Source organism: Amblyomma maculatum, chromosome 4 (genome assembly GCF_055883805.1).
Source record: "Amblyomma maculatum isolate TAMU_Amacu chromosome 4, ASM5588380v1, whole genome shotgun sequence".
In the NCBI taxonomy this organism is placed as follows: domain Eukaryota; kingdom Metazoa; phylum Arthropoda; class Arachnida; order Ixodida; family Ixodidae; genus Amblyomma; species Amblyomma maculatum.
The window spans coordinates 69,552,291-69,680,646 of NC_139347.1; the positions used below are offsets into that span (position 1 = coordinate 69,552,291).

The 128,356-nt window shown below is 45.0% G+C and overlaps 8 protein-coding genes across 12 annotated transcripts in view; 5 read left to right on the forward strand and 3 right to left on the reverse strand.

Annotated features, from left to right (window-relative positions):
• LOC146191341 (serine protease 33-like) overlaps window positions 1-28,324 on the forward strand; it is a 31,531-nt gene extending 3,207 nt beyond the window's left edge. Inside the window, exons 2-8 of the mRNA XM_084599915.1 lie at window positions 8,436-8,603; window positions 11,479-11,754; window positions 13,148-13,236; window positions 14,712-14,812; window positions 17,135-17,391; window positions 23,522-23,688; window positions 24,980-28,324. Coding sequence (XP_084456041.1) covers window positions 8,486-8,603; window positions 11,479-11,754; window positions 13,148-13,236; window positions 14,712-14,812; window positions 17,135-17,391; window positions 23,522-23,688; window positions 24,980-25,135 — 1,164 coding nt within the window. The 5' untranslated portion in view covers window positions 8,436-8,485 and the 3' untranslated portion in view covers window positions 25,136-28,324. The remainder of the gene's footprint in view (window positions 1-8,435; window positions 8,604-11,478; window positions 11,755-13,147; window positions 13,237-14,711; window positions 14,813-17,134; window positions 17,392-23,521; window positions 23,689-24,979) is intronic.
• Window positions 28,325-30,436: 2,112 nt separating this feature from the next.
• On the forward strand, window positions 30,437-33,689 carry LOC146191342 (uncharacterized). The gene is made up of 3 exons (XM_084599916.1): window positions 30,437-30,570; window positions 31,535-31,764; window positions 33,216-33,689. The coding sequence occupies exons 1-3, from the start codon at window positions 30,516-30,518 to the stop codon at window positions 33,324-33,326; spliced, it is 396 nt and encodes a 131-aa protein (XP_084456042.1). The 5' UTR covers window positions 30,437-30,515; the 3' UTR covers window positions 33,327-33,689.
• Window positions 33,690-34,556: 867 nt separating this feature from the next.
• On the reverse strand, window positions 34,557-36,759 carry LOC146191343 (uncharacterized). Its single transcript, XM_084601890.1, has 3 exons — window positions 36,260-36,759; window positions 35,495-35,708; window positions 34,557-34,932 (listed from the first exon to the last, which is right to left on the reverse strand). Exons 1-3 carry the CDS (start codon window positions 36,342-36,344, stop codon window positions 34,776-34,778), a joined length of 456 nt encoding a protein of 151 aa, XP_084458016.1. The 5' UTR covers window positions 36,345-36,759; the 3' UTR covers window positions 34,557-34,775.
• Window positions 36,760-53,578: 16,819 nt separating this feature from the next.
• Window positions 53,579-61,607, forward strand: LOC146191344 (uncharacterized). Of its 4 annotated transcripts, none has more exons than XM_084601892.1 (3): window positions 53,579-53,973; window positions 54,608-54,713; window positions 56,935-61,607. In XM_084601892.1, exons 2-3 carry the CDS (start codon window positions 54,610-54,612, stop codon window positions 57,284-57,286), a joined length of 456 nt encoding a protein of 151 aa, XP_084458018.1. In that variant the 5' UTR covers window positions 53,579-53,973; window positions 54,608-54,609; the 3' UTR covers window positions 57,287-61,607. The 4 variants fall into 4 exon arrangements, with proteins under 4 accessions (XP_084458018.1, XP_084458019.1, XP_084458017.1 ...); XM_084601893.1 differs by having other exon boundaries at window positions 53,579-53,816; XM_084601891.1 differs by having other exon boundaries at window positions 53,583-53,670.
• Window positions 61,608-62,145: 538 nt separating this feature from the next.
• MED18 (mediator complex subunit 18) lies at window positions 62,146-67,756 on the forward strand. The gene is made up of 7 exons (XM_084601896.1): window positions 62,146-62,474; window positions 62,888-62,954; window positions 63,180-63,302; window positions 64,994-65,072; window positions 66,454-66,540; window positions 66,826-66,872; window positions 67,609-67,756. The coding sequence occupies exons 1-7, from the start codon at window positions 62,297-62,299 to the stop codon at window positions 67,655-67,657; spliced, it is 630 nt and encodes a 209-aa protein (XP_084458022.1). The 5' UTR covers window positions 62,146-62,296; the 3' UTR covers window positions 67,658-67,756.
• Window positions 67,757-72,694: 4,938 nt separating this feature from the next.
• On the reverse strand, window positions 72,695-94,677 carry Rpn11 (regulatory particle non-ATPase 11). 2 transcript variants are annotated; one of them, XM_084601897.1, is made up of 11 exons: window positions 94,534-94,677; window positions 94,272-94,333; window positions 94,057-94,131; window positions 93,715-93,834; window positions 91,802-91,872; window positions 91,506-91,656; window positions 88,403-88,510; window positions 84,585-84,659; window positions 82,748-82,873; window positions 79,384-79,446; window positions 72,695-72,967 (listed from the first exon to the last, which is right to left on the reverse strand). In XM_084601897.1, exons 2-11 carry the CDS (start codon window positions 94,317-94,319, stop codon window positions 72,869-72,871), a joined length of 936 nt encoding a protein of 311 aa, XP_084458023.1. In that variant the 5' UTR covers window positions 94,320-94,333; window positions 94,534-94,677; the 3' UTR covers window positions 72,695-72,868. The 2 variants fall into 2 exon arrangements, with proteins under 2 accessions (XP_084458023.1, XP_084458024.1); XM_084601898.1 differs by lacking the exon at window positions 94,534-94,677 and adding an exon at window positions 94,420-94,507.
• Window positions 94,678-94,837: 160 nt separating this feature from the next.
• On the forward strand, window positions 94,838-100,522 carry LOC146191347 (COX assembly mitochondrial protein homolog). The gene is made up of 4 exons (XM_084601899.1): window positions 94,838-95,086; window positions 95,157-95,261; window positions 97,622-97,712; window positions 100,210-100,522. Exons 1-4 carry the CDS (start codon window positions 95,020-95,022, stop codon window positions 100,343-100,345), a joined length of 399 nt encoding a protein of 132 aa, XP_084458025.1. The 5' UTR covers window positions 94,838-95,019; the 3' UTR covers window positions 100,346-100,522.
• A 3,316-nt stretch (window positions 100,523-103,838) lies between these two features.
• On the reverse strand, window positions 103,839-121,135 carry LOC146191348 (uncharacterized). The gene is made up of 6 exons (XM_084599917.1): window positions 120,924-121,135; window positions 120,573-120,664; window positions 106,041-106,148; window positions 105,462-105,606; window positions 105,059-105,096; window positions 103,839-103,972 (listed from the first exon to the last, which is right to left on the reverse strand). Exons 3-5 carry the CDS (start codon window positions 106,144-106,146, stop codon window positions 105,060-105,062), a joined length of 288 nt encoding a protein of 95 aa, XP_084456043.1. The 5' UTR covers window positions 106,147-106,148; window positions 120,573-120,664; window positions 120,924-121,135; the 3' UTR covers window positions 103,839-103,972; window position 105,059.
• Between the last annotated feature and the right edge of the window lie 7,221 nt (window positions 121,136-128,356).

The following is a 128,356-nucleotide window of genomic DNA, read 5'->3' on the forward strand; positions in this document are numbered from 1 at the left end:
AAATGGAGAGAAACAGAAAACGAACGGTAAGGCAACCCTGCAGAGTTTATTCCGCATTGCGTGCCAGCACAGTGGTACATCGTTTAACGAATTTCCTTCATGTTCTAGCGGTAGGCGCCAGAGAATCGATGTAATTCTGCCAATATCCGCGGAAGGCGTTGAAAGCGACGTCGGCAATCTAGATCTTAATTCTCTCCAGTTTTGTTATATGATTTCTTTGGTATCAAATACATGTTCCCAACATTCCTTTGGCATGGAACACTTACGAAGCTCGTGCTCGCTCCTCGTTTGCCATATCAACGTAGGCACGCATAAACAATTAACTCCTAGCTCGTTAAGCACCCCAGGTGGTCGAAATTTCCGGAGTCTTCCACTACGGCGCCTCTCATAGCCTCAGTCGCTTTGGGACGTTAAAACCAATTAACCAACCAAACCAAATCAAAACCAAACAAGACAAAACCAAACAAAACAAAACAAAACCTAGCTATGACAGGATGATCGCGGCGCATTTTAAGTTCGTGTTTCTAAGAAGGTCATCATCAAATGCGTTAAGGGAGCAGTCTAAGCCGATCATTCAATGTTGGAACGCGTGCGTTACAGAGAGGGGCCTGATGCGGGATCGCGCTCGCCTATGCAGCTGCTCACGCACTCCTCAGTACAGCTTATCTCGCTTGAAGCCTGATCCTCGTATAGGTAGTTTTGTCGGCGACAGAGATGTGACGACTAGCGGTGAACTGAGCCGCCACCAGAAGCTTTTTATTGCGAAAGCAATACTACGCCAGGTCTAACTCGTAGCTGCGTGCCATGCCCGTGTCCTTATTTAAAGGAAGAAGAAGAAGAAGAAGAAGAAGAAGAAGAAGAAGAAGAAGAAGAAGAAGAAGAAGAAGAAGAAGAAGAAGAAGAAGAAGAAGAAGAAGAAGAAGAAGAAGAAGAAGAAGAAGAAGAAGAAGAAGAAGAAGAAGAAGAGCATACTCAAATCGTCAGTTTATCTACGCCAGTGTTTACAATGAAACTTAAATGAAGAGCCCATTCGAACTTAAGATTTTGAATGCGCTTCCTGTGGCTTTCATCCGTCTTGACCAAAATTTAGTTCTAGGTTATTTAATGCACTTGATATACACTGAACTGAAATTGAAGTAAACATAGTGCAGTAAGGAAATGATATCAATAAAATACATAAATGATTTTACAAACGTATTGACACACCACCTTGTCAGCTGCGGCATACAGACGATTTAGAACGATAGTGCATGTACCGTCTTTGCCAAAAGTAACCAGGCAGCATGCTTCGCTTCTCGCTTGTTTTCTAAGGCAACATAGATTCCCAGGAGATCACAACTTGTTAAGAAGTGAGGACACGAGTTCGCCTTTACTTTGCACAGATTTACAGCTTCAGAAGTGGAGTGAATTCTCTGCTACCTGACTCGGAAACAGAACACGCCGCCTGCTTACTTTTGGCAACGACGTACATTGGCCATACAAAACTGATGCCCACAGCCTTCCTTCCGTATACCTACGAAATTAGTAGTGCATGATTTCTCGTGGATACCTGGAATAAAGTGCAAATAATGATTAACAGCTGCTAACCGCCGTGAACCACAAACATGCTGTAAAGTGGAGTTCTATAGGAGGAGGCCCATCAGCTATAAAAAAAAAAATATTCAAAACATGCATCAATTTCTCGTGTTTCACGGCATAGCACACTTAAATAAAAACGACAGCAAAGCACAGCAGCTGTTCTTTGATCAAGTCCACACCTTCTTGAAAGTTTTTTGCGTCTCCCAGAACTGCGGCGCAACGAAGAAAAACACGTAGAAAGAAACACAACACAGGAGCACACATACCAACTGCAATACAAAACGGAGCCCGAACTTCCTCTTTCACATCCAGCCGTTATTCTTGGCTTCTGAGATATTTTTGCGTCTCAAGTGTGTGAAATTGTTGCAAATGTGCGCTGACCAGATAATCAGCGTTATCATTTGTAATTATTTTAAATACAAGGTTTAAAAGCACATCAGCATGGCGCGAGCACTATTTGCCGTGTGCCTCTGCCCGGCAGATGATATCCGATTTATTTTCCTGTTCGCTGCAAAACGTTTTCCGCATTTATACCTAGTCGCACATTCTGGCTGCTGCATCCTGCTGTGTGCTTAATAATAAACCACACATGCTCAGCAACAACAAATACAAGGAAGCAGTCAAACTCCCTTCAGCAGACTTGTAGACTGTGGTAACAAAACACTAATGCTTCACTGTGGACATAATAGAGGCATACTGTCCATGATGAGCATACTTCTATTCAAGAATATTGATTTCCGCCCCATTCTCACTTTTATAGCTTAGACCTTTTGAGGCTAAGTAGGCAGCATCAAGAAGTGTAGCATTGTTCGAGTTGTGGAAAATCATAAAACAGTACCGAGAAAAGAGAACATACGGTATGCCAGCCGTGCAGCATAATGCATAATTATGCATTATTATTCGCTACAGTGGAGTTAACGGCAAAGCACACACATAAAGTAATTAACACAGCTTTTGGCTCGTACGTAGTTTTTTTTTTTTTTTTTTTTTTTTTCACGGTTACTGGAGCCACACTTACTACTTCAAGCATTCGCTTGCGACATACACGTGTATATTATCTTTGTTTAATATTTACAGTAGGGTTCTCCCACTGCAGCTTGAGCATTATTGTGACTGGCTTGCAGTGAGCAGGAATTGCGCTTCATGCCCATGGGTGCACTCACTCACAAACACTGTGCATCCATGGGTTATTTTTATTGCAAACTAGAAAATGATACACTATCTCTCCGACAGCTTTGCAACGTTCTTCTGTGTCCTAAACTTTGAGGAGCCATGCAAAACACATCAAGTGTCTCTTTTCATGATGTCAGAAAAGAGCACAACACCATTCAGTACCATATATTATTCTCATATAACTGAGAATACATTAATAAGTGAAACAGGGTTCACAGTGAAGTGAAAATCGGAATTTATTGCTGACAAATGACATTGCAAATGGCACTTACCTACCGTAATCATTCGAAACCTTACTCACGTCAGTCGCATACAGATTCAATGGCAAAACATTGTTGCACCCATCAAAGCTCATTGTCGAAAATTAACGCCGATCTTCATCAGTAGCACTCAACACTAGCGAATATCAAACTGCAGGAAAACCTGAAGTGAATGAAATACATAGTAAGAACTTCAATGAATTTGGAACGGTTAATGCCGTCCGTCTGCCGGCTCCTCTTGCGGATCCTTCTTCGCGTCTATTCATTTCGCTAGTTACTACATTGACTTGTTTAAAGCCCGGCTTTAACCAAGCCGTTTGAACGTGCTTATGTGGCTGCGTGGCAGCATGTCTAACTCGCCATCCAAGAAATCCCGGAAGGATGGATTCCGGTCTCACTCTCCCATCTTCAAATGGGAAGGCGAATAGGCAGCTCCCGCCGATTCGGCTATGGCATGAGGTCTCGTGACGTCACAGTACTCGATGACCAGCCACTGCATGAATATGTCAGCTGCCAAGTAGCATTTGCTACAACTATTCCCGCATTGTTTCTCTCACAACGCCTACAGCGCCGACGCCGAATTTAATTAAGAACTAGACGTTTAACACAGTCGCATTAAAGGTTTTGAGGAATGCAGAGGACGCAGTAAGTGTATAACTTCTCGCCACTAGAAAAATGCTTGAAACGCCGACACCTAATCGCGCCGGCCTGATCGATGCCACGAGTGCAGCTTGTTTGTGACGAAATCCTAGTGTCGGGGTGTGCCCTTCTAGTTCGCACTTGACAGTTCAGTGCGCAGGACGCATAGAACGGCAGGGAGCGAAAGGACGTCTTGCGGCGCAGGTGAGCTGCCTAAAACCACTTTTCGTGGCCAGATCCTTTAGTGCCTCTTCAAAGCTGTTTTGATAAAATTTTTGTATCTAACGGTTGGGGGAAAACATTAAAATTTCAACTAATTTGCGGGGACAAAGTAAAGTGAGATAGAATAGTTCTTATAGTCGCGAGTATAATGAGTGTTCAAAGGTTCTATAGCGCGAAGGTGAAATAATGAAGTGCATGTGAATAAATGACTACACACACATATATATGTTATATATATATATATATATATATATATATATATATATATATATATATATATATATATATATATATATATATAACAGACGTGACACTTTGGCATGAGGCAATTTGCCGCCATGAAAAAGAATCAGTCAATTTAGTGACCTAATACATATTTCGCACATGAAGCGGTCAGTGTACCGCTCAATAATCGGCAATCACTTCGCCTGCATAACGTCCACAAACATTCCTGCGGCCAATACCGCAGCGAAAACCATATGCGTCCTTCAGCTGTCTACGATGTAATATTAGGACATATTCGAACCTTTTCACAACGATAAGCAAAGTAAGAATTTACGCACAAAAACGCTTAGAAGCTTCGTATGGAAACTTTATTTCACATCACAGTTTTAACGCCACCGTAGACGCACCAAGAATATATCAGCTTCCTTTTGCATAAGGTATGGCGTGCAACATTTTGCACTGAACTTAATGCATGTATGACCTCAATGAATGCTTGATTTCAGATTAATGGTACTGGCGCAACTTTGTTTCGAAATAACCGAGGAATATGTCGCCTGAGATTCTGATCACTGCCAGCCTCTCTGCCAAAATGTGTGACAATAATTGGAGCGCGCCTTGGGAAGGTTTCTGCACGAAAATATTTTTCCCCGTTCAGGACTGCGAGCATCTGTTTTCCCACTGGCGTTATAAAACGTTCAGAACTCAGTGAGGGACCGCACGATCAGCAAAAAGTTTGACACTGCGACCAACAAGTGCGGTACAAGCGCGAACAACACGGAATTAATCAGCTAGTGAAAACGTTGCAGCATTCTAATGCAATATCAATTTGCTTTCAACCTATTCGTCACACGTAGAATTGTAAACTACATTTGGGTAACAGTGCAAATCAAATAACGACCACCAGGAAGTGGCATTCGATAACTTCCGGTTTAAGTTTGAAGGAAGTTGTTGTGGAGGAAGGAAGAGGGCAGGGTTCCGGTGAAGTGTCAGTGCCCTATGGCTCTTATTCACAGAAACACGGATGCGGAACTTCAACCCAAGGCTCGTCTGCTTTGAACCTGCTGTGCCTCGCTTTCTATCTTTACCTGTTCAGTGGTGTCAGACACAAGAAATCACCTTACGCCCTTGATATTTATGTCTTATTGTGCAAGTTTTCGTTACTTGATTGTGAAGAGGATAACGATGGTAACTAACCTTTCTGTGACACTCAGTGCAGCCCGCCCTGTTCAAAAGCTCGGCCTTGCAGAACCCATACACTTACGATGTACGATTTTGCTTGGTTTGACAAGAAACAAACATGTACTGATAGTAATACTTGACAGCTGTTATAAAGCAAATGCCACAAGAATGTTAAATGTCTTCGCGAAGTAGGCGATACCACTCTGCTTTTAGCCCTCCTTAGCACAGTACGCATTATTATTTTTTATTTGAGCATACTTTGTAGTAAGCCTTAATGGGATCTTACAGGAGTGCACGTATACTAGATGGAACAATTTATACAGCGAATAGTATATTGAGTTGAAGATACGAGAATGGGGAACAAGCGCACCTCAGCGTGATTTACAAGGACAATCGGGAGAGAAAAAACAAATTTCGATAGAAAGTAAGAAGAAAACGCCTTTTATAAGGGAATTTCTCATTCTAGTACATATTTAACTTGTCAAATCGAAGACGCCGGGAAGGGGAACCACGAAGGGTAAAATAGATGGACGCATTACTCGAAAGGCGCTGAAAAAAAAAAAAAAAGCTAAACACTCCGGTCAGCAACTTGAAACAACTCGCGACAATAAGTTTCCAAAAGCCATTTTTCATGCCAGATAACCTGCATTCGAATAATGTACAATACAAATTTACAAATTCTAACCTGCGTCCAGGGCGAACGGTGCAATTGGAGTAAGAACAGTTCGCGAGACTCCGCGTAGGTTGTTGCAGATGGGCTTTGAAACCGGATAGTAAAAAATGACAGAACCTCCAGAAGAGGCAAAAAATTTGTAGCAGCACACAAAATCTGTTTTAGGTTCGCTTATCGCTGTTTACAATGATTCCTGCACAAATGTAGTCAATTAAGCGCATGTAAACTAGTAAGTGTATCAGCTGTTTGACCTCACTTTGGCATGTCTCACAACTTGCACATTAACACGCTTTTCTTTTCTGCGTCATTTGTGTGTATTGCATTCTAATTTGTAGTACCTTGTTTCCAATTACTTTTTTCTGTCTTGTCCTTGCGCATGGAACAGAAAGGAAAAGACACATGGCTAACCACATGAAACTAATCCGTGTCTGCGTGGTAGCACAGAGGGAAAAAGTAGTGCATTGAACGCGTTTCTTAAGCTCTGAGACTCTTCTCCTCATATGCGCCAGCTTTGCTATAGAAAGAGCGGCGTCACGAAACTGTTCTTATAGTCACACAGTCAACAAGATTTCTTTCTTTGATTGTTTACTAAGGTCATTGTCGCAAAACATGTTCCTTCGAAGACGCAATGAACTCGGAGACGAGGAAAACGGGATAGGAGCCGCACGGCTGTCCCGTCCTCCTGCAATCCCTTTCCCGTCATCCTCGTCGCCGTGTACACAGTAGTATTCCTTAACTGTTCTTGAGTCATGCATATAGAGCGCGGAACAAAACACCAACTTGTCGTCGGGGCACGATAGAGTGCAATTACCACACTTGGGACAAAAAAGAAAGTGATCAACAAGGCAACAAGGTCCCACCAGCGGGTTGCGCTTGGAAATGAAACTGTGGCGGTTTTCAAGGATGTTGCTAGTCTTTGGGCAAGCAGTGCCGACCCTCCGGCGCCGTTCTTTCGTCCAACTGCACCTAAACCCCGCAAAGTTAGCCGTCGCGGGTGAGCTCTTAAAGCTGAGCGCGCACGTTGGGTTTGAGCGCAAACACAGCTATATAGCGGTAGCCGGTATCCACAGCTCCCACATCGGCAGCGTACGCATACCAGGTAGGTGTCCGGACTTAAGGACCATCGGGCCCGTGTAGCCTCCGTTTTTGACGGTGTTGAAGATGCAGATCTGTGGAGCTGAGATTGTTTCACTGCTTATTTTGGGGACTTCGCCCTTAGACGCGTGGAGTGATTCAGACGCGTCATGTTTTATTTTTTAATCATTTTTCAAACCATTCTTATGCATCGTGCTACTAGCTGCTTTTGCAAACACTTGCGAAACAATTATTTATGTCGATCAACAAAGCAGACGTTGTAATTGTGATTTTTTGTTTTGTTTTGAAGCTTCACTTTAGAACTTTATAATCTATGATAGCTATTACAACATATTAAACTAATGAGTTAGCAGTAAAGATCTTAATTAGAGAATAACCTGTCGCAAGTTCAAACGCTTTAAAACAGAGTTAATTATTAGTATAAGGCAGCAAAAAGTTCTTCATGCACTTTACTAAAGGATGTGATTCGTTGCCGTGAGCTCTCGCGTTTAGATCTCCAGCTTTGACTGCCATGTGCGCACCTTCAGACTTCTGCAACAATTGTCCTTTTGCACGAGTCCAAGTTCATCTTTTTTTATTCCTTTAGCAAGCAGAGCATTTTACAAGCCAAACTAGGTCTCTCCGTCCCAGCGAAATGTAAAACAGCCTTTATAAGCGCCACGTTGCCAGAAATGCATTGTATCTTTTTTTTTCCCTCAAATAACTCCGGTTCCATTTTGTTTTTCCTTCAGTTTTAAGCTCGTCTTCCTGGACTTTAATAACATTTTTTACTATGTGCTGGCATTGCTTACGCGGCATGAAGAGGAGGAAGTAAGAGCGCGAGCAGCTGCACGTTAACCAGCCATCAAGCGTGGTCGACGACTCCGCTACGCGTAAAAGCTCGTGTGAATGACTCTTCGGAGCAGCACCCGCCACGCGCGCTCACCGATCGGGCAGGTAAACATTTCGGATTCCTCATGCCAGACGCGCAGCAGTCCTTATACGCCGCTCGATTAACACACGTGCGGAGCCGCATTGCGCAAGACGCGCGTCGCGATCGAGCGGGCACAACCAGTTACGCATTGCCGTGGTAACTTCCTCCAGTCTGAATCACAGCCGCCTTTAACGACATCCCCGAGCCAAACCGAGGAGGAGAAGTTGGAAGGCCAAATGGCGAGGATGGGACCGTGAGAGAATTCTCGTAGCTGTTTTGACGCACGCGTATCCTAGCTACCCGCACCCCTTCCCGTTTCTCTCTCGCTCTCTGCCCTTCTCCATGCGGTCTACCTCAACGCCAAGCGGTCATGCACGGTGGCACGGTTTAACCCCAAACCCGATGTGTAAAAGCAATAAGCCGCGCCGAATAAGCCGCGCCGTCGTTGCATGTGTATCACTTTCTGCTATCGTTCCAGAAAGGCGGTGGCTATCGTCTTAAGGACACTGCGGCAGTGACAGCGGAGCCATGGACTCCTCATCAGACCTCCGCCTGTTTTCCTGGTTCGTTCCGCATCCTTTCAACAGGCCTGCTATGGTCCTTGCTGTTGCTGTTGTAGCTGCTGCTGTCCTTCAACTTTCAATAGGTATGGTGACATCAGTCCGCCATTGTACATTTTGAGCATGGATTGGTGGGTAGAGTGACCTGAGTGCTAGCTGGTGGTGGAGGGAAGAGGTTGTTTGCATGGGAAAACTTTTACAGGAAATGGCAAAGCGCATGTAACTACGCCCAACTCATTTCAGGAATAGTGCCGCTTTGAAAAAACAAACAAAAAAAAATCTCAAGAAAGGTCCTGCTTGTTCCCGCTTATAAGCAAAATAAGCCACGCACTCTAAAAACTGTTTTACGAAAATCTAAATATTGAATAGAACTGCGCAGCTCATAAAACGCGCACACAAACGAGCCGCTGGAGAATAATAATTCGTAGACTATAAGCAAATGTCGGAAATGCATGCGACTTGATGTTTATTTGACTACTGACGTTGGTTTTGCCACACAAAAATCAAAACTCTTAAAATAATAAAACAGCTGCAATTGAGCTGTTTGTGGTAATACTGTGCAGCACAAAATGATTCACAACGATCTGCTTGCGACTAATATATTCAATGGGGCGAGTGCATCCGCGCGCCCAGGAAGTCGCTCGTTTTTCTATTCTTATACTCAAAACAGAGTCATGGGGTGGTTATTCACTGTGGCCGCACCTCTTCTTTTTTTTTTTTAGCTTATGCACCACAAAAGTGAAAAACTAAGAAATCTTTTAAGAGCATGTCATCGAGTACGGTGTTAAGCCATGGACTGCGGTCTATGCGAGACGAGATGTCGGAAAGTTAAACAAAGGTTGCGAGCAAGAAGTTGCAAACTTATTTATTATTATTATTATTATTATTATTATTATTATTATTATTATTATTATTATTATTATTATTATTATTATTATTATTATTATTATTATTATTATTATTATTATTATTATTATTATTATTATTACTACTACTACTACTACTACTACTGCTACTTACGTCGGCATCCCGAGGGGTAAGTGCGCTTGAACTGAGTCTGAAATCTTTTCTGTGGAAAAAATATGCTATCGATGAAGCGAGAAAAAGTATGAAAGCGGATAATAAAAGGAACATATTGAGAACTGCGATAAACTGGCGGCTTTCGTATTATACTAACTTGCACAGTGATTTGGCCATTTGCCTTGAAGACGTACTTGGTCTCTGCATGCTTAGCCAAGGCGCAGAGAACAAGGAAACATTTGCGAATCCTGACCGCGCGATGGGCAATCTCATTTGCACCGAGGACATGTCCAAGAGCAGCTTTTTAACTAAGCGTCTCGTCTGGTAAAGGAATTGCAGTTGGTAATAAAATTATCTTATTGTCCCCGACGGTGACGTCACCAGCGTTATCATAAGAGGCGCACATTATTATGCGGTGGAATATGCGAGGGCTAGTTTGCTCAGATAGAAACGCATTACCGGTAGTGGGGAGTTTGTCGAAATATCGTATGCTCCCGGAAAAGAGCACGCATTCTAAACTTTTATTCCAGTGAGACGGCTTTCAGCGACGTCACTTGATAAAATAAGGCATCACTAAATTTAACAATACGGATAATGCGGTAATTGTAGCCGAGGAGTTCTGAAATAAGGCAGGACAATGAGGCATTCCGCAGTTGACAGAGAACTATCGCAGTAAGGAAAGCCTTAGAAGCAACGAAAATAAAGAAGCCAGCTGGAGAGGACCAGGTAACTGCAGAACTGTTGACAGACGGCAGGGATATGGTGATGAAAAAAAAAAAAAATAGTCACCCTGTATACGCTATGCTTCATGACTTCGAGCATACCGTGGCATTTTTGAAGAATGCTATTGTTATCTTAATCCGCAACAAAGAGGACGTCAGTGACATTAAAGATTACAAATTCATCAGCTTACTGGTGATTACTGGCGAAAATAATGACAGCCTTAAACTTTCCTTAGCCAAAGGACTAGGCAAGCTTTGGTAAATGCCACACGATGGTAGACGATATCCGCACTATCAACCAGGTGAGAGAGGTAAAGCGCTCAACGTAACAAACTTCTATATGTCGCCTTTGTAGATTGCGGGAAAGCGTTTGACTCAGTCAAAATTTCAGTGATGATGTAGGTATTGTGAAACCCATGTTGTAGAGGAGCCATATGTGAACGTACAGAAAGTGCTCAGCAGTCACGGTTCTGCGAAAAAGAAATTAATAAAAGCATAAGGATGTGCGTTAGGCAAGAAGCCACGATCTCTTTAGAGCTGTTCATCCCTTGTTTAGAGGAAGTATCAGGGACCGGGATTAGAAACAGGTTCAGTGGTTGACGGAGAATACCTCATTAATCAGTGATATGATGCTGATAAAATTGTCTATTTAAGTAACTCAGGGGACGAATCGCTAATAATGATAAATGATCTAGTAAGGCAAAGCAATCATTTCAGTACGTCATGCTAAGAATATTCCGCAAAAAAGATTCCTTGTACGGAGTTGGTTTGAGCTTGCATTGGCTTTACGTTTTCTCGCATTTTTTCAAGAAATTTCTTACATTCTTGTACGGTGACCCCGAATGGCTTCATAGTGTATTGTGCAATTTTTATTGTGCGTGAAATGTGTATTACTTGAGGAGTTAAACGGCCTGCGCACGCCTGTGTATCTGTTGCTCCGTAACTATTTGTCTCGTTGACACCGAGTAACACCAAATTAATTACCAAAGCTGTTTTCGTCATGCTTTTGACACCTTATTTTTGTTCACCGCGGCTTGCCAGAACCTTAGACCTTTGAGCTAACCCTGAAAAAAAAAAAAGAAGAAAAAAAAACAGTCCTGATAACATGTTTTGTCCGTGTTTACCCATGTCTGCAGCCTTAACTGCATTGCTGAGAATTAGCAGAGCTCTGTATTTGACATTAGATGCAGCTCGGCTTTTGTCTCAACCTTACCTGCAGTGCGATGCGATACCGATTGGACGGACTTCCGACCCAAGGCGTGCCGGGCCGTGAGCGGAGGCAAGCGCATTGATGGCCGCTGCGTGCCCCTGACTTGGTGTCCTCCGCTGGTGGCCGCCGCGGGTCGCGGACGGAGGCCGCGCCCTTGCGGGTTCCACGACACCACGGTGCTCGTGTGCTGTCCGTCAGCCGACGTGGTGGACCAGTCTCCGACTGCGAACACAGGCACGCTCTCCCCCAGGCAACCCGCAGTCGATGATCCTCGCAACGAGCCAGGTGTAGTTGCCAGTCGTCTGTCCCGGCGCCTACTCTCTCGCGATGGCCACGCATCTCTGCACTGTAGCGAGCATGTGGCACGCGGGAAATGCGGTGTCGGGATATGACGGCTCGGTCGAATGGTAGCTTTCGCACTGGGGTTGATCTAAAATAAGCTGCTCTATTGTTCTTCGAAAGCCCGGTTCGCTTTTTCTATCGGCTGCCTGCATGAGTATTGTGCAGCATGCCGCTTCGTTCTCTTGGCTTCTTCACTTGTATGCTGCTTTTCTTTTTGTCTAAGTGACCTTGTTTACGCCAGCTTTGTTATGCGTAAATTTCTCGAGACTATTGGGGGTCGAGTACGGTGAAGATTTGATATGGAGTTGAATAATGATTACCTTTCTCTTATTGTGACGCAAGCAGTCCGACGTCTAGTGTTATTCAAGCGTGCTACCGGCGCATTTGCTTCCAAAAATTGGTAGAATTTGAGGACTACTGATTTCAATGCTATGTGCTTCATAAGGCAGATGTTAGAGGAAAAACACACAGAATCAATTCTTTCGAATATTACACAGATGCTGCCTTATTATTCAGAATCGTACGAATCAACCCTACATGTTCATAAACACGTGTTATCCCGTCCTTGAATGACATAAGCATTGTATATGTGACGGCAAAAAAGCAACTTACATATTCGTGCATCCTGTCCCACATGTATGCACATTGCTGCACTTAGTATTCATCACAGCCATATGGAGAGTACTGGCAGTGGTTAGTTGCTGTATTCATCTTCTTATTTCGTGCAGCCAGCGTGTACATTTACATATATCTCTTTCGCTTGCCTTATTGGGTTTAACATCCCAAAACGACCTAGGCTATAATGGACGTCGTAGTGAAAAGCTGCGGAAACTTCAACTACCATGGGGTTCTCTAACGTGCACCGTTGTTGCACGTGCGCACGGACGCTATGCGATTCGTCTCCATTGAAAAGCGGCCGCCGCAGCCGTGGTCGGACCCGTGTCCACGAGATCTGCAAACGGGACCCCAATCACTGAATATTAACGAGGCGGTGCTCGTGCATGTTTTTATACTTGAGTAGACTGTTTCGTGACACAGCGGCCGGTGGTGATTTGATCGTCAATGGGAATTCTTTAGGGCAAAATATCTACCGGACTAATAGAGGCTCTTTCTGCGGTCCGTGTTGTTCATATTATTATGTGTAGCAGTAATGGCTGTGACAGCCGTATTTGCTACTCTAATAACGCTCTTATATGTCCCGCGACCGGTAATTAAGTGCGACCTGTTCTTGTACCCGCTTCCTATGTCACAAACGCCCAAAATTATCTTATGTATATGTGTACGTGTTAACTGACCGGAAGTATCCGCGTTTCTTGGTTTGCTTACCTGAATCCAGGTTGCGGCGCTGTGGTGAACGATCCTGGGGCCGTTACGAATGGACCGGACGGAGCCGTCACACTATCTAGGTCTGCCTGGCCGTGGATGGTGAGTGCTCTGACCGGCCCAGTCCTAAACGCTATGGCTACATAAGACATTTATGAACTTCAACCACGTTTTACTGCATCAGCGCGCAGTGTAACTGTGTTTACAGCAAAATGCATCTTAAAAACAGTTGCTACCGTACGTGGGTAACGGTATGCGGTGCGTGTATTAATTACTCTATTGAACAAGTGATCAGAATCACTTTTAATATTTGACTATACGGGAATGCGTACAGACATAACAATTCTTCAGTTTATAATTCAGTCTGATAGGTTATTTCGGTAGCCAGAAAATCCTTAACAAAGAACTACTTTCGGTTACGAAAAACATGAGCGCGGCGGTTACTGCAGACTTGAGTTGTATTAGACGTTAGTAATACAAGCATTTTCCAGAACTACCGCTCAGAGCTGTATTACAGTCAAAAGGGGTCTTCTGAGTCATGTAATATTTCTTTTTTCTCCCACCGCCTTCTTCTTGTTGCTTTATCCGCTGCGGTTGGAAAGTGCACAAGTCTTATGATTCGTTCAAGCTCCACGATGCAGTATTTGTCACTGTGGCGCGACCAAACATGGCGTTATAGAAGGGCACTTAAAGATGGCAAACGTCTGGTATATACCATAAGCGGCAAGAGGAGCCACAGTTAAAAACCCTTAACATTGCCTTTGATAATCTTGGAAAACTTAAGACGGAAAGGGCGTGCACTCATGGGCCTTTGTAAATCTTCAAGAGGTCGCAGGACAGAAGCGAGTACAGAAGTACACCACTTCTTTATATTTTTCAATGTTGAAGGGACCGTGATATGATATATGCTGAGGCTGGGGAAAATAGCACCAACAATCACTATTGAAACGCTTGTCACCACATCATGAACATATGCTTAGGGTATAGCTTCACTAAGATCAAGCATATCAGCGATTTAAAATGATATGCGCATTGTCTCCTTCTTCAACTCGACATACGTCGATGCGCCAGAAATAATAAAGAAAAAAAAAAAAAAAAAACAAGCCAGGACTGCCCCTCACCACACCCGCCCTACTTACGTTCGATTGTGAATGCCTAATGAAAAAGCTCGCCCAGTTTCCCTGCACGCTCGAGAGGCAGGGACGGATAAAGTTGCGCAGTGAGGTGGGACCTAACTGGTGGAGATAATCATTTTTAAAGAATTATTAGTGAATATTTAGTTTTACTTGAGCATTCCTAAAAATCACACCTACAAACCTGTTCATTGCGATACGACAGATGACAATCATTCCAGGGTTCCTCTGGGCAACCGCAGCCGCTTTGAGGCATGAGGGGGCATAGTTTCAGGTTGACGGATGGGATGAGTTTGCTGAGATGAGACGTCGCATCTGGTGCAGGAGAGGATTAACGGATGTCACTTAAAAAGGCCATTGTTCTGCAGTTGATACAGTAAATATGAACAGTGATGAAACCGGTCACCTATAAACTGCTCTTGCATGTTTTTATGTTCCTCGCAGGCGGCCATTTTTAAAGGTGACAAATTCATATGCGGTGGCACTCTCTTGGACGGCGACACTGTGCTGACGGCAGCCCATTGTTTCCCTGACCTCAGGAACAAGTACGTGGTCCCAAGAGCTTTCTCCTACTCATGTCTATACTTTGAGGATCACCCGCGTAACAGTTCTGTTTTTCATTTCGGATGTTTACCGTTATCAGCTGGTTTATAGGCGCACTTAAGTGCTACTCAGTCTGAATACGACTATGAGCTATGCGAATCCCGCTGTTTAATTTGCATAAAGTCGAAACGTCAAGTCTTTACGTTAGCCTAGTTGACTCTACACTCGCACTGTGACATTCGCTCTTGTTAGCTAATGGAAGCATATTGGCGATTTTCACGAAAACCAAACACGATCATTGACCATACCCGGGACTCTTAGCGATGCCAGGGTGGACAGCACTGAGAGTCCCTGCACGTCGGCAAGGCCAGATAAATGCGAGCGCATATCGGGAATGTCTTATGCTGTGTTGTAACTGATGAGCAAGGCTTTGAGAAATTATTGCAAAGAAAATAAAACCTAAGTTGGTTCGCTATGTTTTGCATTCGACAGCAGTGCCGGCTGAGGAAGCCGAACCCTGGTGGCGTTTACGTATATCGCCATCATTTGAGTCGAGCAAGCAGCTTCCTTTTATGTACATTCGTACATACATTCGTGAGCAGACTTCTTTAGAATAATTGAGCGGTGTGTTGCGGAACAAATCTTTTATTTAATTAATTAATTGATTAATTACTTTCCCACAGCTCTAAGTGGCATTACAGTGGGAGAGGGTATACATAAAAACAAACATAGCATAAGCAATATCAGTCACGGAAACAAGTCAAAATTATTTATTTATTTAATTATTTATTTATTTTCCCTCAGCTCTAAGTGGCATTACAGTGGGAAAGGGTATACATTAAAACAAACATAACATAAGCAGTATCACGCACTGAAACAAGTCAAAATCGCATACGAAAAGCGTGAACAGTTGCGTTTATAAGCCAGTGTATTTATTCGTTGTTTTTATTCTCATGCAGTATCGATTCAGTAACAGGACTGATCGTGACACTCAGTAGCTGCTGTAAAATTTCGTCTCGTTTCGTATTCATGGGAACGCTTGAACGCCTCGAGACAAGCTTGCTCCCGTCTGTAAGTTGCAACTTGTACGTGCGACGTGAAGGCACGGGTAGCCTCTAGCTTCAGCTCCTGCTTTCACTTGCCAGTAATCTTATTTGTAGACGAGAAACGTGTGAAGCGCAATTTACCGATGGGTAAATTTTGTCCGTGTGCGTTTTGCCTCTTCTTCGTCCTTGTATTGATAGCGCAGCTTTTTTCTTGCATCGAATTACCGGTGGGGTCTGGTATGTAAACTTGCCCTTCACCGGCGAGCTGACTGGAATCTGCCGCTCCGCTTTATATCTTTCCCTGCCTGTAGACTCCTACTTTCTCAAAAGCGCTCGTTTATCGACGCTTCGGTCCCTTAATTATTATAGTGTTTAGAATAAACAACAGTTATAACTGTTTACACGAGCCACCGATCCTTTTTAGGCTAGTTCGCCGAGCCACCGCAGCTTGGCGTTCAATAAGAATCCACTATGTTTTAAGTTTAAAGCTCGATGTCGTTACATCATGTTTATGGCCACAATACTAAGGAAAATATGTTGGGACGACATAACACTTTCTGCTGTGTTTTTAAATAGAGGTTAACTAATTTACCTCTTGGGATTTCGTGTCTTTGCATGAACGTAAAACCACCGTCCCATACTCATCTAAGTCCTTTATTTACTGCGGGATTAGCCACTGATGTGCGCCCGAAAAGCCACAAGTCTACGTTCTGAGGCCGCATTACTTATCGATACTACACAACAAATGTCACAAACCTGACACAAACAGATTAATAAGAGCCGCTCCTATTGTTTGATTTGGACCGGCGGACATATCGACCAATAGAAGTGAGGGCTAATTAACAGGTCTGTGACAGCTTTTGTGATGTGATCGGGGCGCAATTAGGCTCCTGGTGAGGAAGTATTAAAAGAACAGAGTCGCTGTCCAGAGGGTACCCTTTGGAAGATTTTATTTGTAGCTTTAAGCTGCCATTTTCACTCAAAGAGCAAAAACTTGCTTTACATAATCAGCGAGGTACATTTATCAGTTATACTTGCGACTTTTCAATTGCATTCTTTGTCTCGCCAGACAAATTTCTGAAGAGATTGTCTTTCATTTTTTTTTTCTGCTACTCAATTCGCAGCTAGAACATCTCTTTGCGTGCAGCTAGGGCCCAACTTTCTTCGACCGTGATTTAAAAACATTTTATTTTTCGGCGTTATGGTACGATATTGTAGCCTTCACTGGCGGCACCTAGCTATAGCGGGCTCCCGTGCGTGTCTCGTGCCTTCGTGCAGTGCCGGCGAGTACAAGATACGTCTGGGCGTGCTCGAGGTGAACGAGACAGTGAGCTCGCACAGCGCCAACCTGCCTGTGCGCTGGATTAGACAGCACCAGCGTTACCGGCTGGATCGTCACTACAACGATATCGCGCTCATCAAGACCGCGACAAAGGCCAGCTACGGGACGCACATCGCCCCTGTATGCCTGCCGTCGCCAGACTTCAAGCTGGGAGGACAGGTCGTGGTGCTCGGCTGGGGACACACGAGATTTGGTAAGCGCACGCATGCCACGCCCGTTCTCTAAAACCCATCCTGCCTCTGGTGGTCAAGTTTCATGCAAAAATACTATCATCCTATGCTGAAAGTAAGGTGTTCAGAAGCTTGGACGTTGCCGCGAGTTAAGACCTCATACGGAGCAGAAATTATATTTCTGTGCGTGTTTCTGTTTTATTCGGGCTACGCAAAAAGCGGGAAAGAAAAGAAGAAAAATGACACCCACTGGTGCAATACTCGGTAATGCGAAATTTTCACGCACCTCTCAACGTTTAAGTAAATATAATTAAATTATAATTAAAATCAAATGGCTGAAACTAATACACGATAGCGTAGCTCCCATGCCACAGAAAGGCTGACGTATTTCGTTGTCAACGGCGGGGTCGAGAAGCATGCACCCGTATTCGTTTCGATGGATGGATGGATGAATGGAATATAGGAGCGTCCCCTTTGAAACGGGGTGGTAGCAGTTGCTATCGTGCTCGATTTTTTTTTCTGCTTCCGGTTGAGCAGCGCTACCTAGCGGCCAGTTGGAGAAATATTATGAAGCCAAATTAGAGTGCTTCTATACTCGTAATTCCGGTCTCTCAACGGTAGAGTCCCGCAACTCCTTGGTCCGGTCCTCACTCACTGAAGCTCATTGGCTGAGTTTTCTATGTTGCTCTGAATATTCCCGAACTGCGTGACATCGCCAAAAGAGTATAGCCCCAAGGGATCTCGGTCATCATGATAAGAACCGGAGGGTAAGGCCGGCCTCTTGGCAATTGATCTGATATTAATAAGGTTTTTCTATGCAAAGCTATGTCATGCGCGTCTCGCTCTCAGTTTTAGTTTCGTACAGGAAAAGCGTCGGATTTCCTAGCTCGCCCTACAGGGCTTTAGAAATGGAGAGATGGCATCGCCTTGTTCGCGGCTTCGAACTCCTCATTGCGATTTAGCACCCGAGTGCGATAATTAAAATTTTAATTAGTGACATTTAGTTAATTGGCCGGATAATTAGATGAGGTTTGTTGCATACTTTGTCCACTGTACCTTATAGTTTGCTCCTGAAAAGAATTATCTTTCTGCTTGAAACACTGTATTTAGGAATTTCTGAAGGACCTCTCGTTTTTGCTTCACAATCCGCTCAAGACTTCCCCGCATTCGTTTTACAATTTTGTTTTCGTGCTATTTTTCTGACGAAGCTTCATGTCCTGTCTCCACCAAAAGAAGAAACACTGCCACGACTCTAATTCCGTTTTTCTTCATTGATCTTCTGATACGGGTAGTGTAGTGATTATGCTCCAATACAATTCCCAAGAACGTAATGGCAGATACCCCTCGTAGAAGACTCTCTTCAATCGATGGCGGCAATCGACTGTCATAACACCGCATTTATTCCCGTTTAGTTAATGCACACGCCAGCCATATGCAATGTTGGTTTACGCTTGTCTCGACTATGCAGAAATAATAAATTTCGCCCTACCTGATCTGTCCTACTTCCCTTCGTTCTGTGCCCGTCCTTCAGAGACTCCTTTCTCATGAAGAGACACTAAGGACAACAACATTGAAATTGCACTCTTCATAAAAACAGATTCAATTGATCTTTCTGACTATGTTGACGTTCGTCCGGCAGCGGAAGGATTCCTGATAAGTGTGCACCTAAAAATTTTTCTTTCATTTTATTCCAACTCGTGTAATGTGCAACGAAAATAGAAAACGACTTCGGTATTTCTATTAAGAGAATGGCGCTGTGGCCTATCATTGTAAAAAAAAAAAAAATAACATTTTATTGCAGAATTGTCCATAGTTTAATCATGGCATAAAGCAGAAAACGGACAATTCGTCCATATTGGTCCGTGTTTTTTTCTGTGCCTTCAATACGATGTTTTCAACACTATCAGCTTTGGTGCCCATGCATGGTATGTTTGCTACATGGTCCCTATAGACGTTTTACTGCGTGATAAAATATATGGGCACCGCCATATATGGTAGGTAACGTTCTGATTCAACGCTCAGATTACTTTGCCAACTTTGGAGCACACTTTGTTCACCATTTGTATCCAGTTGGCACATTCGACTGTATCCATGTGAGCATTTGTATATAGAACAAAAGCGCTGCAACAATATATGGTTTGTTAACAGCTGTCAGCAGCATAGCTTACTGAACTGTATTTATCAGTTTTTGCCACCACTGCGGTCTCAATTAAATAACTGGAATATATAGGCAAGGACCATTGGTCCACTTGAGGTCCCAGAAATTGTTTTGTGAGCACTCTTCGTAAATTCCGTCCGCATGTGTGATTACTCATCATCATCCTTCATTTCACGGGAACTTCATCCTTATTTTTGAATCATCATCATCATCAGCGTTCGGTGTGATCGCTCTTCGGCGCCACTCGAATCCCGGCTGCGGCGGGCGCTTTTTGATGGAGGCGAAAAGCTCCATGCCCTTGTGCTGTGCGATGTCAGTTTAAAGAATCACAGGTGGTTGAAATTTCCGGAGCCGTCCATTACGGCGTCATTTACAGCCTGCGTCGCTTTCGAACGTTAAATCCTTAAACTAAACTAAAGTAAACTATACTACCCCTAACTAAAATAATCCAGGGTGCAGAGTCCGTATTACGAATTTTCAGAAGTTTTTTTCAACTTGTATCTTTTTATGAATTACGGAAAGCATTAGAAAAACAATAACCTACGGGTTTCTATGTAAAGGACAGAATTCCTTTCTTCTTTTTATACAGTGCGGCTTTCAGTATCCGCGCCGAAAGTCTGTGTCGACTCATCGACACTTTAATTCATTCACGACCCTATATGCACTTTGTGAGCTGCGCGTAAACAACCAAGGGCCCTGCCACGGCGGCTTGGGGTTAAGGCACTCGCCTATACTGAACCCAGGGACGACGGATCGGACCTCGGCCTCGGCGGTCGCTTTCAAATGACGGCTAAAAACAAGACGCCTGTGTACTTTGCGATGTCAGTGCACGTTAAGCAACCTCAGGTCGAAACCCAGGGTGATCAAAATTTCCGGAGTCCTCCACTACGGCGTCTATCATAGCCTGAGTCGCTTTGGAATGTTGAACCCTACAAACCAAACCAAACCAAACCCAACCATTAACAAACAAGGGAATAATGGTAATATTCTGACAGCGCCTTTATATTCTAATGAACAGTGTGCACAAATGATTTTTCAGGGTGGGCCGGTGCGAAGTGCAGCTGAAAGCTGTGTACTGTTGTCTTTCGATCAAGATTTTTGTACATAGTGAGCTTTGCTTTCAGCTTATCGCTGTCTTCCTTCCTTTACATCCATATCTTAGTCTTCATTTATCTAATTTATCTGTAGGCGTTTCTTGTCTGCGTGTACTAATTTATCTGAATAAGCCTGGAGAAAAACAAGTGCTAAACGAGACTCCCGCGGCTTCATCTCGACGAGGGCGTTCAAGCCGGCGCTGTCGGGCGCCAGCTTCCAGTGTCGGTTTCTCATAATCAGCATGCAGAGCTTCGTGCGGGGAGAACTGAAGAGCTGTTTGGGCTCGTTCCAATCAAAGCAGGAAAATGCAACTGATTGCTGCTTGCCGGATGTTCTCACGGATTCTTTCTCGAACAATAGGCAGTTTTGAAACGCAGATGCCTCACCCCCCCCCCCCCCCCCCCCTCACCCGCACACATACAAGAGGAAAAAAACCTACGTTCGAGACAAGCTTGCATGAATATTCTCATACCTGTATATATTCTCGTCTTTCTACTTGCCCGTCTGTAGCAGCTCGTGCAGAACGAATATGTCATAGTAATATAATAACGCGTTCGAAATTACGCACCTATACCCCTTCGTTTTGACTGTCCTGTCAAGATTATGTGATAATTTGCAGCTACGAAACTTCGTTGTTTCTTTCCGAAAATGAAAGAAAAACTCATATATCGTCCCCTGAACCAGATCTACCAGCTTACCCAAGCCTTTAAATAACTCAGTGTCGGCGAAGCCAACTGACAACTGTTGAGAGTCGCCTGGCCTATCCAGCAGTATCTATTTATTTGTTCGTGATAGTTAGTTATCAGTATACAATAATCAGCTAAATCTTATAAATAATGTCTGGGGAAACAAGCGTAATTTAAAAAGTCGTCGATCGTCTCGAAAGACAGTAAGCTGTGATGTTTGCCCCAGCTGACACTTACGTAAAGTACTTTTAACGCGACAATGTTAAAGGCCTCGTTTTCCAGAAAATCTGGCGTTGCGTTTGCGTTGGCGTGGTCTAAGTCGCGCGTCGCTTTGGCTCGTGGCAGCTGACAGCCGTCACTGAAGAGTACTAATTATTTATACGACTGTGCGGCGTCACGCGACAACGTAGCATGTTCGATTGTTCAGGATCTGCAAACCGGGTACTCAATTCAGATGGGAAGGAGAGGAATCAAACCCTCCAGAGCCCTTGCATCCCGAGTAATTATACTAGTTAAAAAAGTCCTATGAGGCAATAAGCTCCCATTTTCTCACATAATCTCGCAGAAATTGCATAAAAATCACATACAGGTCGCATAAAATCTCATGGAATCTCGCACATTATCATATATGATTGAAGACATTTTATGATAATGAGGGCACCGCATGAGATTCTTTGCAATTGGTATGAGATTGTGCGAGGTTATTGCCTCGTAGAACTTTTGGTCTTTCAGTAGTTATGCTACCCACTGGCCACTCAGACACTTTCACGTGGCTTCGTTAAGAGAGGCTTTGTATGCGTGTCGGATGACATTTCGCATAATATGTTAGCTTACAACTCTGCCAAAAAGCAGATGTGAGATAACGGAGGCAAAAGTATAGAACTGCAGATTAAGTGAATGGCGCATGTGTGTGCTAAGAAACCTGGATCCGCGGAGGGGAGGCGTTAACGAAACCGCGCCATGTCGTCTAATAATTTTTTTTTTTTCACTGAATTTGAATTAAAAAAAAAAAAAAGAAGCCTTCTACTGGATAGCGGTGCCACTTCAGCGCCCCGAGACGTGCCTCAGAAAACAAAATCTGCTTTTCTTTAGATCGTTTTCCTCGACGGGGCTTTACGCGTGTACTGGCCAATAGATATGCGCCAGAAACTTGGCACGTTAATCATTTGTTTGGAGCACAGTAAATTATGTTATTTAAATCCTACCTTGATGCAAGCATCACAGCAAGCATCGCAAACGCTGTAAAACTTTTGATTTGACACTTTGCTTCTCAATTAAGTCAACAAATTAAAATTAAATTAAAAAATTTAGAATTTTAAAAGGAAAACTAGCGAGAACGATAGGTCTCATTTGGCTTCACTGGACTCGGACACTCCGTTCTCTCTCTCTCTCTGTTTTTAATAAAGCTTGGTTACATTTATCTGGAGCACTGGTGTATTGAACATGTCAAGTTCGACAAAATCAATTTAAATTTGACTGATGCCGGATTCCTCCTTGGTCTGAGGGCGCAGTGTATGGCAGTATATGGTACAGGCTAATTATATGCCTCTGTTTCGCACAGAGGCAGCGCTAGCTGTTTCTGGTAAAGGTGCGTTTCAACTCATGTAGAACCTGCAATTCTTGTCGTAATTTTTGGACTAATTGAAGCACTCACACCCTGCTGACTATAATGGTGTCACGTAAGATGATTTTTTTACAAGAACAATTCCTGGGTTTGCTGCAGCATTGCTTCAATGCAGGCTGAACACAAAACCCCCCGTGTACAATGCGATGTCAACGCTCTACAACAAAACCCAGATGAGCTCAAAAATCCGGATCCTTCCACTAAAACATTCATCATAACTAATGTAACGGTTCGGAACGTTTAAACCCCGCAGCTTGGAATTTTTGTTTTCACGATTAATGCGTATATTCGCAAAGCAGAGTGGCATAAAAACTAGAAGCAAACAGTGGCGTTGTACAGTTTTATATTATTTTGATAGGGGTTCCGATGTTGCGACTTCGGGACACTTTCTCGACTTCCCTGTTCGCACAAGCCTCCGGTTGCGACAAGGCCCCTATCGGGCCCTACAAGCCTTGCCCGCAAACTTGACACTCTGCAGCACAAATTAAAATTAAATTTAAGAAAATTGAAACTTAAAAACGAAAATCAAAGTGTGCGCTATGGTTTTCGAGTAGAGTACAAGATCTGACCTGACTCTCTTCTGGGCGCAGGTGGTCGCTACGCTCGGAGACTGCAGGAGGGTCGGGTGTCGGTTATCAGCAACCAGGACTGCGACGACATCCTGCGTCAGACGTCCAGTTACCGGCAGGCCACTCCCGACGGCATCACCGAGGACTTCGTCTGCGCTGTCAACCACACGGGCGTCGATGCTTGCCAAGTAAGCGCACAACACAGATGCTCTCGTGTTACCATTCTAAGACCATTCTTTCACTGTCGCTCACGGGGAGCTTTTGAACACTTCGATTATGATGCTTGTCAGACAAAGCAGTGCTCAAGAAATTGCATCTTGCAAGTTAACTTCAAAACACCCAACCAGCAATATTCGCCCTTACTTTGAGCTATTCGTTCTTATGTTCACTTGCAGTGCTTACTGTGACACTATGAACAGGTTAGAAACGACGGTCAGAATTAACGTGGGCTATTTTATGCACTGTTAGAGACGTCGCTGTCAAAGGCTCCAGATTAAGTACGAGCTATCACTCGGCGCACGAGTACGTTCGTTAATTCGTTGCATCCCAAAGTGGCCATCGGTGCAATGTAATGAGTTACATTCTCATTCTGACCATCAGGATAGCATAGCAGCCAGGCAGAAGCAATGGTAACAGATGATGACCGTCAGCATTGGCTTGTATCTCGAAAGGGTCATAGGTCTTTCTCTATGCGCTTTTGAAAAAGCACGATTGTCGCGAGTTATATATACCGACAGGATTACTGTGTTATAGAGCAGAGACGTACATAGCTTTATTTTGTGTTGTACCCACGGAGCCGCTTTCGACAGTACTCGACATTATTTTTTGATGAGCCGTTTATAATAGCGGCATCAATGATAGCCGCGTCATTACAATCCTTATTACGATGATTAAAATGCAGTCCTCTCTGTCTCCTTTCTTATAGCACATCTCGAAATCTTCTGCGAGCCGCGCAACTTTGCAGTGGCGTTGTCTCAGTTCACTTGCCATCGGACTTTTCTGCGCTTCCTCATTCACTTTAGCACTATCCCAAAGCCGTTGTCGCCGCCTCTGGGAATAACATTGAATTAGAATCTAGCGCAAATTATATTTGCTAAAAACTGGCAATGGGTCGATGACACTTTTAAAACTGACTTTAGCTTGCAAAGCACCATATAAGATATAAGTATCTATTATAATTTCGCTGCTTTTCTGTATTCGAATTAATTTCTTCAGAAAAGAAGGCTCATGGTTGCTGGATAAGGTAATTGGCAGTATTATTTATTTCTGGCCTTGGGCCGTGTTAGAGTTTGAGTGCAAACTGCTACCTCAATGACCCAAGGTCCAAGACGCGTCCAAAATCATCGCTCAGTTTCCATTCGTGCGTCCTTATAGCGAGCAAATGGTAACCACGACACCTTTTGGGAAGGTGGCAAAGAAACGAAAGTACGCGCTGTACAGCTCTTGTTCACAGCCCACATTGGCGTTTTCCACCTACAGGGAGACTCCGGGGGACCTTTGCTGGCTCTTGGTCTTGACTTCCGATGGAACGTAGTCGGCGTGGTCTCCTTTGGTATCGGCTGCGGCGGTCGCTTCCCCGGCGCGTATTCTCGCGTCACGACATTCCTGGAATGGATAGCCCAAAACAGAGACTGAGCAACTTAGGCACGCAGGCAAAACTCACCTGTGCCGCCTTGCATTTGTACTTTCAAGAGGTGAAGCCGGTACCTGCAGCACCACAGCTGTGGTCAGCCTGATCAGAGGACGGGGAGCATCTATACCCGTCTTTGCTTCGGACAAACTTATCTATTTTTTGTACGTTGAGCCGGCCGCATCTTAACTACCTCAAAGATGCCTGGTCAGTGTTACAGACATTGTAGTATATGTGTGTGCGGCGTGCTCAGTTGTCTATATACGCCCACATTATTAAGGGTGCAGCGTTAGGCATAGACTTCTTGCCCAGTCTTATGGTAAATGGCTGTCATGTTTGGTGCACTAATACTGCTCGACACCGCACCAGCGGTAACAGGTTGTTTCGAAGCTATGGAAATAGCAAATTTACAGTTCGTAAAACGTGACAAGCCTAGAAAGGAAATGGCAAAAGATTATTTTATTTTCATGTGTTGTCTTCTCAGAATTGCAGCATCACCGTGATATATCGACCATTTGGGTAACCTTCCTTAAGAGGATAAAGGTAAAAGATTCGCAGTTTGGTAGCCGGCATGCTTGGCTCTTCTTTGACTCGCCTATTCTTAGTTTTTTTTTTAATATATTTTTTACTTGAGGCCGAACCGAGTGAAACCCTTTAGAACTAAATGAGCCTATACTTTCGAACATGCCAAAGAAACAACAATTAATGGCTTTGTAGTCGAGCATCGTTTGACCTCGTATATAAGACATCTGGGTACGCGGGCAAAAGCGCATATGCAGAGGAAGCCCGCACAGAGAGGGAAAGTATTAAGTAATTAAAGAAGGGGAAAAAAGGCAGTCGTCTATAAAACGTACAGTAATTGCTCTGTATCCAGCTGCGTCTGCTGATTTACGCAACGTGCAGCGAAATCGTTCCAAATTGTTGTCCAGTCTTGAAGTTAGATAGCAATGATTTGTTAAACTTTGCTCTTCAGACTGCAATTTCGCGGCTTGTACGAGCATGCCTTGACGATGGCTTACGGTGCGATGTTCAGTTACCAAAGCGTTGGCTGGACTGAAGCTGCCCTTCTTTCTTTTGTTCATTTTTCTTGTGTGGTATCAGTCTCTACAATAGCCATCTTTCATGACGTACGCAAGTGTCGAGATGACCTATGTGCATCACTGAAATCATAACGTCACTGCTGGTCTATTTTTTTTTTATCTCTGAGAAGAAAGAAGGCTGTGCTGTTGAGCTTGCAACAAACACAAATATGTAAGAGAGAAGCTTCAGATTGACGGTCTTTTTTACCGACTAGAAACGAGCTGTCATATCAGTTTCTTTTGCTTGAGCTTGAACAATTCTAATTTTGCACCTCCATATTTTCTGAGTGTGCATATTATATTTCAAAATATGCTGTTGTCGTGGCGACCTTTTTGAGGTAATATGCACTGCGCATTGCATGAATACATATAATTCATAACAAAGATTGTCACCTGATGTCCCTTGTATTGAAACTACGATGCTATCTGCCAGCATGTCTGATCAAAGCTGTGGATTCATGTATTTTTTTTTATTCGCGTATGTAACGTGGAATGAATTATGCAAGGGTAATGATGCGACTGTTGACTTGTGTCTGTCAGCTTTATCGTCTAACTTATTTATTCTGAATGGTGTTCGCGAGTGAAGTTATTTATTATATGAGTGAGAAGGCTTCATTTCCTCTATTTTTCTGAGCATAAGCTTAGCTTGCGTCTGTATTGTGTGCTTGGAATGCTTCCTGTAATACTTTTATATCTTTAATCATATAGCATTTCGGTATACAACTATGTCTTTTATTCATAAATGGTGTAACAATGTTTAAACAACAAATCATAATAATAAAACAATCGAGCGCAAGTCTAGTTGAAAGCTTAGTTGCGCATCCTAATCAAACCAAAGCACGCTTCAATGCCTTCCATCCTTGAATGCAGGTAATTCACAAACCTATTTATAACCCTAACATGCACACTGTAGTGCCGCCATTTTCAAACTTTAAACTTTGCTTTTATGTTACTCGCTTGTTATAATGAAGAATTTTGTGTAAAGGTGCTCATTATACACATCACCTCGATCCTCATTTGCGAATGAGCCACCTAATTTTAAAATTCCAGTGTGTTGTATGACATTTAAATAGTGCCAAATTATAGTTTGCCAAAATTTAAAAAATGGCTCTTTTGTGCCTTGATTATGCAGCAAATAATACACATGTTGCACTCTAACCACCAGGAATAAGCAACTAAATGCGATGGCAGCGGTATACACTAAAACATTTTTTTTTTATCTTCTTCAGAACAACCTGTGACATATGATCTTGAATATGCATATCTTAACTTTACCTTTGACCAACAGACCGGCTGTACGCCTTCAACGCTTTGTCAAAAATAGACAAAAAGGTCGGCTTGTTAGAAGGCGTTTGTATTGGGCAATTATCGAGGATATGTGCTCAACACTCAAAGTGCATCATTGTGGAATGTGAACTGCGAAACTTTTAACACCAGAAAATATTCAACACTTTTAAAAGGATCATAGCTGATGAAAACGATCATATCCAATTTCAAGAGCTGCTACAATAAAATGTGTAAACGGAGCTGCAATACACTTTTTCCTTACGTACTTTATACAGGTATATTTTAAGCTCATGCTTTTATTCAATGTGCAGAATGGACGTTTCTTTTATGTATTTTATGTGATTGCTCTGTAGCTACTTTGTGGACAAGGGTTGGAACTGTCCACATCGCATCATAGCGTGAACTAAATATTCGCTATCTAAAAAATGAAGATACTCAACACAGACAAGAAGAAACACGACGACAACTGCGCAAATACATTTCTTTACTTCTTCTGTGTTGTTTGTGTTGTGCATCTTCTTTTTTGAACGATGCACCAACTTGCCCCCCAGAGTGTATTTATCGCTAGTTTGCTATCTAATCACCGTGATGTGGCGCGAGGCTTGCACATGTACTAGACAGTTAAGCATGTAATTATGACGTAGAGTCATTAACATGCCACTGCCAATCTCTCATTATTATTATAATATTAATATCTTTTGTACTTGGTGTTGTGAGCGCATGTACAGTTGATCCGTGGGAATGTGTGAAGTTTCCTAAACCTTGCCAACGAAGACCAACATAGTGTGAGCGAAGCAATGTATATGCAATAAAAGTGCCTGATACCTTTTTTGTTGCACATACTCAGAGCTCTTTGACTTCATTGAGTACATTACATACAAACAAGCACGGTCATTCGCGTATACTTCCACAGCCTGTGGATTTCATTCGTTGACAGATTACCTCACAGACTGGAAGGATTATAGTAAACATTCACCTGAGCGCAAGCAAAGGGAAGCAAGGAGAAGATGTTGCGTTTTCTCCTCAATTCGAGGCAACCAGTGAACATTTCAGCTATGACACCAACTAGTTCAGAAAACTTCGACGTGCACTATGCTGCATACCCGTGGCGCTGCCACTGATGTCCCTACAGTCGCGAGCTGTGGTAAACAGTATATGTAAATAAGCTGCCTGGTGGTCGGCCGAGCGCGACACGGTCTCACGCCTCTGGTAGTGATTTGACCCAATCAGCCAGGGTAGTATTTCTGGTTTAGCTTATTTCATGTATATAACGACGCTTCACGAGTACGACAGCAATTTCGGCTTTGAAGGCGCGGCAAATTTTAGAATATACCTGATTTCCCACCATGGTCCAATAACAGCGCGCAAGTACTCAGCTAGGCGACATTAACGTAAAATTCCGATAGGCAGTCCCCCGAAGCGTTGAGCAACTCAAAATATTTGAAAAGGCTGTCTAGCTTATGTGTGAAAACAAGGTGCATATTTTTTCGCTGTCCAAAAATGCGATAGGTTCCAAAAATAGCAATACTAAATCCAACCTCACCATCGCCATCATCTTATCTATTACTACTTACGTCACAGTAGGGAATTGACTTGGCTGGGACCTTTATGGTCCACCTGGTAAAAAAGGGAAGCCTCTATACCATTCCATTCATATTCGCTACTTAACGACATAAACTTCATGAATGTCTTCAGTTAATGGCCGTCCCGTGCCGGCTGCAGTTGAAGTATTCGCGCAAACCTCATACTCGCCCACTTGCTGCCAACCCCTGCTACGCTGTCTTCTCTTAAAACCCTTAACAACCATCAAATCTCTTGCCTTCACTTTACATGTCCAGACTACGCCAAGTTCTTATTTCGGCTGGAATATGAGCTCCACCACATGCGAGTACCCAAATCCAGGCCTACCTATCACATGACATATACCATACCGTTTCTCTGCGGTCCAATCTCACTAGCTAACAGACGAACGCTGAAGCTATACGGTCAACGAATTTCCCCTTTTTAGGATGAATACAGCCCCTTGTACAGGTGAGGACCAGTGCTGCTGCAAAAAGTAAGTCGCAGTTCAGGATCGTGTTCTTAAGAACAAGAAATAAACGTTATCTGTTGCCTGCGCAACCTTCGCATAAATCCTGCCATTCATTGCCTTACCTAACTGGTGTAGGCGCATGTCCAAATGATCGCTCACTTTGTATGCGACGTGTCTCGCAATGCAATATTCTTGCGACGACTGTCATAGCGGTGTAGATGGGAGCCTGAGCCAGTAGGATCAGGCGTCGAGCGCCGTTGTAAATTGCACCTCCCATCCGCCCAGGGGGAGAGTTCTAAATAGCAAAAGAAAATTGTGCGGGCTCTAATAGGCTTGGTGTCTTTTGGAGTTTTTCCAGAAATATTTTATTAATCTCTGAAACTTGCTTCAGCTCCTTATCGTGCCGTCGGTGCACTGAAATTTGTCGTGTGGTCAATGTTCTATTTAATATTTCTAGCTGAGTCAGTAAGCACTGTTATGCAGCACATTGTCTTCAGTGGTCTATCTACCAAGTGATCTTTCATCAAAACAGACAAACGCCCTAGATTCTCGTATAGGCTTTGCTCCATAGACTCGGGTTTTCACCGCGGAAACGGCTGAGCTGTACAAATGCATCTGCTAATGGCCTGCATGGGCAACAGCGGTAATCGACACGCACGGGCAAAAATCGGAAAGTTCTTGCCGCTGGGCATGCTTTCATCGAGATATGTGTTCCTTGTTAGAACAGCTGCAGCCGGGCGCACGTCTTTGTGTACCCAACGATACGAACGCAAGGTGCGCTGCATATATTCCGCCAGTGTGAAAGTACGGAAAAGCAGCTCGGCCCGAGGTCGTTGACTCGGCAGAGAGTTTTCCGGAAGCTGACGGGCAGCATCAATGTCATCCCAAATCCATCGTCATTGCGAGGCGCCATAAAGCTGGAGGCCGATCGCTGTCGGCCTCTCAGACTGTGCCTGCCAGTCTTGACGTCCGCAGCGGCGAAGAGTCATGGCGACTTGGAGCACCATCGTCATCTTGTCCCTGGTCTTCCTTCATCAATGCCGTTCGTAACGCTCCCACGTTACTAATTTACTCTGCTTAACGTGTGGTTACTCCATCTTCGGCCTATAGCCAGACTACTAACAATACAGTGTGTCATAACGAGTTCAATGACAAGAAAGGAGTAATGTGCATTTACTGAAGGTTATACTGTTCAGCATGTTGGCTCTATTGCTATCGAATTATAGTTGAACTGCTTCGTGTTTTATGGTATTACTGTTTGTTAAGTGAAGCTTAGCACCCAAGATTACGTCTAAGAAAATTATACATTTCATCGCAATTTATATTCGAAGTTTTGAGAAGTGTTAACTTCGTGATAAAGACAATGGCTTCAACTGTACGTTTAGCGCGAGAAGTAGGAGTAAGTATTAGCGTTATCATTTAATTGTCTGCATTATTTGATCACCGATTGGTGAAAACGCTCAGTCAGAAAGCTTCGACGCATGTGGATGCATTTCACCATGTTTAGGGGTCGAACGCAATTGATATTTTTTATTATACGAACTTTTACTAGTTTCAGAACTTACGTTCTTTTTTTTTTTGAATATTATTTCAAAGAAGTCATTCGCTTTTTTTTTTCTCATTTCAATAATACCTGAGGCACCCTATGCGCTAAGAAGGCGCGTAGAGCTTGCCTTGACTTGTATGGTAACAACAATGGAGTTCATGTACACCGAACTAACGCTCAAATGGTCGTGTTGAGAAGAGCCGTTGCAATCCCAAACAAAACGGTAACTGCGTGGACATTTACAAAGCAGCAACGCAAAAACGCATGTAAAATTTTATTTCCGGAAACTCTTCTGAAAGCATGCTTTCCATCATTGAGAGAGTGACCGAGGGATGCACGTATTATTAAGGTAATAAAGCAATAGCGTCCACAACTAAAGCGCTAGCTGCAGTGTCCCTGTCTCAGTGACTGTCGCCCTAGGGCCTGCCGTACGTGTTCGCTCGGCCTTTTCCCAACGCAGGCAGCGCCAGTGAGAGCGAGATGCTGGCTAACTTCCGGAGGTGTCAGAGGGTGTGCAACCGTGTACTGAGCAACACCAGCCTTCTTGGCGTCGTGGTGGGCGTGGGCGAGAACCTGCAGAACGCCACCCAGACCGTAGGCACCGGCATCCGCGGAGGCATCCAGGGCGTCGCCACGGGCGTCCGCCAGGGAACCGCAGCCGTCGTCGATAACGTTCGCAGGAACATCCAGGTACAAATCGTGCGCAGAAATCGTTGATTTTTCTATAGAACATATACACGGGTACATTCTGGCCCAGTTGCTTGTCAAATCAACTTTTTTTCCAATTCACACTTTTTTTTTGAAGAGGGGGGGGGGGGGGGGGGACGTAATAGTTGACCGCGATTTCATGGCCCGTTGGGCAGCAGACAGGACCCGGCATGTTAAAAATTAACGCTTGGAAGTGCAGCGTGCGTCTGTGTGGTTCCTAAACGCGGTTTGATGGCGCTGCACTTAGTTCACACTAACCAAACCAAATCGATCCCGTAATTTCGATGAAGAAAAAAAAAATGTTTCCACTGTTAGTGAGATTGCATTTTGTCACATATAAATGTTGGTCAGAAAAAGTGCAGTAATTAAACGTGTCCAGATTTATAATGTTCGTATCCATTCGTAGGGTCAAAGTGGCTGCAAGCGTGGGAAAACGCACCTCATATCAAAAACATGCGTGTACAATCTTTTCCAAATCACATGTATGCGAAGACAGTCATTAATGGGGAAACTAAGAATGGTGCTCTTAGATGAGTCGATTTCACCGTGCGGCAATTTTCAGGTATATTAACGCGACGTTTCGTTCTAGATACGCCACTGCAGTAGGCACGCCTGATTAAGCGCCATAGCATTTGCACGTGATCAGAAATAGTTGCTCATCCAAAATGCTAGCGTTGCCATGACGAGATGCGACCCCTAAAAAAACAGAAACAGCGGCCTGATTAATGTGTTTTTTTAGGAATAATTATCGGTGAGGTAAACACCGGCCACGAGTACGAATGAGCCGACATTGTAAGCGAATGAAAATGTGTGGTTAATGCAGATGTAGCAATCATTATCGAAAGCTCACAGGCCACCATTTTGTATTGTTTAGCCGTGCAATGCGTGCGGTTTCAGTTTATAGAAGGTAAGAATAGCTTTCCGTTCGCACTTCTAGGTTGCGAAGCTGTACGGGGGAACACAAGAGCACTATTCACTATTAGTACAACAGCAAATTAAGTGGCCCAAGAATTTTTTACTATGATTTGACCACCGCTATTTCGAAGTCCGAGTAGTTCAGTGGGTCTCACATAAGTCCAGACGCAACGACTCTCGTCAGAACGAACAATCGTCGCCTCGATGAAGCTAGTGGCGTCCGTTCATGGTTTTAAGTGTACAATAAAAGACAGAACATTTATGCACTGAGCTTTGTGCGTCACCTCGAGACGGGGGCTAATTATTATTTAACGATTTTAACCCCTTCCGAACAGTTAGGTAAACCGAAACTCTAACAATAAGAAAGAAAATGATGTCCGGGAAACGAGATAAAGATTTCACTTTGTAGTGGACGTAATCAGGGCTGATAAGATGGCTGTTACGGTGCCAACAACGAAAAAAATGTGCGCAGTTTCTAACGCTTTCGCTTTCCGGCCGGCATCCTGCATCGAACGCAGGCCGTCAGGAACGGGATACGGCCATCCAGGTATCCGGAGGACGACTACAAGGACAACAATCCGGCTTTGCCGGAACCCGAGGATCAGCTGTACGTGGTGCCGGCTCCGTGACACCAGCACCGCTGCCTGTAGACGTCACCAGGCGGCCGAAGCGCAGTGCTTGCGTCTTCGAACAAACAACGGCGCAGCTCGCTCGCTATTCAAGCAACTCATCCTCGCCTTTGTACACTCAATCACCATACTGAGCATCCGCTTATCGCTTCACCCGCATTGTGCGCGAATGCTACGTGTTAAGTACATGAAGTAAAACAGTATTCTGGTATCACTCCTGAATGCACTTTTTTTCTTAGATCGCGATGCACCATCCGCAGGTTAAATTTGCTTTGCCGTATCTTCTGTTGCATATACATCTCGCGAGCTTATTTATATTGCTGTCCGGACTCTTTCCCCAGCAGTGCTATATCGGCTCGTAAATGTCGCGTTGAAGCAGATACCGGTGACAACGTGAAAAAGTCAAAAGATAAAAAAAATACGCAGGCCTATAACGTTGAGTGCTCAAGTGTAGCCAGCCGTTACACAATGTACAACACCACGGGGCATATTCTAGTTCCAAGTCCTCGATTACCAGACTTTTGCCGCTACCGCTACCTGACAGGTCGCGTTTTCAGCTCTGACAGGAAACGGAGTCATTGTCTCATGACTTGATTGTTACGGCGTTTGGGGCTGCTTGCGGACTTGCCACCAGTGCCAAGATCCCCCTCGTTTATCGCGTTGGTCCGTCATCGCCTGCTAGCAGACGATGCAAACCATCGATTATCACAACGCAATTCTGCAGTGACACCGCACGAGCGTTTATCACCTGTCGTCCGTGTAATACTGAAGATAAACAATAAGGGTGCGAGGAATTTGTTCTTCGCGAACGGAATTCGGCAAGACTGAATGCGAAGCATTTGACCGAACCTAACTTGCAGGAGTTTGCTCACCACTGCAGATCGTGGAGAAGATCGAACAAGGCCAAAATAGCCTAACTCGTTGCCACCGGGCTGCGTTAGGCAAGTAGACGAAAGCCTCTGCATAAAAATGTCTACAACAGCGTCAGCTGTACGAGCACACGCCTGGTTTAGTTCTCAGTTGCCAGGCCTGAATTTAGGCATGCGCGCTGACGAAATCGCGGAACAGGCGGACGAGAACCTCTGGACAGCTCGCGGCTCTGAAAGCTTCCCTGTGCAGTGCCAGCAGCGCCGACGTTAGCAACACATGATATAATCTAGCCAGTAAACCTGGTGACTTATACAAACGTTAGCAGGTATACCCCTGTTACATTCAAGAAGAACTCAAGCACCCGTGCAATCGAGTTTATTAATAAAAACATTCTGAGACCACATATAACAAATAATAAACATTTCGAGTACGTTCGGTCATTACCCGCTGTTAGCTGAAGTGTCCAAGTCGATATTAAAAACCTGCGTGGTACACAGCAGAAGTTCACGTACTTTCCCCATGGCACGCTTGACTTGAAAATAAAAATGTCTTCATCCACTTAGATGCGTCGATCGAATCTCACTTCACGTTTGGTTTGGTGTTCATAATGACATCCACGAGCTTCCCGACGTAGTCCTTGGCCAAGTCGCACGATCTGTACGCCTTGGTGCAGTTCTGCCCTGTCCATCCTTTCGCGAACGCTGCCGTGAACGAATCATGCATCTCAGCTGCTCCCCTGAAAAATGATGCCAGCAAAAGGAGAGTACGGGAAGGTTGTCGGTCTGCTCAGCAACGATTATACCAGCTGTCTGAACTTCTTGCTTAGGTCTACATAACCTAAGCAACAAGTTTAAAAAGTAGCCTTGTGGGCTCGGAATTAAAGAGAACAGCAAGAAGTCATGCTATTGCTGGGACGCGCAAAAAAAAAAAAAAAATCTTGTGTACGTAGTATCGTAGCCAAAATTACATTTCTGGAAGCCAGACTGAACTGGCGCCGAGCCCTTGAGGATGAGGATAAAGAAGAAAACGCGCTATTTTTATGGGGGCCAACCACATCACAGGTTATACACGATTACCACAGAAGTATGCGGACATAATTTAAGCTGGTTTTCTGAAATGTGGCAATATTTTCTAGTCCCTTGAAATGCCGGCATGCAGATCACACCCGCTCATTCCAGCAGCTAATCACAAACAGTGCCCATCACCATTTTTTTTGAACTGCCGCCGAGTGTAGTCGTGGAATACTATAAAGTGAATAAATCTGAACATATTCGGGATTCAAGAGGGAGCATAATTACCTCATAAATCCAGTTATGGCTGACATTTTCGAGTGCGCCATAGCGAGGGCACGTGCCATTTGACAGAATGACCTCTTGTAACATTCCAGAGCCTGCGTCTTCACGGCCGCCTTCAGCTTATGGTAGGCCAAGATCTGGGAAAACTTTTCTTGCGGAGACCCGTACAAGGTTCTTGGGCTCGGCTCTTGCAGTACCACGATGTCTTTGCTTGGACCTAAGAAAGAAGTGGACAGCGGGAAATTGACTCGCCTCGTACACAGCGTACGTTTCGATCCATTGTTCCGTCTGGTTATCCTGTCTGGTGGCTCTGGCTATTCCCCGTGACTTTTCGACGCGAATATTCTGCATGGCTATTGCAATGAGAACATTTAGAATAGGATATTCTGTATAGCTATTTCGTCGCGAATATTCAGCACGGGATACCCTGCACTGTTGGTCTGCAAGGGCTATTCTTGGTTGGGTGGTTTATTGGGTTTAAAGTCCCAAAGAGGCTCAGGCTATGAGAGAATTGTGCAGGGGGTCCGAAAATTTCGACTACCTTAAGTTCTTTAACGAGCACTGACATCGCACAGTACACTTGTGCCTTCCTTTTCGCCTCCATTAAAACGCGGTCGCCGTGACCGTCGGGGCAAGACCCCAGGCTTGGACACAGCTGTAGAGTCAACTAAACACTGCGCTACCACGGCGGAGTGGCTATTCTTCGTGGGTCATTCCGGGCTGCGAAGTAGCAATATTAAGAAAGGCAGCTGAAGCCTTGGTACTTACGTATTGCGCCGGAAGCACTGCAAAGCCTCGTCGCTAAGCATAGCAGGACAAGCGGTACCACCTGCCTCGCCATCTTGCAATACATGAGTGCTCCTTACGACCAACGTCTAGTGTCACTATCGCCTTTGACTAAACGGGGGAGGCTCGGAAGCTTGTCAGCACGTAAAACTTGTGACTTGGAAATGACAGGGTCGCACAGGATTTTAGCTATTTGACACGCAACACGAGCGCAGCGGATGGCGATTTCCAGACGAATTCTAAACCGCGGACATAGGTCGTTCCATGAGGCACCGAGACCTGCTGACCAGTCGGGCCTCTTAACACGCGCTTGAGTCAAAATTTCAACACGTGGTGTTGCCAGCGTAACAGGAAAACATCATCCTTGCTGTAATTATACCCGGATGTGCGCATGCGCTATAAACTTGTGCACCAAGCACTACGTATGCGTCATTCGTAGTCCATTAGGCTAGTGAATGTGATCAAGCAAATCAGCGGGATCGAGCGTGACTGCCAACAAGCTCGTGCCAATGTGAACCGGTAGCGTTATTTTGATTATTTATGCCTGTGAAAGCCGCCGTGAAAGTGACCGATCATGCGCGGATCACTGCGAGAAAATAACGTGAGAACAAGTAGGACATTGGAAACTACGTCTTTCTGCAATGCTAAACTTGGCAAATATGCCCAAACCGGTGTACAGCGCTCCGGAAGGTTCCGCATTGACTCAGCGACACCCGTCGTTGGCCCCTTGGCTCGAGATGGCTGAACTGTCCCGAAGTGCGCGATAGGAGAGTGTGTTGATATGCTGTTCCGCGTTCCACTATAACCTTCTATGAGCAACCATCATGTTTTTTCAGCTACGAGCCGTCTTCAATGGCAGCCAAAATTCGCTGGTCGACGACAGAAAATTGACGCTTCGCTACATGGGGGTTCCAAACACATAAGTTCCAGACAGAAGGGCCAACATGCCTCAATACTGATTAAAACAAACTGAGGCGAGATTCGAATTTAAGGGTTTAACGCAACAGAGTTAGTGGCTACCGTCTGTGGCCTCTTTTGCTGATCATGCACTTTGCATTCGGAATCTTTTTGTCAGTGCGCGATAAAACAATTCCAGGGGTGCACTTAAAGGGCCCATTAAAAGTTATTTTCTAAAGCTATAAAATGCACGCGTGTAATAGGCATCCCAACAGTCATACCCGTTAGTAACGCAAATGTGTTTAAGGTAGCGTCACTAGCACTGAAAATATCAGTGATCGAAAATGACGCTCCTCCTCTCCTCCTCTCCTCCCTCAGCTCAAAAAGCGCCGGCGTGGAAGAAAAAAAAAATGAAGAAAACAATCCGCGACAGCGCAGAGCGCCCAATGATTGGGAGCACCAAGCAGGTCCCATTGACGTTACATTGGAGCATTGCGTCGCGTGGGAGATTTGCGCTGGGGTAACCTGCCGCCCTATTCAATTGCGAGCGGTCGCCAAGAATACTTATTAAAAAAAAATTATTTATAAATTATCGGCTTCATGTAAAACTTTTAAATTTGGCACGATTACTCAAAAAGAACACGTCTATAGATTTCTTCCATTACAATATTGGAGAAGGTACCGTTTCAGGAGCTCTTTAAGTCTCAGTAGTATACTTGCGAGCGGGCTAGTTGGCTATACGACTCCGACGACCTCTGGCGCTGCGTGGTTGAACACAAAAACAATACACACACAAGAGAATTAAACCAAGACGTTAACACAGATGATGCGCTCGCTTTACCAACTGCCTGTTTTTGTGGTACGAAGAAGAAGAAAGCATCACAAAAAACGTGGGGTTACAATATGAAGAAGAAATAAACAAAATATTCAGAAAAAAGGCGAAGAAATTCAGAATGAAACAATTAAATGAAAATAAAACGAAAATAATGACAAATTAGGTCTAACTTCTTGTCACATTGTCCAAACGGAGAAGTATCACCTCCTTGCTGTTGAGCGCCACCGACGGAATACTCACGCATTCCCCTTCTTCCCCCGAAATCATCTTGAATGCTTTAATAACCTCTCTTTTAAAACTGTTTTTTGCGGCTGCCAGCACCTTGGTTTCGGTGAACCTTGGTACACAATGGGGGCCCCTCAAGTCCTGTGGATCGTCATCCGTTTTACAACGGGAGCAATGGGTCGACAGGTTTCCTGGAGCAGACAATGCGGCACACGATTTTCTGTGTTCCCTCAGCCTTTCATTGATGCATCGGCCTGTTTGCCCCACATAGGCCTTCCCACATGTCAGGGGGATCTTGTACACGACACCCGTGCGGCATTTGACAAAGCGTTCCCTGTGCAGTACTCCGCATCCTTCCTTGGTCTCTCTCATTTCATTCCCCTTCCTGTACATACTAAGTTGATTAAGCGGGGGCTGGCTGTCTCGTGTTTACGGCAGGCGCGCTGATCAAATCCTGCCCGCACGTGAAGGGCGACAGTGTCAACATACAGATTGAGAGGTTGAAACAAGCGGATATTCGAGGAGCATGCTGATATCTGCGGCTGAAAGCTGTTTGAATATGCGACCCCGAACAAGAGAACGTAAAGAGACTGAAAAGAGAAGACAGGTTGTTGTCCTGCCCTACGTACATGGCATATCACACAGTCTTAAGAAGATAGCCAGCCAATTCGAAATTAGGGTCGTGCTGTCCGCATCAAACAAGTTAAAAAAGTATGCGCAGGAAGGTGAATGAAACGTGGATGTTTCCAGCTTTGCGGGACGGTGCCTGCTTGCCAATGGTGATTAAGGAATTCCGTTATGACGAGGATCGATTTAAGGTCTAGATTTCCGAGATCTTTATTGGTTATTCCGTCCGCTCCCGGTTGCGTATTGCCATACCATATCCCGTAGGCGCACTGGAGCAGACGACGCTTTCAGGGAGTTAAACGGCGATTGTTTCTGAAAGATCTCTTTGAACGCAACCTAAAGGTAACATACACTCACTGAGGCAGGAAATGATTGTGGGGAAGGTAATTGCTTAGTGTAACTGTTGTCATACCGATTCTTACTTAAAGGTGTCTGTAAACGCAACATAAAGGTAGCATACACTCACTGAAGGGAGAATATAATTACAGTGAAGGCAATTGGAAAAAAAAATATTCAGAAAAGAAATAGTACACAGGAGTCGAACGCATGTTTAAGTGGCATCAGTGAAGATATGCGTGGTGTTAATCCATTGCGCCACCAAAACTTTTTTTTCCTTTATTGCCTGACTTTTGCAAGACAAAACAAACACACACACGACATTGATATAATAAGCCTGCCAGGGGCTGGCTTATCTAAAATTCCTGAAGATCCATCAAAGGTTCTACCTTTGGCAACCACTCAGGGTTATTTTTATTTTTTTTTTAAGTCGATATTTATTGCCTCAGGGCATCAGTAGGTTATGAGATGAAGGATGAATAAATGATTAAATGAATGGAAAAAGGTTGGCTGATTTTATGAAGTCCAGAAGTGAGCGATGATGAGGTCCCTGCGTCCAAGTGACGTATGAGGCAGGATTGGTTGCTGAAAGGCCAGCTATTCTCAGGTGCCGGAATCGTGTTGGCTTGAGTGCTGGGCAGTCCCACAGCAAGTGGTGGATGTCGGCCTCGACATCTTCGTTGTTACATATCGGGCATCCTGGGCGAGGATATAAGTGTTGGAAGTATGACCACGTCCTAGTTACAGCTGGTGTAAGGGCAACACCGACCCGGATCCTCCTAAGCGCAACCTCCTCTGCACGGGTGAGACCGCGGGGAAGGGATATCGCACACGGAGGGATAAGTGCACGTGTGCGGCGCCGGAGGTGCTCCTTTCTTGACAAAAGGAGGGTAGCGTCGTCGACTTCGAGAAGCTGTGGGATTTATGCGTCTTGGTTCACGAGGCGGGTTGCAAAATCAGCTTGACTTTGGGAAGGCAGCAGATCCCGTGGGACCCACTCAATGCGTATTGACTGTGGGATGCGCGCCGCAAGCTGGTGGATGTCCTGGCAAATTTTAGGGCAGCGGCTGACACGTCGGAGCAGACGTACTGCTTGAAGTGCGTCAGTGCGGATTACAATGTGGGCTGTAGGGAGCATGGTTATAGAAGTCACGGAGCAGAGTGCCTCTTGAACTGCCACAAGCTCAACGCAGAAAGATGTAAGTGGTTCCGAAAGCTGAAACGTAGTTGTCTGATTCAGGCTAGGCCTCCGTGGACAGTGGATTGCCGTTTTGGCTTCACAGCCTTGCAGGCTTCCATCTACGTACACTACTACGGAATCCTGAGGCAGGTTAGCATCTTGCTCTTCAAATCTCTGGCGTAGCAACGATGCAGAGTTGGCAGACGTCGGTCTGCGGATGTCAGTTGGCTTGTTGTCTCCTAACTGTATAAATTTCCAGGGAGGGAGAACTGGCGTAGGTGGCTGAAGAATAATGTGTGACGTTGCATACGCCCTCAGTGCTTGCGTGGAATGTGACAAAGTGGCCTTGAGTCTGCGAGCATCTCGGCGCTGCTGCACCAATTCATCGATGGTGTTGAGCTGCGCATTCTCCTGTAACGCTACGACCGGTGTGATTCGTGGAAGGCATGTTATGGTCCTCATAGCTTCTCGATTTAAGGCTTCAAGGCGATCCCATTGTGCCCTTGTAAGATGCTGGAACTGGGCCTGATAAACAATACGGGGCTGCAGAACCGCCCTCACTAACTGGCGTGCAACAGACGAGCCAGCGCCACCCGTTTTAGGTGCAATTCTTCTTATTAAACTTATAGTTTGAAGTGCTTGCTTTTTTGCCTGAGAGAGCCAAGCAGTCGCTGATCCTGATTGGTGAATTGTTAAGCCCAGAATTTTCAGGCTCGAACTTTCTTGTATTGGGGCGCCTGATAGAGAGAGACGAATTGGATTTGAGGCAAGTTTACGGCGTCCCCAGCGGTTGGCGACTGACGTGTATGACGTTTTACACACAGAAAGTTGAAGGCCAATGGAGGAGGCGTAATCAGAGGTTACGTCTAATGCTGACTGAAGGGCGGCCTCTTGAGTGAGAAGATCATGGTGAGTGCTCCATACCGTGATATCATCTGCGTACTGCAAAAACTTGATTTCAGGGATATCATGTAAGCGCCACGCCAATGGGATGAAAGTAATATTGAATAACGTCGGAGACAATACTGATCCCTGGGGCACGCCACGTAGTGAAACGAATGAACCAACAGTGTCACCGCTGAGACGTATTGCAAATTTTCGTCCATCCAAAAATGATGCGACAAAAGTGCGTACTCTCGGAGGGAGATGGAGCATGTCAATGGCATTCAGGATTGCAGCATGACTGATGTTGTCATATGCCTTTTCAACATCCATTGCTAATATGGTACGTACATCGCGGCTGCGGGTAGATGACAGAACTGCTGAGGCCAAGACAGCCAACCCGTCCTCTGTACCTATGTATGGACGAAATCCAATTTGAGCAGGGTGATAAAAACCGTGCTGTTCAAGCCACCAAGAAAGTCGTGTGGCTAGCATTTTCTCTGCAAGCTTGCAAAGCGTTGATGTTAAGGAGATTGGTCGCAAGTTGGCGAGGTCCGTTGGAGGCTTCCCAGGTTTGGGAATAGGGATCACGACAGCGGTTTTCCAGCTCTCGGGTACGACACCATCAAGCCACACTTTGTTTATGGTGTCTAGTAGTTGAGGAAGTGCAGCAGTACTGAGGTTCTTGTAAACCTAATACTGAATTTTGTCCAGGCCGGGCGCTGTTTTCCGTTTCGCATCGTCAATTGCAGCCAGCAGCTCGCACATCGAAAAGGGGCTCGCAATTCCATCTGCGTCGGCAGCAGATGGTAATTTCCATGCGTCTGCAGGGATACCTGCCAAATTAAGGTTTACAGCTGAAGGAGGCAGTATATCGTATTTTGGGAAAAATTTTCGAGCAGCTTCTTTGGCGAAATCACCCGGCGACAGATTAGCCGCAAAGCATGCTGTTGCTGCTGCGTCAGTAGAACGGCGACCATGTTCCATTGCACGAAACGTTCGCCATAGTGAGGCATTCGATGATTTATCAGAAAATTGTTCACACCATGCATGCCACTGGCGTCGCGATAGATCGCGTTCATATCTCCGAGCCTTCGCGGTGAGATAATTCAGTCGTGTACGTGCCTGCCCCGAAGTAGGGTCTCGTGTAGCAGCCAGCTCAGCTTGACGGCGGGCTGCCCACAGGTTAAGCAGGCCGAGATCTGGTGCCGGTCGACCTACATCAATCCAGGTAGTAGTCGTAGCGCTGTTTAGTGCTCTTTGTATACGGTCAACAAGGAGTGACGGCGAATCTGAAGACATACTGTCGAGACATGAGCGAAAGCTGTCCCAGTTTATCACAGAACATTTGCGGCGTAAAGGGCGGAGGCGGGAGGGATGGAGACCGATGAGGATAGGGTGGTGATCACTTCCCCAGCAGTCCGGCTCCATGTGCCATGAGGGAGTTCCTGCGCCCAACCACCACGTCAAGTCTGGAGCATAAGCAGCACTATGTATGTGACGCACAGGCCGTGTTGCTGTCCCAGGGTGATTAAGCAGAACAAACAGGGCATCAGTGAAGGCGTCCCGCACACGCCTACCACGAGGGCTTGCAGTCGGATACCCCCAATCTGGGTGAGGGGCGTTAAAGTCGCCTCCGACTAAAATTGGACACCCGGGGTATTGCTGACGAACACTTAATAACCAGCCAAGATTAATACGGGAAGAGGCGCCTCCAGCTGGTCGAACGTAGTAAGAAACAAGAACAACTGTTCCTTTCAGAAATTTCGCAGCAACTGCTACTACCTCTTGGTATGATGTGCACCAGTTTTCGAGAGAAAGGCGTACATGAGGAATACTCGTTTCGACATATATCGCCGCCTTTCCCGGGGGAGAAGCAGTCTGCACGCGACGGTCGGTCATTGAAGGGGACACGTAGCCGCTGAAGCCAGGAATAGATGGCAAGGCGTTCGTTTCCTGAAGTAACATAGCCCACACCCGAAGCTTGTTAAATCGCAGTCGGGTCCTGAGCTCGGCAACCTTCGTGGAAATGCCTCTACAGTTCCACTGTAGTACACCAGGACGACCGGATTTCGCCATTTTTGTGTGCTAGTCCAAGCGCTGTAGTATCACAGATGTCAGGTTGGACAACTGGTTGACCATATAGCGGAGCAGCGATGTTGCAGAGTTATCATTGGGCGTTGTGCTACACTGGGAAGAGGCAGCAAATGGCCCTGTTGCGCGGAATGAAGGTGGTTGTGTTGGGCAATTACTAGATTTGGCGGTTACTTCTGCAACTCGCCGACGTCGAGCAAGCATTTCGCGGTGTTGTCGGAGCTTAGAGACCTCTGCTAAGAGACGATTGATTTGCTCATCCACTACAGCCATATCGTCGTCTGGTAGATCAGTACACTGCTGTATTGGCTGTTGTCGACGGCGTTTCTTGAGCACCGTATCATTAGACTTTGTCTTAGCTGGAGGTGCATTCGAAGCGGGCTCAGGAAGCTCTGGCCACTCGTCATCATTCCACTGAAGAGCTGCAAAGCGATTGGATGTCTGCACCGGCGTCATGTCCTCTATTGGCCAACGCTTAGTGTTCCGAAGACAAATAACCCTGAGTCTTTGCTGAACATCTCCAAGTTGTCCGACAAAGACTCAGGGTTATTTGTCATCGTCATTGGTTTGCGCCACCAAAACGACGGGAACGGTGGGTTTTAAAAGTATTCTTATTCGTTTAGACAATATACCCACTATTTGTCGCCTGGTGGCGCTGCTCAGAGGAATCACGTGTAATGGTATCCGAATGTAATGGTATCCATCCGGACGTTGATGCAGGCGCAGTACTGTTCCTGAAGCTCTGGGGTTTAGAGATACCAGTGGCCGGGTGAATAAACCGGCGGTGGAAACTAGCAAAAAACGACTGGAAGATTGGTGGCTTAAAAGCAGAGAAGTGACATAATGTTAGTAATGTAGAAACAAAATTTTAATAATTAGAATGATGGTTTAGTTAATCAATCTAAATCAATATTTAAGATATAGGTAGAAAAATGACCATGATAGCTACTGCTACCACCCCGTTTCAAAGGGGACGCTCCTATATTCCATCCATCCATCCACGTAAAGCCCCTTAGAATCACGCGCCAGAGCGTCGTCTGCTCGAGTGCTCCAACGGGATATGGTTTGCTAATACGCTTCCCGGTTATGTGCCTGTGCGGAGTGGGCCCAGCGGGTGCCACACTTCCGCGTCTTCTATGTCTCTGTCGCAATACGCATTTTCCAACCCAGGTAGCCTGGCATCGCGGACCATTGTCTGTGGTGTTTACATATCGCTGTTGTAGTTCATTGATAAGTGTGTCCTGTGTACCCGGATATTGGTGTATAAGTCGAAGATATCGATATTTTGGGGCCGATTTAGTGATACTGGGGTCTAGGAGATTCCTAAGTAGGAGCCACATCTTTTTGGCGCCGAGCTGTCTATTCATGCTATCGCAAATTTGACCCTACTTTTACTTTTCCAATTCAAGAGAATACTGACCAATCTCCCTTACTAAGTGAGCAATTCTGAAAATGCGTCGTTTTGAGGCACCGTATATTCCTGCGTTTAAGAAGGCTGGCATGCGCTTCCCATATGTAGAGTAATTTGTTGGCCGTATAGTAGGCTGCTCTTCAGACGCAGATGCAATTGAGGTGGCTTGTTCTACATCCGAGGCAAGATCGGAGATCTATTTTTAAAGTTTACGGTTACCGGTTGGAGCGGTTTTCTCCAGAATTTTGCGAAATTTGTCCCAATCCGTAATTTTTGTGGTGATTTTGCACGGCTTGTTGGCTTGGATTCGGATTTTTTGCCAGATTGAAAGGCGAAGAGAAAGGGCACACAAGAGTTAGAACACGAGTATGACAGCCCGTAATGGACTGTGGCCAACCTGATAGGTCGCTCGTAGTAGGGTTTCATTCGCACAACGGGAACAACGTCGTGGTGCTCGGTCCTGTGCTATGAGCGGGCTGGTGAGGCTGGAGCAACTTCGTGCGTTACATCGCTGAGGCGGCAGACACCAAGGTAAGTATCGAAGTAGCGGCGCAGTAACTTTTCCGGCAGACCACGGCGACGAACGGGCGTCCAGACCCACATATAGTCGTCTGGGGTGTACAGGTAACGAAGCGGCGCGTTCGAGATGCAGCGGTCAGCGTTGATCTGTTGCTGACGGTGGATTCATTGTCTGACCAGTTACCGCTCCTTCCGCGCGTTGAACAAAAGTGGCGACGTCGAGCTCAAGTTCACTCTCTCTCTCAAGGTCAATGGGCAGCATAGCATCTAGCGGAGTGATAACCTGACGACCGAAGACTAGCTGGAAAGGAGTAAGCCGCGTCGGCTCACTCTAAGAAAAAAAGGTGTGATCTTACCCCTTTAGGGGGGTAAGTCCACTGACGCACTGGGGAGCCCTTTTGGGTGCAAGTTACACCTTCGACGGGGGCTTAATTGTGTGTGGTGTAAAGTTTAGGCTGCAATGAGAGTAACCTTATGTCATATAGTAAAGTGAAAGTATATGCTTCTGGGGAGTAATGTTGCTCTTTCTCAGAAGGACTAACGGTTAGGCCATGAAAGTGCAAAAATATGCTCTAAAATCTGGAGCATGTTTGCCCCCAGCTGGAATAAGCTTATGCTTAATCCGAAGGCGTAAACTTACCCTCACAGAGTCTGCATTTAGGCCAGCGTAATGAGCCTACTGCAGCCCTACGTAAGTGCATCTTTGCACCCACAGAATGGGCGTAACTTTGCACTTTTAAGTTCATATCTATGCTTCGTTTGGAAGGGTAATATTACCCACCCCGAGAAATAAAATAAATCCAAACTATAGTATGTTTTTACACCCTTTTATGGTAACGTTCTTTTCCTTCAAAGGGTACGTTTTCGCCCTTCTAAATATACTCTAGGCGCACACTGGTACGCTAGTAGTTTGGATACCACACTTCGACTAATTGTGCAGTCAGTCACAAGATGTCGCCGTTGTCGGTGTGATACGAGACATCCATTTTCTTTATTTGCAACGCAAGTGACTCCGTTTGGCATATGTGTGGGAATGCTGCCTCCGCTGCAACAAAAGACAGCCTTAACATACGCCCTGTATAGAAGAAAAATGTTTGGTGAAAAGATGTATGATGTCTACGTCAGCCGGCCACAGACGCCCTCGCTTCCGCAATTTCGGTTTCTTCGTGCTAGAACGACATATTTGTGACGGGCCGTGTAACCATTCAGATTGCACTTTGTACACCGATATTAGTACATGAGGAAGGAAGACTGAGTTTACTTTTTATTGCGTTTGAAAATGGCAGGATAACTGGGCAGCCTTCTGTCATCGTTGTGGTTGAATCCATACTCAGATGGAACCTGTGTGAGAGAAAAATAAGATCATGAGATGTGACGGGGAGTACACACATTTAAAATGTATTTCACACGCAAGCGACGAAACTGCGGTGACGCGGCAAAAAATTGGAAACGTGTTGGAATCGCATCGCTGCTTCAGAAATAGCAAGCGCTTTCTCTCGCATTGAGAACATTTTTCCAGCACCAAGCCCCTCTTGTGGCCGCCAAGCGAAGAACGTCTGACGGGGCGGGTTACCGAGGATCGCTCCTATTTTTTCTGCACAAATTCTTTCGCAATAGTGGGACGGACTTTTTTTCCAGGCGATATAGTTAAGTGCGGGGCTACTTTCAGCTGGCATGTGTAGTGACGCTTGAGTCCTCTGTGGACACACCCTGATTTAACCTGATATACCTTTCCCCTGCACTTGATCTACTTCATTCATGACAAAAGGACCCTTCAGTACCTGACTGCACCTTCTAGTTTGATGAGAGGGTAGGCAGCGATACGTGCGTGCAATTTCGAGGGCCTATAAGATGTTAGCACTGCACGAAATGGACATTTTTCAAGTATCGCTACTGCGCATGCGCGAAGCCACCTCGGCCGCCATTTCGGGGAAGGAGTTCGCTGCATGTGCTTTTCAACAAAACGACGCCCCTAGCTTCACTGACTCAGCGAACTGCTGCACAATCATTGCATGCATTGTATTATCCCGGCCTCCCCTAGCTCGCCTCAAACAAGACATGGCCAGGTCCGCCAGCGTCCTATTGTCATGGATTACAGTGGCTGGGGGAGTGTGTCAACAGATGACTCACGCGTCTCTTAAAGGCCTAGGCGAGGCCAGCCCTGCTTTCAACTACTGCTCGGAAAATAAGCCCACTCAACTATTGTTAACAAATTTCTGCTGGAAATATGCGAGGGAACCTCGGTAATCCGTCCGGTCAAGCGTACTTCACCTGGCGGTCACAAGAGGGGTGCGCCACTGAGAAAAGGTCAGGTATTGTGCAGCAGGCCACGGCGTCGATAACTCGATAAAATCAAACAAATGAGACCCTTGGTCGAGGCAAGACGGGTTATTTACCGCATTCCGATGGCCTGTGGAAAAGTGCTTATATAGGACGGACAGGCAGGTGCCTTAACTTCGTTGGCAGCAACATGAAAACTCGCTAGGAAGGGGAGACTCAGGAATATACAGCGCTTTGCACAGTTACCGGCGCGCTGTAGAATGTTTCTCCCAGCTAAACCGCGAAATCCTCGCCGCTGAACTTTCGCACAGAAATGGCATTTTTCGTTAGTATTTTTACTACCAAATTTGCTTGGGGTACTTGCCTGATTGGATCAAAGAAGTCAAATGTTCCCATTATATACGGCGGCGGCGATGCAAGAAGACGAGCCGCTGCCGCCGCATACGATGGAAACATCCGACTTCTGATCGAATCAGGCAAGTATCACACTAACGACAAAACGTCAATTCTGCCCGAAACCACAAGTAGCGAAAAGGCGAGACGTCTCAGGCGAAGAGGGCGAAAGGCTTTATAGGGCGGGGAGGCGGCAATATGGTGGGGGGGAGAAGCGAACAGGACAAAGAGGAAGGCGGGTTACTTCGTCAGGCGGGCGAGTGGGGACGTTTTTGGCATGGCTCGAGGTCGACAGTTGTGAGGGCATGGGCGAGGACATAAGGCAGAGAAAAGGCTGGGCGGAAGTTGGGCGAGGCGTCCGGCACTGAACAGGGCTCGCCTCACTAGGCTTGTCAGCTTGGCCTCCGCCGCGCGACAAGGCAGCGGCGACCCGCTACAAAGGGCAGAGCCACCATCACCATCACCTCGGTGGAGCTGTAAGCGGTAGGTGGCGCCAGTGGTGAGTCGCTCACACATGAAATATTCCTCTTCACTGGTCACAAATTCAGCATCCCGTCCACATAGTGGAGGAAGGCGACAACGGTGTTGAAGGAAGGTAAGGTGCTGAATTTCATAGGTAAATTCGTCAGGCAGACACATGCACAACAATCCTGCAGTTGTACAAGATCGCGTAGTGCGATTATAGCCTCTATAGTGCGATGAAGAACGTGACCCACATTGCGTCCAGGTCGAGCACAACACTGTTCACCTGGAAAAGATCAAGGCCCAGGATGAAATCCCTCGAACACTAGCGACTGCGAATTATCCAACGTATATGAAACCGCGGATACCAATTTGGGCTGTGCATCTTACGGCCGGGTTAATCCCCGCTAAAGTGAACTATATAGTATCTCCAGCCGCGCAAACTCTATAGGGCCCATCCATGACATCGACTTTGCTCAGGTCCTCTGCGAAGGCTTGGCTCATCACTGAAAGGTCTAAACCAATATCAAGTACAGCGATCCTGTCACTTCCATCAGTTGTCAAACACAAATCAGAGGTAGCGCGTCGGATGTTGTCACTACCCTGCCCCTGCGAAAAATCATTTTATCGGCGTATCGACGGCGGAGGACCTTGAGTTTTCCCGACGTCAGCGGCCTTGCCTCTGAAGACCAATGGAATTATTCTTCCCGGCGTTGACTGGGAGAACGCTGCTCAGGATACCTGGCATCTCGGCTATAGGGCTTGGGTGACGGCAACGCAGTTGAGACGATGATCCAGAATCGTGGCGGCGTATGTCACAGGATTCTGTCGGGCAGACAAATGGGCGTCGATCTCGAAGGGCCGTTCACAGTTTCGTGCGGGCAAGGGTCGTCGGGCGCCAAGCCACGCAGACCCACTCGGCGGTACAGACACGTCCTGCAAGATGACCCGCCTCATCACCACATTGGTAGCAGAGGGGCCGACGGTCCGGTGCGTGCCTATTACTTCACACTTCATGTGGTCGCTGATAGACTGACCGTGCAGGTCTACGACGTGATGGAATGGGTCCGTGAAAAGCTCTTGCTCTCCCCCACACATGAGGTGGCGAAGTTTCTTCTCCTTTGCTTTTGCTATAGAGGGGTCAGCACGCTTAAAAAGATGTGGCATGTCCTCCGCATACATGCGGGCACTTTCGTTCGTCCACTGATTACGGGAGTTCGAAGCAGCTTCAGCTTAATTTCTCCCGGTGGTGTGCGCTGGGAATGTGGCTAGAAGATCCCGGCGAAATATTTGACCGAGTACGTGTTCTCGTGGTTCTCATATTTGAGCGCATTTATCGAGCGCAAAATATACGTTGTGGAGCTTGCGCTCGGCGCCCCACCCGTTGTATCGGGAGACTCGCCAGAATTTATCCAGCCAATCCTCCGCATCTTCGTACACGTCGCCGTAACAATACGGCGATGTTCGCGGCATGTGGAAAGAGTATGGGCGCCAAGGGCCTGTTATCCGTGGCCATTAATCTGTGGCATCTATGGTCGAGGCTGCGGCGTCGTTGTCGGGTGGGAAGGGGCCCGAATTCAGCTGACTCATCGCGGAGGCGGCGGCTTGGGCACTGATGGACCGGTGCGAGATCCGTGTTCCTCTCGTAGACGTACGCAGGTCGGGAAACGTACCCAGCACCTCTACCTGATGTGTACCAGTTATTACATAGAAGCACAAAGTGTATGCGCAGAAACACAGAGAGATACTGTAGCGGATGAACGAGCGCACCAAGAACGGGCCTATACTTTAACGTCCTCTACCACTATATACATGCATATGTTCTTTCTTCTTCTACACCTACCACATATGTCAATAATGAAAAAGGTGAAAACTGCCGAAGAGTAGCAACATTTTCGTTCAATACTTTGTCCTGAGCTTACAGACTGCTACAAAAAACCGACGGGGAATATTGTTAGGTACGTTTGTAAATATACTGAGAGAAATGGTGAAACGTGATGAATTGCGCTCACTCCCTCCGCATATACACACAAAAAATAAAAAAAAAATCAGTTTGGTGTGCTTTTGAATAATAGGAAAAAACTGGTAGCCTATAGCATTGATACAGAATACTTGATCGTCATTGTGAAGTTGTAAAATATGTGAAAAAATAAAAAGGATCTTCTTTCAGCAGTGCACCTCTCTTGCTGCCGCAAAGCGAAATACGCTGGGCGATGCGGCGTACCAAGGCACAATTAAATTAAATCTGTACAATTACATTATTTCACAATGGAGCTTATCCTCCAAAATGTAAAGTACAGGGCTGGTCTCCCCTACCCTGGGCAGAGACGCATGGATGACTCATCTCGGGCTAGTTGGGTCATAACGAAAAACAGCGCAAAATGATAATCCCAATATGAAGCTTCACAATGACATAGAAGAGGAGGCGAGACATAGTGCACTTAGTAATTGAAGAATAAATTGTTTTCACGCTGCGGTAAATATATAGTGCACCAAGAATAACAAGAACTTAACGCCTGACATGTGGCCATTTGCACCAGAAATCGTGCACACAGGAGAACCAGATCATCAAGCTCTTGATAATAGGCGCAACGCCTTGTAGAAGAGTGAGGGCATAGATAGATAGATGGATTTATTGAAAGGAAAAGGCAGAGAGGTTGGCCGGAATAATTCAAATCTGGCCTGCTACCCTGCACTGGGGAAGGGGAAGGAGAGCAGAAAGAAGATCGTGATGGGTGACGATGTGGGAGAAGGGATATGAAATACACATACAGGCACAGTAGCTTGCTTTACAAGCGCGAATCAAGTCCGCTGGCGCACAAAAAACGGCAAAGAGCACGCACTGCCTGGACACCCTTTCCCTTGTCCTGTCAAGCACCCAGCAGCAGTTTCTCCGACAGAGGCCTCTTGTCCAAACGCTTCAAGGAAGCGGCTAGCACACTTCTTTCGCACGCATACGCTGGGCAGTTTCTGGGATGCCACAAGTTGAACATTCCGGCGAGTCCATCTGTCCAATTAAATGTATGTACTTGCGCGTGAAAGCCATGTTTAAACGAAGCTTATGTAGCAAGCATGCCTGATGACGCGGAATATCACTCGGAACATAAAATTTCAGTGTTCGATCGAGCCTTCTTAGACGAATATGTCGGGCGTCTGGCTGGGCCCAGAAAGCTGCTGTAGCATTCTTCATACAACTCGTAAGAAGGCACGTCGTATCCGCTCTTGAAAAAGGCGCAGCTGCTTGAAGGTTAATGAGTGCGCTTTTTGCTTCAACAACGGCCTGTTCATTCCCGTGGAGCCCGTAGTGGGCAGGGATCCATTGAAACATTATCCTGTGGCCTTGCAGCTGGGCAGATGTGAGGAGCTCCATGATGTTTAGTGCCAGGGACTGATAGGCAGTGTGGCGTAAGAAGTTTTCCAAAATTTGCAATGCAGTCTGAGTCCGTGAATATACACCATTTTCGAGGTGGTTCCCCACATATGTAGCGAATAGATTCCCGAATGGCTCCAAGTTCAGCAGCAGTTGATGTACAAGTATGTCCCAAAAGGAAATACAGAGTCGTTTTCTGAGCTGGTATGACCACAGCTGCAGCGGATGCCTGTGCTGACACAGATCCATCTGTGTATACGTGAATATAATTAGGACATTCTGACCAGATGTGCGGCAGAGTAAGTTGTTTGAAATTGGCACCAGTGACTGACACAGCGCTGTTAAGGGTCGCGATGCTTTCGGCCTCAATGATCTCTCGCGTGGTTTTGTCACTGCACCTGCTTTGCATGCGTTCTCAGGTGTGTATTTACAATCTTGGCAGAGAATGCTCAGATAACCTGAAATAAGGTACGTTCAGGCAATCTCGTATTAAGGCATCGCCAGTTTCACCTACGTATATGCATGGCCGGATGACAACGGAACCGAATGCACGGCGCATTAAGCACAAGAAACGAACTAGGTCACGATAGTGTTTATGGTGCGTCCGACGTGCTTATACGATCGACTCATTTGATATTCACTCGCTTGAACAGACTCGAAAAGCGGTCTGGAGCTGAAAATAGGACGTCTATTCCAACTCGTCTTCCTATTTTTCGGACGTCATGCGAAATATCGGGTTCGTAGGGAACGACCACATCTCCTTATCATTATCCCCTCTTTTTCTTCTCAACAAATAATGCCTCAGCCACTGATGATGCCGCAGGCATGGTATGCCTGCAGCAGTTCTTAAATAAATGAACGAATAAATAAGTGAATAAATAAATAAATAAGTACAACCAAACATATTCTAATCCGACGTAGCCTAGCCTAACATAGCCTAACTAGCGATTGAAAGCTGTCTTCTGATATTTTTTACTGATTAAGGTATTGTGAAGCCAATTGGAGAACTCCGCGGCCGGTGCGAAATTCAAGAACAGATTTTATTTATTTTCTCCAGGTTCTTCGGCATAGTTCACTTTAGCCGCCGATCAGTGAGGCACCTGACCAGGCAATACCAAATTAGGTACTAGTCCGGATATATCAAACCCGGGTATATCGAATCATTGCTTATATCGAACACACTGAGCATGTACCCTTTAAATACCATGCAAAGGTAGAGGATTGATGTTGGCTTTTATCAAACGCCCGTTCAGCGGAACATTCGGTATATCAAACTGCATGCGCAACGTGCCTCTGCAAGCTCTGCAAGGTGCACTCCTTCTAATATATGGTAGCCGCTCGGAAGCCCATCGCTGCAAAAAAGCGGGCCGGTAGCGTGGATACACATACGGCTCTGGGTACACCGTATTCATGCTTTTGGGTTAGATAGTATTCACGCTTTTGGGTTAATGCAAATTCGGAATAATAAATAGTCCACACGACGTAATACGCTGCTGAAGCAAGCGCTTCGTGGAGCGTGCAGTCATGGTGCAGTAACCAGGGGGAGACGCCAAGGGAGATGCACCGTGGGGAGATGCCTACGAGCCACTTCCCACCCACAGTGCAACAATGAGCTGTAAAATTTCTTGATGGACTAGTTTCTGCTGCAGAGTGAGCTCTACATATCTCCTTAATAAAAAGCTCTAGCATAATTTTATACACGCACGGTGGACTAAAATTCAGCCATAGAAATATTTTGTGTCGTCAACAATGAGTAAACGCGTAAAGTGCGTGCGTCTGCGCGTGCGTGCAGCATCTGGCAGCAGACGCAGAATGTTTCGCTCCCACCGTGATGTAGCGGTCGTGGTGTTTTTTCTTTCAGTGTGGTGGGCGTCGTTTAAGAGTTTGTATAACACATAGGTCTTCAGCAGTCTACGCACGGCGATTTTGACTTCCTAGTGAATAGAGGACAGTCAGCAGTGGAAATTTGTTGCTTTTCATTCTGCGTCTCACCGAACATTTCCGTGAATGACTGCGATGGTTTCACTTGTGTGCAGTTTCCGCGTGTGTCTGGAATCACAGCGTTTGAGCCGTTCTGTGTAAACAGTGTAAAATTGATGGGGATAAAGAAAAAAAAAACATGCTAGTTTCCCGACGTGGTATTCGGCTGACCATTGTTAAGGAAAGAAACCGCCGCTTACTCGTGGTACCATTTTAACTCTAGCAGTGTCGGATATCAGTTCTATCTAGTTTTATGTGCCGCAGTTTACTTATTCTGCCTTATTTTTTCTCTTGTGAAGGGTATGCATTGTGTAGACGGAAAATCATTTTTAGTATACTGTGCAGCTGATGTTCATTTGTCGTCATGCTTCGCGCTGTGCTGTGTTTTACTGGAAGAAAAAGTATGCGTTGCATGTGCTATACATTAGTGTGCTGTCAACTTTACAGTAATTTTTTTCCTTGTATGATTCTATTAATCCGCAGTAGCCTATGATCACCTTGTATCGTTGGTAGTGAGTGACAGTGCTACTTTGCTGTTACAATAGTATTGGAATTAAGGTGTTTGCATATTGTTTATTCAGCTAGTTGCATTTAGCTTGTAGCCTTGGTTTGAATGCATTCATTAGGAATTGGCACAACGAATTAGAATTCTCTAAAATATAAGGCGAGATAGTTTGTAAAAACAATGGTAAAGAAGTGTGCCCTTGAAAAGGCTTTGTTTCTTGTGGGTGCTGAAATCGTAGCTTAATGTGTTGACTTCCGCAATGGAAACTTGTTTGTTGGTGCTTCAGTTTTAGTGCCACCGTAAATAATGATGCCATGTTTTCCTTCTCATGCAGGAATGAAGGCTGCCTGCTGGCCGTGCCACTATTGCAACTTTGTGTGCACTTCAAAGAATTACCTGATTCTCCATGAAGCACGCCACTTGGATGAGAACCTGGACGGGTAAGAAAAATTTAGTCACCTTGAGAACTTTGACAATGGTTATTTTCATACTGCCAACTTATACAATCTTAGCAAAAGTTTCAAGGCTTGGCACTGTTCAGCAAATTTCTCCCACTTTCTGCAGTGTGCCCGTTGCACCTTCCGTGCTTTACATGTCATCAGGAACTCCATCAATTGTATCAGATAAAGTGTATTTTGAGATTGCATACAAGAGGAGGCATCATAATACTTGTCCAGGCAGCATAGTCCTTATGCTGGCCCTGGAGTTCTTTTCGATGTCCCTAAACATCCAGCTTTTAACTTGATAGTCAGACAGGACATCGTGCATGTGGGAATGAAGCATTTGCTGTAATGTGTTTGATCAAATGAATGCAAAAAGGAAGAAGTTTGTGAATACCTGGTATTGCAGAACTACGGTCATTTAGAGGTGTGCAGTTAGTTGAATAGTAAATTGAATATCCTCTTGTTTAATTACTGAGATATGTCAAAAAGTTTATCTTGAAAATTATTTGAAATGGGTCAAATATGATCTCAACTTTTTGAATAATTGGCATGAGGTTGAAGTAAAATCTGCCCTCCCTAGCTTTCTTCATCTACAGTTAAAAAAAGAAATGGCCCACACCAACACCGCATACTGGCTTGACATGATCAGTATGCGCTAGATTACTGGTTCGGTTACACGCGACATTGTTCATTTGTGTGGCGGAATTCAGTATGTTTGTACAAGACTGGACGATGTCACAGAACTCGAGCAATTTCAACCAACTTTGCCTTTAATCCCTGATCTCGGAAGCCATCGACCATGTGTAATGGTAGCCAGTACCATATGTCTGACTCTAGCTTTTTCTTTTTTATCGCCAATAGCAATTTTCCTGTGTGGACTACTTGGCAGTCATAGAATTAGTGTTCAGACTTTTTTTTAGTGTTCTGACCTCTTAGTGGAAATTAGTTTTGCATCTTATAACAGCTGTAGCTTTAGTTCCAGAAATTATAGCACCATGCAGGTAGTGTTTCAGTGTTATTTAGGATTTTTAGTTTTGTACTAATATTCACACAAGTAGCAAATATTAGCATAAACATTTGGTTTGTATTATATTATTATTATTCAGTCCATATTCGAATAAACTTAGAAAGAGTACTAGTATTCATAACGTCTTCTGAAATTTGTGGGTACAGTGAGTGAGTAACGACTTTATCTCATAGGGGAAAGGGGCAGTGGGGAGGGAGGGAGGTTCTAGGCTGGATAGACCTCCGTTACCTTCTGAGCCCAATCCACTAATCCTGTGTGGTGTACTTTGCAGCCAAAAGATAGTCTCTTGCATTCAAGCGTTGATTAATTAGCCCCCTGTCTGACTGTCTTTGATGAACAGAAAGAACATTCTCATGCCCCCTGTCAAATGCATTGAGATTAACAAGGAGCAAAATAAATTAATGAAGCATAGTTTGGTACAGTATGTATTGTGAAGTATGGCTGTCGGTAATAATTTTTGTGCTATTTTAACGTGATAGCGTTAGTCCGCTTTCTACAGAAAATCTGACATTGTGAGGGAAAAATGGCAGGCATGGCTCCGGCAGGTGGTAGTTGGCAGGTTACTTGGCCGAGCACTTGCTCTTCGACGGGTTGTGTGACTTAAGACCATAGGATATCACAAGGTTGAGGAGAGCTCCCAATGTGGGGTTGTAAACATGAAGTTGGAAGGTAGGATTAGAATCAACCTTCCAGGGATCTTGGATGCCTATTCAAGCATGTTATGCCAGGACACGCTAGGACACTCGTGCAGTTTGGTTAAAGTGGGCCTTTATATCTATATTTGGTGTTGGCCTTTGACCGCTAGCTGGCTAATGTGGTAGCTTAGCACTGTATGCTAACTTACCACAGAATATGTGGGATATAAGTGGTAAAAAAAATGGATTGGTAGTTAAGTGGGAAGAGACATCCGCGCAAGGGTGAAGCAGAGATGGGGCACTTTAGCACTATTGCGTCACACTCTTACAGAAGGAGCTTAAGTGCCCCCCCCCCCCCCCCCATATTTTTTTTGTTTATTACAATGTAGTCAATGAAAGGCTATTTCCTTGCAGTATGTGGTCCACTGGAAAGGTGTTTTACGACACCTGCCCTCCGGGGGTCTGCAGCCACTTGAGAATCATAAAATGTTGAAAGAGACACAAATTAGACTTCCCCCGTAGTCAGGAGTGCCTCGATTTCTTCTTCCTTGTGCAGAGTGACTAGGCAGCACACCTGGCGTCAGAGGGAGGCGATCTATCATGCGAACGCGGAGCGCCCCTATCAGTGCACCGTGTGTGGCCAGGCCTTCAGCCAGAAGATGAACCTGGCGAGGCACATGCAGCGCCACACAGGCGAGAAGCCATACCAGTGCCAGCTGTGCCCAATGCGCTTCAACCAGAAGTGCAACCTCGAACGGCACGTGCGCTGCCACACGGGGGAGAAGCCCTTCATTTGCACCTTCTGCAACAAGAGCTTCAACTCCAAGTCCAACCTGAGCCGCCACGAGGCCTGCCACCTTGTGCGTTCCTCCCCTGAGATGGCTGCCCTCACAGACTTCAGTTTCTGAAACCCCCCGTTCGGGCATTCGGCCATTGCTTGTGAATAGGAGCACAGAAGCGTTTTTCACTGGAGCAGTGTCATCTGTCACAAGCAGTGCAGTTCACCTACTTCTGTGTTGCACTAAAATTTGCTGGAAGTGGTTATTACAGCTATGCACTGCAAACCATGTTTTTGGCAGCATGTCTGTTAAGTTTTGCTAGTTTTGCTATGGGTGCATATTTCAGAGCATCACAGAGCCCGGTGCTACAAATCTGTCGGTTCACTATACTTCTGACGAGTGGCAACAGTTTCACTCCTAAGTTGCTGTACTTGTGACAGGTGGCAGCAGTTGTTTCACTCTCAATTTGTTTTGGCAGAAGGTTTTTTTGAGGGCAGCCTTTTTCTATTTTTGTTGTGTCACTAGGCTGCAAATGGTGATGGTGGCCCACCCTTCATAGCAGGTCGTCGATTTATCTTTAAAAAGCTAAAGGTGTGGCCAAAAAATAAAGGAAAGCACACAAAAAATTACTGTAATTGCGGCCGCGTCACAGGGATGTTAATCCCTGCTGCGCGCCACCAAAACTCCAACCGTCTCTTCGTAGCCTTGATCGCATCCACCGAGGCTGCCTCTTCACTTGCAAGCCTAAAGCAGGGTGCTATAGGTAGTGACATTGTATGGGCAGGCGGAGAGATAGATGGACACTCGAGTACCATGTGGTCTGTTGACTCCTCTGCCTCTCCGCAGAGGGCACATACAGTTGTGAGGCCAGCCGTGAATCTCGTTCTCCACCTGCGTGTACGTAACACTTCCGAGCGTGCCGCTGCCATCAAACCACTACCGCGCGAGTTATCACACCACAGCGCCTTTCGGATGGTGTCCTTCTCCACTCAGTACAGGTCCAATGACGCTTTTTCCCCGGAAGTCTTCTTCCATTCCTCCATCTCGACCAGCTGTACCTAGATCCGGATCTTCTGCTCTGCTCTGCAGTCCAGCTCCGACGCTTTTGTAGCCAACGATACTGTCGGGAGCCGATACCTCTGACGAAGGGTTCGTGTTTGGCATGCCCATCTCGTCGTTCCGCTGGCAAAAGTAGTGTGAAGAAGTGTCTGGGGACGGGCCACATTCGACTTGGGAGACGGAACAAGCGGTTCTCGAACCCGCCTTCGCCACTGCTTCCCGGGCTGTGAATGACGACCTATATCGCCCTGAATGGTTTCGATAGGGATGTGTTTGGGTAGCCCAAGTGCCATTCGGCCGGCTTTCTTCTGGCGCCTCTCCAAAAATTCCTTGTGCCCACCAAGAGACAGAGCACGGCATTTGCATAGGTCAGGCCCGGTACCGCCACCATCTTCCAGAGTGCCCTTGTGACCTCGTAACGGTTATAAGTCCAGAAGGCCTGTTGTCCTAACCTGCCTCTTGTGCAAGGGGCCTTCGCTCTGAGGAACCTCTCATGTGTCGTTAAATAATCTGTTCCCGCACTCAATCGGATGCCAAGGTACTTGGTCACGTTGATTTGTGACACTGCATTGCCCTGGAGATTCCACACTCGATCAGGTTGATGGTTGTGAGGCCCCCCACACCATAGCCATACACTTGGTTTGAGCTAAAGTGCAGACCAAGCCGTCCCATTTCCACACTGCATATGTCCAGCAATCGCTGCAACTACCCGGGGGACCTTGCGAACAGTGCGGAATTGTCGGCGTAGATTAAAGCTGGGATCCGGTGAACTACCTGTGCTGCTTCCTCGCTGTGCTCCAAGGTATAGCCATATCCCCACTCTGCCAGCTTCTGTGTCACCCCACTCGCATACAGCATTTTTGCTGTTTCCATATAGTTTTGCCAATGCAAGGAGCACCATGTTTTTTCCACTAAAGGTCGCAGAAGCATTGAATGGTTTTTTTGCTGCCCTGCAAAGTATGCATTGATGCACAATTTGCAGATCCACATGTTGCATATTTTTTTCTTGTTTTCTTCTGGATATTATTGCTTGATGCCACTGCAGTTTTCTCTGTCAACTGTGCTGGTATGCAAGTCTGCTACTGGCTATAACGCTGCTCAGAACATCAGAACATAGAGGGTTAAAATAGCGCAAAGGATATTTGTTGTGCTGTGAACAATATATTGAAGCAGGCATATTTCATTCAAATCTTGGCACCATGGAGGGCAGGACTGTGATGCTGTGAAAATGTTTGCAGTTTCTACATTCCAAGTGTGTTGGTGCTTTGTGCACTGTGTGCCCTGTCATGCCCTGTATACACATACGCTGCTGTTACTCTCACAGGTTTGTGTGGCAAGTGTGAATGGATTCTCGCATAGCTGTGATTCACCTTTAACATTGTAAAAGCTGATTGTTTACTTCGACGCAGGCTTGTGGATTGCAGTGTATAAAATGCTGTAGAAACGAGAGAGATGCATCAAAATCCACTTTTTCACTAGTGTATAAGTTGGCTGTCAGTGCATGCCCCATTTATCTATTCTTTCTATTCCACTCTTTTTTTTTTTTTTTTCCACCAGTATGGTGAGCCTAGTCATTATTATAATTGTGAGCAAAATGAATCTTTTCCAAATTTCTGCTTCCAATAGCATATACTCTGCCATGTTCATTGCTGTATGAACGGAAATGTGCTTGTTTTTGAAAGTGTATCTCAACGTGAGAGCTTTTTCATTTTGTCACTATGTCATACTGTGTGATGCTGCTTAGTTTAAAGGTTTGCTGTGAGACTTCCACAGATCGATGGTAGTGCATATAACAGCTAAGTTTGCTTCTGTGACTGCCTGTGAATAAGAACCGAACTGGAGCAGCCACCTGTCATTTGGTTTAACTTGTTGCTGTCTAGGCGGAGTTCTTCTTGCAACATTCTTATGTAATGTAGAGTAGCTTTTTTTTTTCCTTGGTAGCTTATAAAGACACGAAGGGCTACCCTGCCCAAAGTTGTTGAAGATGCTACTGTAGTCGTGATGTGCAGTAAAAGCTCTTTTTGCTGTGTTCTTAAGAGGAGGTTTAGTTGAGCACACATTGATATGTTTATTTTGGCGCACCTCATAGCTTCTTGCCTGCTGATCTAATATTGGCTTATTAAATCGTTTTCAGCTTGTGTGAGAGCACTCACTTTTAAATTTTACGCCAAAAACATGAGCAGCAAAACGTGCAGTAGGAACTTGCTGTTAAAAGTTGGGAGCACGGTTTCAAGATGTGATTATCGTTGACGTCACTTTTCATCAGCATTTCTGAATGTTGTAATTATTTTTCTAACTACCTGCAAATATTAACGAGAACTTAGATTGCATAGTTGAAATGTTCAGTTAATACTTTTGTTTGGGTGAGTTGGTTCATTTCTAGTAAGGTACATACTTGTGCAAAGAAAACAGTATACAACAAAGAAACATGTATGACATGTACAGAGAACTCTGTACATCACTTGCTCAGCAATGCTGATTGAGCCTCAATTTGTTTGCCCTTAATGTTGTTTTTACGGTGGTACCATGCACTAATGTTCCTATTTGCTCCCTTTTTGACTTGTTCATAATTTAACACCCAGTCACTTTTTTGGTAGTATCGAAGCACTCTGTGGCAAAGCAGAATAGCAAAACAGGCTGAAAACAGTAAATTTATTGTGTTTGTGCTTATTTTTGACAGTTTCTCAACCTCTTTTTGTAATGGGCCACTGCAGGGCCACTTGATTGATACTATGGTGATACTGCTAGAAAAGTGGCCCACCATACATCTGTTTATAGCTTAATGTGGGGTGTGTTTGTCTTATGCAGCTTCACAGCTTTATGGTTCTATCTTCTCATGTTTAAAGCTGAGAGGTTGTTTGAATGCAATTATTTCATGCTTTGCAAATATAGGTACAAAAGTAACCTGGCATTCTGCACTCATACTTGTGTGCAGCTTGTTTGTAATAAAGTGTGCTAGCTGGTCGTGTTGGGCAGGTTTTCAATGCTGTGCTGGCAGTTTGTTTTCAGTATTTGTTTTTGCCAACTCTTCTTCAAAAATTGCTCATGTTGTAATTGCGGAAGGTAACATAAATTCTTGAGGAAGCAGCAGATTTGTTGATGCATAGCAGTTTGTACTGGTCATATTTAGTTAGAGGTTGTTTTCAGTTTTGCATCATCATTTATGTTACAAAATGTTGGAGATGTGTTGCCACATGCATCATATGCTTCTGCCGGTGCTTGAATGCATAAATGGTAAAGATGTAATTGGTAATAACACGATGAAGCTGCAGTGGTCCAAACATTATGTTGTGAGCATAAAGAAAAACACTGTTAATATATTTGTAATATATTTTTCCCTGTGCAAGGTACCTGGAAAATGAAGGGAAATAAAAGTGTGATGTCAAATATATCTTTTGTTACTGTCTACTAAGAACATTGGTTATTATTATTTAGATTTCTGCCACACACGATTACCATGGCTGGTAGCTGGTAGGTATCAATATAGATCACAGATATATATACCTACATAAGGTGCTTGTGTACTACAAACATTGAAGCATTTTCATTTCAGTATGTGGAGTTTCTCAATATTAGCTAGAGGGAAAGCTGTCGCCGCCGTCCATGCGAGGTTCTTGGAGTTCATCTACGTACTGTGTTAAAGCCTCTAGAATGCTGGCGAACACTATAGCTGTAGTTCATCCAAGGTCGATTCAACTGTCGCGGGATGGGAAGATTGAAAGTTCGTATTTGGCTTGGCTAGTGCTGGGCCAAAAGCGCAGATACCCTGCTCTGTACGTAATGCGTTTTTTGCTTCACTAAACTTAAAGCAAATGTTAGACTAGTTTAGAACGAGGTTCGTTTCACCCATAGAATTTTCACCTCTTAGTATTATTACTTAGTATTACTGAAAAGTCCGATGGTTCCACTGTAATCCAATATCCGATTGATCCAATCCGGCGACCGACCATTGACCGGCGAACATGGCGGCAAAATTTGTTGGCAAGTGATATCGTTGCTGAAGTGGTTTTTTTACTCGCAAGAAGCGCGTTTTGCGTCCAATTTAACTCATTGAGCTTTTGGCTCAGCCTGTCGCCAATAATGGAGACCACACCGCCCACGTTGCGCCGTGGTCTCGTGCCCGTAATGGAGTATCTGCTGCAGGGCAGCATCATGGACGGAGCTTGCGAAGTGCTGCTTCACCGGCTGCGAGGTCTTTGCGACAACTCTGACTCTCCGATCGAGTCATTTCACGACTACGAAATGGTCTTTCAGATAAGTGGGTCTGCTTTTGATCTGCTCGATATTCATGAAGCTGTCGTTTGGGCTGATAGCGATGTCATATGATACAAGCGAACACAGAAAATGATTTATTGATGAACCGGAAAGAAGGGTTGGATGAAAAGGCCGTGCTGAAATTTACATTGATGCATTCCGTAGTTTTGTGTTGTCACATTTGCTTTTATAGTAAATCGCACGATTGTGTGTGTGTGTGTGTGTGTGTTGATGTAATGCGTTCTTCGAAGCTGCACTATTTTCCTCATGATAAAAAATATATATATATATATGCAATGTGCGTACAATCAATGTGCTGCTTGGTACACCGAAGCCGTCATTTGCTTAAGGCGCATTTCCCGTTTGTTTGTTGATCTGGAACCTCTGGCAATCTGGCATCTTTATGGGTTTGTGTAGGAGGGTCCACAGGAACACCACTCACTGTGAGAGCAAGGCAGTCGCTTGACAGCCCACAGATGCCATGGTAAGCATGTCATACTAGCACACTTCACTGACATTTTGAGCTTAAGTTCTGGGTGCTGGAAAATTTGGAATGTGACATTATTCTAAGAGGCTAACAGCTTAATAAATGTGTTCTTATTTCAGGCTGTGATGATAATCTGCTTGTCTAACGGTGTTCTTTGCTCATATTGAAGTGATTGCAGCAAACATTGACAGGAAGTTCAAAGGTCTATATTTTTATTTTCAGGCATCTCCGTTACTTGGGACAGCCTGAAGTTGGGGACAAAAGCAGGCACACAGTTGTGAGAAGCTGCATTGATGTCAGTACGTCAAATAATGTTGCCAGCTTTCTTAATGAGCTGGGGTTTCGGTGAGTCATCAGCCATATGACGCAACTGTCATACTTTCGTGCATATTGTTTATGTAAAACAATTCAGGACCAGGACTGCTGCTACAAATTGGAAGGGTCATATTGTCGTGTCTTCAAGCTTGAGATCATGCTTTTTTTTATCATGATCAAGAAACACTATCTAGGCACTATACAAGGGCACAAATTTATTGGAAATTTGTTATATTGACCTCTGCTCTGTGCACTTAGAAAGCTTGAAATGGAAAAACAGAATGCTCTATGCTATGGCTGTTACATTTCAGTGTTGCAGTTATAATAACAGGCCAATCCCACTAGCTTATGTCATCTGCTATGCGATGTCGTGCTGGCGTATGTAAGGACCACCAGTTGGTCTATATCTCTAGAGCTCTCCGCTATGGCATCTCTTGTAGCCTGAGTCACTTCGGGACTCAGGCTGTGAGAATTTCTGCCTTGCCCATATCCTTTCCTTCTTGATTTCAACTAGGATATTATCACCTCTTGTTTGTTTTAACACTATAGTATTAAGGGCCCTGTTCATTGAAAGTCCAGTGGCGGTGCCAGCATTATGAGTGAAAACTCACGAGTGTGGCACTGGCAAGCAGTAGCTGGCAGCTGAAGTGGTCACGCACTGACTGTATGTAGGGTTGCGTGACACTGCGTTTGAAAGGAGCTGTCAGGTCAAGCCTCTTTTTTCATATGAAAGGGTAATATGAGAATCACCCTGCCAGGACCCTTGCATTTATGTTACCCCTAGGCCACACAAGCATGTCCATATGGCTTGGTTAAATCAGGAATTTATCTGGAGTGTGGTACCTTGCACTATTGCGCATAACCCTAAAGGCAGTGTTAGTGTCCTCATAATTTTTTTCTTACCAACTCTGCTCCCTTCCAGTCTTTAATGAAAGACCCATCCATAGCTTGCCGCATTGCCCTCAATTTAAGTTCAGCCCTTTTTGTTATCCTTTGTATCTGACCTGCAGGCAAGTACCAGAAGATACAACTGTTACATGTTCTCCTCTTGAGTGATATTGGCTAACTTCTCTTCATCTTCTGAATGCACTTGCCAAATGCACTGTTTTTTACTTTGGTTCCCCTGATTATTTCACTCTCTTGGTTGGGATCTGTAGTGACTGCCTGCCTTTCTAGGTGCAGTTCCTTTGTGCCTTCCAACATTTCACTGTTTGTTGTAAATTGCTTGAATATTAACCTAGTTCTTTGGTTGTGCAATGCTTTTGTTCTCTCCTAGTTCTTTGGTTGTGCAATGCTTTTGTTCTCTGATTATTTAGCGATACAACATTAACAGCAAACCAATTACATAGTTATTTTTCATGGGCATTTGTCTTACTTTTCTCACTTGTAATCACAGAATATGGTCAATATATCAGGTGGCTGTGCGGCACGCATATTTATTTTATGGCAGTGGTACCTGTGCTTTGAAAAATAGGCAGGGCATATAATGCAGAAAACAAATAATGATAGAGTTTTAGAGTTGTATAGTGGGCTCTGAGAGAAAGTAAATATAGCAGGGGTAGCAGAGTCAGGTGAGCAGGATTAAGAAGGTTATGAGAGGGTTAATTGGACAACACTGGAACAGCTTGTTGTATCTGCAGTGGAGATAGTTGGGTGGATGATGTATGCTTTGCATTTCTTTATTGTTGCACAATACTGACAAATGCATTTTGTTTTTCTAGATTAGACTTTGAATTTGTCTTGAAAGGACATATGTTTCAAAAAGGACGCATGAAGATCATCGTAGCCAAAGTATTTCGGGTAAGAAATGATTTAAAAATTTCAGTCGCGGGCTCGCATTTCATCTCTGCTCGTGACCGCCGCGTTCTACCGTGGAGGCCGCACGCTCTCCTTTTTTGTGTGTACTTGCTTCTTTCTCCTCTCCCTTTCCACTTCGTGCGCGGTCCAATTCATCGATGCCTCCTATTTTAACTTAGTGGCTAGCTTCTTCTTTTCCTTGTTGGGCATGCATTCAGTGCTAAGCTCGGGATGCTTTTGGCTTCACCACATCGAATTAATGTGAACCAAGATCCTTCAGTCAGCGGTTAGCTGGCTTGAACACCCTGTGGACATTTTTTTTTTTTTCAAATAACGGTACCAAAATTGCCATTTTATTTTTAATTGATGGAAATGGTAAGTTGGGTCTGTAAAGCATTTAAAACATTATCAAATATTTTTTTTCTGGCATGCAACAATCTTTATTACGCATATTTATATTGTGGAAATTGGCTGTATAAGGGTAACAAGGAATACATGAAAAAGCTTCCGAAAAATACCTATAAAAGTCACGAAATGTTTGTCACACTCACGAAATCACTCAGATCTTCCTATTTCCAATGGTTGTGGTGGAGAGTCAACGTCAAAAGTTACCCCCAGCGATCCTTTGAAGACGAACCTGGAAGGTGCTGGAGGGAAGTTTTTCAAATCAATTTTGAACCACTCATGGCTGCTTCCAACTGAGTCCTTTTCATCTTCATCCTCTGTCTTGCTGTATCGAAGATCTTCGCTGTCGTCATCCTCACCTGAGGAACAAAAATGATAATCTTAGCGTCGTTGGAGTCAGTAGTATTGCCGTTCTTTCGCTCCGCCATGTTCATTTGTGCACTTACAACTTGAAAAGTTTCTTCATTCAGGCCTAGCAAAATGCAATCAGTCGCTCAGTACCTGTGCTGCCATCTCTAGGGAAACCGAAAAAATGCTTTGGGCGAAGCCTCCTAGTCTTAAACCATTGTCAGAGTGCCAGAAAGCACATGACGGGCTGGACTAGTCATGAGCCAGAAATGACAGTTGGCCTATGATGAGTCCGACTCATCCAAGTCCGGAACGAGGTTAATGTTATACAATACCCAACTCATGTTGATTGCTTGGTGGACTGATCCTGTTCTGACTAGGTGTTCCTAAAATTTTCGAGACATGTTGATGGAAGCCAGCGAGCGTTTTTGCAGTTATAATGGTAGCAGTGGCTGTTCGCACTCCGATTGCGGCACTTGCCAAGGGTACTGCCCGTGCGAGACGCACGCATGCAGTTATGGAAATGCTTTCAGGGGTTCATTTGTTCCAGATCCACCTTGTTCTCATACGTTTTAAAGTTCCTACAGTCGTTATTCTTCTTACGAGGGTCTGCCATTCTGTCTATCTTCAGCTGGTGCAGCAAGGAAACCCTGAAAGCATCGAGCCGATCTCAAACTCTCACATAATAGAGCTGAGTGTTATTGCTCCAGCTGGACAGGTAAGAAACTAAACTCTGTTTGTTGTAACTAGCATGCCCCGATTTTCGGTAAGACTACATGTGCTGGTATGTTGACTATAAATTCCAGCTTATAAGTGATCCCATAGGGAGTTTCCCACTTGTACTGCCGACAACTTTGAAACCAATTTATCTTTCCTTGCTATGCTTCAATCACTCAAGGAGAAAAAAAGCTTCATGTTAGTTCGACAAATTATATGTCTGAAAACAAAAGTGCCTGTGGGCACATATTGTACTGGCATGCTTATTAGAAGTGCTTTTTTGCAGGAATCATTAGGTGACGAGATGAAGGCATTTGCGGACCAGCTGAAGCCGTATCCTTTTCTTGGATTGAGCTTTGTGCCATTCTTCCCACAGGCGTGTAAACACTCAAAATTTGTTAGCAGCAAATTGAATCTTCCCCTGTTCGATTTGTCGAACAAATTAAACATAGTACACATTGAGAATTATTCGAAAAGAACTGAATGTGGTCTTAGGTTTTTGAATACGTTAAGCGCAATATTTGAGTAGGCATGGCACAGTTTTCTTCAGTGAGAAAGCCATTTCAGAAATACAGCCAGCCCGCACATCCTATGGCATGCTGTCATGATCAGTTTTCATATGATTGAGGGTTCACAGCTGCGACATGATTGTTTCCAGTCTCAATACTTACTGTGCTCATACATGGCCTTCAAGATTAGACGACACAGCAGGGCTCACGCAGGCTAAAATAGTGTATTTGGTTCTGTTCAGTTCCTATTTGATTCAGTTTGCAAAATACTATTTGTGCAGTTTTTTTTTTTTTTTGCAATATCATTTCAGTCAGTTTATTTCTTACTAGAACTGTTTGAAGTGCAATATGGATAGCCGTTCTTCTGGGAGGCTGTCTGTAGAAATACTTTGAAATATACACTGAAATTCTGCGATTTTGCGCCAAAAAAATATCCTTACTGCAAGCAGTAATTGCACTAATTTGAGGCTTGCATGTTTTGGTTCCACACGAGGAAAATATGAGGTGCGGAATCGCGTTGGCTTGCAGTAATTGTATATATTTCTTGACACATGCGCCAGCCTTGTGGAGCTTGAGAAGATTGACCACACGAGACTCCAACACATCTAAGTCTCTTAACTCAATTTTGTGACCATTTTGTTGTTCTCATTGCTGTGTACATAGGCCATACTTCAGTGTAATAAACTATGCTATTACTAACATTACAAACACTGCCTCATTGCTGTCAGCATATTCTTTCTACAAGGCTAGCAGACATGCACTGCAAGATAATTGCGTTTCAGAAAGCATTGCATGTGAAGGACATCTGGGCGCATCGTAGCTGCCTATGCTGCACATACAGCATGTAGGTCTGAGCCTAGCTTGTACTGTGGCCAAGGATTAAATGTCTTCACCTTTATTTTAATATCTCAGATGCAAAGAAAGGCTTTGAAGGCATACTGCAGAGAAATTGCGATTTTCTGTGAAATCACTGAAGTTGCATTCAGAAGATGCGATTATCTAAAGTCGCAGTACTTATTTCACATATTTTTGTCAAATGGTATTATTTTCAGAGTTTTGTACATGTGCCCCAGACACTACTTGCTCAGGTGGGAAGCATGCGTGATGTCACACATCTCGCAGTGACTTGTTCCCGCTGTATCATTGTGGAAAGATGCGTTCAAAACAATGTAGAAGTGGCAGTGCAAGCATCGACTGTTCAGATATGAAGACAATCAGGGACTATATATATAGTATTTTGCATTTTTATCGTAAAGACTTTCAAAAATTTCCCCGCTTCAAATGATTGCTTGTTTGCACTGAAACTGTGAACAGAGCTTGCATGCTATGTTAACCTTTGTATCGTGACAAGTTTTACAACAATACTCACTTAGTCAAGCCGCGCATCACGTAAAAGCACAATTGTCTATGCCGAGATCTACGATTCCAAACCCGCAAATGCCATTTCCTCGCTATAAGAGTGTCGGTGGCGCCATCTCTAAATAAGCCACATCACTGTCATCGCTTTCTCTTTCACACTTGTATGTTGGCATACCGCAGTTCCACACACCCACCACAGTGAAATAAAATGTCAAACCATCATAAAATAATAAGACCTCCACACAACACGACGAAATAAACGAGAAAAACGCAGCCCAGGAGTTCGCGATGTCGTCCTCCGATGCTTTGAGAGCCACGAAAGTAGACTATATCAGCTGAATTGGATGAACTCAATACCTTTTTATTGGTGAAGCCACGCTAAATCAGTTGTATCTAATAATTTTCCCCTAAGTTGGACGCAGATGTTCAAAGGGCTTTAGTTTAAGCAGACGAAACAGTTTAAACGGCTTGTTCAAAGGGCTTGCGCACCTTGCAATGCTCCTCTCGGTGCTGTGTGGCGCTTCCCACTGCAGAAGAGATGGTGCCACCACCTCCCTTCAGTGAGGAAATGGCGTTTGCGGGTTTTGGATCGTCGATCTCAGCGTAGACGATTACGCTTATACGTCATGCACCGCATCGACCAAGTGTCGTTGTAAAACTTCCCACGATACAAAAATTGCCGCAATATGCGAGCTTATAATAAACATTTTCCTTCCTTCCTTTGCGCAGTTTCACTGCAAATGGGTGATCAGCTGAAGCGGAAAAATGTGTGAAAGTGTTCACAATAAAAATGCAAAATACTGTATATCACATGGCCACGATTCAGCCGCCTCATCATGACGGGAAAAGTAAAATTAGCTTGGGGAGAGTCGGACATTTTGGCCAGGCGTGCACACCCAGCAAAGTAACAGCTGTACTGATTATATTCTATCTTGGTATGCCGTGGACAAGTTCTCTTGATAAAGGATGAAGCATTAATACATTTTCATTCTCGAGGTACCACTGTCATTCATAGCTTGATTTGCCGAAAAGCACCCGCTGCGTCAAGCTGAGGCAGATTTGAAATAGAGAATTTTGCATGACGTAAGCAGTGTCAACAGTGGAGCGACTATTTGAAGTCTAAAAGCAGACAGGTCAATAGCATTAGCAAAAATATTTACCAATTTTTGTTATTGGGCATTGTCACAACCATTAGACTTGCGTGCGTTACTCAGATAAAAAGGATCTATATACAGATCCCCGGGTGGCATGAGCGTTGTTAGCAAATTGCCATAGTAGTTGCTATGGAAACAGCCCTTGCAAGGTTACATTTTGATCATCTAAGCACTTGAAGAAGAAAAAGGTGTCTGCTCAGTGTCCATTATACTTGTACGTGCTGGCATGAAAACTCCAGTAATTGGCTTATTTTCTATTTTCCTGCAAATTCAAGTATGCTTGTATTTTGCCTGCAGGCAGTTCGGTTAATGTACTATTCTTGAATTCGGAACAGGAGACAAGTGCGTTTCCAGTTTTGTTCCGTTCCATGTAGCATCCTTATTACCTGTTGGGGTAGGTTATTTGAAATTGAATACAAATAATAAAAATGAAAGTACTCATGAAGAACCACTTCACAAGGAAAATGCATATGTCACAAACATTCCAGCATCTTTATCCTTTGTTCTATGTAATTACATGCTCTCAGCATGTGCTACAGAGAGCACATTTTTTTTTTTCAACATCTTTTCTATATGCCACATGTACGGTCCCCTCTGCCAACACATGACTTCCACACTTGCCCTTTCTAGGGGATATACACAGTCTAGAGTCAGGTTTAAGCTGCTGTCAGTCACATGCTTAGGATTAGCAACACGGCAAGGTTTACTTCATAGCTGCGGCAAACAAAATAGTCCCACTAAAAAAAAAAAATAATATTCAGAAGATTTTTTTTTGTAATGCTATCCATATTCTTTCATGCTCACAGTCTTCAGGAAATGTACAATTCCTTCAGCGGCAGTGTACAATTGTACACATCAACTTTGTGCGCTCTGCGCTCCCACCCTTACTTCAAATCGCCTGAGAAGCAACATTAGTAGTTGCGCCACCGCGGTGGTGCAATGGTTAAGGTGCCAGACTATTGTGTCGGAATTCTCTGGTTCGATCCCGACTGCCAGCTGCTGTGTTTCGACGGATATGCTGTGCGGTGTCATTGCACGTTAGATTCCCAGGTGGTCGAAATTAATATGTAGCCGTCAGCCATCCAGTACAGCACCTCTTTCTCTCTTTCTACTTTATCCCATGGCACAGGTCGGGTGTCCACAGAGCAAGTATGACAGATACTGTGCCTTTCCTTTGCTGTGAACCAATTATTGTATCATTATTAAGCAACATTAGTACTCAAAAATGCTTTCGGAACGGACTAGCCCATAGCCCATGGGCTAGTCCGTTCCGAAGGCATTTTTGAGTACTAATGTTGCTTATTAATGATACAATAATTGGCTCACAGCAAAGGAAAGGCACAGTATCTGTCATACTTGCTTAGTTCGTTCAATCTAGCTAGCGTTCAACGGACAATCTAGAGCCCGTAGGCTTAAAAAGTGCCAACAGTCCTCACATAACGTTGCAGTTTTATTTCATTTCGAAGCAGTAGGGCGCAGCTTATATGTATATTTTGCATATTATAGGTAATAGAGAGCATTCGGAAAGCCGTCAGAACGCATAGACTACATGGGCTCAGGCATTTTTGGCCAGGATAGCCGACGGGAACATCACAGATAAGGACTTCTCAAACAATGAATTCGAAGAATCTGCCGAAATTGTGGTTAGTAAGGCTCTCCATCACCCAACAGCAATTTTAAACTTTTAGTCAGTATTTTCTTCTATGATATTTTATTTCAGTCTTGGGTGCTTCAAATGAATATTCTTTGCAAATAGACCATAGCATCACCAGAAGCAATGATGAAGAGGCCATTTAGCCACCACTAAAAAGGAAATAGAACCCCGGTGAAGCGCATTAGGAAGAAATTCTCACAGGGTGAACTCTGCGTGCAGCTGCACCCTTAATCGCAGATCATCTACTCTTCAGCTGCTCAACAACATTACGAAGTACTTCTCAGGTAACTTTTTTTACGACCTAGCACGTTTCACCAACGTTGGTGCGCTGCAAAGAGATGGAAATCGAGCTCAATGCCTTATCAGAAGAAATCGGTTTTCATTGGCAAGACACAAGAATACCGACGCTATGACATCCAAATGATTTTTCAAGATTTGAGCAGCACTACCATGTCACTGCCATCGAGGCTCCTCAGATCCTTTCAAGAACAAGCTTTGGAAATAGTCAACAGTAATCGATTCTGTCAGAAGTATATGTCTTGAATTGGAACCCTTTGCAGAAAGTTTTATACTGACAAACATATGGTGCCTCTTAAAGGAAAAGTTCCCATTAAGCAGTTTGTGAAAAAAAAAATTGGAACCTAAGAATTAAATACTTGTCGACGACACTAAGTTCAGTGGGAACAACCACCGGCTCCTTCACTTGAACGCCGACTTCCAATAAAGGTGCGAAAACACTGGTTGCATTTTGAAGTCTCGAGTTTGCTGTTGCAAATGCAGTTTTCTTTTCCACTAGTGCCACAGAAGTCTGCTGCTATTAATTTCACACCAGAAGTTAGCCGTCATTTAGGCAGACAAACTAAGAGGCAAAGAAAATGCATAATTAAATATTTCTGCAACGTTAAGACTGGATGAAACTATTTGTTCCTTGTGTAGGTGATCATAAATAACCTTCGTGGCCCTGAGGTGCCATGTGTACAAACGTACACAATTTTTTTATTGCCTCAATAAACATGGCCCTATTGATTTCATTCAGTTTGGATTCATATCAGAGACAATCTTTCAAGGAATCAAAAATTTCCCTCGCTTTTTCTTAATTCACACATGAAAGATTCACACCACAATAATAATGTTAGAATCTTGAGTTTAACAGCACCTTTGCACCCTCTTCTCCTTCATTGGTCCGGCAGCTGCATGTGTTCGATTCAATTTCAGAAATCTCTAGGAACAATTGACTACAGAATGTGAGAGCATCTTCAGACGATCCCCTATATGTAACTTGTACTACAAATGCACGTGCAGAGGCAAATAAGGTTTTTGCAGACTTTGTGCAAGAAACGATGCAGTTTTAGTGATGTGGGGAAGCAGTACAAAATTAGACTGCCCAAGATTTAATGCAGTACCCCTTTTATAGAGCAAAAAAAAATTTTAAAATGTAGCAATTACTAAAACCTTATTCTCATGCAATGCTAAAACAAGTCATTGGCTGCAAAACAGTTTAATAGCACACACGCTGTCATGTGCCAGATGAGGCGCTCCAGTGGGTGCCCACTCTTCATCCACCTGTTGTTCCTTCTCTCACAAGTGCCAGAAGCAGCACCTTTCCACTTTTCTGCAGTTGCAACCACTTTGGTCTTAAATAGGAGCACATCATCACTTGAACACAACAGTGTCCAACATTGCTCCGAGGCACTGTACGATGTTTGAAGTCATGAGGATGTCCACCCGCTCTTCCAGATGTCGCTTGGGGTCCTGCAATAACAGCATGTGCACGTATGATGACACACACGGAACTTCAACGACTGAAATGAGAGTTGATAGTGTACGTGTGTTAACATTTTTCAAATATTTTTGAGCACCTTCAAAAGCGTGTCCACCTTTCCATTACATAAAAAAATCTGAGGACCACATACACACATTGTGTTCCACGTGTTCATGATGTGAGTGTATCCTCGTGTGTGTCTCAGCATGTAGTGGGAGATAGAATTCGTGGCCATAACGCCACCGTAATATCAGCCGGAGGCATGGACCTGCCAGTGGAAATATCTTTCAATCTGAACTGCGTGAGTACCTACGCTTGTGAATGGCAAGATGAAATACATCATATGCACACAAACTAAACAGTGACATTTGCACTGTAGAGCAGCAGAAACCACCCAGGTAGGGAAAAATGAATGTATTCTAGTAGCAACCAATAAACAAATGCACGAAATTCTGGCTCCGTGCTCTGGCAACCCACGGGCAGCCAGAAGGCTGTGGCTGTGAAGACAACCAAACGACGCCTTGAGAACTGGATAAGGCTGACTAGATAAAGTGTTGGTAGCGTTGCGCCACGGCGGGACAGACTCTGTCACAGTAGGGAATTGACTTGGCTAGGACCTTTCTGGTCCACCTGGTAAAAAAGGGAAGCCTCAGTACCAATCCAATCAATCCAGAGGTGGGTAATCAAAGAGGCCCACTTTTGCTTGATTGCATGATGCAAGGAAAAGACTGCCAACTCTGCAGTCACTTCTTTAGAAGCGGAAGGAAGTGCGCAACATGGCACAGCACAGCATGCAGTTAAAATCTGCTGCCGTAGTCACAGAAATATGTCGGAAGCGGACGTGCAGTTTAGAGAGAGCTTTCTGCATGTCTCATGTGACCAGTTTCATGTTTGTGCAGGAAAATGTGTCAGATTTACTCGCACTGCAGGCCTTTAGAAAATTAGTTTGTAATGCAGGAATGCATTTAACGTTTCGCCTCCCACTGTCAGTCACAGCTCCATCCACCACGGCAAAACGACATCAAGAAGTGCACTACAGCTACAGACTATCACAGGCATTTTTTTTTATTGTTCGGTTGCTATTGTTGTAAGAGACTTCAATATAACGTCAGATGAAGGTACACTCACTGAGAACCATACAATATTTTTTATTTACTAGATCCAATAACGACATTGCAAAGAGACACAACTGTTAGTTTGGGATAGGTTCTAACATGTCGTGTACACCCTTATGCCTTGGTAGGCAACTTATTGGACAAGTTGTGCCATCTGGCACATGCTTTGCACACCAAATTTTTCTTTGAATTGGGATAATGGCGCCAGATGGCGCCACATGCCCAAAAAGTGCTTGAACAACCATGCTTTTTCTTTTGGATATCCAACTCACCAACACCCACTATGACCTTGCATAATGGCGTTGTCTTTGGCAGACCCTTTCATGAGTGCTGCTGCCGATTACAGAGGACACGATTGCCTTTGTAAGCGACAGGCATAAGCTTTGAGGACAGAATAGGAGAAAGGACGCCTTCAAAAACGACAAGCAAGAGCTTTTAACCCCAAAGAGCAACGTGAACAAGAATAAGAATGTCTTCGGTGGCAACGAGCGAGAGCAGCTAAGCAAGTGTGCACACACCTGATGCAGGCACCTCGTCACTTGTGATGTCTTTAATTAACACTGAAGCTAAAAATTCACAGCGGTTGCCAATGTTCATGGGAAGATTAGTTGGGGTCACAATTGTTAATAGCTCACTTTAAGCCACCACCAGCAGTGCATCTTGCATTTATTACATCGTTGCACGACACGTCGATGTAACTAGCACGAATTATGTGTGTAAATGCAGTTACCACATGTCGCTGTCCTGTCCGCGACAGCACAGAGCGCATGCATCATTAAAGCTACACTTCCTCAAACTCTGTACTTTGTGACAGCAGAACATGGGTCAACACGCATGCATTCCTGAAGAGTAATAATCTAGGCGTAGCACGGATTAGACCGCCAATTTTTCTTCATATAAAAAAAACTTGTGTAGTGTCATTTTGTCCACTGATTCAAACTCCCAATGGGCACTAACCACCCGACTGGATTACAGTCGCCGACTGATTTCTCGAATTCCAAAAATTCGGACATGCTCGATTATCCGGACTGCTTTGAGGCACCGGCACTCATCGTTTTGGTGTGTTCTGGCACAATGGCTAGTCTAGTTCCAATCTTGCCTATTCAAATTCAGTAGCTGCTGGCCCGGCCATCTCTTCTTCCTTTGTTCTTCGTGACGGCGTGCGGTGCAGTGTTCATTCTGCTTGTGTTGCTTGTGTGTTGTGTATGCCTAGCAACGAGGCCAGCGAAGCATACGGGAATGGTGCCAACATCGCCGCAGTCAGCGCCGGGGAATGCGGCTAAGAAGCGCGGCAAATATGCAACGATGACGATGGCAAAGAAGATCGCCATGATTCATTAAATGCACAATAGCCGCCTTCAGAGCGAAGTTGCCTGGGAATTCGGCATTTCGAAGCAGACTGTGTCTGACTATATGAATAACAAGATAAATATTTTGAAAGAAGCATCAGAGTCGTCTTCCCCAGTGTTAGAAAGAAAAAAATTTCAGACAGCCACCCGAAACTCGAAGTAGTGCTTCACAAGTGGTTGTGTGCGACAGTTGCCGAGCAGGTACCAGCGTCAGGTGATCTTCTGGAACAAAAGGCAGGGGCCCTCGGACTGCGAATGAACATTGAAGGCTTCAAGTGCAGCGATGGCCGACTCCGTAATTGTAAGAAGAGGTACAACCTCACTATCAAGAAGATTTGTGGCGAGAGTGGTGCCATGGACCAGACTCGCCGGGTTTTTAACTGTGACGAAACAGGCCTTTTCTACAAGATGCTACCCGACAAGACACCGTCCATGTCTGGTGACCCCTGCCACTGTGGAAGGCATAGCAAAGACCGGGTCACAATGATAGTTGGCAGCAACATGTTGCAAAGTGAAAAGCTCCCGATTCTTGTTATTGGAAAATCTAAGAACCCGAGATGTTTCAAAGGGATGAACACACATTGCCCGTGTGGCATGAAACCAACTCGAAGGCTTGGATCACGCAGCATCTTTTTGCTGCCTATGTACACAACGTAGACCGGAAATTCGATGTCCAAAACCAATTGCTGTGCACACGGCCACATTGATGACTTGATACAGTTGAATCCCGCCACAACGAATACCGCCACAACGAAATTTCCGCGACAACGAATAATTTTTTATTCCCCGCGAGTATCCTATAAGAATTAATGGCCTAAATTTCTCTGCACAACGAACCATTTTTGCAGAGCGTTTCCGCTTCAACGAAATTTTCGCGTTCAAAATCGAAACCGAAACTAGTTTTATTGGCGAGAAGTCCAAGTCAAATCCAAAGCCACATTAAGCATGAAATCACGTGATTGCAGTTCCGTCATTTTGGCTTTGTGTCGTGGTCGCGTTGTTCACTCGCTGCCTTTCTCTTCGACAACGACGAGTTTTCATCCGCAGGACACGATGGCAACGCAAGTGAAAAAACGCAAAACTCTTTCCCTTGAGCAAAAAGCTCAAATAATCGCCCAAGCAGAAAGCGGAAGGAAGAAAGCGGCAATTGCTGGAGACTTCGGAATTCCTGCAAGTTCGCTGTCAACGATTCTAGGCAATAAGGACAGCGTGAGAATGGCACTTGCTTCAGGCACATCCTCGAAGCACAAAAAGGTGACGCGGCCCCTCCATGAAGAGTTGGACAAAGCAGTGCATGCGTGGTTTGTGGAAGCACGAGCCAGCAACGTCCCCCTGTCCGGAAGCATCGTCCAGCAGAAAGCCTTGAACTATGCATGCCTACTTGGCATTGATGATTTTAAAGCCAGCATTGGCTGGCTAAACCGTTTCAAGGCCCGCCATAACATCGTTGGAAAAGTGTTGTGCGGCGAGTCAATGTCAGCAGACGTGGACGGAGCAGCTGCTTGGAAGGCGAGTAACATGGCCGGAATTTTAAGCAACTTCGCGCCTGCAGACATTTACAACGCCGACGAGACCGGGCTATTCTAAGAGATGTTGCCGGCTAGGACGCTCGACTTCAAGGGGCAGCGCTGTCACGGCGGCAAACACAGCAAAAAACGCATCACAGTGCTGCTTTGCACAAACATGGATGGCTCGGACAAGCGTCCGCCGTTAGTCATAGGCAAAAGTGCCAAGCCGCGCTGTTTTAAGGGAACTCGTAGCCTACCTGTGCAGTACAAGGCGAACAGCAAGTCATGGATGACCCGCGCTATTTTCACCGAGTGGATGATGGCATTCGACCGCGACATGAAGCGGCAGGGCCGTAAAGTTTGCTTGCTTTTGGACAATTGTTCAGCGCATCACTCCGACGAAGTCAAGCTCACTAACACGGAGCTGAGGTTTTTCCCTCCCAATTGCACGTCTGTCTTACAGCCTCTCGATCAGGGCGTGATTCTTAGCCTGAAGCGCGCTTACCGCGGGAGGTTAATTCAGCGGCTGCTTTTTAACACTGAAACCGGCCGAGACACGAAGGTGGACTTGTACGTGGCACTGCAGATTATGTCTGCTGCCTGGAGCACACTGGGGCGCTCAGTAATTGTGAACTGTTTCAGGCACGCCGGATTTGCCGAAGGTCGACCCGTACACTCTGCTGGCCTAACACCAGGCGTTACAGACGACGACGAAGAGGCGTCACCGGCTCCGGGGATCGCGGCCGCCTGGAAAACGCTGGGAGAAATAGGAACCGTGCCGCCTAATCTCGAGCTCGACGAATACATCGGCGCTGACGCTTGTGTTGTTGTTCACGAAGATGTGAGTGATGAGCAGATCATAAAAGCTGCCCGGAATGATAAGGACTCTTCCGATGAAGAAGACGACGACGTACAGGAAGCGCCGGCTGCGGCAACCGCCGTACAGGTGATGGACGCTTTTGATGTCATCAGGAATTTCGTTGCTGTCCGAGACGACGATGTTGCAATGGGTTTGCTGACCGAGTGCGAAAATCGCGTGACGGCGTTGCTCGCCGTGAAGCGTAAGCAAACCAAGCTTACAGATTTTTGGCATTAAACGCCTTTGCTGCTGCTTGGGCAATTCTTTCTGCGTTTCACGTCAAATTTTTGCGATAACGAAGTTCCGCGAGAACAAATTTTTTTTCGTGCACCGTGAATTTCGTTATAGCGGGATTCAACTGTATCCATTCAGTTGGAATTCCTGCCACCTAACACAATGGATGTCCTTCAACCCATGAATCTAGGTACGATTAAAAATTTGAAAGTGCTATACAGAGCACCGTGCATTGTCGCCTGCAAGCAGTATGCTGTAAGTCTGCTGTCGGCGATCAACATGCTTGCTGACGCCTGGAAGGCAGCGACGCCAGCCACACTCCGAAACTGCTTTTGACACGCAGGGTTTGTTGGAGGTGAAGCGGATGCCACGGCCCAGGATCTCCCGTCCGAAGTGCTTCCCACAAATGGCACACATTTGCTACAAGACTTGCGCAGTGGCGGCATGGTGATCCCAAACGCAGTCAACTTTGAGAACTTCCTAAAATGCCGACAGTGCTGCACTCACGTGCGCGAAGCTGGACGATGACGAGATAATTCGTTAGGTGTCTGCTGTCCCGCCTGACAATGAATCTGAGTCAGAGGATGACGCACCACCTGCTGCGCTGCCGTTGCACGCGGACCTTGTGAAAGCAGTGACGATGCTTTCAGCTGCCTACTGTGACAGCACGACCCTTTGAGATTCAGGCCGATCTGATTACACGCAAATGGAGAAGTGTTCAGCAGCGCATTCATGATTTCTTTCAGCCAATTGCGGGGCCTGAATAAGTGCATACAAATAATTTTTTTTTTAGACTTCTGTTTATTCGAACTTGTCGGCAATCCCCGTGAGGTCCGAATAATCGGTCGGTGACTGTACTTCATAAGTTCATTAGTGAGTTAGTTTAGTTACAAGATTTAGTTTATAGCAATTAACTCTACCACAGTTAAGTTCATGAAGTAAATGAATTTCTATTTCGAACTACCTTTTTTGAGGGAATTTTTCAATTTTTCGCTGAAGCACCCAGTATGCCAAATGTCATAACAGCTATAATGTCTGGCAATTTCTGAGACCCTTACAAATGGGAATTGGCCAACTATCTACCCAACAATCGAGAAGTGCATATGACACACCCCGGACTCTTAAAAGCACTGAGAGGTAAATGTAAGGAGATTGGAGTTATGCACAGTGGAAATATATTTGTCGGAGCATAAATGAGAATGGTCGCACAGAACCACAATTCACTACCATGGACCAATGTTCAGGCTAAGCTGTGGGCTGAAGCTCTGTTTAACGAACAGAACTGCAGACCACTATCACTATCCTATGTAACCATCATGCTTGAACAAAATGTGTTCCTACCTGCTTTCCAACGTTCTTGATGGCCAGCTGCTCTGGTGTCATTTTCTCTTCGTCTTCCAGAGACTGCAGCAAACAGAGAAAAAAAAAAAGGCTCAAATTTTGACTAAGAAGATTAGTGTTAACACAGTTCCAAACAATAAAAGTGAAAGAAACATGTGGCTTTTACAACCATGGAGTAAGACTAGAAAGCATTACCAAGCTGGTGCACTGGTTAGGTGCACGGTAGCTACTCATGATATGCAGATTCCTGTACTCCCAAATTAACGGACATCAAATAAGAGAGATTCTACCGTGTATGTCCTCTCTAGACATGAATGGCCATATGACAACACTTATTTCTTATTGCTTATGAACGGCGCATATCAAAATTGGAGAAAGCTGTTGATGGTAACTAAAAGCGTGAGGCGGGCTCGATAAGTCACAGCAAATTCACCAAAAAGGGTTCAGTTTCAATGTTACATTACTACAGCATCTGAGCAATTAGTGAACAACAACTTGTCTCGAGTACATAAACCCTACCCTTTAAGCTGAAATCCTCAATGCCAGTGATTAAAATTTTTCTCAATTCTCAATGCCAAGAATCCTCAATGCCAGTGATTAAGCAAAGCAAAGGGGAGAGCAACAGCCTCTAGAAAATGCCTAACATGTGCGATGCTTCATAAGGACATCTACATTCCATAGAAAGCCCATGGTACAAAGCAAAACTTAGTGCGAAACTTAGGTTCCATCCTCAGTGTATGGCATGATACTAGTGTTAATGGCACCCTTCAACAGTTTCTCTTCACACACGGCTGCTGCCTTTAGTCCGCATTACCACATTACTAAGTTTCAATTACGTCAACACTTCCTGCATAACTCAGTGAAGTCAGCGTGTCTGACAATCCAGAGATTGCCGGTTCGAATCATGCCTAAGACATGAAAATTTTTCTTCATTTGAAATCAGTTAATTCATAAAATAATGTAGTTGGAGACATGCACCAACCTTTAATTTACATTACAATTCCTCTTTCATTACAGTCCATGAAGTAACACGTGACGCATTTCTCGACATGCTAAAAGCCAAGCTTTATTGCTAGATTTTGTTTCTATTTATTTATAAAACACTGCGGGCATGTTGCGTGTGCAAACAGGAAGAATGCGTAAATTCAAGAACTTATGCCATCAGAGAAAACAAATAACTGGCAAGTACAACCAATAATGCAATGCCGAATGGAAGCCTTAATACTGTCGTGCTAAAGAGATGGCTTATTGCCATGAAAATGTATGAGTCGCCACTAATCACCACATCGTAAAATTTCTTTCAGCTAGCTTAACACCACAGATATCGCCAATTAAAAATGTTGCCTCTCATCTCGCACATATATGTCTGAAAATCAGAAAGTAACAGGTCGGCACAGCACTCAACTGTCCTGCCTACATCACTTGGCCGCACTTAATGATAAAGCTCACCAAGCTTTAGGACTGTTGTATGGTAAAAAAGGTTAACTACGGCAATTGCTACCACAAGTAAATGTGGCTGGCAATCTTGACTGTGATAGCAATGGCAACGTGCTACCTTATTTGCCATGCAGGTCCAACTTTGCTAAAACTTTGTATTCTCCGTTTCGTGTGGTGGGGAAAGGACAGGCGTTGCAGAATGTGAGTCGTCGCCCTAATCAGTAACTGAATTACAGGGTACATGGAGGGCTGTAAATTTAAAAAAGAAAAAAAAAAAAAAAGATCACCGTAGAAATATCTGCTACAGTAGACTAAGACCACCAAAATCATTTCACAGTTCCTGTAAAGGCAGATTTTCCTTGCAAACCAACTGTGACAAACCACCACTATGTGGAAGTTTTCCCAGGTAAAGTAGACAAAGAAGTTTCACCAATGGTGGCTTGAAGTCAGCTGAGTATGCAATGTTAAATTCAACAGAAAGCTGTGACATAAAACTCTATGTAATGAATACCAATGGCAGATAGCAAGTTCTTGGCCGGGTCACAAAAGGATTGCGTCACTTCGGCGGAGATCCCTTCCTCCGAATTTGCCATTGGCATGCGTTTGCTCTCGCGAGAGCATGCTCCTCAGCGAATGTAAGCCAATCAGCGCGCAGAACTGGTTCTCGTGGCCTCACCCCCTGCAATGGCCGCCGCCTTCGGCACCTGTCACTCTGCTGCCAGCACATTTTTGCAAGTGTTGTCAAAAGAGGCATATATAATGGCATGAATCTTCGCGCTTCTGATAAAGCATAATCAAATGTTGAATTGTAGCTAACTCTATGTCTTTAAAGCGGCAGAGGCGCCATCTGAAAAAGCTGCCGACGCCGAGCGCGTGTGGCTGTATTTCCAGTGAAGTGAATGCAAGTTTTTCCTCCCTGCGGTGATTTAGAGGCCCGCTCGGTGTAATGCAAATAATGTCAAGGATGCTTAGAAGCACTGTTCTCATGTCGGTTATGATCCGGAACCATTTATGAGATCCAAATGTGAAAAAAAAGACATTGCCTAGGCTGATTGTGGGCTATCTTAGCATTGCTGCCGCCGGATCATGCATAAACAACGTTGAGAATCATGAGACATGCCTTGTAAGGCTAACATGAAAGAAAAGCTTATCAGGGATATATATATATATATATATACGGAAACTCGTGCGACAACAGCTAATATACGCCGTGGTTGATGATCGGGTGGTACTTTTCCCCACTTCTACTCACACTTGCAAGTACGATACTTATAGCACACCACGCTTTCCTTTTTGAGCTGTTTTATTGATATGTGTGTTGTTCCGTTGCATGCTGTAGCCGTTTCTTTTGCGTTGCTGTGACGGCTGCGCGCTGTGATTCGCCTAATGGCAGCACATGCCGGCGGCATTTGCTTCTTCCTCGTTTGGAGGATTGTTCAATGATTTCGATGCAGCCCGCCGGGCAAGATTTTTCGCCGTGAGAATTTTGCAGTGAAAGTTCAGTTTTAGCAAGCAGAAGATGCAGCGTTCATGTCATCCGCAGGACCACCATGCAGCGACAATGAGAAGCGAGGATGCGCCAGTCGTGACAGGGGGCAGAAGCGGAAACAAAAGAAGCATCGTACGAATTTTCGGCCTAATGCTCCGATTTCGGTGGAGCAAATATCTCTGCTCCACAAAGCGATCTGGATAGACACCTGATCCTAACCCATCGTTGGAACAGACAACTCACACTCCCATTCTGTCATTAGGATACGATTGCCCCAAACAGAGCAGTAAGTTATGACGGATCTGCCATTTGAGTTCATATGTTCTAGCAGAATTTTTCAACCCCACGTTGAAAGGAAAAGAGCAGGAAACAGAACATGCAAAAGCATTGGAACTGGAAGGCGTGGAAGAATGCATAAGCAAGCGCACAAAAACTGACCTTGTTGTATGCTTTTGCCAGCTCCAGCATCTCTGCCACAGTGGTCTCATTGACCTGGCAGTGCTGGTCGTAGTCTTGCAAGGTGAGCCCATCTGTCCAACTCTTCTTGTGCAAGTTAAGCAGCATCTGCACGAGATAAGGGTAACATTTATGTACGCTTGACAGAAACGGCAGAGCTAAATATCACAAAACATAAGGCAGTATAGACCGCATATTTTAGAGCGATACCTCTACTTCTATCATGACCTAACCTCCGGAACATTTCAGCGTTTCAGCTCTACAATATGAGCTCTAAAGAGCCATAGGTGTGTCTAGTCACGTACACTGTGCGCACACAAGGCTGCTGGGAGCCTCTATATGGATGTCGTTCTTAGAGGGGGGGGGGGGGGATGCGAACTCTAACAGGAGTGGCGCGAGCGGGCCCCAGATTTGGTGGGCCAGCCATACTGTGCGAACAGCGGCAGCTAAATTTAGCGGGCCATCACCATTTTGTTTCCAAAAATTCTTGACTGATTTATAGGAAAGGAAAGGCGCACTATGTGTCACACTTCTGGGAGGACACCTAAACCTCACCTTAAGGGAAGGTGGGAGTGTGAAGAGAAAGAGGTGCCGTAGAAGGCTATGGAATACAGTTAAACCGGGTCATAACGAAATGGTAAAATGCTCGAAATTTTCCGTTATATGCAATTTTCGCATTAAGACTAAGAGGCCAATGCAGAATGAAAACCAGATTAAGACTTGGTTGTAAGGAAAACCATCTTGAAAGTGTTTCCAGTATTCGAAGTTATAGAAGCGATGTAACGTTTCGAGATTGCGCTGAGGGTGCAGCGCAACTGCAACAGTAGCCTCCACCTCTGCCACGGCTTGCGCAACGCTTCTACGAGGGAGTGGCAAAAAGGGGGGAGAAGGAATCCGTCTTGGGGAGAGCGCACGTGTTTGCGCAAAGCCTGAGTGAGGAGGCTCCGTGTCTTCTCGCATGTTCCGCTCGCCCATCACCGTTGCGCCAAGAAACCAATTCTGCCTCGCGTCGCTGGCGTGCTCTGCTGTTCCGGCCTTCGACACGCGGGAGCCCGCAAACAACCGCGTGACAGCGATGGGCACATGCTGCAAGTACCATGTATTTTTTTTTTTTGCTCTTAAGCATGAACTACTGCAGTGCCACGTTCCAAAAGCAAAAACAGTGGAGACTGCTACGTCTGCCGTGTAGATGCGCCGCTGGCACTGAAACACGTACAGCATGTGCATTAACTGCGGTCGCTCGATGCCTATCGTAGAGATTTCTCTCACGTTAAGTTCGTGTTTTATCGTTTTGAAACTTGCTGGGCTCCGACAGATTTCCAATAATCTAGCACTAGCTAAGAGATAGTCGACGCTGCAAGTTCGTCATATCAAGGTCAACCACTGCGGCCTGTTCGTTACATGGTGTTTTCAAATACACGCACTTCAATGAGGAAGTTAAACACTTTGTAGTATCAAGGAATTCATTACATAGAGGTTTAACTGTAATTTCGACCACCTGGAGACCTTTAACGTGCACTGACATCGGACAGCATACAGCAGCCTTTGTGTTTCTCCATTGAAATGTGGTCGCCACAATCGGGTTCGAATGCTGTAAAGCCGATAATAAACATAGAAACTGCGGCAGTTTACTAAAATGATCACAAGGCTGTGTTCGTATTTGTTGGAGCATGAAAGAAATCAATAAAATAAACATTGGAACCAGCACTGTGTCTAATACCAACAGCGCTATTGCTTGACATGCGGTTCAGCATTATTAAACTTCTCTAGTACTTTTTGTCTTTGTCATTTGTCATTCCTATTCCCGCAGGAAACTTACCTTCTGTTCGAGCTCGTTCTTCCGGTAGTTAATAGAAATGGAGTAATAGTGACGGTTGAGACCATGGATTAGAGCCTGCAAGAAAAAGTGGGAAAATAATCAGTTCATGCAGCGGACATGAAAGTACAAATCTTCACAAATCTTTGTGTGCCAAAGCAATGCTACAGACTACGATGGACACCACAGTGAAGGGCTGTACAACCACAGTTATCGGGCGTTTTTATGTTTCACGTGAGAAGACAACAGTAAAACCATCATTAATTCAAAGCCTGTCGGATTGCACAATATATTTGAAAAGAGGCAGGCTGTTGAATGAGAAGAAGAAACAAAGTAGAAATTGCAGTTTAAAACAACCACTTACAGTACTTTTATTGTTGCTACCACTGCACTCAACAGGGCTGCAGTTGCAACTATATTAAGGGAAGACATGGGTCTTAAAATTAATTTTGTTATTTACCAACCAAATTTGAAACCTCACAGAAATGCTCAGTTTTTCTGCTATTTCAAATATGCACACATTTTCCTTCTGGGACAATTAGTTTGAGAGCTATTAAAAATGTATTAGAAAACTACTGTTGTCTGCCCAAACTATAGGAAAAAAAGGCTCACCAAAAATTAATTTGTAATATACAGGTGGATAGTACTAGAATGCATAAGGAATGCAATGTTGAAAGCAGTTTTCAAATTGAGGTAATATTAGAGATTTAGCAGCTCGTTGAACTTTGCACTCACAGCCATGGCAACTATATAAGAATTTCAAGATAAAATAAAAAAATTTTAAAAGTGAAAATAAGAAATGTGCTTCCAACACTGCATGCATTGTACTTTCACCTTCACAATACAAAAAGAATCATAGCCTACTCTGCCTGCCACGTTCGCGGTGGCTAACATTTATTTCTGAAAATACACCATTCAAAGCCGTTTAACAACTGGCAGTAGTCGCATGCGTCGCGGAAATGTTCACGGTGAAAGGGTTGTTTATGAGTGCCCTCGACGCGCGGTGAACTGACGACGTCGCACAGCAGCCTTCGCGCATGAAATAAGATTTCAACGCAAGTCCATATTCCCGGTTATCTCCAATTAATTTCAGAGAACTACAGCACAGTTTGCCGTCTGCAAGTGACGCAAGTAAATAGTTCATGAAATTTAAATTCACAATGGAGAACGAAGTTCTGATGGGTTGTCGGGTCGAGTCGCGACGCCAGCACTGTCAGTGAGAAATTGAGAAATTCATTCTTCCTGTCCGTTACCGCATTTGAAGCTGCTGTTATATCTTGTCCACCGCTGTATTTTGCCGCTCTTTAGTTTCTCCGAGCTGCAGAAACGGCGTGTCGTGGCGTACGCAGCTGCCACCAGAGATACTTTCGGCCGCCGGGAACGTTACGTCTAGCGCGGTGGGTTCGACATCACAGTCACCGTATGCAAGTTTGTGATCTTGTGCGTCCCATGATGTCTTGGTCGTGAAGTTTTCCGAGCCGCGAACAATTCGCTTTCTTGCCGAACTTGTTTCTGGGACGAAATTTCAGCACTGGTCGATGCATCCCATACTGCTTCTATCACACAAACAAAATGGTGCTGCCTCTCATGCTGGGCTGCAACCAAGCGCTTCGTGCAGACAATGCTGGCCTAATCAGGCAATCGGACAGCGCTCTCACTTCACGCACCCCGTGTAACGAATAGGATTGCCCCTTGGGACGTTTTTTTTTTTTTTTGCCGCATTTTTTTTCTCTGGTCAATATACTGGCGAGAATGGTGGTGGCGGGAATTTGAAGAGGGAAAGCTGCTAAGTGCCAAAAAATAAACGAAAGTAAGCAATCAAACCAAGGAAGCAGAGTGACATCTGAGCTTCAGTATATGAGCTGGAGAGAGAAGGGATAACCGGTCAAACTCGGATATAATAACTCGAAGGGGATCGTGAAACAGAGCAAGCGTGGAAACAAACTAACTAGCCCAGTGGTAAGTACTTCTCTCTTTCGCATTGTTTCCCCTCTGCCCAACAACATGGCTGCAATGGCTGCGTCTGCTTCATACTGGCCGTTGCCAAACGTTCCCTCTCGTTCCACGTGGCTTGCAAACGATCACAGCAGATGAGCGCATCTTTGGAAGGAGCATACTGTCCAGGGCACGGCACTGCTCTAGACTGGTTATCACAGAAACAATTCTCTTCTCCCTCATTCCTTCCACTCATGGCTTGCAAATGACACGTGGTGTCAAGCGGCAAAGATCATGGGTGACAGGATAGTCTTTGGTAAAGCGCACTTTGCAGTGTACGGTGCGGAGTTAGACATATCGGACGACCAGTGAAATTGGAGCTGATGTACAACGCAGCCTCCCTGTACGTTTACCTTGAATTTTAATTCAAGGGGGTAATCTGCTATTTCAATGCAACCAACATTAAAAAAAAAACAAAAAAAACATTCAACTGTGTGTTCCATTTTGCGCTTCTGACAGCTCTTGTGGTAATTAAGCCAGAACGATTTTTTTTTTTCAAGAGAGTGATGGGTGATTCAATATCTCAATCAATCTTTCACTTCTATTACCTTGGTGTGCAATGTTTTAGAGAAGCTTAAACTCTTCCTGCACTCATTTATATTCATCATAGTTGCCACATCCGAAACTGCCAGTCGTCCGAAACTCTGTCATATATCTGTTTCCCTAGTTCTAACTCAGTTATGGGCAAAGCTCTTCTCTGTTCACTAGTAATTTCGTATTCTCGATGCTTGCAGCACATGTCAGAATGGCAGCCACGATTCATTACCTACATCAGTTTAGTTCAGTGTGCCTGCACTAAGTACGAACTATGCTCTTTATGGGCTCTGGTCCGGTTGCCGATTAATAGCTGATGCGATGTCATCTTGCCGTAAGCTAAGTAGCGGTGCCATTCCTGCATGTGCGATGATACACTAAGCATTTAATAGTCCAATTAAGCACCTCACTGCTTAATGCAAGATCACATTCCTATTTACGAGCGGCACAAGGCTACAGCAGTCGCGTTCGACCAATGATTTGAACTAGAATGTTCCTAAATGTAGCGAACTCATATGTGCCTTCGTAGCAACCCAGGTCTCCGAATTCGCCGATTTAGAGCAAGCAGCCAGGCTTGAATTTTTTTGGTAAATTTACATTACAAATTACGAAGCTGCACAAACTCTGCAAATTATCCAGCATTTTGAACTGACAATCATCTACGTGGAATCAAACATTTACGTAGAATTAATATGAAGACTAACGACACTAAATTCTACTCTTGCCTCGTTCCATTTTAATGCACTCAATTCGAGCACGTGGAAGCTGAGATGTTACCCTTGAGCACCTGTTCAGCACATGCAAGCTTTTTAATGAGGCGTAAGGCGAGCCTTTCAAGCTGTCAGTAGAACAGCTCTGCAGACTTTACACAGGAGTGTTTCCACATTAACTTGAAAGTCTAAAAATCTTTAGGTGGCTACATATATTGCCTAAACACTCCTAAACTAGTCCACTATCATCTGGTTTGGTTTGGTTTGTGGGGTTTAACGTCCCAAAGCAACTCAGGCTATGAGAGACGCCGTAGTGGAGGACTCCGGAAATTTCGGCCACCTGGGGTTCTTTAACGTGCACTGACATCGCACAGCACACGGGCGCTTTGCTTTTCGCCTCTATCGAAAAGCGGCCGCAGAGGCCGGGATTCGATCCCGCGTCCTTGGGAACAGTAGTCAAGCGCCGTAACCACTGCGCCACCCCGGCGGGGCCACTATCATCTCTTAGCATATAAAGTTATAAACATTAGATGTGCGGTTGTGCAACACGCAACAGTACAGCCTTCTTCACACTGAACGTACCTGAATAGAAGGTTTTGTGAGGTGCCCGAGGTTAGATGTGGTTTGCCGAGGCTCCTGCCCTAACACCATCATGTTGGGGTTGATGAGCCGGAAAGCATCTATCACCACCTACAAATGGCAGAATACAACAATTTGCATAGTTATGCTAGTGCAATATGGCTTCTAAAGGTGTCTGAGTTGGTTAAGACCCTAACGAAACCCGTGAGTTCACTCACACTACAGTGGACTGCCGTCATGCAAAGCTGCATGTTTCCTTACAGGGGTGTGCTGCTTCAACGAAACAGGCTCTTTCCCAAGCTTCGACCAGTTTGACTATAATTAAGAAGCCATATTATCATTTCGTAGCAGAATGCTGTCACTTTGGTGCAGGACTTATTTGGTTGTAGCCGAAAAAAAAGAAAAGAGAACATATGCAGGAACTGAGTACACCAATACACAACCAGACTTCATCAACAAGTGTCCCACATTGTTCAATGATAGCATGCCCTTACATAACTAAATGACTTAGTTCAAGCGTATAAAGAACTTCCACCAAACATTTGTTTTTAAAATGAAAACACTTATAGCAAAACAACAGCCAGTGAAATATGCTTTCCTGCATAGCTTCTGCAAGAAAAATGACTTTCTGTCATATCCCCAGGGGCAAAGGAATGACAAGGGCTGTTGTACTGCACTTCTGACAAGACTGCTCACTCCTAAGCACTAGCAAATAAAATGAGTGCAGATGGCATATCCACAAGAATGGCCATGTTCTGGCTGCTCCCACCATGGTAGTGTTTTCGTAATCCTTTCACTACCAAAGACAATCTGGATTCATCTCCACCGTTTGTATCATTCTCCCTGAAGATGAGTTGGGCCTGCCATTGCTCGTACAGATTCACACCCCAAAGCAAAGACGAGCTTGGTTGGCCACCAACACATGGCTCCACAAAAAACACACACAAAAGCTTGATGTACGAGCAAATCTGCCTGAAAATAGTTTGAATGCTAGGAACAGGCAACTACATACAGTGGCCTGTGGTGGGGACGATTACCATGGAGACGAGTCTGCCCAGAAATGCGAGCCAAAACCAAGAAAGTCAAACTCTCTTCTTATTGTAAGGGTTCTGATGCCAGTGAGCTACTGCGTTCACTTTGAGTCAACACGTTTGCCTCCATGTTTTCTAATTAGAGATGAGAAGATGCACGAAGACTTCAGGCTGAGAGTAGCGGAGATATGAATGGCTGAAAACGTTCAGCCTCACAACCAAAATAGAAGTCACAATTTATTGGCGGCAGGCCTCACTGAGTACCACTTTCTACAATACCTGCCTGTCGGTGCTCCATTTACTTCAACCCGTCACAGGGTAACAAAAGAAAAGCATCAGAAAGGAAACTCTGACATAGTGAAAAGATAATGGTGTGGAAGTTTGTTTAGATGCTGCTTAAAGAGAGCTCTACTAATGCAACCATTTAGTTACAGGCACACTCTTTCACAGAAGTTGTCACTTTTGACCACTTTTCGTGATGATAATGTGTGAACGTGAACTTTCCGGGTGGGCATCTGAACACAAGCATGATCCTAAAGCAGGCATGCAGTGAAGCCCAAATACTACGAATATTTTTTAGTGAAGCCAAAATTTTGTTGCATTTTCATTAATTTATTTTTGTATGCTTTAGGAATAAATAAAGTTCGGTTCCTATCTGCGCCTGCCTTTTGAGTGATCTGCAGAATCCAATATAGGAACAAAAGCACCAGTCTTCACAGCACATATTTTTTTTTTAAATATTTCGGAGTTACAGGATTAAATGCCAACTGCAACAAAATTCTTCACTTCATAAAAGGAAAGTTTCTTAGTCATGAGAGAGCACTAAAACCAAAATATGGCATTCATAATAAAGGCGAACGATGTCGGGAATTACTCGCAAAAATTTTTGCAATGAAAATTGGAAAAAGGGCGGCCATTACTAACAGCTGGAAATGGTGTAGAAACAGACACACTATGAACCTCGTATGTCTCGGATGCTATAGCCGGGGCATTTTGGCGGTTTCCTGCTCTTCGTAGAACCCTCAGTGAGTGGATATGCGTTACATTCATACATTTTGAGCGACACGAATGCTGATCACATTAATTTACAGTACTGCAAGCAACCGCAAACCTGAACTACTTTTTGTTTTGCTCTACATTCTCCATACTTCTGAAAAGCATACAGCATACGCGTTGGTGCTCTCATAGGCTGAATAGCACTTCTACATGGTATTCATGGCATATAGAAATTATAGAAACTTCACCACTGTAACAAATACAGGACTGCTAAGCCACGTTTAAGCTTTTAGCCTTTTCCTGTATACGCCACCCATAGTCAGTGCATCTACAATGGGCTTGGCTTGAGCACAGCTCTGGAATGCCTGTTCCTACATCATAAGTTTAACTTTGAGAAGCTTCAGCATGAAGCACGAAACTTCCTTGCAATCAGTTTTAGGATACACTGAGCACATTAGGAGGCGTGATAGTGAAAGCGAAATTTCATTGCAATTGGCCTTTAAGGGCCTGCAGATGGATGCCAGAGTTTACTTATGGCTACTATGGTAATACTATTTAACTCTTTCGCTACCGCGCCATAGGCGATCGGGCGCATATGACAGATGTTTTGAAAATACCGCATTAGAGAAGGTCCACTATGCAGCCGTGTCTTCTATATTAACAGCCATTCTGTCACTGGTTCTCATTGGTCACTTTTTCATTGCTCTAGCTAACCATAAATGGCCCAGGCATGCATTACAGTAGATGTCATTGCAGCTGAATGTGAATGTTTAAAATGTCTTTACCACTCACCAATTTCAAGATATGAATAAGAGAACTCATATGTGCCAGTAATCAATTACATCTTCATTTTTTTTTTTATGTAACTGTATTCATTCCCCTGCTTTTTGATCTTTTTAATTCCATACTTGCTGTTAAATTTGGCAGACTTTTAACAGCATGTTTAAAATATCTAAACAATACAAGCACCTTGCAGTGCAAATATGGGTGCGTCACCAAGATGTGTTGTCAACACTGCTTGAATTTACATGCATGTGTACTGCACTGCATACAGCCAAGGAGGAAATGCAAACACACACCTTTCCTTTGACACTCTGGATAGGGTCAACGACCACTGCCACAGCACGCTCTGAGAGGGCTTCAAAGCTCTGTTGCGTGTTGATGTCGACACCCGACAGCCAGCACCCGAAGCCAGGGTGCGAATGGTACCAGCCCACTACCATTTCGGGCCTAGGGATTGAGAATAAGTGGATCACTTCTCCAGCAGACAAGAGCAGCCGCAAATACTATACACTGGCTAATACTGTATGCTGGATAGCGCTTCACACGTGGAGAGCGGCAGGTGTGACTGGTAGGAAGCGATGGCACTATTCACCTTCCAGTCTGCCTCAGCATGTCCAACATTTTGGCTTGGAAAACAGGGTCTACTGCTTCCACACTGACTCCCTGCAAAACAATGCAACAAGAGATGCCTCAGCAACGTCTTTTGCGAGGCAAATCAGAAGAAAAAAAATTTTCAGCCTTAATATTACACGCTCATGATGGATACAAAACAAGAGCAGCAAAGATAATAAATTTTGCATAATCATTTTGAGTTCTATGCACATTTAACATTTCAATGGCATTTTCATGCACCCATATATGGCGCGACTATCATCCTTAACGGTAATAGTTACCAACTGTTGTTAAAAGCATAACATTTGCAGTTATAAATAGTTATTAATGTGTAGCAGAAAGGTCGGATGCAGACACAGACAATAGTCATGACAATAACCAATAACAATGTGACGTTAAGCAATAGACAAGATTTGCATGGTGCACTGGCTGCTACCTGCTCCCAGCTGTTAGAGGCATATTTCTGACGCAGGTGAAATGCAGAAAATGCCCTTGAGATTTTTTTGCACATTAAAGAACCTCAGCAAGCTGAAGTTGACCACGCTCTCCACATGGCAAGCCTCATCTTTTCACAGCAACGCCACGTTACGCTGCTCAAGCAATGCTTGAATGTAAGCCTAGGCTCTTTGGCCCACATGTGACAGCGTGCATGTTGAAGCCAACCACTTATCTTTAAGAAGCGCCACAGCTAAACATGCTCTTGGTAGCTGTACGGATGAGCTGAAATTGCTTGCTATGAATGCACTTTTATACTCGGCTACAAAGGATGAGAAAGCCACATCCTCACAGCTGTTTTGCCCATGCATAAAGTCCTAGCAAGAAGAACACACAGTAGTGTAAAATGACCCTGTGTCAACAGCAGTTGAAAACCCTCTGTACCTAACTGCACTTAAACAAGCATACATACAATGTCAGAAGCAAACTTGGTACATAACGCCAGGCCTCCAGCAGAGGTCAGAAAAACTGCATTGCAATGGCACTAGAGGCAGCATCTGGCAATGAGACACCTAGTTTGGTGCCCTTTTTCATCACCGAGAAGCAAGTCAGCTCAGTTTGATGCGTAGCATCCCTTCCCACCTAACCGCTCTAACCTGATAGCAGTCTCTTAGATAGCGTATTTTCCTTTTCATTTTGTGGCTGAGACATGATGCAATAACTAGTACATCCCACACAGTGATATTGGTAGAGCCACATGTTCAACGCTGCTGCGATGCCATTCAATTTTCCGAGCAGAAGCATGATACGTCGAAGGTAGCCAATGAGGGTCCTCCATCAGCTTCCTCAGCCCCAGTTGCAATCGAGAGAGAGGGCATTGCAAAGCAGTTTTCACTTGCTCTGCCACCGACTGAGAGTTGCATACCACTTTTGCTCTCAACAGTACTTGCCGTGTCACTGAATGATCTCGAACCTCCACTATGGCTGCCGCAGCTACATGATTTGACGGGCCTGCTTCTGATGGTGACGTCTATCAGTGCTTCAAAAGACATATGTGGAACTGACCCATCCCCTGTAAAACCAACACCTAAACAGTTTTTGCACCGTGCTTGCACCAAAAGCCACCAATGGCCTTGCTTCATGAAGCATGGCATGGGCATAGCTAATAAATGTTACAAACCAAATGTGTTCCAATATTACATGTTGAAGGACCTAAGCGCGTGCACACAAGCTCAGCTATAAACCACGAGTAACGCAATACAGAAAAGGCTAGTAAGAACTATCCAAAGATGCAAGTCTAGAACTTCTGCTGTGATGGAGCGGAATGTACCACCACTAAACTCAACACGAAGTGAAAGCATCAAGTCTGTCTGCGCATGCACATAGTCGTCACAGCCCGTACACGCACATCATCAACATCAATGCAAATTCATTGGTAAAGCAAATCAGCAGTCTCACCGTTCCAGACTGGGGCATGGCAAATACATCTATGACTCTGACGGTATAGTCGTCCACAAATTCTCCCAGCATGAGACCCATCACCTCCATTGGGACGCCTGCTCGGCCGTGCTTCAGCATCTGACAGCAAGCGACAGTAAAGAGAATGTGACACAAGGAGTGACTTGCGATCAAATATTTGACCACAAAATATAATTTGGGGAATACAGTAAAGAGACATGTTACTATCTGCGCTTAGCCAACCAAACGGATGCTAGATCACAGACCAAGAAACATGACGCAGCATGAGTGTAGCGCGCAAAGCATCACTGCTGTGCAACTTTTAGTATGTGGACCATATACCTTGAGCAACGCCAGAGATGAGATGTAAACCTGCTCTGCCGTGTCAACCACCGGCCCATCACTGGCTGGAGGGGCCTAGGATAAAAGCGTTAATGTAAATGTTATGGCTGCAGTACACGTAAAACAGCGCGCGCGTCGGTATGACAAGTGTGCGCTGATGACACCGCCTCGTCAAAACACCGCAGGAAAGTTGAAGAAGACAGAGGGCGACTTACCTGACCAAGACCTGATAGATTTCCTCCTAATCTCAATAACCGATCCATATTTGTACAAAAATCTGAAAGGGAAGGAGAGTTATAAGCAGCGCGCACGGATCTGTACGTCGTCAAGCCCCAGCCCGATCGGGCATCCCGCAAGTCGTACCGATAAAAGCAAGCAGGCGAAATCACGGAACGTTCACTAAACATTCACGCCTCACAAATCCCAAGCTACGTTCGCAGTGGTGGTATGAATGAAAACGAGCTAAGAAATACTTACAAAGACGACCGGGCGCAGCGAAATGACTCGGCACTCCGCGGTGGCCCTCTAAATTTTAGGTGGCGCCACCTCTGATGACTGTTCTGGTTCTGGCGTGCGCGCTGATTAATGCACTCTCTCAATTAAATTTAACACTTTATCAGCACTTAAAGCTGCTATGTAGAAAGGAATTCGTATATTAGAGGCAGTAATAAATAAAATGTTACAAAAGGTAATAATAGACGTATTGGTTTGGTAGTAGCTTTGTGGCGCTGCATAACTTACTGTACCCTGGAGCCATGAAGTGTTAATTCTCTAGGCATTTTGAAAGTCGCTTTGGTCGCTTTCATGCGAAGACTAAGAGGCGAACTTTTATGCTTTCGCTTTTGACTTCGTAGTTTTTGCATGTGCAGGCAATAGCGGACTTTAGTAGTAGGAGAAAGTGCATGCGCTGTTCGTAAAGGGCAACAAGTCGGTGTCTCACCTGTGCGCGATCAAGTGAGTTCAATGTCGCCAGAACACGCACACCCTTCGGTACTGCCGGATGGTTTCTCCGGAGGACCTCATGGCTTGGGTAGGTATACTGTTTGTTCTGTCATGTCATCTCGGAGGTTGCGTTCACAATGTCTTTGCATGTTCTCCAGGTGACCCAAAAGACAGACGGCTGAGGAAAGTTGAAATGGAAGTCCTTATTCCGAAGTTGATGAGAGACAAGGCGAGAGACGAGAAGTGTGCGGACCTAGTGGCAAGTACGCAGCACACCGCATCGCAGAAAAAAATTGCTTTAAGGGCGACGATCGTAACCAGAAAGCTTGCTAGACGTTCAGGCTTGCATTGTGTTCAGGTGTCAGGTGTTATTTCGCGTGCCAGCGGAAGCAACCGCGCAGTAGATGGGGCGAGAATATAATGAACAGCATTCCTTCGCAATGTTCACTTGTATTGATTGTAATCCGGATTAACTTTAATATTTGTGCATTGTGCAGATGCTTATCTCTGTTTGGCCGGTTTTATCGTTGTGACATATGCGGTCTCGTAGAACAAACAGTATTGTCCTGTACTTTGATGAGTTTTGTGAGTGGTTGGCTAAAGCAGAAATGTTTATGTAACCGCTTCATTGGCAACTAATACTCTGCTGGATGTCGCGGTGTAGATATTCATTAGGCACTTATATTGCGACCTTGTTACTTGTTTGAAGGCTTGTTACAATTGCAGAACTCATTGCAGTTAACTAATCCAGCTCTGTAAGAAAGGTTCAATAAACATTTTAAACTTAGAGGGACACTGGCGACGCCTCTGTGACAACTTTTATGTTAGTGAAATCCAATAATACGGCTACAGTGCGTAGGATATACGGGCCAGTGTGCTGACCGAGGTAGCACCGAGAGTATTGACTGCCAGCGGCTGCTGCATAGGGGCGCTTCGGACTGTGAATGTGTGGAAAGTTTTTACAGCAGCTTTAGGAATTTGCATGTCTGTGGAGGTCGGCTAAGGTGCTCTCCGTTGAATCGCAAAACCCTCCTCCGGCGTGTGTGCAGCTTCTATCTGCTCACTTGATGCATTTTCCTAGTCTGCAAGTCGTGCAGGATTATTCCGGGACCATGAACAAAGACGCGTTTTTGTTGCTTGAGCAATAACCACTCCAGTGCATCTATACAAACCATGCTTGGTCTCTGCGAAGTCACTTTACATGCACATTTTTGTGATGCGATCTTCGTATAAGTAATCACTGTCCAATATGAATGCACCAAAAATAGGGCACGTAGCAGAGACATGTTGTGGACTGGCAAAATAATATGCTCGTGCACATGACAATGTCAGCCAGCTACCCTAAGCAATATTGTCTGTTATGTGAAATCGGCTGCTAAGCAAGATAGTTTGCTGAGATTGATATTGCCATTTCTCTTTGTAGAAAGAGATCATAAATCTCTGCAACAGGCCAAGGAAAGAAAAAATATATAAGAATAAAAATTAAAAAAACCTGTGTATATTGATTTACAATGATGATGATGACAACCTGCCATGGTGGTGCAGTGGTTACAGCTCTTGACTACTTTGCCCAAGGATGCGCAATCGAATCCCTGCCACGGTGGCCGGGATTCGAAGCGAAAAGCAAGGTGCTTGTGTGCTGTGTGTTGTCAGTGCATGTTGAAGAATCCCACGTGGTCTAAATTTCCGGAGCCCGTCACTACGGCATCTCTCATTGCCTGAGTCGCCTTGAGACGGTAAATCCCATAAATTAAAGCCAGACCGATGATAATGATGATGATGCTTCAGCACACTCGCTGTGCACAGCGTGCTTAATCGGCACCTGATGGAAGTAACTGAAAATGGCTCCACCCTTTTCTATGGTGCACAGCACACTAGCCAGTATATTCTAGGCTCTATAGTATGGTGTTTTGTGGCATTGTTGTTGCTTGTTCAGCAGCAAGAGATGCACTTACTGCTGGGGCATTGTAATAAGAAATTGAGAAGGTTTTTTTGACAGCTGGTAAAGTTCAAACGGTTTTCCCCATCTGTGTAGATGGGTAAAATGATGCAAACCATGGCGTAAGTACAGGCCCTGTGATTGCTGGCACGTGGCTAGTGCTGCAGTTCAGCAGCAGCCAAAATGAAAGCATAAAACCTACTGCCAGTCATAGTCATTTTGCTTGAACTAGCCATGGATCCCATTTCTGAAACATATAAGCTGCCTTTTTGCCTTCTTCTCTACGTGATAAATGGGCACATTAAGTTTTCGGAACAAAACTTACTTCAAACAGTTCAGACATGTAACCATAGTCCACATATGTCAGCCTACAGGCTCCCTCGCATTTCATGGCACTTGTACTTGCAAAAATGTACTGTAGCGGCGATACCTGTATTTTTGTTTCCGCTCTGCTACCTTCTAAGCACTCTGTTTCAGTCTGAGTGGTGTTCATGTGATTAGGAACTGGTATTCTATTGATACAAGCCAACCTCATTTATCTCTTCAGTTTTCCTTCATTGTTTTTTGGTGGGCTGGTTGGTTCGTGACTAAAACAAGTCCACGCTTTGTTAGAAGGACGGAGGTGATGATGTAAATGATAACGCTAATTTTCTTCACCCTTGTATTTGAAATCGTATTTTGCAGAGTTTGGTGATTGCTGCAAAAAAGAAGGATTGTTGTTACCGTTTTTTTGCCGAAAAGAAAATGATGCTATGAAAGCATGCCTCAAAAAGTGGTGAGTTTTGTTCGTTCACTTGTAAGTTTCTCAATGAGTGTATTCACCATTTAGTCCATGAGAATGCTGTTCACATGATCCTCTGAGGAGCTACTCGCTTGAAGGGGCCCATTGCGGTGTGGTCATGTGACTAGGTAGACTTTTGTGAGTAAAGATCATGGCCTAAGGTAGGGAGGCACGGCAGAGCTGTTGGTATCATTTCTTTACCCCAGAGGAAGCCAGAAAGCCTTCCCCTCTCCCCTTTTTTTGAGTTTGAGTGCCTCAGAAGGGTACGGCAAACAACGTCTGCCTAACTGAATGCAGTTTCTTTGTAATGACTCTCAAGACAGATGATCGCAGTAATGAATTTTTATAGTGCGACGGCAGCTTTGACAAAAAAGCGTGATGGCGCAAGGAGTATTCCATCTACAAAAGTGAGGAGGGCCGGTGTTTCGTGTTCCAAGCTTTTCACACCGAATGAGCTGAGCCCCTGGCTTGGAGAAAGCTTGTATTCTTTGTATCATTAGTGGGGACCTTTTGTCATTCAAAATTGAGCCCTGCATATTCCACTTGTGCGGCGGGTGCTTAAGCCTTTCGCTGTCATTCCTGAGATAACTCGTGAGACCCCACATGCACACCTTTTGCTTCTCTCGAGTATACTTTTGTTGCCTCTTTACCTCACTCTCTGCCACTCACGTCTTTTTGTGCAAAAAAGAAATTTACGAGTATGCCGTGCCATCATTGGAGTGACCGCATACTTTGTACATACTATATACTCTTATATAGAACTTTTTGGATAAATTTTAAACAGCAGATCAGCGGTTGTTTCTTGATTCACATCATTAGTGTCATCATCACCACGTCGCTTTGTTGCCTCTCAGCAGCGCAGCTGTAGCAAGTCACCGTGCCAGGTGCATCCATGTTTTGCCGGACAAAGGAATTCAGGATCTGTTGATGAATTCTGACTCAGATGAAAGTCGCAGTGATGAAGCAGTTTAGCTGTATGGCTTGTTGAGCGAAGATGGCGAAGAAGAATCCCAGACACCGCAGATTGCAAGGAAGAACGTTAAACTCGACGAGCAGAACGAAAAAATTTTTGCATGTCATGCAGAGCATGGTAGCGTATTACTAGCAGAAAATTTTCAGGGAACCAGCCTGCAAAAAAAGCGAGCCCAGCCAACATGCAAAAAAAAAAAAAAAGAAAAAGAAAAGAAAAAGAAAGAAAGAAAGAAAACTGAGCAAGGAGTGATGAGCAGTCTGAAAAAAAAAAAAAAAAAAAAAACTGCAGTGAAAGGGTTGAACCACTGGACTACTGCTGCAATCGCAAGACATAGTAGAGCTAAAATGCCAATTGATTTTGTTTTTTTATGAGGCTGCAGTTACAATCTAAGCATCACAGTCTAAAAAAAAAAAAAAAAAAAAAAGCTGCATTGAAATGGTTGAACCACTGGGCTACTGCTGCAATCGCAAGACGTAGTAGAGCTGAAATGCCACTTGATTTTGTTTTTTATGAGGCTGCAGTTACAATCTAAGCATGCAAGCCTTATTTTAGCTGCTGCTTCAGTTTTTGTCCTGGCTCTTGGGGCAGGCTGGTCTATAAATATTAAATTATCAATAGGATGAGCCAGTAAATATGCTGTAGGCTTTTTATGCCTTACCTGACCCTCACTAAACTTTGATGTCATATCCAAGTGTTGGCTTTTGAAACTGAAATGTCAAAGAAAAATTCCATTTTTACATTACTTGCCAGGCAATGTCTAGTTCTGCATGCTGATGCATGTCTACTTCGACATTCCAGAGAAGAAACATGCAATAAAAAAAATGATGTTCTGATTCATTTAATGACAGACTACACCTGTTACATAAACATATGTCACTTTGCTGTTGATGCAGGGTCATGCCTAGCTTCACAAAAGGGATCCTTGAATATAAGCCATATTGACATTGTATTTAGTCTCCATGTTTGCGTCAGATATCAAAAGCAAAACTTGGGGATTTCAAGGGTATGTTTCTTCATACCTCAAACGTTTCAAACGTTGTAAATAAACTGAAGTGAGTCACTATATTCTTCAGTATCATATATAGGCAGCGCAGCTTTGTAAAGTGCTTATTACTTGTCTAGTGCCAAAATCACACTGCAGTGACAAGAGTACAGCACTCTTGTCATCATAGCTTTTATGTTCACTTGTATCTCACACGTTCATCTTGTGTACCTGTAGGTGTAGGCAAGACAGCTTAGTATGCAGTTGAAACTTTAAACATTATTGTGTTTTATAGCATGAGGAAGTAGCATATTCTGTTAATGTTTGATGAATGCTTTTGTGTTACTGAGCAGCAGGAACATAAGAGGAAATCGGATGGAGAAGGGTAGATCCTAGATAAATTTATTGACATGCTCCCTTCTTTCTCCCTCCTACACACCCGTGACCTAAGTCGGTTCGGGAAGCGCTGGTCGAGAGTACTGAATGGCAAAAGATGCATTGCGAAAATAAGGCTCTTGTATTGTTTTTGTGCCCAGGTATGAAGATCCTGAATTTCAGAGGCTATGTAAAGAAGAGTACCTGAATGAGAGGAGCAAGTTTCGGGAAACCGGTGTGTGGCACAAGAAGGACAAGCGCGCCGAGATCAGGGACAAAACGCTAAACACGGCATAAGGTTCCTGAGTAACGTGTGAAAAGGGTTTGTTTTTCATTCTATTGAGTCCTGTAAGTGCTGGCATTTTAGATTCAGCAACAAAGTGAGAATGTTGTGCTGTTTGGAATGAACATTCTATGGTGTGGCTCAGCCGTGAGTTTTGCTAAACAGTGAATAAAATGAATAAATGAGTGGTACTTGTGCTTTCACTGGAGGAGTTTCATATTCACAGTGTATAGAGTAGAAAAGCAAAAGTAGCGTGCATAGTGTGCTGTTTTGTGTCTTAAATTGTATTCGGAGTGCCAAGGTTGAAATAAGCAAACTGAAGTACCTGTATGTGAAAATGGTCACCTGCTTGCATGTCTTCCGAGCAGACACACAGTAACGACGTGAAACTGAAACTCGCGTGGTGTACATCGCTACTGCTTTCGGCTACACATTTAGAATTGAATTAGGGCATCTTCAATGCAAGACCACTTTGGGTTGAAATATAAAAGTCGGGGGACCAGTTCTACCGTTCAGTATTGACAACCAGAGTTTCGGAAGCTACTCAGCCCCTTCTACGCGGGCAGCTGAGAAGTCTGAGCAGCTGCGGAGAGCACCCTCCATTTTCTGTTTGTTTTTTGTAGGATGAAGGCTATTCACATATGTAAAGAGGAGCATCCCTCGAAAGCTGCTAACAGTCAGTCACATTTGTGAGCTGGATGTGCCCCGATCCAATGTGGTGCTTCTTGATTATGATCCATGGTGAACACACTCTCTTCTTTGAAGTTGATCTAATGTCATTGCTTGGTGAGGAGTGTGCATCTGTGTTTATTAACTCGAGATTGTTTTAGTACTGCCTGAAGTTTCTCACCCATGTATGATGCTAGGCACTTAAAACAAAATTTGTTGATAGCGCCTGATTGCTTTTTGGCCACGGTAGAAAACGGGTAATTCAACACATAAAAATGACTGCTATTTAATGAACACAAAAACAACTCTGTTGCCAAGTACTGCAACCATGGCCAATCGTATGATCAGCTTCAAGGAAGTGAGCTTGTTGGTCATGGGTAATATAATCCCTTTAAGAACCATCACATTGAGTTACGACACACCCAGCTTACAAAGGTGACTGCTAGCAGGCTTCTGGGAACGTCTTCCTCCGCATATATCGATGACCTTCACTCGAAAACAAAGGGAAAATGAAGGCTGCTTCCTACTATTTAACTACTTCCCAACATTTATGCTTGGGAGTCATGCCAAGATCTCTGCCAGGATAATGACCTTGCAAATGCATGCTGGAGCAAACATTTAGATAACCACATTTTTCTTGACTGAGCAAACATGTTTATTGTGTCAAATAGTAAATTAGTATCTAAGGTGTTGATGTAACAACTTTAAAAGGCCTATTCTCCAGAAAATCTTGCATAGACATCACGAGCAAAAAATCATCGGCATGTTCTTTGCAGGTGGTAGTTGGCAGGTGACACGAGCAGACACATGATGGGTCAACAGCTTGTGTGACTTCAATTCAACACATGGCATGATGGCAGCAGTTACCAGTTCGGGCAATGCTCTTGAGATGATGGGGTGGGATGGAAATCTAACTCTCGAGGACCTTCATGTCTTAGATCAGATATACAGGCACATTTATACAGCATAGTTACAGCAGGGCTTTTTTTTTTTTTTTTTCACATAATGTAGTAGCTTATGAGGGTATGCTAATGAGTAAGTGTGGTATAATAGAGGAAATTAGCGACAGAAATTTAGGTATTGATTACATGAGTAGCGAAGTGCATGTGTGGGAATGAGGATCCACAGGGAAGCCACAGATACGAGCTATTTATGCTGATGTGTCATACGCTTCATACTTGTTTACTATGGACACCTTGGCATCCGAGCAAAACTGCTCGTAAAGTGAGTATGTAAAATCAAATTGCGGGGGAAAAAATGCTGTAATAAAGTATGCTGCTTTGAATATGGGTCAGCAGTGAAGAAGTAGATGAAAGACAAATTATAGAGAGCTCCTAATAGCCATTATATTGAAAACAGTATTGTGCATTCTGAAAATCATGAGGCGTGATGGTGGCTCATGTCATGGGAATGTAGTCGACTACAATTTTTCACATCCACTGGGTTTCTAGTGAATACCTTTATCACTGCCTTCTCTTGTTTCCTAATGTAGAAAGCTTCTCATTTTGTTTTGTGTTCATTGTCTCATTCTTTGTGTAGTAGCAGAAAGAAGGCACCATACTAACCATTTGTTCTTTTCCCTTGCACCCAGCAACAGAACACACCACACTAAGCTGCTGCACTAGTTACGTGGACAAAAACATTCAACAGGGGCTTGGAATGCACATAGTTACAGTTTCGACCATTGACAAGCTGGCACATAAGATAATGCATGGCCTGGTACACTTGCTCTGAAATACTGAGTGTTATTCTACTGAAGAAGCTATTCGCAGCTGATTTAAAGGGCCATAGACACCTCATTTTTACTTGTGCATTTTAAGGTGAAAGCCTTTAATACCTCATACTTACGGCCACATCCGGCGTCCTGCCCCACTACTATAGCTGTCAATTATCTTGACTTAGCCATTCCGGGCACGTTTAGTTCTTGTTGTCTAGCGTCATGTCAGCGCGGTTGCCATTGAGACTGTCACCGTTAGTTAGTGGAGTTAGGGATGATGATAATGACAAATGATTGACTATGACGTCACCAGACAAGTCACACATATACGAAGCTGACGCCGTCAGGCGTTCGATCCCGGTGTCCGTGTGGTGCCTTTCATTTGGTGCTTCCTCAAACGCCGCACCACACAGCGTACAGAAGCAGTCGCTGTGCAGCAGGCATCAGCGGCGTTTAAAATTGGTTTACAGGAAAGAAAAGATGCACTATCCGTCACAATTTTTCTCAGACACCCTAACCGAGCCACAAAGGAAAAGGTGGGATTGAAAAAAGAGAGAAAGAGGTGCCGTAGTGGAGGGCTCCGGGACACTGCGCAATAGACTGTTTTGCCTTATCGCACTTTAGTGGTCCAAAGTGACCCCTAGAATTTCCTTCATAATGATGTGTACATGGATCAACCCGCGGCATCTGCTTATGACCACTAAATAGTTTATAATTGCATTTCTTTTTCTTGATGTCTGTGACATGTGGTTAGTGTTTAGGTCATATGAGGCATGAGAAAAACTGCAGTATGACTAGTAAAATGTTTTATCACTCAAGCTTCTAAAGCAGGCTGGCTTAAATGCTGCATTGAATTGCAGCTATGGGGCAGTGATTTCATTCGTCGTATATTATGGACATCAACTAAATGTCGTAGCTATTGTTTAATTGATGAAACCAAAACAAGATCAGAGAAGAAATTATAACTGATTTAGTGGTCATGGGTGAGGGCCACACGATAATGTATTCTTGTGTGTAATGCATCATACAAAGAAAGAAAAATGTACGAATTAGGTGTCTATCTGTGGTCCTTGAAATGCACCAAGTGGATGTGTGCCGTTGGCCTATAAGTCCACTAAAGATTCTCAAAGTGGCATGAGTTACATTTTATTTCCATATTGGCTACATAATATCACACATCTAAAGAAAAGCAGACCAAGGCCCTTGCTCTGTGAGTGGTTGGTGCTCCTTCATGCTACCGGGTTGTTTAGAGCAGCTGGTTAAAAAAATGAAAACAAGAAAACAAATTAAGGCAAACATGCAGTGACATTTTAATGTGCTAGCGTTAGAATGCTTATCACAAAAAGTGTCTGACAGTGGTGTTTGCATGCAATGCCTCGATCCCCTGGGCACCCTATGGGTATTTAGAAGGTTCATCTCCAACTTACAACTCTCCACCCACATATCAGCCTGCACTCTCCAAAGGCCTCCATCCAACCTTCATAAGCCTCCCTATACCACTAAAAAACACGGTGAAAGCAAATTTAAATGTAAATTGGTAATTTATCAGAAGCTTTGTACAGGAGATGCAAATGGCAGGCAGGCTGCAATACTAACGCATACATGCCACATAAATTGCATTATTTGATCAACTTTTCAATGCATAAACTTAACCCACTTCGAAAAAAAAAACATTGCAGGGGTTCAAACTGGCTGAACGTTGTTTACAGAGCAGAAGCTCGTTATGCATGGTCAGATACGGTTTGCTGTGGTTAACTCCTCCGTGGCTCTCTGTGAACCTCAAAGACATCACAGCTGGGTCTAGACGACACGGAAGGTTTAGAAGTTATTTTGAAAAGGAAGGTCCCAGGAGGCAAGCCATATGGGCAGTGGTGACTGTGAAGGGAAAGAATAGGCAGGGGACTGGAAGGCTGTGCGACATTGTGACAGGCAGTGTTGTGCATTTGCGGAGGATGTATAGACCGGTACGAATGAGTTTTGTCAGGTGTGTGAAGTAGAAGTGAAGCAGGGAGAAGGAAGCAAAAGCGGTACTTGGCAGCCACTTTGATGCACCAATGCAGCACCGTCTCGGCAGTCTTGGTCCAGCGTTGTGTTCTGCTTTTGCGTTTCTTTACATTGATGATGGCAGCCTCATAGGCATGCCATAGAATACTAACGTTAACGCATATATGCAGCACAAGTTTTGTTGATCAACTGTGAATTTTTATGATGTAATTCAAGTTGCTAATTATGAGAAGCACAATAACTGAACCAAAGAAAGGAAAGCTAACCAGAGAAAGCATGCTGCTTTGCTCAATGCGTTGTAATGTATTTCATTGTATGCTCATCTGATCACATTTACCTCAGTGCAGGCGGTTCCAGAGGGACAATCCAAATGACCTACAATGCATGAAACGGAAATTGAAGGTTGTAAAAATTAATCTCACATCGCGAGTGATACATTTTGCAAAAAAGGCACAAAAATAAGTGTCAGCTGATTTGAGGCGAATTTCAAGTACTTATTAGTTTTTGACATGTTGCATTACATAGACACAGCATAATTACGGCTGTCTAATATAATGAAAAGAGAACTACTGCACCGAATTCTCATTGTACCTCTAAGAGATTGTATATCAGCTTCTTGAATATTTAACATGAATGTTTAGTTGTTGCTGCATTCCTGAAGTTGTGATGGTTGAATGGAAAAAGCAGCTGGATGCCTTATTTTGCATGGCACATGCTAAAATAGATAAAATGTATCATACTTGTCCTTGGCGCCAGCGATCCCGGGCATGGAGCAGCAGGGGATTTCGCAGTTCTTTTGGAAGGAATGCGGAGCATAACGGTTGTAGAGCCCCCAGATGCTGTTCATGAGCTTCGGGTTGTACTTTGGCAGTGTTGTTTCGACGGCTGCAAAGTGTAAAAATGTGTCTTAGTAGCTCTGCAAGCATCCTTTTCTTACTTTAATGCGCATCTTTTATCAAAGGAAGGTATCCCTTTCATGGACATTTCACTGATTCATCTGGAGAAGGCCTTTTCCTTTTTATTTGCACATGTGCATAGTGCAGTGAAAAATACTATATACATGTTCACTTGGCCTAATTGGGGCGAGATTGTGCAAGATTGCATAATCCACTATTCGATGCAATCCAATTTATGAATTATATCATTTTGGCAACCCAAGCTGTGTATGTCTTGCACTGAAATAGCCAACTGAAGAAGTATTCTCGGCAGCATAACGAGAAAATAAACAAAGCCGGAATTAGATTGTAGATTAAGCCATCAGAATTACTAACGATGTGAGACAGACACAATATGTCAGACGTGTCATCACTGGAACTTACTGCTAGTTGGTGGTTCATAGATGACGCCAACATTTTTTGACTGCTCGTCAGTGAGCTTCTTGTGGAGATCCATGGTTGAGTGCATTGTGTATGGAATGGATGCCATGGCTGCAAGCAACAAACATGGGCATGTATTGGTATGTTTTCCACATTACACATTCAGTGGCAGAAATGCACCAATGACTGCTTGATTCCATCATCATCATCATCATCATCAGCCTGATTATACCCACTGCAGGGCGAAGGCCTCTCCCATATTTCTCCACTTAACCCGGTTCTGTGCTAGCTGCATCCACTTGACCCCTGCGAACTTCTTAATCTCATCCGCCCACCTAACTTTCTGCCGCCCCCTGCTACGCTTTCCTTCCCTTGGAATCCAGTTTGTTACCCTCAGCGACCATCGGTTATCCTCTCTTCGCACTACATGTCCTGCCCATGTCCATTTTTTCTTCTTAATTTCCACTAGAATGTCGGTAACTTGAGTTATTTCTCTGACCCACTCTGCACGCTTTCTATCTCTTAACGTTACCCCTACCATTTTTCGTTCCATAGCCCTCTGGGTTGTCCTCAACTTAAGTAGAACTCTCTTGGTTAGCCTCCACGTTTCAGCCCCATAGGTGAGTACAGGCAAGATGCAACTGTTGTATACTTTCCTCTTGAGCGATACCGGTAAGCTGCTAGTCATAATCTGCGAGTGCTTGCCAAATGCGCTCCATCCCAATCTTATTCTTCTTGTTATTTCCTTTTCATGGTCCGGATCTGCGGTTACTATCTGTCCTAAGTAGACATATTCGCCTACTACTTCCAGTATTTCGCTACCTAATGTTAACTGCTGTTCCTTCCCGAGGCTGTTGAACATTACCTTAGTCTTCTGCATATTGATTTTCAAGCCTACCTTTCTACTTTTTCTGTCTAGGTCATCAATCATTATTTGCAGTTCATCCCCCGAGTTGCTTAGCAAGGCAATGTCATCAGCAAATCGCAGATTACTGAGGTATTCTCCATCTACCCTTATCCCTAACTGCTCCTATTCCAAGTCTCTGAATACTTCCTCTAAACAAGCTCTGAATAGTACTGGGGAGATTGTGTCTCCTTGCCTAACACCTTTCTTTATGGGAATTTTGTTGCTTTCTTTATGGAGAACTATGGTTGCTGTGCAGCCACTATATATATATCTTCCAGCACTTTCACGTACGGCTCGTCTACCCCCTGATTTCGCAATGCCTGCATCACCGCCGAGGTTTCAACTGAGTCAAATGCTTTTTCGTAATCAATGAATGCTATGTATAAGGGCTGGTTATATTCCGAGCATTTTTCTGTCACCTGTTTGATGGTATGGATATGATCGATAGTAGAGTACCGTTTCCGAAACCCTGCTTGATCCTTTGCTTGATTGCAGTCTAAGGTTGTCCTGATTCTATTAGTGATTACCTTAGTAAATACCTTATACGTAACAGACAGTAAGTTGATTGGTCTGTAATTTTTAAGGTCCTTAGAGTCCCCTTTCTTGTGAACGAGGATAATGTTTGCGTTCTTCCATGGTTCCGGTACCGTCGATGACACCAGGCACTGCGTATACAGGGTGGCCAGTTTTTCTAGCACGATATCCCCCCCCGTCCTTCAGCAAATCTGTAGTTATCTGATCCTCTCCGGCTGATTTCCCCCTTTTCATAGTTTCTAGTGCTTTCTTGACCTCGTCCTTCGTCACTGGTGGAACGTCGGACTGTTTTTCCCTACCGCCAATCTCATTACGGTCCTGACTACTTTGGCTACTGTAGAGATCTGTATAGAACTCCTCGGCTACTTTGACTATCTTGTCCATATTAGTGATGACGTTGCCCGCCTTGTCCCTTATCGCATACATCTGGTTTTTGCCTATGCCCAATTTCTTCTTTACCGCTTTAAGGCTTTAAGGATTCCATACATGAGCTGTTTTTGCTCTTCCCTCTCGCACCTGCGGCAAGAAAATGGATCCCACCATGGTGGCTCTCACTGGTCGGGGCGCTCGACTGTTTATTGAACCAGGCAACTGAGGTTTGATTCCGGCCGCATTTCGATGGAGGCGACTGTGTATTGTGCAATGCAAGGCGACTGTGTACTATGCGGTTTAGAACTCCAGGTGGTCGAAATTATCCAGAGCTCTACTACGGTGTGCCTCATAGCCTGAGTTGCTTTAGGACGTAAACCAAGCCCAGAAAATTACTTTTATGTCGGTGCCATGTGCACTAGGACACAGTGTAATTGAATGAATACATTTGTTGTGTAGCAAACCCGGGTTCATTTGGATCTGAAAAGGCCGGAAAAGATGTCCAAACTAACAAATTGCTTGAAGAAACTGCCAAAAACCGCCATTTAATAGTACAGTTACTTGGTGAACAACCTTGGCGGCGGTCGTCACCTTGCTAAAACGTGAGAAACAACGGCGATTTTGCGTAGTTTCATTATGTGTTCTGCTGCTCGCACACTGTTTCGGAACATCAGCATAGAACTGCTCCAAATTGGTAAAGGCCTCCGCAGCCGCCTTCAAACAAAGTGCTGTGAGGGCAGCAGTGGAACCTTACAGGCTCCATCCCCATCTCGTGAGAATAGGCTTCACTGCACGAACTGCGAGCAGGGCGTGGCGAGCGCACATTTAGCGCACTGACGTACAAGGAAACTACCGCAGCTAGGTTTGGCCGCTACAAATTCTATCTATACCGAGGGGGACACAAGTAATGAAAACTCGTCCACACGTGGTGAGATAATCGACGCGCCAGTAAATGTCCGAAAGTGTAGAGCTCGGCTGGCTGACATGTGCCGCTGCCGCAGATTGATTCAAAACTCGGAACGATGGAAACCGGAACTATGGGCCATCGGAACGTCGACACGTCTAGAATCCGCCTTTTGCGCGAGTTTTCTGCGCATGCGCGAAGCCCCAGCGGCGACTGATGAAAACACATTGAGAGGCGTCGACGGCGCTTCTCGTCGCCGCACTCATAGCCAACGCACGGGGGCTGGAGGCGCGGTACGTTCACAGCCTCGGTAAAACGATGCCAACCACCTGTGCCGCTTACGGCTGCCACTCTCGAGGCGTGCCGGGATGCAAGACGCGTTTTGTTAGGTTTCCTTCGGCGAGCCGCGACCTGCAACGGCGTGAAGCTTGGATTAGGGCAACCAAGCGTCAAGACGTGAATGGGCGACCTTGGCAGCCGACTGCGTGCTCTCGACTGTGCGAAAAACACTTCGTTACAGGTACAGCCGCCCTGATTTTTAACAATATAGCGCGAGCGTCGACCAAACTGCTGCTCAGCGCCTTATAACGGTGATAAGCGTGCAACACGGCGAGAGTTCGCGCACGCGCACGAAGAGAGAGCGTCTTCTGCTACGCTGTTCGGATCACAAAGACACACGCCCTGCCACAATATCTGTTTGCGACGTTCCACATTCTTGCGCATGCACTAACTCTCGCCGTGTTGCACGCTTATCGCCGTTGTAAGGTGCTGACCAGCAGTTTGGTCGATGCTCGCGCTATATTGTTAAAAATCAGGGCGGCTGTACGTATGCATCTAAAGGAAATGTGCATGATGAAAAGTTTCTTCCGGAGTTTGCACCACCAGTGATAGCCGCAATGAGCACTTGTTCGGCGCGTCTGATGGCGATGTATTTTGTCGTTTATTTTTTTTATGTGCGAAGGGGCCGGGTAGTGCAGATATCAGAGGTTGCTGTGTGCTCTAGACCGTAATATTTAGCATGTTTTATCGCGACTGCCGTCTGACTAAAAAAGAAAAAGTTGGACGTTTGTTGTGATGCACCGCCGTTCGCGAGCCGAGTGGTTGAGCTGGTCATGAGGCTCGCGAACGGCAGTGCATTAAAACGCCGTATTTTTTTTTTCTTGTTAGTGAGGTGGCAGTCACGATAAAACATGCTAAATATTACGGCCTAGCGCACACAGCCGCCTGTGATATCTAAGCTACCTAGCCCTTTCGCACATAAAGATAAGAAGGGACAAAATACATCGCCTTCAGGCCCCGGTGCAACTGAAGCAATCACGCACCGAAGAAATCCTCATTGCATCTATCACTGGTGCGCTACAGCCTGGGTGAAAACTCCAGTAGGTACTTTTCATCATGCCTATTTCGCTTAGATGCATACATACCTGTAGTATCTGTGTTTTTGCCGCTCGGAGCATATGACGCACTTGACACTTGCACGACGCACAGTATTTTTTTTTAAATTAAAGGCTCGCCTTCGTGCACGCCAAAGCATCCGGATTTTGTTCCTTTGGTGTACGAATTATCAGATGCACTTCGTTAGGGAGCTTGATAATCGTCGTCTTCGTCCAACCGTTTGCAACGTCAATGAGTCTCCTGGAGGGTTCATGCTCGTTCACTTGCAGAGTGGATCGCTCTGGACGTAGAACAGGGTTGGTTCCTGACCGAGATGCGCATCAGATATGTAGGAGATTCACATGTGTCACCAAGTTGTTGATTCCGCAGAAATCGCGGCGGAGGCAGAAATGAACATTGGAGATCCTTTCACAACAGAGTGACCATTCTCTGCGCACCGAGAACCTTTTCACCACTGCGACCACATCCGTTCTGACTCCTGAGGCCAGAAACCGGCTACAGCTCTGAATCATTCATTGCCAGAAAAATGCAGCGCGTTTCCTGCAGGTGTGCATTCCGGCCGGTACAATGCCCTTTTCACGGGGTGTGTATATGTGACTCTCTGCCGATCTTCGTGGATGAAATCCTATAGCTGCACGGTTGTAGATGACGCGAGGAGGAAGCGACGCCCATTGCACCATGCCGGCGCCGCGGTGACCGCATTGTGCTCGGTAACTCAAGACACCCCGCGCATATGCGCCGCTCAAAGTCACAGGAGACGATTCCACCTAGCTCTGCAGCATCAACAAACCCCTGGCTGCTTTGCCCTTTGAGATCCCTCTCTCTCTCTCTGCCCCCCCCGCTCTCCTGTCTGCCGAAAACCTGCACGCTGAGAGCGTCTCATTCTGTCACGTCGAACACGGCCCGCGCTACACGCTCTTACAATACGAAGATAGTATATGCGTACGTGCGTTATGAGTGGATTGTGAAAACGTTCTACCTTCCCCCATACTGCGTGAACATGATATGCTGCAATCACTGTCACTACTTGCCGCTACGAGGCCAAAAAAGGGGGGAAGCTTTCGCTTTCTACCAGCGTTGGCGTGGCCATTTCGTATGGTGCGCTCTCGCGTCGTCTGCTACACTGCCGCTCAATGTGTTTCCCGCCCGCTCCCGCATGATGGCGCCACATCCTCGCGCAAAAGGCGGATTGCACGCTCGTCACGGGTAAGGCGTCACAGGCGCGTAGAACGTCGCTTTCTTTATCGCTCGTTGCATCCATAAAACGACATGGCCTCCGGTCGGGATTCTGAATTCGCGAGCGTCCGGCAATCTTGGACGTAAGCTTGTGTGAAATGCGAGGCATAGCATATTCGTGCTCTGGCAGCGTGTTATAAAAAAAAAAAAAAAGAAAAAAGAAAGAAAGAAAAAAGCAGTTGCTAACTGTGCACAGTGCTGCGTGTGCATTATTCCGCTGGACAGTAAGCAGAATCAGTTTTTCATATTTGACAACAGCAAACAAGCCAGAGGTATCGAAATTCTTGCCGTTTTATTTCGCTTGGACGGTTAGCCTTTATTTAGGTAAGCAGAAAATACTTAACAGACTATTTTCTGTCACGGAAGAATTGCGTCCGTTAATGAAAACTAGTTTTTTGCGACTATAGTGGTGAAACTTCGTTTTACTTTGCTAATCCTCTCCGGCAAAACTGTACACATTCTTCTGTAGAAATTTTTAGCATTTCGAGAATAATCGCATCTTCGGGCTTACAGTAGGCTCATTCCCGCCTGCTGCTCTTGAGATCCTTTAAAGGGTAAGAACGCAAAAGTTTCGTTGTGTACAATGCTACAATATCTGTGGAGTGATGCGCAGCACATGCAAAGAGAGGCAGTAAACAATTTATAATTGATTTTCGCCCCACACATTTTTCGGATTCTGCCGTAAAACTGCTGTGACGTGTTTGACTCGATGCGGTCGCCTGAGGCGTACAAAAACGGCAGTATGGTCGCTTCTTTGTTTATTTTAATTCGTACTGCGAGCCTTCCCAATATGGCTAAATGACGAAGTAAATTAGCGGTAACTATATGTCTCGAGTGACCAGAGCTCGTCTGTTACATCGGCCGTCGCTTGGCGGATGAAACGGAAGCTGCACAAGAAAAATTCAGTTATAGATTATGTAGCTGGTGTGGGTAAATTTCATGTCGCGATTCAAGTGCACTGCTGCCTTGCGCACTGTTTCGAAGAGGAAAAAAAAAAAAAAAACGCACCAAAAAAGCTTGATCTCTCTATACTCCTAAACTAGCTGTTTCTGCTCTCTAACAGTGTACATGTCAAGAAACCGTCGGTCAAAAAACGCTGTGTTCGAAAATCTGCATGGAAATACAGTGAGCGATATGTCTACATGGAAATTCATATAGCTGAAAACTTGCAATATATGACAGTACTCTCGAATTATGTATGTCCTTGTAATTTCACCTATGTGCACCATCATTTAAGGATCCTTTTTAGCTCCACAATGTCAACTTGATTCCGATTCCCGTGTGTGGAAACGTGTGCTATGCCCAGTTTATGCTTGTGAAACGCTTTTCTGAACTGAGTCACATACGCGGAAGCTATCATTAACCACAAAAATCAATTTAGGAAGGCTTCCCCCGTCTAGCCTGTGTCGCCCCTCGTTATTACCTTTCAATCTCTGTCGCTAAATGACGATATCGAAGAGTATTGAACAAAAGAGAACTATTTTGCCGCGTTCTTAATAGAGGTTGAAACTGTACTGTCAGTACATTGTTAGCATGTACTCTTTCCTCTTAAAAAGAAAAAAAATGTTTCTGCACCTAAGAGATGCGCAGAGGCCTACTAGTAGACTGGTAGACTGGTACAAAAAGGCAAAAGGTTAAGGACTACTTTCGATTGAACAACCCGGTTCACGACAGAAACATAACCAAATGGCAGATAATTGTTTCTACAAAGGTTATAGCCAACTTGTAAAACTTAACGTTACCGATGAAACAAATGTTTAAGGCCCCGAGAGTTTGCGTTGAAGCCAAAATTTTATATCTATTTGGGAAATAAAACAATATTAAATTTACAACAAAAATAGCGCGGTTTTCCCAATTGTGCACATAACCCAAGGAAGGTCGAGCCCTGGAAAACTTAGAAAGTCGCAGGTCAGTCAAGTATCGGTAAAAATGGCGCCTGTCATATTAAAAAGTTGTAAAGACGCCTCAAATAATTATCCTCAGGCATGATTACGTCCACAGCTGATAAATTGAGGCTTATGTAACAGATTGTTTGTGGGGTAAAATGATTTCCCGGGGAAGCATTATTTTACGGCATCAAGGATGATATTACGTTGGTTACGTACTTCTCGGTATGGTGAATGAGTTTTGGCGCAGACACGACAACTTACAAATGGCGTTACGTTCGTTCGCGTGCTACTTTCACGAATGACATTAAAATTTATGCAGATGTGTCAAGCGTTGTTTTATAGCGCTAGAACCCTGCTACGTCTAAATGGATTTATGACTTTCGTGACGTCACGTTTAGCGCGCGAAAGCGTGCTTGTTTTGACGCGTGCATGACCTCTGCGTCTTTGAACCAGTGTTGGACCAAGGACGCCAGAGAGACGGCCCAGTTTTTCTTATCAGCGGGGCCCGTGTCAGTGCGCATGGACAGCAACCACCGCACGTGTGATGATCATGATCGCCATGCAAGCCGTAAAGCTGCTAACGGCCTTTCCGTCTCCTTGGCGGTAGCGGCGGAGCGCGTGCCGCATGTGACCCAGATAAAAAAAGTTTCGCTGACGTCAGAGCTATCGCGCCCGAAAGCGCCGCGTCATCGTGCGCAACGGAGCCTTGTTTCCCTCTCCCTCTGTCCGGGACAATGGCGTAAACGCTCTCGCGAGAACACGGCAGAAAAATCGGGTATGCACCCAGGGGCTTTATTTGTGCGTCGCGTGATTTCCTTAATTGAAAGGGGCCTCTGGCTGCAGCTATTTTCGCTGATGCCGAAAGCAGGAAATGTTAAATGGCTACATTTTCAGTGAATATTTACTTACTAGTCTCGGTAAGCAGAACGAGAATTGATCGCGTCGCTTCGCATATTAATGGCGTATGCTTCTTTGCGGACGACCACTTGTCAGCTTCGTTATTTTTCGCAGTGCAGTTGCGCTAAGCATGAACTCGCAGATAACACAGGCATCCCTGGAACATCCCAGTGATTCCGATGATTGGAGATTGGGATGTCCTAGAGAAGTCCGGAGAAGACCCTAAGAAATCCCGAAAACATACCAAGTGAAACGAGGAGGGACTTCAGGATGTCCAAAACAATACCGCTCTGGGACATGTTTGGGGTTATTTGGGAGCTTATTGGGACATTGCTTAGGAGGGTTTCCTCGGCATAGACTACTGAATTTTTCATTGTTATTCTAAGCTCTGCCTCAGGGGCCTTTTATGAAGCGTGAGACTATGATGTTCTCCAAAAATGCTTTTGTTTCCAGTTCTTCCTTATAAAAGTATTTCTGAGCCCGTGTTGGTGTTCTGGCTGAAAAAAAAATAGTGTAATAATGTATTCGATGAACAACACTGCTGTGCCCGTAATTCAGTGATATCTGCATGCCTGCATGGTCCTGGAGTGTTTTAGATACACGAGGAATGTTGTATTGTTACGGGGTGGGCAAGCCGGTGAACCCAGGAGAAAGAGAACTGAGATGATGTTCGATGACAGTGAGATGACGTTTAATGAATCGCGGCAGGCCTAACGCGAGCGCTCCTACCAGCTTCTTCCTCGTCCGTAACATAACCCGGGGCCATCGAGCGATCGTCCCGATCGTCGACGAGGAAGTTTGCCGATGTTGATGAGTTCATGGCATGACGATGGGTGTCTCTGGATGACTGAAGAAGAAGAGAACGGCTTGTCGGCAATATGATTCCCGATGAAGCCTGGCCCAAGACGCTTTCGGGCCACAGGTCGCCAAGACCCGATGGCGGAGGCCGAGGCACGCACAGCAAGGCATTGGCTGGGGAGGACGTCTTCAATTGTAGCGGCGTCTTGGGTCGTGGGATTTTTGGTTGGCACATCTGGTCAGTCTGGTCACATATGGTCGTTCGGTTCTCTTGTTGTATTGTGGTCATGTGTGGCGTCTAGGGTCAGTCTGTCCTTCGTCGTGCCTTGTGGTCGGAGGGGGACGGGGCGGAGGAACGGCAAGGTCTTGGTGGGTCCGGCAGGCTGGGGACGATCCATGCAATGCCTCCTAACCTTCCGCCGACGGCTAAAGAAGACAGAGGGCGCCGAAGCTCCTGGCCAGGATGAGAGGTGATGACTTACCCGGTACCTTCAACCAAAATGTTACAGGGCGGCAAGCCGGTGAACCCAGGAGAAAGGGAACTGAGAGATGATCGATGAAAGTGAGATGACGTTTAATGAATCGCGGTGGGCCTAGCGCGAGTGCTCCTGCCCGCGCCACTCCCCTTCTTCCTCGTCCGTAACAATATATTCATTAAAAACTCACGCACACTCCTAATTCTTGTGCACACATCCACCTGTTACGAAGCAGGAGCAGTCGCCGGCCTAAGGTAAGCACATGTGCTTGCCTGAGGTACTTCTATATATACTCCCTCACAAGGGCGTCGCGGTATGTGACACGGGCAGAGGCATATTTTATATTACTTTTGGGTAGCCTCACCATAATATATGTAGATCAGCAAAGTTAAATAAAGATAAAATGTTTCCGTGAATAGTTATTTATTTGCAGTACAATTAATCATGGTCACATGCAATGTTTTGTTAATTGAGCCTCTTCATTTCTTTGTCGACAATACAAATAGAGTGATTAATAGAGCTGTTTTTTCTTCGTCGAAGTTGGGCGCCACACTAGTGGGGCGCCACACTTAACTACCGCAACATATGCCTTTTTGCGAACTTGTGATCCATATAGGATCTTAGCCCTCATATCCTAGTAGGCTGCACGTAATGCAGCATATCGCGTGGCCTTTATTATTTCCAGAGCATCCAATTCATGTTTTACCTAATGAAATTATGAGTTTACATTTGCTGTTTATATGCTCTGAAAAACCACAATGGACAATCAGTTGCAATTCCGCTACAAAAACTATGTCGGGTAAGTGCAATCGAAATTTTAGTTAGCAATTCTTGAGTAACGTAGTAAGGACGGCGCCAATTATTTCTAGCTAGATTGACAAACAGTGTACTTTGGTGGTGGTGGTGGTGGTGACTATGGTTTATTTATTGGGGAGGGGATACTGGTCACGTCTTATGTTGGCCATCTTTGTGTGTTTGGCATTGGAGCTTTCGTGCGATATGAAGCATGATCCAAACTGTTTTGGAATGTATGTAGCATGTTCCTAAAGGGGAAGCTAAATTGAACATCCTACATATTTTCTTTGGAGGTTAGAACACATCCCAGAAGGGAGCTCGCGGGGACATTCTGCGAATGACCCTGTTAGGATGTGGGAGGTGGGGATTTATACGGGATGTCCCTGGGAGTTGGCGTGTCTGGGATGTCATGTGGGGGCTACTGATTTATGTGTAGTGCATTACACTGCAATCCCTGTAATGTAGCGCGGGCTTTTTCAGCATGTAGGACGTGCTGCAAACGGCGTGAAGATGAATGACGACTGCGCATTAAGTTGAAGACGGGTAACTCCATGGAATCCTTGGTTAATGCCTGGCCTCCCTTAAATTCCTGCTTACACTGCTTCTTGATCGTTTCACCGTTTGCCATCTGGGGAAATGGGTGGGTGGATCGCTGTCTGTGTTTGTCGCGTAAATAACATCCTTCTCATCCTTGGAGACATGTCTGAACACCTTTCTACATTTTAACGCGTTAGCGTTGAGAGCGAAGAGTCACGAACATGACGCTTGCCGGTGCAAGCTGGCAGCTGACGAAGCCGAGCACTGATTCCTCGATTTGTGCGACTTAGCGAGCCCTTAACGCGCGGTTCAGGTGTCCACAGAAACAAGTGTGACAGATGCTGCATCTTTCCCTTCCTGTGAACCAATTATTATTATTATTATTATTATTATTATTATTATTATTATTATTATTATTATTATTATTATTATTATTATTATTATTATTATTATTAGCGAGCCCATGCGATTCAGAAAATTGGGAGGAGCTGTCTACTCGGGTTCCTCATTTGAGGAACCTTCCACTGACCTTGGATGCCAAGTCAGGCACGTTACCCTTAGGCCACGCAGGCACGTTCGTACGGCTTGGTTAAAGCGGGGCTTTTTACGCAGGATGGTAGCCTACGCTATCGCGTCATACCCTTTAATAAGGCGGAGCTTAAGTGTCCACCATAATTTTCTCTCGCCGCAATCGGATCCGTGCCTTCGGTGTTTCAACGTGTTCGACATGACGTGCCGACGTTTTAGACACTACAGAAAGAAAAAAAAAAAAAAGGCACGGGCCTCCTTCATTCAATGTGCTTCTTTTAGTACGATTTTTCGCTTATCAAAAGATAAACACCATCTCGCTCAAGTACAAGTTTTGTTAAATTAGCTTTAATAGCTATGGTAAAGAAGCCGGCGATTTACAGGGACCGTTTCTCAGTGGACATGGGTCTGAAGATCCGCATTTCTAATATACAGTGCAACATGCAACTACTTACAAGGTAATCATGTACATTAACAAGAATGTCAGAGAGCGAAAAGGCTGGATATGTTCAAAGACGTTTATTTTTTGTCTTTTCCTTCTGTAAATGACAGGATATCAAATACACTGGTTCTGTTTCCTAATACATTGTGCTCTTGCGATTCTTTCTTGCTTCTGGATCTCTCTGTCTTTTAGTGGTTCTGTGATGATGTTCAGAAATTGCACTTCAGCTCGACTCTCAGAAACTGAATTCAGTTAGGGCTTGTGGCATACAGGACACATATTTTTCGGGTCTTATACGTATTTTTTTTCTGCAGTTTGGGAAATAAAAGTCAGGGGACATCTTTTTAACTCAAATTTAGTTACAAATTGGAAAACTCGGGAGAAAATGTAACATGAATCGGGCTTTGTCGGATGATCTTTTTCAGGGAACTTCTATTAGCTTTCTAAGTGATGGTATTTAAGCGGGACGTAAAATGCCGCATAGTTTGACCATTATTTAATAACTACACGAATATGGCAATCTTAATCAAGCAACTCTTTACTAAATCAGACTTTTCCTTCTTTTCTATCAAAATTTTGTCTTGCACATAACAAATGCCATATATACGCAGGACATTTGCGTCCATGCAAGAATTTTTTATCTTGCACTTTGCGACAACATTGTTCAACATAGCCTTCGAGCAAGATCTCATTAGCGTGAGTAGCGCCGCCCGCTTTCTGGCCTCTCGCTTCTGAAACAGCGGTAAAAAAAGATTAATGTGGGCAATTTTCCGAAAACGCCCAGAATATAAGCCGAATATATCCGCAAACTTTGGTACGGTGCATGCAGCTTCGTGCAATGAAAAGCGTACTTACGCTGTCTAGAAGGCGCATCTCGGTAGTAATGAGTTTAACCAGATATATGTAGAAGCGCGTTCGGGTACAAGAATCGAGTAAAATCGGGTTTTATCCGGAGACTCCCACGCTACCATTTTGCTGACTCTCGCACTACTTTATATGTATATACCGGAAAAAAGAAGAGCCAACACCGCTGTGAAGGTTACTCGCTTGCACTTTGGTTTGCTTTGTAGGCTTTAACGTCCCAAAGCGACTCAGGCTATGAGAGACGCCGTAGTAGAGGACTCCGGAAATTTCGACCACCTGGGGTTCTTTAACGTGCACTAACATCGCACAGCAAACGGACGCCACATAGTTTCGCTTTCATCGAAACGCAGCCGCCTGCGGTCGGAATCGAACCCGGGTACTCCGGCACAGTAATCTCACTTGTATTTTCAAAATTAATCAAATTAGTGGTTAAGTGGAGTAACTTGTTCTGACATTTTGGTTGCCCGCATGTGTTTACCTCGCCTCTACAGCCATGCATGTACAGTTCTCCAAGTTTTTAGTCATATCACGGAAACGTCGACCTCATGCAGGACCACAGAGGCTAAACGGCCGAGAGTTCGCGCATGCGCACAGATCGTTTTCCAGTTGCAGTGTCACCTGTTCACAAAATTTGAGAGCCGTACCTCTCGAATACAACCCTTAGAGAGTGAATATTTTGCAAAATGAACGTGATTGAATCATCACACATGCGAAAGCGCGTGGCTGACTTGCTGCTGCACAGCCCGTTCTTTTTTTGCTCAATGCTGCAGCTGGACCTTGGCACCTTTACGCTTAAGTTCCCTCTCAGTGAGCGAACGCACATCGACGGTGGTATGTTCCGATTTGATTCTACATAACTTAGTTTGGGAAGGTAAAAAGGAATGAAGATAACATTCCTCAGCCCACGCTGTTTCAGACACAACGGGCTTTTGTTTCGGCATACAATGTAGTGTCGGCGAGAAAAAGAAAGAAAAATAACATTGTCAAGCCCGGCAGAATGAATGTTATCCTCGACGTCAACGAAGCGACCGTTTTGTACAGAACATATTCTTTGGAAAATGATTGGAAATAAAAAGAAAATGGCCCTGACTGCATTTTATGGACATTATCTAAACGTCAGCACTGTTGTTCTTCATGAGACGGATGTGACATGTATGTAGTTGCGCACTGAATGATCGACCACATCCTGAACAATACGTGTCAGAGACGCAGTCAAAAAATAGCTACGCGTTTTTCAGTGCCATTGTTTCCATCCTTTTCTTCCTTCCTTTCTTAAACCTGCAAACAAGACTTCTGCAACTTCACTTCGAATGTGAAGGAATCGCCCGTTTTACAAGTTACGTGAAAATGTACCCCTTGCCTCTATTCTACCTTTCTGTCCTTTCCGTCACACTATACTGCGAGCTAGGACCTTATCTTTGACAGCGTCTTTGCCTTTTCTTTTTTTTTTCCGAACTGCTCTGATGCCGTCGAGTGCATGGCGACAAGAACTGCCTATCTTAGACAATACCCCGAGCCCTACAGCTGTATATCGCATGCCAATGGGGAAAAAAAAATGTCGATAAAGGATACGATAATTACGAGTTGTCTTGGTCGCGCGTCTGCAGCTATCTGCGTGCACGTGCAAAGCGCGTGAAACGTAATTATATGCATATCTCCACGCGCGGAGAAGAGCGTTCCGCAAAAACGCGCCCATTGAGAGAAGGAGCTTGTCCAGTGCCGACACTCAACTGCCCAGAGATTGCGCTCGCGGGAACCTGCGGCTGGCAATAAAGCCTGGAGGTAAACCAAGAGATAACACTGTTCGTAGTCCGAGTGTGGACCCCGTGCTTCACAACAGGCAATGCGAACATCTCGGTCATTGCTCATGTTTGGTTCGACAGCTTCCTTTCCAGCCGAAACCGCATCCGCCCTTCTACCGGGTTGTAAGTTTGGTGCGATAATCAGAGGTAGTTGATACTCGCCTCTCGATGAGCTGCTGTCATGCAGCGGGCAGACTGGCGATGAGACAGAGCTCACAAGAGCGCCTGTGGAACTGTGAACCCTCAGTTTCGCTCTGAAAAAGAAAAGAGAGAAGAAGCGTCATCCGACGTTTCTTCACTGTGTCCAGTGTCATGAACAGCTACTAGCGAATCACATTTTTTTTAAACCACGCGCTAATGAGGAATCTTAGGTGCACAGCAGCATATAATTAATCCGTAAGGACGCGTCACTGGCGTCATTATATGTAAAAACGTACGCAGCCCAACGCCCACTGCGCATGAGGATAACGGTACAAGCGTGACATCATTGCGAATGTATGGCGATGTAATTACCTTTTGTCAATCAGTGTGAAGTGCAACTGTGCCCCGTAGCGGACGCCGCAGAATGAAGCGGACGGACCCGCCGCGCAGTTTCGCTTTGACGACGAAATGGTGCGCAGCTTCGCCGCTGAGGCCTTGAGCTCCCGGCACGTAATGGTTGACGCTGGTGTGGAGGATCGAACGGCAAAAACGACTAGCTGGGATCGCTGGGTGTGCGGAGGGGACTAGAGAGGAACGCGGTCACTTCGCTGAGCACCCTAACGACTCGCTGGACTCGTTAGAAGTGATAAAGCCGCAGCTCGGCGGTGCGATAGTCGGAGAGGTGGTTATCCACGACAGCGCTGATAATTCCCTAGGCAACAAAAGACGCGGTGGCAGGGGAGGAAAAGGAAATAGTCTAAAAGTATATCAGACGTTTTCTTTGTTAGGCATGAAATTAAATATACTGCTGTGCGAGTCGGCTCTTTGTGATGTTTATTTTCCTCAGTTGCTGATAAAAAAGAAAATGACGAGTCCTGAATTTACGCAAGATATATAAGGAAACAGACATGGCGGCTGCCTGAAAGAGGGAATGAAATATGCCTCCTTGGCACTCCTGTAGAGCAGCTTGTTGTCTTTAGCAGTCGGCGCGCTGTAGATCAGTCGCAGTGGCTGCAACATGTGCTGAGAGAGATGTAAACGAATATATTTTTAATGCGCTGTAACATTAGGTAGGTACCGCACTTAGCCCCTTAGTTGGGCTGAATGTGTGCAGGTGCGCGCGCTCGTGTGTGTGTGTGGGGAGGGGGGATGATCCTAACGCTAAGCAACCCCACTTAGCCAAATTGTATGAAGTCCAGCCAATTCAGTGCTTCATTTCTTGGAAGTAACCGTCAGCCGACTTTATCAAAATGAAGGGGCACTTGATCGCGTTGTTGTAGCACAGGCGACCCAGAATCCTTGGTATCGTTTAACTATTCCCCATAGAGGAAAAAAAGGGGAGGGGGACAGCGAGCAGTGCCTCCCCCCCCTTACACACACACACACACACACACACACACACACACACACACACACACACACACACACACACACACACACACACACACACACACACACACACACACACACACACACACACACACACACACACACACACACACACACACACACACACACACACACGCACGCACACGCACACACACACACACACACACACACACACACACACACACACACACACACACACACACACACACACACACACACACACACACACACACACACACACACACACACACACACACACACACACACACACTAACTGTTTGCAAGGTACTGATAACCGCCTAACGAGGCTTGAGCTGGGGCAAGATGGTGTTTCAGCGCATACGGAAAGATGCAACGTGAGCAGAGCAACTGATGTTCTATTCACATAACGTCTTTCCGTACAAGTTAGCACGATATATCCACTATCCACGTTAATGGGCTTACTGAGGGGTGTATGCGCTGTACAGCTGCTGGGGTAACGGCCGATATATGAGTGAGGCCTTCACTCGGAAACATTTTTGAACATTTCTAAGAAAGCATATGATAAATTCTCCCTGGCAAGGCCTCTTTGCTGCCGGCAAATTCGTCAATTTTTCGCATTGAATATATATATTTAATGCGAAAAATTGAAGAATTTGCCGGCAATATATATATATATATATATATATATATATATATATAAGCAGATCAATCAAGGGGAAATGAGGGTGCTCGTTATAATAAATGAAGGAAAGAAGCGAACAGTCGGCGAGGCCAAGGAAAGCGTTAGGGATGGTAATTCATGTCTTTTTTTTTATGTTTACTTGGATAATCACAGAAATTAGTAATGTAATCTGTTAAGGGGAAAGATAATTAGACACAAAGTAGAAAAAAAAAAACAACGTGCCGATGGTGGGATCCGAACCCACGACCTCCGAATAACGCGTCCGGTGCTCTTCCAACTGAGCTACATCGGCCGCTGTCCCCCCTGCTACTTTCTTGGGTATTTATGTTGTCTGTATACGAACCTTGAGAGTGTTCACCAGCGCCACCCTCAGCCATAGCGGCGGACGTGGGACGTCCTTTGTTACCGCCTGCGTCACGTAGAACGTGATCAAGAGCGAGGGCGAAAGCTGTGCTAGAACCCTCTTACGCTACCTATGGCTTCAAGACTGCCAGAACCGAGACCCCCGTAAGCTACAAGCAGATCAATCAAGGGGAAATGAGGGTGCTCGTTATAATAAATGAAGGAAAGAAGCCAACAGTCGGCGAGGCCAAGGAAAGCGTTGGGGATGGTAATTCATGTCTTTTTTTTTATGTTTACTTGGATAATCACAGAAATTAGTAATGTAATCTGTTAAGGGGAAAGATAGTTAGACACAAAGTAGAAGAAAAAACAACGTGCCGATGGTGGGATCCGAACCCACGACCTCCGAATAACGCGTCCGGTGCTCTTCCAACTGAGCTACATCGGCCGCTGTCCCCCCTGCTACTTTCTTGGGTATTTATGTTGTCTGTATACGAACCTTGAGAGTGTTCACCAGCGCCACCCTCAGCCATAGCGGCGGACGTGGGACGTCCTTTGTTACCGCCTGCGTCACGTAGAACGTGATCAAGAGCGAGGGCGAAAGCTGTGCTAGAACCCTCTTACGCTACCTATGGCTTCAAGACTGCCAGAACCGAGACCCCCGTAAGCTACAAGCAGATCAATCAAGGGGAAATGAGGGTGCTCGTTATAATAAATGAAGGAAAGAAGCCAACAGTCGGCGAGGCCAAGGAAAGCGTTGGGGATGGTAATTCATGTCTTTTTTTTTATGTTTACTTGGATAATCGCAGAAATTAGTAATGTAATCTGTTAAGGGGAAATTACATTACTAATTTCTGTGATTATCCAAGTAAACATAAAAAAAAAAAGACATGAATTACCATCCCCAACGCTTTCCTTGGCCTCGCCGACTGTTGGCTTCTTTCCTTCATATATATATATATATATATATATATATATATATATATATATGAAAAATTGACGAATTTGCCGGCAGCAAAGAGGCCTTGCCAGGGAGAATTTATTATATGCTTTGTTAGAAATGTTCAAAAATGTGCATTGCGCGTTTGCACATCTGCAAAAAATGCTATAATATATAGTATATTACGCCGAAATTCACCAGCATTAAAACAAATTACGCTTCCAAGAATTCACTGACGTTGCGAAAACATGCCGATTCAAGGGAAACAATCCGCACAAGCAATATGCATCACGAAGTGCATATTTACTTACAAGTTTCGGCAGGCACTGTCACTGATCAGTAGAGAAATTTCTATAAATACCGTCTCAGAAAACGTAGATGTATACAGTTAGGAAGGGGAGAGAACCGCGCAATGTTTATGCCCGTCAGTGACGCTCAAAAAAAAAAAAAAAGTGCTGAGTAAACGGAAATAGTGACGTATGCTACAGGCGATACGTTTGTTGTCACTTATATAGCCTGGTGTCCTTTGCTGGGGACATTTGTCATGGCGATGCGATGCACCCGCACCAGTCTTTGTTTGCTCGCAATCAGCGCTTGGCCGGATTCTATTCTGTTAATTGTCACATCGGAAAGCGCAAACTTCTGTCTCTTCCGAAACCCACATATACCATTTTATGCGGCTTTTAAGCACACATCGAGCGAGCTGTATGTGACTGCTTCATCAAACACGCCCGACAGGTACCGCGGAAGCCCAGCGTCGAGTCAATTTCTTGAGCGAGTGAACCATTTATGCCGGCGTTTGCCATCGTTATCGCAACTGACCAATAAGCGGCGAAGAGAAATTGACTTGCGGTACCTTCAGAATTGCACTGATTTTATTTATCCCTTTTCCTCAGCGCCCTCAGGCTCCACCGCCGACATTTCCCTCAACTTTCCGAGTGGGCTCAGTCGCTCTCTCTCAAAACGCCCTTCCAGTGCTGCCGTTTCCCTCTCCGGGTGCGCTCCGTTTTTCTGTGCCTCACAACCTCACAACGCGACCTTGAAGCATAGAAATCAAAGGCTTTTGGGTTGAAACAGGCACAGGCGAGTAGAACTGTGCTTCTGAGACCGCTAGTGTCGCGTGTAGATGGGTCGGTTATTGCGGGCAAGTATAATGACTAATCTCAATAATTCTACAAGCAGCAAGATGTCAGCCGTGAAGGGGCCGCCGAAAAGACAGATATGGAGTTCATAAAAAGTTAACCTAATTAAACAGAGTAAGACGTGTGAAGACTTTGCGCATATATGGAAGTTGATGGAAATGACGATATGTGCAATGCCCAGCGTGAGAGCGTGTTGTAGGTTGCACGCGAGGCGATCGGCTGCGGCGATCGCTACGGCGTTCCATACTCGCTTCCTAGTTGAACTAGATCGTGTTGCCATATTAGGGGTTGTTCAGCTAAATTTAGCCAGTTTTACACTGTTCAGTGAACAAAAATATTGCATTGCGGGAGGCGGGATCTTATAGGTTTTCAGGTCCGTTGCCTTTCTCGCAGTTTTTGGTGGTTCTAAAATTTGGCCCGTTCACCGAAAATCCGGCGTTGGCGTTGTGAGTGAAGAATTGCAAGCATGACGCTTGCAGTTGGCAGCTAACATGGCTTAATACTGACTGGACCTATAAGGTTGCCCGATGTTACGTTTGGCAGGAGCTGTCAACTGTGGTCTCTCCTTTCATATGGGAAGGTGATATCAGCATCAGCCTGCTAGGAACCTTGCACTCCAAGTTCATACGCCTTGGCTTAAGCGAAGCTTTGTATATGTTCCCGCTAAATTTTTAAATACATTCTCATCTCACCTCGCGTCCGACCAACCTCTCTCACGTCGTGTATGGGCAAACTTTTCGTGCAGCAAAATCATTAGTGGATTACAGAACCACATGCGCAACCAAAATCTTTTCCCCCACACGATGCTGGGATTCAGAAGCTACTTGTCCGCACAGGACATCATGCTTCAAATTTCGGTAGACAATCTGCATCCCCAGCATCGCAACCGCACGAGAGTCTTACTGGCTATCACTAAAGCATTTGACAATGTCATACATGACTCGACCATTAATGCCCTCTCCATCCTAGGAGTAGGAGAACGCGCCCACTCACATATCACAGGGGACCGCCCCGAGCAACTCAAACTAGTCCCTCTCGAATCCCCGACATTCTGTCTAGACAATCGCGGAACCCCCCGGGAATCAGCCCCCCTCCCCCGTACTTTCTAATATCACTTTCATACATATGGCCCGCAAACTAATCCAAATCCCGTACCTCTCCATTCTCTATATACAGAGGACATTACACCATGGACAACTACGGGAAATGTAGGAAACGAAGAGGACACTCTTGAAGCACAGACAGACGTTGTGTCCACGCACTCGGCGTCCATCGGCGTGTGCTGTCCCGCCAAATTTGAACACCCCTCAACACACATCACGATCGATGGACTCCCAGTGCCCGAGGTCAGCGAACTTCGAGTTGTGGGAATGTTCATGCAAAACAATGGACTCAGCACGGAAACCATCCTAAAACTGTCTGTCACCACCCATCAAACTATTACACTCGCCAAATGAATAGCCAACAAGCACAGAGACATGCGAATGCACGATATCTGGCGCCTTGTACAGGCATTCGTCATGGGTCAAATGGTCTACTAGCTGCCATATCTCTACATCACAAATGGAGAAAGGGGACGCGCTCACCTATCAAACGTACAAAACAGGACTTCACCTTCCGAAACATACTTCTAAGAAGCGCGTCCTAAACATGGGAGTCCACAACACAATCGAAGAACCATCGGAAGCTCATCGTACGGCTTTGGTCATCAGACTTTCCTCCGCACAGGCGGGCAGATTAATCCTTGCCGCGCTCAAAGTTCAACTATACAGCCAATCTACCCCCGCTCCAAAACAGCCACCTAACATCCGAGACAACCTTACCATACAACCACTACTTAAAAATATGCATCCTGCTCACCACAGGGCACGACGAGAGGCTCAAGCCAAGGCTAAGCCACCGTTTCAAGGCGTTGCACAAAGCATACGCAAATTAGAGTTACTATATAGGCTATGTAGTGACACTAACGCAATTGACCGAAGTGTCCTATACGTAGATGCGGCAGAATAGTCACCCCCCTGCATACGCCACCAGTCTACTTTCACGCAATTTCGTGCTCAAAGTTTCGGCCTCTGTCAAAGCAAGAACGTCGACAGAGGTCGAAGATCCAGCCACAGCGCTAGCAATCTCTTCTTCCACTGCCACGCTCATCTTTAACCCGGCCTCGGCGGTCGCTTTTCGATGGAGGCGAAAAGCAAGGTGCCCGTGTGCTGTGCGATATGTCAGTGCACGTTACAGAACCCCAGGTGGTCGAAATTTCCGGAGTCCTCCACTACGGCGTCTCTCATAGCCTGAGTCGCTTTGGGACGTTAAACCCCACAAACCAAACCAAACCCGATTCTAAACCGGCCATCTACAATTTCGCAAGAGGGCAGATACACTTAGTCGCCCAACAAATTCCAACCTCGCGCTCCACAACCTCCGACCAATTCAAATCCTATGAGTGCCAGGCCCGGGGCACGTCAATCGAGCGGGTGCATAGCGGAAACTGGGGAAGCAGGTGGGACAGATTAATCATTTGTCATAACTCTTCGCTCTCAAGGACAATGACTCTTCTATTCCTTTTCATAATATGAGGGATAGAAGTTGCAGTCACTTAATCAAACGCACCAACTAGCCCAGCGTTCCTCTTCTTTCTTTGATCTTTGTTCTCTCCCTCACCTGACAACTCTATCTCAAAACCCCATCAAATAACCTGGTGGCAGCTGCAAGCCAATATTTTCCCCTCCTCGGCTTGGTTGGCCTCGGCTCACCCTACCCGTTACGAACCCACATACTTAAAGACCCTCGCATGCTCGTTCTGTAGCGCACCGAGACACAGCTTCGACCAGATTGTGTTTGCATGCAAAAACTTCCAGCCACCGCTCTACTACGGCCTCACGGACTAAATAGTTGGGAGATCGTATTGTTACGTGGTGACAAGCAAAGAAGATGGTACAACATGGCGACAGGATGAACGATGATTTAATGTCTGGTCTAGCGCGAGGGCTCCTCTCGCGCCACTGCCAATCTTCTTCGCAACAGTATTAACGACTACCATAACCACCACCTCACTGGGGACAGCTCCGGAGGCAGCTGATCGCTAGGTTCGCTGTTTTTTGTTTTGAACGTAAAAGACCTCGAAGTTTTTTGATCACTTTGTTGCTGTTTTCTTATCTTCGTGGTGTGTGCTATAGGAAAATGGAGGGAATAGTTGCCTGGGACAGAATTTGGTGAGAAGAAGAAAGAATGTGCGCTTCGCATCTGCAGGGAAGGTTTGTTTACGAGGTTTACTTCGTTGCTTGCATGGATGAAAAGCAGAAAGTAAGTCAAAAGTAACTGAATGACT

Coding starts and splice junctions, on each gene's coding strand:
- LOC146191342 (XM_084599916.1), top strand. CDS start 30,516: ATGGCGACTTGGAGCACCATCGTCATCTTGTCCCTGGTCTTCCTTCAT. Junction 30,571..31,534: donor GGTCTTCCTTCATCAATGCC/GTTCGTAACGCT, acceptor TTCCCAACGCAG/GCAGCGCCAGTGAGAGCGAG. Junction 31,765..33,215: donor ACGTTCGCAGGAACATCCAG/GTACAAATCGTG, acceptor CATCGAACGCAG/GCCGTCAGGAACGGGATACG.
- LOC146191343 (XM_084601890.1), bottom strand. CDS start 36,344: ATGTATTGCAAGATGGCGAGGCAGGTGGTACCGCTTGTCCTGCTATGC. Junction 35,709..36,259: donor CAGTGCTTCCGGCGCAATAC/GTAAGTACCAAG, acceptor CTTCTTTCTTAG/GTCCAAGCAAAGACATCGTG. Junction 34,933..35,494: donor GCCATAACTGGATTTATGAG/GTAATTATGCTC, acceptor ATCATTTTTCAG/GGGAGCAGCTGAGATGCATG.
- LOC146191344 (XM_084601891.1), top strand. CDS start 53,601: ATGTTTCGCTCCCACCGTGATGTAGCGGTCGTGGTGTTTTTTCTTTCA. Junction 53,671..54,607: donor GTGGTGGGCGTCGTTTAAGA/GTTTGTATAACA, acceptor CTTCTCATGCAG/GAATGAAGGCTGCCTGCTGG. Junction 54,714..56,934: donor TTGGATGAGAACCTGGACGG/GTAAGAAAAATT, acceptor TTCCTTGTGCAG/AGTGACTAGGCAGCACACCT.
- MED18 (XM_084601896.1), top strand. CDS start 62,297: ATGGAGACCACACCGCCCACGTTGCGCCGTGGTCTCGTGCCCGTAATG. Junction 63,303..64,993: donor CTTAATGAGCTGGGGTTTCG/GTGAGTCATCAG, acceptor TTGTTTTTCTAG/ATTAGACTTTGAATTTGTCT. Junction 66,873..67,608: donor TTTGCGGACCAGCTGAAGCC/GTATCCTTTTCT, acceptor CACATGCGCCAG/CCTTGTGGAGCTTGAGAAGA.
- Rpn11 (XM_084601897.1), bottom strand. CDS start 94,319: ATGGATCGGTTATTGAGATTAGGAGGAAATCTATCAGGTCTTGGTCAG. Junction 94,132..94,271: donor ATCTATCAGGTCTTGGTCAG/GTAAGTCGCCCT, acceptor CTTTTATCCTAG/GCCCCTCCAGCCAGTGATGG. Junction 91,873..93,714: donor CCATGCCCCAGTCTGGAACG/GTGAGACTGCTG, acceptor ATTGTTTTGCAG/GGAGTCAGTGTGGAAGCAGT.
- LOC146191347 (XM_084601899.1), top strand. CDS start 95,020: ATGTCGCCAGAACACGCACACCCTTCGGTACTGCCGGATGGTTTCTCC. Junction 95,262..97,621: donor GTGTGCGGACCTAGTGGCAA/GTACGCAGCACA, acceptor CGTATTTTGCAG/AGTTTGGTGATTGCTGCAAA. Junction 97,713..100,209: donor AAAGCATGCCTCAAAAAGTG/GTGAGTTTTGTT, acceptor TTTTGTGCCCAG/GTATGAAGATCCTGAATTTC.
- LOC146191348 (XM_084599917.1), bottom strand. CDS start 106,146: ATGGCATCCATTCCATACACAATGCACTCAACCATGGATCTCCACAAG. Junction 105,607..106,040: donor CTATGAACCACCAACTAGCA/GTAAGTTCCAGT, acceptor TACACTTTGCAG/CCGTCGAAACAACACTGCCA. Junction 105,097..105,461: donor ATCGCTGGCGCCAAGGACAA/GTATGATACATT, acceptor CATGCATTGTAG/GTCATTTGGATTGTCCCTCT.